The 118,646-nt window shown below is 35.1% G+C and overlaps 2 protein-coding genes and 1 long non-coding RNA gene across 5 annotated transcripts; 1 reads left to right on the top strand and 2 right to left on the bottom strand.

Moving 5' to 3' along the window:
- The first annotated feature begins 17,907 nt into the window (after nt 1-17,907).
- LOC100368306 (macrophage mannose receptor 1-like) lies at nt 17,908-25,943 on the top strand. The gene is made up of 11 exons (XM_085495010.1): nt 17,908-18,043; nt 18,140-18,209; nt 19,325-19,549; nt 20,238-20,453; nt 20,632-20,844; nt 21,104-21,316; nt 21,483-21,512; nt 21,607-21,798; nt 21,893-22,120; nt 22,636-22,668; nt 23,426-25,943. Exons 2-11 carry the CDS (start codon nt 18,152-18,154, stop codon nt 23,671-23,673), a joined length of 1,656 nt encoding a protein of 551 aa, XP_085351136.1. The 5' UTR covers nt 17,908-18,043; nt 18,140-18,151; the 3' UTR covers nt 23,674-25,943.
- Nucleotides 25,944-33,593: 7,650 nt separating this feature from the next.
- Nucleotides 33,594-91,586, bottom strand: LOC144349580 (uncharacterized). Of its 2 annotated transcripts, none has more exons than XM_085494994.1 (5): nt 91,450-91,586; nt 88,439-88,564; nt 69,569-69,816; nt 69,177-69,255; nt 33,594-36,326 (listed from the first exon to the last, which is right to left on the bottom strand). In XM_085494994.1, exons 2-5 carry the CDS (start codon nt 88,475-88,477, stop codon nt 36,306-36,308), a joined length of 387 nt encoding a protein of 128 aa, XP_085351120.1. In that variant the 5' UTR covers nt 88,478-88,564; nt 91,450-91,586; the 3' UTR covers nt 33,594-36,305. The 2 variants fall into 2 exon arrangements, with proteins under 2 accessions (XP_085351120.1, XP_085351121.1); XM_085494995.1 differs by having other exon boundaries at nt 69,569-69,813.
- Nucleotides 91,587-104,692: 13,106 nt separating this feature from the next.
- On the bottom strand, nt 104,693-108,535 carry LOC100376869 (uncharacterized). Of its 2 annotated transcripts, XR_013420179.2 has the most exons (5): nt 108,452-108,535; nt 107,965-108,099; nt 105,768-105,934; nt 105,469-105,547; nt 104,693-104,922 (listed from the first exon to the last, which is right to left on the bottom strand). It is a non-coding gene; the product is annotated as an uncharacterized LOC100376869 (long non-coding RNA). The 2 variants fall into 2 exon arrangements; XR_013420180.2 differs by lacking the exon at nt 105,469-105,547.
- Nucleotides 108,536-118,646: the final 10,111 nt, after the last annotated feature.

Below are 118,646 nucleotides of genomic sequence, written 5' to 3'. Positions count from 1 at the left end.
TTATGTAAGGAGACCAAACTTCCCGCTATGAACCTATTAAGTATTGAGTTCAGATAATCTGGATATGCTTAGCGGCATGCATGAATTATACGGCGAAATCGTTTCTACTAATGGCAGAGGTGACACAAGGAAACTCGTGCTAAGAAGGAAGCTATATTACTTAAAAACAGGGTCACTAACACGTGAACAATTTAGCAGTTCAGTCAAATAGACTCGAGAGCATTAGTAGTTATATGTTGTTGGTATTGTAATATTCTGACACTTATATACTGTCATTTACATACCACTGTCAGCACTCTCTTTTCTGGGTAGAATTGAGTGATTATTAGTGGAATCTAGATGCAAATAATTCAAATAACTGAAATTTATGACAAACAGATATAAGCAACAAATCGAGACAGTGTGGCGGGAAGTATGAAGTAGGCAATCCAAACACGTACTATGAAACATTTTTCAGATTGTTTTCCCTCCTAACCAAATGGCAATAACAATTTGAACAAAAGTGTTATTTTCAGGGATAAATTTTCCGCACGTTAATTACCGGTGTTCAGCCATATACTCGGGTTACATATTAAACCTGAGTGACAGTGTCGTCAACAAAATAGTGTCAGACGTTTTTAACTTATTCTGTACTGAAATAGGAGGTTTAAACAGATCGTCAATTTAACTATTGTGTGGTGTTAGAGAGCATGTCGGAATGTACAAGTGAAAAGTATAACCTGTCATGATTGATGTTTGGTTTCAGTAATCATAACAAATCGGTCGTAACATTTCAAAACAGGTAGCAAAACTTCTCTCTATTGGACTTTGCTCTATAAGTCATTTATAGCTGGTCAATGGCTTTGTAAGCAGAACCCATTTTTGTTTTATTCGTTTTGCTTACGTGTCGATTAAACTTTAGCTAGTCAACAAGGACTTTCTTTGATATAGCCGCGTGGCTACTTTTACGTTGCTCACTATTTACTGACCGACGCAACTCTTGCAGACACACCATTGCCGCGGAAACAGTAAGTGACATTTCTCCTTCGTAAAGAACTGTTTATTTGTTATAATTTGCTTTTAATGTGTGTTTTTTACTTTCACAATAACACTTAGTAGCATTTTCTCATGTCAGTCAGGTTTAGACAAACTAAACATGTATTTAGATAAATACAGACATGATTTGTATGTCGTAGTTGAAATCAAAACAGCACATTGCCACTGGCTCTCGGAACATGAGATTACGATACACCATACTAATCCCAAGATACATAACTAGTTAAGCATTGTTATAATCAAAGCGATCAACAAGGTTGTCTTTGCTGAGTTTAACGGAAATGCGCAGATTTGAAATACCATGAACAAACAATAAATTCATGTGCTGACATCAACTGACAAATGAATATGTTGTGGCCAAGGTATGTATTAATTATTAAAGGTAGGTAACAGACAAAAAACTAAAAAGTTAGTTACTCAAAAAACAGAGCAAAATGTGAACATCTTTGTCTATCTGCTGTCTTTCTTGGGCATTGAGTTAATAAGTTCAAACGTATACAAAATTCTTATTTTAATAGTGACTGAAAATTAATATTCGAATACACCTAAACTATAACATTAAAACATTTAATCAGAATAGCGAATGTACTAGGTGTGTACTTTGGATTATGTGTGTTATAAATTGTAGAGGTTTAATTTTGAAGTATCCGTAGAAGGTGATTTCAAAGTGGCTATGTCCACTCGTCATTTTGGAGTTTCAGTACCTCTTGATGCTTTCCTTAATTTTATACGTTGTTATTTTCTCTATTATGAACTCTATAATGCGAATATTTTAATGTATATATATACATGTATGTGCATATTCCCCCACTATTACATGTGTAAAGAACGGTGTTCATTGATTCAGTATTGGGGGGGGGGTCGTGTGTAATTCGCTGACTTGGCAGTTAATTACTTGTTTGTCTGTTCATGGTATTATAATGCTAGGCATTGTACTGTTGTTGTCATAGAGTTGCCAAAATATTTCTGACAAACATAATAACTTTTCCAGAGGCATTATGTACGCTACCAAATACCCGGGCGTTTCGTTTATAAACTTTTTATGACTTATTCGCATGTGAATTACGTCACAATATAGCTTTTTTATTTCGAGTTTGTGCTGATATAAAGACGTCATACTCTAATTACGACCATTGCCATGGTGAGGTTGTATTTAAGTAAACTGGAATTGTAATACTTTTTCATGCGTCCGAATTTACCCGTTGTCTAGTGCGCATTCTATATTTCGTGTACCAATTCTCGTATACAATACATTTCATTTATTTACAAAATAAGGATCTTATTATGTAACTTGTCAGATTGTTTGTTTGTTATGATAAACCGGCATTAATGACTAGTACCAAAACACCGCGATTTTATTGCGATTTGTAATGTATGGTTGCGTAAAATAAACGAGCGCTCTTTATTGGTCAAATAGTTGAGATAAGGATATGCTGCGAGGCAGAACTAACTAGGATCTAATCCGTTTTAAGAACTGGTGTAAAACTTCAGTACGGGCTAACGAAATAAGCGTAAACAGTTAAGCTGAGCGCCCACCGGGATGAAAAATATCTCATTATATTTATATAAACATATGGGATAAGCTTTAATATAACACAGATATAACCTCGTACATAGCCTAACCGGATCCTGATTCACATTTTACCGAACTTGATACGTACAGCTAAAAGTTTCTGTCAAGTTATTACCCTCTCCAAGCCACTCCACTCTCACTCGTGATAATACGATTTATTTTATTTGTTTCCGGGTTTTGTTGAATAAGTTTACTATACGAAAACCATAGAGGGTGATTCCAATATCGAAGAAAAAAAATAGCGATTTTTTCATTGCGAATTGTTTTAAAATGCAGTTGGTGAATAGAAATAAATGGAGGTCGATATTTATGACTGGGTATACCAAAGGTGTATATGAATTGGTACTGATCACTTGAACTCAGAACGAACGTATTTTATATTAATGACATTCGTTAAAGCTGTCACTCCGTTATAGGAAAACTATTCTTCTACCACTCGCAAATTCAGTACGTGTCAATGTCATCTTGAAATTAATGTCTGAATATTGTTTTAATATAATTTGGATATGTTTTTTTGTGTGTTTAAGACGATGACGATGTTATGTGTAATTGTGGAGAGCATTTCAATAGTTGTGACGCAGTTAGTTCTATTGAAGCCCAGCAGGGATTTATGTTCTGTGGGGTACGGTCTTAAAGTTGCAATTCGAGTTGACTGCTTAAGCTGCACTTGGCTGTTAAAAACTCTGATGAGAAATATTTTATGTTTTGAATCGCGCTTATTTCATATCACTTTGGATCAATGTGTATCCACGGGCGTCTCAACTGCGTTTTAAAACAAGGCCGTTTTAAGTCGAGCACACAATAGAATCTGCTATATTTCACCAATTAAATAGTCGTGAGAATAACGGAGGGCAATTAACCATTATTAAAGATGTAATATGAGGATTGTTAACAGTGCATATATGCTTTACTAGAAGTAGTCGTAATGTCCTAGTGTAAGTATATGTCATCTCTGGCCCGTGATTGTGGTTATATTGAAATTTACAACAAAAATGCTATTAAAAATGTCAACAAAAGGGGCGATGATTGGGTAATTTTAGAATATGTTGAGTCATTACTATGTGAGTGGCTTGTTCAACATTTGAATAAGCCAACCATATATTGTATAATATACATTTTTCCTTTTTTTATTTAGTTCAGAACGTGTATCTACATGATGGCGCTACGAATTGTATTTGTACTGGTTGTCTTAACCGTTGTGACGTCACAAGGTATGTTAGTAGAGTCAAGGACTTCGATTGGTGTTTAGTATAGTGAGAATATCCCATAATAATGATTGTAAACTCAAATTCAGTGTGTATTACTCATACCCCTCGGAAAACACACATACATAGGCGAAATATGTCGTGAGTATTCGAAGTGAAACACACTGATATTATTAAACCATAATAACATCATACACAAGAAAAATGTTTTCCATATTTTATGAAAAGTCGGTAAAATTCAAGGTAACTTTGGATGACTACACTACACTACACTACACTACACTACACTACACTACACTACACTACACTACACTACAATACACTACACTACACTACACTACACTACACTACACTACACTACACTACACTACACTACACTACACTACACTACACTATACTACACTACACTACACTACACTACACTACAGAATTAACATGATTGAAACAAAATTTAAGCGGGTAAAGTAAAACATCTGGCCAAATCTGCAGACCAGTCTACAGACCGGAATGGAACTACGTCGAATCACCCCTCCCCTATTCGCGTGCATGGTATATTATGTGGCGCATTATGACTATCGTTGTGTATATTAATTCATCCCATCTTGTTTTTTCACAAAATCTAGCGGCTTCCATTGCACAGGTGACATAATGTCTCTCAGTGTATGTATCTGCCTTATTACCTCGTTTTTGAGGTTTATAAATAAGTTCATTGAATGAAAAATATAGTTTGAGTGGGTAATATGCATCTTCGATCCGATCTATTCTGCCTAAATAAAAAAATAGTAATACAAATGTTGACCCTTGCTGAGATATACACATTTTCAGACTGAGGTAAAGTTAACAATACCTTCTTCTGGTCAATAAATCTAAAACCTCAATGTTGATGGAATATGGAATTATATTTTTAGTTGTAAAAGACACTAAGAAAGTCCACTCTGGAGCATGTATGGATGGCTGTACATACTATAATGGTTCTTGCTACTACTTGTATGGATACGATAATGCTATGGCCCATTCCGATGCTTTTGTTAAGTGTGCTGCTATGGCAAAGGGATGGTATATTCATTTAGCGAGTTTTCACGACCGCAAAGAGTATGAATGGGTATATAACTGGTTATCTACACAGACTCACTGTAAGTGTTATTATAAATTACAGACATATTATCAATATAAACACGCAAAATAAGCTCGAACCAACGACCAACGTTAAACGTCAGAGCTTCCATGTTTCCAGTTAAGTTGTGTGACTTCGTATTGAACACCAGGCCAAATAAAAATTAATTTGTTTTTTGAGATGTGTTAAGGCGTACGTAATATCAAGTTTGATTTTTAGATAATATAGCTATAGTCAAATCTTAGAAGAATCAGTGGGTGACGTCACCACAATTGACCACACACAAAAGTAATGGATTGTTAATGACTACATGTTATTTGTAATTAATTTGACACAACACATAGTTGGTATTAGTAATGTTCCGCCAAACATTGGAATTATTATGCATATGGCTAATCGAAGCGGCACTGAAATCAACACGTATACACGTCAAAATATGTTATATTTCAGAAGTCATGTTCTCTATCAACACAGACCTTTTAGAATAACGCATACAGAAAATTGCTTTTCAAACACCTTGGCATATGACACATAACAATTGTCCTCGTATTGGCTGACACGTTTGGGGGTTATGAATCCCAAAATTTTAACAGGACGTAAATCGAATCTGAATCACATTTATGTGCACAAGTTACGTCTTTGTGCCCAGTTTGGCGGGAAAAGGTCAAATGTTCGAGCAGATGATAAAATATATACAACTGTGGTCATTTAAAGACCGGCTATTTTTAATTTCGTGTATTTTTCATTTATAAGATCAAAATTATTGTTTATGTAAAGGTAATGGGAGGAAATGTTGTTTCAGTATTGATACATGGATGAAGTCACACAAGCATTGGTCAAGTTCAGAAATTTTAAATCGCTACCAAAATAGCCCGTGTCATACAAGTTGTAGAATTGTTCATAGCATAAATTAACATAACATTAGTTACATTTCCGTTATTTTAATTATATAATTATTTTATCGCAGGGAAAAAAAGCTTAAGTACATGGATTGGACTTACCTTGTCACCAGGACACGTCTGGCAATGGCATGACAATAAAAGATTAAATTATAGTGATGCATGGGCACCAGAACAACCCGATGGTAATGATACATGTGCTGGAATACGACAAGACACTGGAGGTTTTAATGATCAGCGTTGTTCATTTGTAAATCAGTTTCTTTGTGAATATGAACTGAGTGGTGAGTGATTGTTCGAAAGAGTTAATTTGTTTCAGATCTCTTGTTCCAATCCATAGTTGAGGCTGTATATATATATGTACTGTATGTGGGTTCACTATATTTAATAATGTCTGTAGAGTCGGAACAGCACATATTAAATGTGTGTTTTTTTGTTATTTATTCAAAAAATAATATTCCACTATACGATTTTTTACTTGACAGCATTGCCACCAAAAGCATCTTTACTGCCAAGTCTATGCCCAAAAGGATGGGGATATCATAATTATTCATGCTACTTGTTTGGTAATTATCTCCATGGAAAAAATTACAGTGCATCTGAGCATGAATGTTCAAAACACAATTCTCATTTAGCAAATCTACAACACAGCGGGGAATACGTCTATGCTTACTCAATGCTAGAACAAGAGGAACACTGTAAGTATATATAACACTTATAACACGCATAACTTGAGTATCTCCATACTGTGACGTAATACTTGACATATCGAAAATACATTTTACTAAGTTTGACGTCCCATACTGCCGAAATATTTGTTCATTGTACTCGCAATCTGAAGGTTGTTCAAAGCTTCTGTGTTTATATAACTGCGATGGCTACAGACAAATACTGTGGTAACATTGTTCATACTAGATCATATGTGTTTAATATCGGAATTATTATTCGCTCAAGAAAATCTGTTGAATTTAAATAAAAAAAACACGAAATTTTAGCAAATATCATAAACAGTATTACCACAGGTAGGCGTTCACGTGAATTGGAACACCATCTCATCAAGAAAATTAGCTTACTAGGCGTACGCAGTGATATATCAGGGGTAAATTCTTTTTCTCTCGGGTTCTCCACACTTGTCAGGGGGGAAACTCGTCTCGTCTCTCTATCTCGTCCCCTTGAGGTACGGGATCGGGAAAGTCACTTTAACTTTACAGTCAAATAAGGCACACACAACGAAATACGTTTCAGCTCTCGTCTTAGTTGGTCAATCGAGCACTCTATCAGACACAGCGCCCTGGGGAAAAATCCCCAAGACTCTCGCAAGGCTGACCCAAGACTCGCCCAAGACTGGACTGCGTCAAGGCTCGCCCCAAGACTCTCTCGGACTGACTGCGTCTGTCGTGGAGTATTCGCCAAGACCAACTCAAACTCTCTTTATTCATTTTCAAAACTCTAACCAATTACAGAGCAGTAAAAAGACTCTAGGGCGTAACCTTCAATCATAAAGCCAATCACACTAAGTACTGAATACGTCATATCTTTTGATTAATCGTTCACTACATTAATAACTACCGATGTAAGAATAGCGACGGTATCTTGTAATTAGTTCCAAATCACTGAACCAAGTTCCGTCCAAAACTTCAAATAGACCTGAACGATGACAGACATAACACAGCAATTCGCTAATAATCAGTTAATTAAGTCGGTCAACAGATACGCAAAAACAAATTCATGACAGATATATTAAGTTTTATTTCAGCTTCACTTTTAAATCTTAGACCATCGATTCACTATTTTGGATGTGGAAATATACTTCAATTTCTTTATAAAGAGCGTGCAACATTTTGTTTCATTTGATTATTTAAAAAAAAAATGAAATCCTGTACCAAATATGGATCTGTCGTCAAACGGGTGATGTTTTCAACACCACCTGTGGACTAGTGTGACTTCTTGTGCTTAGACTACTTAACGTCAACCACGTTTATGATAATTACGGGCTAAACTCTCTCTGACTTTCTTTGAGTCACTGCATATTATGCCTGAACATAACATTATTTTGGCTCATTTGATAACAAATATAAATTGTGTCATAACCAAATTGTACTGCAATGATCGTTCACGATATTGGTTCTTACGTTGACAAGTACAAACATGTCTAGGATTAATACGAGACTCTGGCGGTAATAGGTCTTGTCTTATAACGCATATCTAAGAATAATAAAAAAAATATTTAAATTATTTAAAATAGCCCTTCAAACAAGAAGTCAGTCGACTAATACAATTCTATTTTTTGAGATATCAAAATATGTCATATATATTATTATGTATACATTTTCACTCTAAAGCTAGAAAACTGTGTGAAATATGATGAGTGGTACTGATAATGTAGGCAAATTACGTAGAATGCACAGATTTTAACCGTTAACTATTCACGTATGAGTACTATCCCCGGGAATCTCTGTATCAAGTTTTGACGATTTGTCACTTGATTAAATATGTACATTTCCTAACTTAAGATCAGCGCAGTAAACTTGAGTTTCAATAGCATATATCATTAATAATAAATATAATTTCAACAAAACTGGATTTATTAGTATACATATTGTGTGATCGTTTTCTGGTGAATATCAGTTCATAGAGAAATTGGTGTATGGATTGGTTTACGGCTCGTGGATAACGTGTGGAGATAGAGTGATGGATCGAAATTTGTATATGAGTCCGCATGGGCAAAGGGTGAACCTAATGGACATGCAGAGTGTGGAAGTATACATAGAGTAACAGGTGGCATTGGTGATTCCCCGTGTGATCATACCAAGCAATATCTATGCGAATATGAACTAGCAAGTAAGTAAGTGCATATGATATTTATCCGAACTGTAATTACATAGTTGTTTACTATTATCAATATGCAAAGTGAAAATAGCGCACTATTGTATTGTCTCATTCCGGTTCTTCTAATGTTAGATAAATAAATCCTCTTTTCCTAATATTTTGTTTCGTATTACTTCTAGGGCCAAAACCAGCACAAGGTGAGTAGTGCGAGTTTTCTAATATGTACATACATTAGTAAGGTTTTCAATACATGTACATATACAGATGATTATAATAATATATCGATTTGTTCTTTAGTTACTATATGCGATACTAATTGGGTGCACTATGAGCATTCGTGTTACCTATTTGTTGGACAAGATATGAAAAAGTCACAGCACAAAGCGGCTACATACTGTGGAGATGAACACGTGGACGCACATCTGATTGATTTACAAGATCTCTATGAATATGAGTGGATTATGGAAGAGGTTAAATCACGACCTGACTGTAAGTAAACCACTTAATATAAAGTATTGTTATAGTTACAAAAATATAATATAATGAACTGTGTATTACTGACTAGATTTTCTTTTGATATCAGTTGATCATAATAGCGATACTTGGATTGGATTGAGGAGGAAGACTTCGGGTGATAGTAAACATTGGGTGTGGACAGATCACACTGAATTGAAATATAACAACACTTGGGCAGATAACAACCCAAGCAGTGATACTGATATGTGTGGGTCGTTTCATAGAGGGGCAGGTGGGTTCAATGACCATGGATGCGACCGTGAAGAACAATTCATCTGTGAATATGAACTGCTAGGTAAGTTACAAATAGACATTATTCACAAAAATACTTTGTCTAGAGAGCGAGCAACTATACTTGTTTTTGCATCTTCAAACAGATCGATCCATTGCCACCGCCATAAAGTCCTCTGTCCCAAATACGAGGCACGCATAGGACGACGTGAATATGATAAAGAATGAGAGGGTTACTTGGTTTTGTTGCTGTTAACGAGCTCTCAGGGACAATTATCAAATACATTCAATAGCTATATGAATGTATATACAGAAATAATACCTATGTGAATTTGAATGCATTAAATGTGTCCTAACTGCTCCTACATTTTTGGGTACTTATCCTTCTCGTGGTAGATAAAGTGAATTGTTCGTCCTGATATCTACTTTTCGTATTATTTCTAGGGCCAGCATCTGCACCAAAATCAATAGGTAAGTAGTACAAGTTTTCCAATATGCACTTACACTAGTAAGGTTTTCAATACGTATACAGAAGCTTATAATAGTATATCAATTTGTTCTTAGTTACTTTATGCGATACTAACTGGACACATGGAGCAGGGAACAGCCAATGGTGGCGCTGTATACAATCGAAACCTATTTAGGCTTGCCAAAGCTCACGCCGGCATCAATGTAAAAAAGCAGAAACTATTGTTAAATTTGGAGACCAGTTTAGCATGATAAAAAGAGCATACACTCTTCAAAAAACCACAATAGACAGAGTGGGGGGTCAAAACCGAATATACGTGATTCCGGCGTATTCCAATTGGAGTTTACTTTTACGTTCAGTACCATCATCGAGGTTTGTCAATCAAACTTCATTGAAGGTGCTCAACATTGTGTTCGTATTCGATGCACACACATAAGTGACGCCACCAAATATGTACACCAGCTAACAAGCCACTCCAACCCAGCGACTGTTCAGATTGCAAAGGATTTATACATACTTCACCATGTCTTACGCTGTAATATTCAATTACAATTCTGGTATCCCCATAACTCCTGGTGCACTATGAGCGTTCGTGCTACCTATTTGATGGACAAGATATGAAAAAGTCACAGCACAAAGCGGTTGCATACTGTGGAGATAAACACAAAGACGCACATTATATTGATTAATTTTCACATAAATGTAAAATTCACACATTCATGCCAATCAATATCTATGTGATTATAAACTATCACGTGAATGTACCAGATATATCAAAATATATATCTATTTGATGTAAGTGTAAATTCATATAGTAATTAACAATACGTTGTTTATTTATGAGTGTTATTATAATGTGAAAATGATGCAATATTACATACTTCATTTGTTGATTGCAGTTTTAATACGCTCGCACAGTAAACGGAATCTCTTTATTATTAGACAACATTACTGCATCGTCAAAATAGCGCTGCTATACTCATTCTTTCCCATGAGGTCGCGTGTTGGATCTCGGTAAAAATACATAGATCTGGCAGTACGTGTAATATATGTACCCAGTCAGAGAGTACTTTTGCAATATGCGTTTCAAATAATAAATAAGGACGCACTAAACTGGCTAGACAGTGTCTGTCAAGGTGTAGAGTGGAAGGGACTACTTGGTTCAATACGTCTATGCTGTACACAGTGATGTGTCCTACAATTAGGCAATCGGCTGATCGCATGATTCCATTCTAAACTTTGACCATTAATTTTTATGTTAGTCAGGAGCCAAGTTTAAAAATAGTCAAACCAATGCGATATTTTGAATCAAAGTCCAATATATTTTTGTTTTTAAATGTTCAAATGTCCTTAGAATAATAACAAATAATATATGCATATGTCAGTAATTTACCATTATATACATTTTAATTTTACAATTTTCAGATACCTTAGACGTAATGACCGGTAATGAGGGCATGGTCATAGTGACCTTTAAGAGATATATTTTTATGTTTAAATACACATTTCTAAATATCCGAAATAAAAATGTTACATTTTTTTTTTCTCAGAGCTGCTCGTAATCACCATTATTTTCGGGATTCTGATATTGCTTCTATGGATAGCTGTTATTGCAGTTTGGCGTCGTTACAACAAAGAAAATAAAAAGCAAATACCATATGAAATATGAATATGTTGCGATGGCAACGGATGTGTGGATTTTTCAATATTTTAACGATTTGTTGAATCTTTCTTTTTATCACTTGTTTTGAATAATTGACAACGACATAGTTTATGTTAGTAACTATAATTTAGCTTAGAATTGTTTTATCTATTGCAAAGCCGTTATGATATGTATTCAGACGTTTAGTGTTATAACTTTAGTAAAACAGGATTTTACTTTATTCTAGTTTTATGTTTTTGTTTCGAATGTGTTCATGTATGACAACTTATGTTATAGCTTAACGATACGATACATTTTGTACAATTGTATTATTCCTTGTTTCTAACATATTATACCAATTTCTTATCACGTGCATATCTCCATAGTGTGACGTAATACAGGGCAAATGGAAAATGCATATCACATAGTTGGGATATTATATGCAAATATAACACCAGCAATATTAACACACCGAGCGCGAGTAATAAAATAACAGATCAATGTTACTTCATAATAGTTCAAGTTTCAAAAAAATAACCGTTTCACTGTGGTCATATGCATGTGATAAATAAGTAATATCGAGATATTTTTTGTTATGTTTGCGTAAGCAAAAACACTCGATTGGTTGGATTTGGTAACCATTCGTGTCTACTGACGCAAACATGCGACAAAATATCAGGAAATATACATTTAATTATTGACGTGTAATAGTTTTTGTGTTTGCAGGATGCATTTTTTTTAACTTTTAAACCAATATATCATTTGATACTGATTCATGATTTAGATTTAAATCAGTCACAGAATCTTCAGAATATGAGTGAAGAATTTTAAATAATGTTATGATTCATTTGTATGACACTTTATTGATTTCAGCACGTTGAAAGATGCATCGAAAAATATATGCTATCATTTGCGACGGGAAGTGGGAAGTTATTTTTAATATTTTTATTTGACCAAATTATCTTCCTTCGATGAAAACATGTGCATGATCTACATTGCAGATATCAAACCAATGAGTGCACATGAGATTAATTGTTTTATACTCAGTAGAATTAATATTTGTTTTTTTTAATTTATAATAAATCGGAACATAAAACAGTGTAACAAACTATATTTTTGTATTTATTATGCAGATTTAATTGCATTTTACAGGAAATACATATTTCCCGCCATATGGCTCCAGCTTTACATTTTGCAATTTTAAAAAGGGTAAAACAATATGCATAAAATGCCAATTTAAAAGCTTTTTCTATAGACCACAGTAAAAAACACATTTCCTCGACAAAAAATTCTTCTAATGCATCAAAAAAGTAATGGTGAGACATTATATTGATCCGTTGCGTAATAAACAATGGGACAATGCCCTAAAACAGACAAAATATTATATGTTCACTACCTTTTGTACATCGTTTTTGTCCCCTGAAGTGAAAACGAATTCTTCTGTGTAGCATTCTACCTTAAATTATGGATTATGAGTGAGTTAAGTGTCCTTTATTCAAGGCCAACTAGAAAAAAACATGAAATGTAACATTTTTTTTTACATTTTAACGGCTTGGCTGCGAAATACTTTTTGCTTTGAACATGTGTAAGTGTAACTGAACGAAACATTCCCTTTTTAATTTATAATACTGTGGTGGCGCTGTGCGATTTGAATGGAACGTTTCGAAGTCGATCTTTGTAGGCTATCGTCGAAGCAATAACGTTCGTTTCACAAATAGATGAAGGAATTTCAGCCATTTAATTACAAAATAGTCCTCAACGAAATATAAAAACATTACACAGAAATATACAGGCCCTAATAATATGTTATGAAAAAACAACTCAACCGACAACCAGTGTCAAAAGTTCCTCGATGAAGTAAGTTCGAAGCGTGATTTTATTGTGCTCAAAATCGGTCATTTCAAATGCACACGCAGTGATTTCCTAAATGCATACTAATGAGGTAAATTGCCACTGATAAAAGTTGTTGAAAATATTTTGAGAAATATTGCGTAATAGTACTAGCGTGTATAAAACATTCTTTGATGAATTTCGTAATAGTGGATACTTTCAACAGTTTGTATTTTCAGCTCGTAACGATAGCATCATGTAGGTTCATTGTCATGAATATTAATTTATGCAAATGAGACTATTATTTCAACCAATCATGCCATGCAACACCCCCTGATTCATCTATTTGTTGCAATTGTAATAAGCATTGCACCTTAATTAACTCATAAATAACATCCATCTAGGACACATGTATTTTTTTTTCTGCTTATGAACGCCGCTGATTACACGACCTGTTACACGATGAGTGATACGGAACTTCATGTGGTGTTTATATGACATTTTTTTGTTCATGTGCGACATTTCAGTTTAACTTTATTCATGAAAAAAGGCTAAACGCGCAAGTAATTAGGAAAGCAGTATCTCAATATCAGTAATGATTGACAAATACGTCACAACCATGTGACAATAAAAATAATTAAAATAGGATATGTTTAATATTATATAAACAACTGTGTAATCATGAGGTAATACAATATTGTATGAACAATAATAAGAACGTAATATATATTATCAACACTACACAGACAAATTAGGTTAGGTTTAGCAGCTGTGATTATAAGCTTGGATTCGTGCTAAAGTCGTTAAAGATATTATTATATTAAATAGAGAAACAGAAATGTGCAATACATTGGTACCTGACTGAGTGCGTGACTTTGGATTTGAAATGAAGAGGCACGATTTGTTTATTTTGTAAAACTGTACGCGGACCTTGTCAACCGCAAATATGTTTGTATTTGTACTGGTGTGTGTTCAATGACACATGTATGGCGACATCGTCACGTGACGAATTTTGTTAAAGTTTAACTTTTCAAGCAGCGCTGTCGTTTACGAAACCTTAGTCTAGCTGTGGGGTTAAATACAGCTCGTGGATTTCTCCCTGTATTCATTCAACTTACATCGAAGTAATCGGTTATTTCCAACTAATAAGGTGAGTGTTACCGTTAAACCTTTGAATGACTGAGTAATGTAACCGTCTATTTAAGTAACACGCAGCTTCTCTATACAAAAAAACAAATTGTACTTTGGCTCTTGCCGCCATTTTATTTATACTAGTACTTCTTAAACAACAATATATTTTCAGATAGTTCTCCGTGAATACACGATTTGTAGTCGCTATGATATGTTATAGCATATCTACTTTTAATATGAATAACATCACAAAATAACATCAACATATATTCACACGTCCAGGTATATAGACTGATGCACGTACATTTATCTAGTTCCCACCAGTTGCGTCCAATTTATTTTTACCAATATCTTCCAGTACAAAGTCTCACTATAAAACTTAGATTTTATAATATTAAACAAAAATATAAAATACAATATGAGAGCAGTACCAGTGTCTCTACAGGCGTCGCGTTATACTCTCAACCACGGACCGGCGTTATACGAGTCTATGGGCCTTTCACGCGCTGCGGAAAGGGTGGTAGAACCCGTGGGTGAAACACGAGTTGCCATTTTTGTTACTCTGTGATAACATTGCGCATTCAACTTTAAGACTAGGAACATATATAATTTGTTTGCATTGATAACGAATGTTATGGTTTGAATGAACGTGATTTTGCCAAGAATATCTTAACTAAAATTTGTTGTTTAGTTGTTCATTGTACGATACCCGGATGTACCTTGGTCGGGGATAGTGTACGACAGGGTTTGTTAAAACATTAGAATTAAACCGATTCGCTTACACGCACAATAAAGCGGAAATTCCAGGTAGTTTATTTCACAGTTGACTACCGTCTATATCCGTTATATGACGAAATTATTGTGTGCTTTCTAATCAGAATAAGATGACTCAAATGATAGGAATGTGTAAGTAAATAATTAGACTTGGGTCTAGGCCGAAACAATTAATAATTACCTAGTTTTAATAAACTAGTGTACATTGCCAGGCTATTTACTTCACTGCAACTCGTGTGTGTGAAATTCAACGGAGTTATGGAGTCACGCTTTCCTCATGCGGAAGAATATTCATTATTGCATTGCGTGAATTGCGCCAATAATTCGTCAGATAATATAATGGATTACTTACAGAGAGCGTTTTTTCTTTAAACGTGATTTAAACGTTGTTGCATGATGATGGTGAGAATGTTTAAACATGATTGTGAAATTCACCACTTGTAGCGTTTCGGGTAATTCTTTTATCCCGACGAATCTGGTGTTGTAAAGTACATATTTAGTACATGTCGCGTGGTATTCGGATTTTGGTCCAGATGACGATGTTAATCATTTCACGCCAATATATAACAAAAATATAATTATTTTTTTAGAAACGACTACATAATTATCTCATAGGAGTAGAGTTGTTTAACAATAACTATTGATTGGAAGTGTTTACAGCAGGTACATACTATCAATTAGAAATCTATGTTAGGCTTTTATTCATAATTTGACATTGATAGGCCGGTATTATGAGCTGCTGAGTATACAACAAATATCACCATACCCATATTCATTGATTCATAATGACAATTTAACGAGTCTCTGCATACAAATGATCTAAGGAACTAAAAAAACAAAAAATGTTAAGTAAAAAATGTTACAGTTATCTCGGTTGCAGCGGTGGCTAAGAAGGTCACGAGGTCAAATGCATTATGTAGAGTGGGCGCTGCGTAAGCTAAGATTATTCACCAACTTGTTACGCAGTACGTGATACCACGCCACGATTATGAGCATGGGGAAGGGTATATTTAAATAAATCACGTGTTGTTTTGCGGGTTATTGCATCATGCGACAAAATAAAACATTTATTTATATACCCTAAACGGTCTGTCCTTGAATTCAATAAAATATGAAACGACAGGAACTGTTGTTTGTCAGTAGAATTACATTATTGCTGTCCCGTGACGTCAGGAAACAACGCATTAGAATCGGTACAAGCTTCCTACATCAACAAATAAGGTGAAAACGGAATATTTGTCTAATGCAGTAGCGATATTATCAACGACATGTCAGACTGAAAATATTTTGACCCATCATAAAGTTATTTACAGTGGCAACTTCGACTGCCCAGACCAATAAATGCCTTTGTGAGAATAAAATAAAACTTCGATTGTTCTAGCATTCCACCAGCGTATGTTGAGGGCGTTTGTACCCAGGGGGTACTCCAAGTCAGACATGGTACCCATGCTGAAGTATATAGATTTTTTCTCGATTTTTTTTTATTGCGTGACAGCTCGAGAAGTATCCTGTTTTTTGTAGACACGTTGTATCTCCAAGTCAAGTGAAAGTGGATTCTCAGTTATGGCATTTTGTTATTATGTGAAATATTCGATGGTTTAAAACTGTGTAATTAACGCGTAAACTGTCGGTGCTCGTGTCGGGTTCCTATTTGATTGTGTTCAAATTCACTCCTAATTTACGTGTATAGATTCTCAAAGATTCGCTTCAGTTCCGAATTACTGCGGGACATAGTTACTTGAAACAAGAGCGAATCTTTTCCGCGATTCACGCTTTTTCTTTTTATCATAATACAAGAGCCAAAAAAGCTAGAGGAGTGATCTCAGAGTGCAGCTCTTAGTAGCTTCATTATAACACAGTATAATACGAATCCAATAAAACCATACACGTCATTGCATTGTAGTCAAAACTACTGCTGCACTCGAATGTTCAAGTAATGGTTAATATTTAACTAAACATACCTAGGTTGTAGTGATATAGTTGCGTGGTACATACATCAGCAACTGACAGCTGCTTGGTTGTTGACTTTATTTCAAAGACTAACTTATTATATCAGTTACCAGTTATAATAAAATAGCCGTCATCAAAATAGATAACATTTAGCCCAGTGAACTGTGAGTCAACAACACAGCAGTATTAAACAGTAAACTGACGGTACTATGCGAATACAACTATGAATTTTTCCTCTCCGACATGCGTTGTAAAAATTGCATTACTTTTGTTCATTGTAATATTATATAAGAATTGCTGCCAACGTATATTGACTTACAATAAATTCATTTCAGGATCACTTTTGATTGATTGAAAAACTATAGTCTTCAAATGATATACATTATTCATAATATCTGTAGTGTAAAAATCAACACCCTGATGGACGATATTGATTGATGTTAAACATGTATTTATTGTAATAAATATTTGTGTTCTGTGCATTTAGAAGTCACTGAGATGATTGGTTTGCATATTTTTATTTATTTGATTATTTAAAATAAATTGCTTGACCTTCCGAAAGATATGACGTCGTATAACTACATTGCGATTTCCGGTTCGAAGCAGTTTATGATAAAAGTATATAACTAATGTGATTAGTCATGTATCTCACCTTTGTTGACGTTGTAATCTTTGTATAATTGTTCATTGTTGCCAAACGCAGTGACATCGCCAGTGTTTGCTGTTCGCTATTAGTCATCTATAAAATATAATAAGATACGTTTTGGCAGAGTTGAGTGTTAAATTTAGAAACATCACAGCCGATAAGAATAGTGTCAACGACCAGCCTTACACATAGCAGCTAGGTAAACTAATGACGTGATTGATTCACGTGTGATCAATGGAACGTTTGACGAAGGCAACAATCTTACATTTTTTGTCCATTCTTTATTTTGTTTCAGGCGCGTATCTACATGATGGCGATACGGATTGTATTTTTACTGGTTGCCTTAACCGTTGTGACGTCACAAGGTATGTTAGTAGAGTCAAGTACTTCGATGGGTGTTTAGTATAGTAAGAATATTCCATAATAACGACTATAAACTCAAATTTGGTGTTTATTACTCGTACCCCTTGGTAAAATCACATACGTACGTGGAATATGTCGAGATAGGAAGTCAATTGTCTCAAATGAGTGGACCATACTGCTAATATTGTACAGTACCCTTAACACTATATACAGTTTCGAGCTCCCGGGCGTGTTCCAAGGTAGCTGGGACACTGAGCGCAACAGAAAGGGGAACTGTTTGGTTTTGTTGTTCACGAATAAAATAGACTTCTTAGATGTTGTTCCCAAGTAATATCCTACAACGGTACATACGGAGACCAACATCTTGTAAATGTTAGTTTGTTCAACTTCATTGTTTGTGTATGTTTTATATTATTGTATGGAAAAATCATTATAACGTTGGATGACCAAATCTGAATCAACATGTCTGGAACAAAACTGCACTTGTCAAATATCATGCTTATATTATATTTAGCTAAGTTTTGTGTTTTACAATATATTGTAGTAAAACCTAAATTGTCATATGATCATCGTTCACGAGCAACTGCAATTAACATCGGTTCACCCTAGTAATAACAATTGGGAACTATGGAGAGATATTGCAGCGCAGACTTTTATAAAATTAGTTGTTGTTGTTTTATAATACATGATGGGCAACTTAATTTACACTTGTTAGGAAGTTATTTAGAAAGTTAGACTTTCAAATTTGGCACCACATTATTTTCAAATCCCTGGCTCGCGGCATTTGTTTTTTTTAAGAACGACATATAATTTGGAGGGGGCATAACGCTACTGGCTTTATGTACTATTCTTATTCTTAGTTCACGTTTTTGTCACAAAATGGCGGATTTCTTCAGACAAGTGACGTGATTTCTCTATAAAACATAGATTCTTCAATCTGATCAATTCTGGCTATATAAAAAAATGATAATACAAATTATGATCACTGCTAAGATCGATATAATGATTTGTAACCGAGATAAAGTCAACAATGATTTCTACAGGTAAACAAATCTGCATATCGAACTTGGCCAGGGTCAACATTTGTATAATAAAACAAATCTCACCTTATTTTCAGCTGTAGAAGACACTAAGAAAACACATTCCGGAGCATGTATGGATGGTTGGACACACTTTGGTGGTTCTTGTTACTACTTGTATGGATACGATAATGCTATGGCCCATTCCGATGCTTTTGTTAAGTGTGCTGCTATGGCAAAGGGATGGTATATTCATTTAGCGAGTTTTCACGACCGAAAAGAGTATGAATGGGTATACGGCTGGTTAGCTACACAGACTCACTGTAAGTGTTAATATATATATTACAGACATATTATCTAAATGAATTACAGACATATTATTCGAAATAATATTCCTATAGTATAATCTTAAAATTAGTGTATGATGTCACTATAATTGACTACACAAAACAGTAAAGAATTGTTGATGACTAACTGGGGCACATGTAACCTGTAACTTACAGTTTTTTGACATAGCACATATTTTGTATTAGTGATGTTCGTACCAAACGTTAGAGCTCTTATGTATTGTTATCCAAAGCGGTACTGAAATCAACACATATACACTTCAAAAGAATTCTTTTTAATTCTACATTCTATAAACACAGACGTGTTAGAATAACGCATACATAAAAATTGTTTTCCCAACACATTGAATCCGAATCACATTTATGTGCATTAGCGCTGAGTGTGACAGAAAACGGTCAAATGTTCAAACAGATGATACAATATATACAACTGTTCCTCTATTTTTAATTTTGTGTATGTTTCATTTATATGTGTAAGGCCCAAAATTGTTGTTGTATGTGATATCTCAATTTCGATTTGTTAAATATGTGAAAGTATGTGGCATTCATCGCTACAAACATACCCTGTGCTTGCTATACAAGTTGTACAATTTTTCATAGCATACATCATCATAACATTAGTTATATTTCCGTTAATTCCAATTATAATATTATTTTATCTCAGGGAAAAAAAGTTTAAGTACATGGATTGGACTTACTTTGACACCAGAAAAAATATGGGAATGGCATGACGATAAGAAATTGAATTATAGTGATGCATGGGCACCAGAACAACCAGATGGTAATGGTGCATGTGCTGAAATACGACAAGACACTGGAGGTTTTAATGATCAGAATTGTTCATTTGTAAATCAGTTCCTTTGTGAATATGAACTGAGTGGTGAGTGATTGTTCGAAAGAGTTACATTTATTCAGATCTCTTATTCCACTACATATATTTACTATGTGCAGATTCATTATATTTTTCATGTCTTTATAGTCGGAACAACACATATAAATTGTGTTTTTGTTATTTATTCAAAAAATATTATTCTACTCCATGATTTTTTACTTGACAGCATTGCCACCAAAAGCAACTTTACTTCCAAGTCCATGTCCAGAAGGATGGGGATATCATAATTATTCATGCTACTTGTTTGGTAACTATCTCCATGGAAGAAATTACAGTGCATCTGAACATGAATGTTCAAAACACAATTCCCATTTAGCAAATCTACAATACAGCGGGGAATACGTCTATGCTTACTCAATGCTAGAACATGAGGAACACTGTAAGTATATATAACACTTATCACACGCATAACTTGAGTATCTCCATAGTGTGACGTAAAACAGGACATATCGACGTTTGACGTCACAGTTAGTATCATCATCATCATCATCATATGAGTTATTTCTAATGGTAGTGAACAAAAATGCAAAATCGGTGAGTTGTTGGAATAGTATATATAATTAATGATATATCAACAATAACAACAAAATGTGATACATATTGTACACATTGTATGATCGTTTTCTGGTCAATATCAGTCCATAGAGAAATTGGTGTATGGATTGGTTTACGGCTCGTGGATAACGTGTGGAGATGGGGTGATGGATCGAAATTGGAATATGAATCCGTATGGGCTAAAGGTGAACCTAATGGACATGGACCGTGCGGAAGTATACATAAGGAGTCAGGTGGCATTGGCGATTCACCGTGTGATCATACCAAGCAATATCTATGCGAATATGAACTAGCTAGTAAGTGTAACATGCATATGATATACTTATGATGTAATTACGTAGTTTTTTAGTACTATCAATATGCAGAGTGAAACTAGCGCACTATTGTATTGTCTCATTCCGGTTCTTCTAGTGTTAGATAGATAAATCCTCTTTCCTAATATTTTGTTCGTATTACTTCTAGGGCCAACATCTGAACCAAAACCAGCAAAAGGTGAGTAGTGCGAGTTTTCCAATATGTACATACATTAGTAAGGTTTTAAATACATATACAGATGATTATAATAATATATCGATTTGTTCTTTAGTTACTATATGCGATACTAATTGGGTGCACTATGAGCATTCGTGCTACCTATTTGTTGGACAAGATATGAAAAAGTCACAGCACAAAGCGGCTACATACTGTGGAGATGAACACGTGGACGCACATTTGATTGATTTACAAGATCTCTATGAATATGAGTGGATTATGGAAGAGGTTAAATCACGACCTGACTGTAAGTAAACCACTTAATATAAAGTATTGTTATAGTTACAAAAATATAATATAATGAACTGTGTATTACTGACTAGATTTTCTTTTGATATCAGTTGATCAGAATAGCGATACATGGATTGGATTGACGAGGAAGACTTCGGGTGATAGTAAACATTGGGTGTGGACAGATCACACTGAATTGAAATATAACAACACTTGGGCAGATAACAACCCAAGCAGTGACACTGATATGTGTGGGTCGTTTCATAGAGGGGCAGGTGGGTTCAATGACCATGGATGCGACCATGAAGAACAATTCATTTGTGAATATGAATTGCAAGGTAAGTTACAAATAGACATTATTCGAAAAAAGACTTTGTTATGTGAGCGAGCAAATCTACTTGTTTTTTTTTTGTTTTTTTTTTTGCTTTCTCGAATAGATCGATCCACTCTCTGCCGCCATAAAGTCCTCTGTTTCAAATACGAGGCACACATTGGAGAATGATATAGAATGAAACACAGTTCTCAGAGACCATCAACAAATACAGTCTATTGATATATTAACCAATACCAATATCACCTAATTATAGAAATTTTGATTCACAGTTTGAACAAATTTTCTTTCTGTTTTGCAGTTTTATAGCATACACAACAAGTCTAATACAAATGGATTCGTTCCTTCTATAACATAACAACTTTCCGTCTTGAAAATGCTCTAATTATCTAGTATTTATTAAACCAGAAAGCTATATCATATTATTGCTATATATATATAACAGCTAACTAATATATCATGTTATTTGAAAGCTATTGCAAATTGTTTTGATCTGAATGTATTTATTCGATTATTTTACAGATGACGAGTCTGATGAAGAATCTACAAGTAAAGGTAAGTATAGGAGCTTTGATGAATAATTAATAGTTTCAAGTCCCAATCTCAATAAAGTGTATAAAGTTTGTGGCGAAAAAAAAACAAACTGAAAAAATTCACTCCACAATTAACTTGCTAAATTACAGTGAAGGACAAACAGCTGAGAAAGTTTAATAAATATGAATTGTGATAAATGAAAACGCTCGACTTTAAGTTGACCAATCTAAAAATAGCACTGTGACAGCACCAGATTTATTGAACATCATCTGATACGCAGTTGCTATGTTATTAGACGGCACGCGCAAAGATTATGTGCGTAGATAATCATGAGCTCACTATTGAATATTTGATTTTGAATGAAAGCTGATGATCGGTAATTACATTTTTTTTTATAAATGTGTTTATAATTTAAGGTACAGCTGTCTGTCTTTCACTGTATAAAACGACTTGTTAGCGTTTATAATAGAATATATATGGGTAAAAGAAATAGTTGAACTAATTTCATTTGAGTTTGAAAAGTAATTTGGCAGCTCTAAGCGAAACTAGTATGTGCATATCGTACACCTTTCACGTTGAAATAACACCCTCACTGAATCTTCCGCGTTCAAGTATGTTTTAGTGTGTGTTTTAGCAGTCCATAGGGTCACGAGATTTTTAACCTCCCATTTATAAGTTTCCCGTGAGAACTACCGAGATATTCTGTATGCAGTCTGAAGTGGGATACACTAGTACATATTATTTAATACAGTGTTGTTCTCTTGTCGTTACTCAACAGTTGTTGTCCTAGCTGCTGTCGCACTTGCCTTGGTTTGCCTCGTTCTTATCGTTATCATGGCGAGAGCAATCAGAAAGTGCTACAAACAATCCCACGATACAAGAGTAAAGTACTCGGGTATCACAACTGATGTGAAGCGCAGTGATCCATACGTCGACATTAGAATTACAGAAAACCCTCGCCAGGGCCAATATCGAGACGACGATATTAGCGCCAGACCATATACCGACAACGACGAAAACATTTAAATGGTATAGTACAGTCGCTGCTGTACTGCAGTTCAATTTTGATACCAGGTATTGATGTCAGAAATACACATAAACTTCTTTTTGAGTTAATATTCCATGTATTCATGACAATTTACGATGCCTTTTCACTTCACTCTTTGTTTGCATATTCTCGACGTGAGCCCATCGATTAAACTTGCTATTCAATTTATATCTTGCATAAGAATATTCTAAACTGTTATTCTTTTGTAAAGGTATACTTTGTTTTCAATAGAATATCTTAGTTATGTTAGTTAAGATAGAACATATGCGTAATCGTGACAGCCAGATCAATCGATCAACGATTATTGCGCTAATTTATGGATCAGCACAAATCATATTATGTATTCAATCCAATAACAGCAGTTAATCAAATACTTTTTACGTTGTTACTTTATAAGATAATTCTAGTTGTTGTGGTTCATACATATTGAATACCACATTTCCTGGCAAGCACATTGACAAAGACGTTAAATCGTGTCTCGTCCTAAGAAAATTAGTAGTATACAACTTGTTTGTATAGCCTCATCCATTCGCGATGCTTTTAGCTTTTAGATTCAGAGAGTATTTGCATAATTTTGTTCCACTTCACTGCTTCTCATGCGTATTCAGCTGGCAGTGGTTTGCCAGATGTTTTTGTTTTTCATTATGGCTGGACCGTTTCCAATAATCAGATGCTAATTTTATAATTATTTGAAAGAATCTTGTTTTGGTGTTTAGAATATGGAAGCTTTTTTCATTAAGAAGGGATGCGGCCGTGAACATTCGGCATAATTATACCGCATCACAAAAATAATTTCAATATACTGCAAACGTCATGGTGAGGCCATGGAGGTTTATTATTGTTACATATGTTCCCACATTTTACGGAAAACGCTGGAAAAGTCGTAACCATTGTATCCAAAACGTTGGTATGAGTGTGATATCGAAGAATAAATGACGCGTCCAGGGTACGTGTCATTGCCGGATTAACTTTAGTTTTTATCCAGGATTTCTATCCTTTAAAAGATTGTTAAGTCAACCGTTTATATTTCCTTGTTACTATCGCTACCCATTTCTTCATTTTCATAAACATTTATAAATAATTTCTTCGGCTGTTGAATCCAACCAGCTAATTAATGATCGCGGCGGGATTGACATTTTTTAAATATTTTTGAATGTCATTCTATCGGCCAATTGAATTGTAAAATTAATTGTAAATATTTATAAAAAACAAATGGAAAGGGTTTGTTGTGGCGATAACAGAAGAATTTAAAAAAACTACTGCATTGGTGATGATGATGGTGTTGTGTTGTAGCTTGGCAGAATGCCTAACAATGCCCGGATGTTAATATAGTTGCTCACATTGTGATTACGGGATACGATACTTGAAAGATTTTAAAATTAATTAGTAATTAGTATATAAAAAATGTTTTCCAACATGTCCATGATGAGGATTGAATATATATTGATTATATCACAGATATCACATAGTCATAGAGCTCCTGTTATCTATCAGTTATGTAATTTTTACATAAAAAAGAATATAAAATTGTTGTTGTTGTACAGCACATCTTTGTTCGAGCGCCCTCAATCGACTTAGTAATTCTAGATCTGTGAAGTCAAATTGTGGTAAATTAGTGTAAGTTGTCTTGTAACGTGTGGGACTAGAGCAAGACAGTTTCTCGCTCTTCGGTGAGAAATGTTTTTATTCGCGGGTCAATACAAATTCTCGTCGTGCGAGAATGGGCGTGAGAATTTATATTTTCGCAAATGAAGCGGAGAAATTAACAACACTTGCTTTATTTTCGTACTTTTTACCAATAGTGAATATACAGAGCAAATATTTTGATTCGCTTTCGTCATATTACGTCACAGAATTTTCTGGTCGGGTATTGCATTTTATTTAGTAATGTGTGTGTGGAACTTTATTGTGGATTACGTATAATATATTTGTTGATTATTGCATTAACTTGTTATTGTATTGTAGTGTTATAGTTGTACTACGCCCTCTTCGTGAAACTACTTGTATCACAAAGGCCATATTATGGTTTACGTCCTTCAAACATTATTTTTTACTGTGCAACTTTTATTTGAAAATGATTATTTTGAAATCAATGCGAAAATCAATACTTTAGCGGTTAATCGTGGTTTGTAATATTTGTACTAATTACATCCAAGTTTGCATGTTGTTTAGATGTTAATGGTTTAAGTGTTTGTCATGTATATGCCTGTAATGACAAATAAAGCAATCTAATCATGCAATATATAAATTGTTTACACTTGTATTTGTGTTAAGGTTTGCAGGTTAATGAATATAATTATCATCATCTTACTACCGGTTCCCTGCATTAATATCTCGTGTTTAATGTCTGCAATGAGTTTATATCTTAATGATGTCGTAAACGGGTGCAATAAACTACGCCGTTTCTTGACAAGCACATGGGAACATCCTATAAATGAAGGCAGAAGCCATACTTTTCAGTACCTTGAGGGCATAATTTTGAGTGACAGTTATGTCGGATCTCTGCACCCACCCCGACTATTGGTCATTTAGTGGTATATACCCCAGTGCCAGTACCCGACCAACCCCGGGTAACGTAGTACGAATACTGAGTTTATCTTGCTGCACAGTGCTCGTAATATTGCTAGATTGTTGTTTATAAATAAAGATATAATAGTATTACTTGTATTTAGTATAGTATGAATTATACAAATGTCACAGTCAGCTGGCGTACAAGTTATAAAAAAATAAATAAAATATTTACCATATATCTTGAATACGACTTGAAATTAGATAAACATGTCGCAATCATTTTTTTATTATAACGTGTAATCCAGCTGATTGTGACAAACGCGGCCTAGTGCAGTTATATTACATCAGTAGTACTATCATAACTGAATGTTTAAGCGGAATAGATTAAGAAGTAATATTACTTATCGCCTATTTTTCACAGGAAGATACTACATTTTCTTGTGTATGGTGTATCCACTCTTTGTGTTTAGATTGAATTAGTATGCCCTCTATAGCGACGGATATAAATGCCATATCAAGCAATAAAATTACTAATTGTATTTTCGACATCGAACACGTGTTTAAACCACCGTTATATCAATAATGGAATAACAATGAAACACGCCCTCTAACGTTGAACTCTATAGTACGATTATTACGATGAAATCGGATTGACTTGACATGCAGTGCGACGGGCTGGGTGGCCGGTAATTTTATACCTGCCAAGTCACCCGCATTCTGATGCGATTCTCCTAAGAAAGTGATGAATTGTTAGGTCAAGGCACCCTTCATTCGTTACATTTGACTGATGAATATCGAAATTGTTTTTGTGGTATTTAGGTTGAGAGAAATTGCCTGTTCCCAATTTTTCGCTGAAGGAAGGATTCAGTGAAAATAAAATCCAGCGAATATACCTTTTTTCCTATATTTTACATTCAATTTGTCAAAAATCAGTGAAAATAAATTCTATACAAAGCACCAACAATATTTTTTCAGCAAAAATTAATTCCAGCAAAAATAAAGCATTTTACAGTATATCACTGCCTCACAACTGTGCTTATTGATGGTGAAAACATGATATGTATATACCGTCTTTAGAGGTAATACTTCATATTAGGAATCAAACAATCGAAGTGTGACGATTTTTATACCTGGATAGTGGAAAAATCTATACCCATATTTATACCAAAGTACAAATTCTATCATCATTGTTTATTCCATATAAAACAGTTACCGTATTTGCTCTATTAGAAGAGCATCTCCAATAGAAGTACATGTAAGCCATTTCACTGAGGAGTGTGCGCCCTTTTCTATTCCGTGTTAAATCTCCGTTTAAATGTTGATTGCCTTGTTTAATTTCCGGGTTGATGTATATATGGATCTGAGGCGGAGATATTCGCTCATATACGGACCCATAAGTGTACCAAGTCGGAAAAATAATACCGATATTTATACATACCTTGACCAGAAATAAGACCGATACTTATGCTTAAAATCCGAAAAACGAGATCCATTTCAGGGACACGTTTCTATTAGGCAAGTTCTATGTATTCCCCCACCCTCAGGTGTTTTATGTGTTCCAAAATATACCTACACGCATTCGTATCTAAGAAATTGTCAAAACTGGGTGTTTATGGTGCTGTTGTACTGCTTTAGCGTCGTTGTATCGTTAATTTCACATGAAACAAGTTAATACAATATGCAAATTATCATATATTATAATCATTAAATTAGATCATTTGAATAATTGTTGTTCGCTCGTTTGTTTTTTAGTATCACCCTCTTGCGGCTTTGGCGGTAGTCAATGACAACATAATTGCACTACTGTTTTACTTTTCTTTTCGTTTCTTTTCTTTTCAACTGGCTACATACACATTTGGGTTAGTTGTATTCTCTAATCGTTCAATTAACCAATAATTTAATGGTACACCCTTGCAAAATGTTTTGACAATTGCTGTGTATGGTTATTTTGAAACTAGAGCGATAGACCCACAAGGAGTCGTAAACGTAAATCAAAACATATATCTTTGTTTCGATAATATTTTAAATTAGATCAAGTACAGTCTGGATAAATAACTGCGTTTTGCATTTCCAAATGGTGTAATTTGAGCATACCTATTCAAATCAACACTATATATCTTGCGTGAACTGGTTAATTTCACACAACGTGATCAACTCTTGTAATTCAAGTACTGTCGTACATTTACAAAGCAATTATTTCTGCAGTTCCATTGCGGGATTTGTGTTGTCAAAACGTACTCCAAGTCAGACCTGGTACCCATGCTGAAGTATAGCTTTTCAAAAAAGCCCCTAAACACGTACTTATTTTGGTGAGATTATACTCCTTCTCAAGTGCAGAAATTAACTTAAAATTATACCCTATATACATGCTAATATCATACTGTTTCCTAGTTGAGGTAACATAAATTCATGAAACTCCTTTTTTCACACGTTTATTTGTATATTTTAAAATATTCGACCCCAAACACGGTACGGTACACGTGTATACGCATCAAATAACTAAATAACATCACTTTTACGTGTTTTTTTACTTCAGCTTACGTACCATATTTTATTTACAGAATAAGATGTATTGACAACTTATTATGTGTTGTGTAGAATTGTATAGAAGAGATTCGGGTGGATAGAGATAACGGAGGCGAGATAACAGTGGCTTGAGGAAGTAACGAGGTTTATTACACTAACATAAAACAGCATCTGACAAACAAGGACAAATTCTCAATTTATAGGGGAATGGTCCATTCTTGAATTTAGGCGGGAAGAGGATATATTACATGGTTGTAATAGGTCAATAAGGAGGGGATCTGGTTGGCTAAAATATATGCGTTGTGATAGGCTGAATCTTTTGTATGCAGAATCCAAAAGTTGCATTAAGCTCGAGTGCTTATAATGATTCCCGATATGTGTTACATTATCACAGCGTATCCACCACGGTGAAAGTAGATGAACTGTCTGACAGTCAAAAACTGCTGGTAAAATCATATCGAGTAAAATTCATATTTAATTAAAACTTGGTGATTCAGAACTTGAGTTAGCAATAACAGTGTATGATAACACATTTTTTATATTATACTAACATTTTCGCTTTAGTTTCAACTAATTGACCGAAATATCTTCTCCATTTCAAAATACTCTCAAGTTTCAGGTGCGTCATTCCATTGTGTAATTATGTGGCAACATTCTTAAACTATGCTATTTTGTTTCTTTTTACAATTTGAATTTGGTAAATAAATTACATACCTATAATAAAGGCCTGAATCTAAAATGTTTTCTAAATGTTGGATTACAATTTTATTTGGGTAATGATTACGTGTTCGACTTTGACAGCGTGTTTCAATTTCAAGCATTATATATGTTTTTTGGAAGAAAAAATATTCCATTGTCACGCAAATTACTGGCTTGGAATATCATACCATATATAGAGAGGGGCCCACAATAGGTACAACTACCTCTAATTACGTGTTTCGTCAACGTTGCTTACGTTTTTCCAGGACCCCAATATTTAAATTATCATGTAAAGTCATTTTTCTGGATACCTGACTGTAACGTGACACGATTAGTAGATGCGTCAAATGTAAAGGAAAAACATATTCTTTGTTCATGTATTTTTCAACTTCTCTTACTTGTCGGATAATATATTGCATACTATTCGATAATGGATATATATGTATATTGGAAGATTGGAATGTACAAAAAGTGTTTGTCATTCATATGTAATCATATGGCCATACATAAAGTCAGCTTGTGTCCTAAACTGAAAAACAAACAAAACACGTTCCGAACCGAAAAGGGTAATTCCTATGTGAATCTCATACGTGAAAAAAAAATTAAATAAACGAATGACGTCATTAGTAGCTGACTCATTTCAACATTCTCTTCAAACATACACATAACATAGGTTTAGTATGTAAATTGTGGCATTTAATTAATCATTGTTTTTTTTTCCAAAAGGGGGCCTGACCTCCTTAGATCCACCACTGCCTCTTCCGTATACAATAGATCATGTGAAAATAATCCTATTCTGAACAACAGTAATTTCTGGCCGAGTAAACAGACATTGATGAGTACAAATAAACTAGTAAACATGGACTGTTTGTAACAATACTGCTTGCTATCAAAGGTTAGCGGACTTTTAGTATTAACGACAAGCAAAACAAAACATAGTTGAACTCTGGTGAACTTGCCCTTTGTTATATAATATTATTCCCTTTATCATAGTTTGTTTCAATATGAATATGCATTGTCATAATTAATATTGAATACAAACAAGTTTTGGGGTTGAAACAACAGTGGGGAAGCAGTCTACCGAATGTCCTTGATAGATGTAGATATCTTACAAAACATTGGTGCTTAATTTGTTTAATTATTTTAAGGCACATAATTTCTAGCTTTATTCAAAGTAACTTATCTCAGAAAAAATTGCAGCATTTAGATGTGAATAGATCCATAAAACGTGCAAGATAACAGATAATCTTAGCTGGCTTTTGTCCAAGTATTTTGTACAGGTGTCTGTCAAAAATTAATGATTCACTGAAACAAATATAAACTGCTTCATTATATTCATTGTATGACTACTGTATTATTTAAAAGGCAAAAGAAGAAACGCCCTCTATGAATAGCTATAATGTTGTAAGCTCTGCTTTGCATGCAAATCAATATAAAAAAGTTAGTTGGTGTCCAGTGGAGAGAGAAGTCAACAGTACTGTTGCCTCCTGAGAATCTACATCTTCAAACACTGTAATCTTTGTTTTTAAGTGCATTTTTAAATTACTATTGTAAAAGCTCCATCATTCTGTTCTAATAGCTGAAACAAATTCCTGTGAATTGTCATTTGTCGAATAAACTGTTTGTCAAATACAGAATACATATTTTTTAGTACAATTTTCTTTTATGTGTTTTTTATGAATATTGTTTTTGATTTGATGACTTTGAACTATACAGATTTTCTATAAGCTTCAGATCTTGATCAAAGTTTGGCACCCAGTTCAAAGGAGTGCTTATATAGATTTTCTGAAATCTTGTTTTCTGTAAAGATTTTATTGGTAGGTTTGCAAATGTGTATCAGACTGTGCAAAAACTCTCTCCTTGAGTTGGTTGTGAAACCCAGTCTAGTATTCCCATGGGATTTGGGAAATACATTACCAATGATATTATTAAAAGACAAGCAGCCTGTCGGCTGAGATAGCTCCGCTGTTAGCAATGCACATGGCAATTAAAGAACAGAAGATATCATTAGAAAATGAACAAATCTGAGAGAGGTCCACATGTAGTACCTATATGTATAATATATCAAAGCAATTGGACTTGCGGTTTTCAACAAGAAGTCGAAAATATCACTTTTTACCAAAAATTACAAAAATATTCATCAAAATTAGAGAATTAAAGATATCATTATGAAATGAACAAATCTGAGAGAGGTCCACATGTAGTACCTATATATGAAATATCAAAGCAATTGGACTTGCGGTTTTCAACAAGAAGTCGAAAATATCACTTTTTACCAAAAATTACAAAAATATTCACCGAAATTAGAGAATTAAAGATATCATTACAAAATGAACAAATCTGAGAGAGGTCCACATGTAGTACCTATATATGTAATATCAAAGCAATTGGACTTGCGGTTTTCAACAAGAAGTCGAAAATATCACTTTTTACCAAAAATATTCACCAAAATTAGAGAATTAAAGATATCATTACAAAATGAACAAATCTGAGAGAGGTCCACATGTAGTACCTATATATGTATTATCAAAGCAGTTGCACTTGCGGTTTTCAACAAGAAGTCGAAAATATCACTTTTTACCAAAAATTACAAAAATATTCACCAAAATTAGAGAATTAAAGATATCATTATGAAATGAACAAATCTGAGAGAGGTCCACATGTACCGGGGTAGTACCTATATATGAAATATCAAAGCAATTGGACTTGCGGTTTTCAACATAAAGTCGAAAATATCACTTTTTACCAAAAATGACAAAAATATTCACCAAAATTAGAGAATTAAAGATATCATTACAAAATGAACAAATCTGAGAGAGGTCCACATGTAGTACCTATATATGTATTATCAAAGCAATTGCACTTGCGGTTTTCAACAAGAAGTCGAAAATATCACTTTTTACTAAAAATGACAAAAATATTCACCAAAATTAGAGAATTGAAGATATCATCATGAAATGAATAAATCTGAGAGAGGTCTACCCAAGGTACATATACACCAAGTATCAAAGCATTCAGGCTTGTAGTTTTCAAGAAGAAGTCGAAAAAGTAAAACATTGACACGGACGACGGACGACGACGACGGACAATCACTCATATGATAAGCTCCACTCGACAAAGTCGACAGCGGAGCTAATAAATGATTTACTTCATTGAACTCGTACAACAATGCATATTTCCACTGAGTTCAGTGACCTTTGAGAGAGTATCACCAGTGATCAGTCAAGTAGAAACAGTCAAAATATTTTATCAGATTTTCTCTCAGGGAAGACTATGTTGATGAATAAGGTGACTAAGTTTGATGAAGTTTGGAATAGAATTAGTAAAGTAAACAAATATTAATGACGACAACGCCGAACAGAAGTTTTTCCCTTAATATACCTTTCCCTTCCATCCTTGATGGTACGGGCAAGGTAAAAAATAGTAATATTATTTTCAATAAATCACGGTTTCTAATGTTTAAATTGAACATATTCCTTTCAGTACCAATATAAAGCACACCTATCTACATAAAATTGCATCATACGAGTCAATATAAATAATATTCATGAGGTGAGTTGAAAAGTCACAACACTTCAAATAATTTGCATTCCCTACCACAAGGACAGGAAACATTTTGTATCCAAGTGACCTGATACCTGATCATAACATGTTTACATCTGTTTAAGGTAATGTAGGTTTCAATCTTTAAATATGATGGAACATACAATTTTCATTTCTCAATTAATTTCAGGACAAGCAAAACCTCTGGTTACCTGAAACTGTTCAAATTCCTGTTACTATTGTCAAAAATTTGTTATGTATTTTTTAAATTTTCTTGGTATGTCCATTTATTTACAGTGCTGAAAGCTATAATGTGATTGGAGGGGGGGACTCAAACAATATTAACTCCACTATAATAGGAATGTACCCCACCTAATTGCCCTCCTTCAAACATTTTCGAGATTTTTAAATTTGGGATTTAAGATTTGACCATTTTTAAAATTTATATTTAAATCTTTGCTAAATAGTTTAGAGTTGGCATACAGTTTGTTTACAGTATATTTACATAATCTGTACCATAATCCAAAAACACATTAATTTAATCAGCCAAATTGTAATCTTTTTTTTAGTTATTGCCCCATCTAGAAAATTGATTTATAAACAACAAAACAGACAATAGTTCTAATTTAAGTTCACTTTATTCTCATAATATTTAGAATTCCTTCAAACAGTTAAGCATCACATCATTTCTATGTTAAAATCACCCTGGAGCTAGGGGGTCTTTTTATTGAAAAGCAATACAGGGATGTGCTTCTCTATAAAAAAAGAAACTATAATTATTAATTAACAAAAATCACTCTTTTTTGGATATAAACTTGTGTCCACAGATGTACATTTTTTTAAGACAATTGTGAAACTGTTTTTCATTATTGCTTTATTTGGCCATCTGGAATGAATTAATAGACTGGACACATAGCACATCCAAAATAAACTTTTATGCATTCTTTGTATTGTGTATAAACAACATATTTATTAATAGCTTAGAAAAACTATAGGAACAAAAGTAATATTCCCTATTACCGTATAACAGTTGATACATTGTGTATATTTGTATATATTAAAGTTTGTATACATTACAAAATATTTTGTGTCTGTCACAGAACTAAAATGTATTTTTCAATCAAAACCTAAATGTGAAGAAAATTCTAAAAATAGCTACATGCAAAAAATTTAAGAATTCCACCAATGATAGGAAGGAGATGGTGATAGTGAAGACTGTGTTGGTGAGTACAGTAATGATACAAGATAATCTAAAAACTGAAAAATAAAACGATGCCACATTATAAATTTTATGGTAATTTATGTCAGTATGATGTCACATTTCATTCAAGGAAGCAGCAGACCATGCGAGTCCCAGAAGAAATGACAGATTAATACAAAAGTGAGATTTCTGTACCCCTTGAACGAAGAGACTTTCTGAAGTTTCTGAAACCAACATGATGCAAGTTATATGGCACCACTGCAAGCCAGCATAGGTATACATATATTTATGCAATGGGAATTCATAACAAGACTCTGAACCAATTAATCTATACAAATATAGAATAGATACAGAATACAGACAGACAATGGCAATGAAAGTAACATTGATATTGATATTAAACAAAATGTTACATATATTTAAGGTGTAAATAATTAAAAACTGTTTTTTCTAGTGAAGTAAAACATCAGCATGTTCAACATTCGGTGAATATAAGCATAATAACATTGACACTCTCAGTAACACACAGACTTGATGTCTGAACAGATGCGTGTAATGCAGTGTTTGTTACTTACAGTAGCCTTGTACACACTACACCATAGCCAACAACTGAATGTCATATAAAAGCACATACATGTAGCGGTAGGAATTCAAAATATGACACAAAAAATATATGAAAAATTAAAATATGCAAAAATCAAAATATTTTTAACAATACAGTGCTAGAAAAAAAATTATGAAATTATGAATTTATGTTTAAAATTGATGACTAACATCAAGCATTTGTATATAGTTCATGTGATAAACAGCCTCAAAAATTCATCTCAATAACTTTAAATCTACTTTTAGATAAAACAGTTACATTGTGTTCAACTGCATCATATAGAATCAAGAATTTATTAAGATAATAGTATGCATTTAGACATATTTTGACAATTGCATCACAGAATTCAGTGGACTGAACAATGGCAATGCAAAATGTAGCTACTGACCAATGGCATCAAAGAATACAGTAAATTGACCAATGGTATCACAGGTAATTATTACACCATGTCATTATTGACATGACACATTGTAACAATCAACATGTGGCATAATTTATCATGTGATTGCAACTATTGCTCAGTGCCAAGCATGGATGAAAATAATAGTTTTTGAGGTTTATTTGTTTTTTGCACAATCTAGAGCAATTTTTTAAATTAAATGCAAGACTAAAACATTAGTTTAGATCACTGTATTTCGTTTAACTATTAGACGAAGTACATCAAAGCTTTTACAAATGCCTGATAAAATGATCAACATTAAACACATTTCAATAGAGCCAAATTTCTACTATACATGCAAATAAAAATATTAATAAATTGTAGTTGTTTTGCAACTACAGTAGTAATAATGTAGATATTCTTGATTAATAGTAAAAAACAAATTATAAAGTGAATTTATGTGATTAAATAATTAAGCATTAAATGCATGTTTGGTCAGGTTAAAAAAAATGAACAAAAGCAAAACTAACTCTATCATATAGCTGATAATTATATAATTTTTTCCAACAAAACAAGGAGTATTTCATATAGTAAAACTTATACCAAGCAAGTCATTTAATCCCCACATTTGTGAATGACACAACCACTCTAAAACTGCTGTCACCTTTATCCAATGACATGATTTTATTCAATGGGAAATGATTCAAAATAAACAGTGCCAGTGTTTACAAACTGAACCAGGATAAAAATAACTGAATAATAGAGAGATTCATTACATGAAAAAATGTGTATGTTATTTGGGATGAGACCAAAAGAGCATTGTTCAGTATTGCACTTTATGGTATGCAAATTTTATTCATGCATGAGCAATATGCATATTTTACCAACATTCTTCAATTAAAAATTTTAAGTATCTGATAATGATACAAGTCTTGATCAAATTATTTTGCAAAAACAAATTGAAAAAACGTAAGAGTTATGATTTTGGCTTTCAAAAATCAGTTTAAAAATAAAGATGCTATGTGAGATTCAGCGCTGCATATTGTAGCCATATGCAAGTATTTGGGAGTATATACAGTGAATAGAAGAGCCTCAAAACCATAATATCATTGCCTTGTGATGACTGAACCAATACTCATATCAAGATTTATGAATCATCGGTGATACACTGAAAAAACAAAACAAAAAAAAACAGCATTTAAACAAGGTTGGTAAAAATCTACCCCAGATTGTAACATCACATAACTTACAGCAATTTTACAGGCATTATACACAGTACTACAATAGCAGAGATATCAGATATACACAGTACTACACTCGCTGAGATATCAGATATACACAGTACTACACTAGGTGAGATACCAGATATACATAGTACTACACTAGCTGAGATACCAGACATACACAGTACTACAATAGCAGAGATACCAGATATACACAGTACTACACTAGCTGAGATACCAGATATACACAGTACTACACTAGCTGAGATACCAGATATACACAGTACTACACTAGCTGAGATACCAGATATACACAGTACTACACTAGCTGAGATACCAGACATACACAATACTACACTAGCTGAGATACCAGATATACACAGTACTACACTAGCTGAGATACTAGACATACACAGTACTACACTAGCTGAGATACCAGACATACACAGTACTACACTAGCTGAGATACCAGATATACACAGTACTACACTAGCTGAGATACCAGATATACACAGTACTACACTAGCTGAGATACCAGATATACACAGTACTACACTAGCTGAGATACCAGATATACACAGTACTACACTAGCTGCGATACCAGACATACACAGTACTACACTAGCTGAGATACCAGATATACACAGTACTACACTCGCTGAGATACCAGACATACACAGTACTACACTAGCTGAGATACCAGACATACACAGTACTACACTAGCTGAGATACCAGACATACACAGTACTACACTAGCAGAGATACCAGATATACACAGTACTACACTAGCTGAGATACCAGATATACACAGTACTACACTAGCTGAGATACCAGATATACACAGTACTACACTAGCTGAGATACCAGATATACACAGTACTACACTAGCTGAGATACCAGACATACACAATACTACACTAGCTGAGATACCAGATATACACAGTACTACACTAGCTGAGATACTAGACATACACAGTACTACACTAGCTGAGATACCAGACATACACAGTACTACACTAGCTGAGATACCAGATATACACAGTACTACACTAGCTGAGATACCAGATATACACAGTACTACACTAGCTGAGATACCAGATATACACAGTACTACACTAGCTGAGATACCAGATATACACAGTACTACACTAGCTGCGATACCAGACATACACAGTACTACACTAGCTGAGATACCAGATATACACAGTACTACACTCGCTGAGATACCAGACATACACAGTACTACACTAGCTGAGATACCAGACATACACAGTACTACACTAGCTGAGATACCAGACATACACAGTACTACACTAGCAGAGATACCAGATATACACAGTACTACACTAGCTGAGATACCAGACATACACAGTACTACACTAGCAGAGATACCAGATATACACAGTACTACACTAGCTGAGATATCAGATATACACAGTACTACACTAGCAGAGATACCAGATATACACAGTACTACACTAGCTGAGATACCAGACATTCACAGTACTACACTAGCTGAGATACCAGACATACACAGTACTACACTAGATGAGATATCAGACATACACAGTATTACACTAGCTGAGATATCAGACATACACTGTACTACATGAGCTGAGATATCAGACATACACAGTACTACACTAGCTGAGATATCAGACATACACAGTACTACACTAGCTGAGATATCAGACATACACAGTACTACACTAGCTGAGATACCAGACATACACAGTACTACACTAGCTGAGATACCAGACATACACAGTACTACACTAGCTGAGATACCAGACATACACAGTACTACACTCGCTGAGATACCAGACATACACAGTACTACACTAGCTGAGATACCAGACATACACAGTACTACACTAGCAGAGATACCAGATATACACAGTACTACACTAGCAGAGATACCAGATATACACAGTACTACACTAGCAGAGATATCAGATATACACAGTACTACACTAGCAGAGATATCAGATATACACAGTACTACACTAGCTGAGATACCAGATATACACAGTACTACACTAGCAGAGATATCAGATATACACAGTACTACACTAGCTGAGATACCAGACATACACAGCACTACATGAGCTGAGATACCAGACATTCACAGTACTACACTCGCTGAGATACCAGACATACACAGTACTACACTAGCAGAGATATCAGATATACACAGTACTACACTAGCTGAGATACCAGACATTCACAGTACTACACTAGCTGAGATACCAGACATACACAGTACTACACTAGATGAGATATCACACATACACTGTACTACACTAGCTGAGATACCAGACATACACAGTATTACACTAGCTGAGATATCAGACATACACTGTACTACACGAGCTGAGATATCAGACATACATAGTACTACACTAGCTGAGATATCAGACATACACAGTACTACACTAGCTGAGATATCAGACATACACAGTACTACACGAGCTGAGATACCAGACATACACAGTACTACACTAGCTGAGATACCAGACATACACGGTACTACACTAGCTGAGATACCAGACATACACAGTACTACACTCACTGAGATACCAGACATACACAGTACTACACTAGCTGAGATACCATATATACACAGTACTACACTAGCTGAGATACCAGATATACACAGTACTACACTAGCTGAGATATCACACATACACTGTACTACACTAGCTGAGATACCAGACATACACAGTATTACACTAGCTGAGATATCAGACATACACTGTACTACACGAGCTGAGATATCAGACATACACAGTACTACAATAGCAGAGATACCAGATATACACAGTACTACACTAGCTGAGATACCAGATATACACAGTACTACACTAGCTGAGATACCAGATATACACAGTACTACACTAGCTGAGATACCAGATATACACAGTACTACACTAGCTGAGATACCAGACATACACAGTACTACACTAGCTGAGATACCAGATATACACAGTACTACACTAGCTGAGATACCAGACATACACAGTACTACACTAGCTGAGATACCAGACATACACAGTACTACACTAGCTGAGATACCAGATATACACAGTACTACACTAGCTGAGATACCAGATATACACAGTACTACACTAGCTGAGATACCAGATATACACAGTACTACACTCGCTGAGATACCAGACATTCACAGTACTACACTAGCTGAGATACCAGACATACACAGTACTACACTAGCTGAGATACCAGACATACACAGTACTACACTAGCAGAGATACCAGATATACACAGTACTACACTAGCTGAGATACCAGACATACACAGTACTACACTAGCAGAGATACCAGATATACACAGTACTACACTAGCTGAGATATCAGATATACACAGTACTACACTAGCAGAGATACCAGATATACACAGTACTACACTAGCTGAGATACCAGACATTCACAGTACTACACTAGCTGAGATACCAGACATACACAGTACTACACTAGATGAGATATCAGACATACACAGTATTACACTAGCTGAGATATCAGACATACACTGTACTACACGAGCTGAGATATCAGACATACACAGTACTACACTAGCTGAGATATCAGACATACACAGTACTACACTAGCTGAGATACCAGACATACACAGTACTACACTAGCTGAGATACCAGACATACACAGTACTACACTAGCTGAGATACCAGACATACACAGTACTACACTAGCTGAGATACCAGACATACACAGTACTACACTCGCTGAGATACCAGACATACACAGTACTACACTAGCTGAGATACCAGACATACACAGTACTACACTAGCAGAGATACCAGATATACACAGTACTACACTAGCAGAGATACCAGATATACACAGTACTACACTAGCAGAGATATCAGATATACACAGTACTACACTAGCAGAAATATCAGATATACACAGTACTACACTAGCTGAGATACCAGATATACACAGTACTACACTAGCAGAGATATCAGATATACACAGTACTACACTAGCAGAGATATCAGATATACACAGTACTACACTAGCAGAGATATCAGATATACACAGTACTACACTAGCTGAGATACCAGACATACACAGCACTACACGAGCTGAGATACCAGACATTCACAGCACTACACTCGCTGAGATACCAGACATACACAGTACTACACTAGCAGAGATATCAGATATACACAGTACTACACTCGCTGAGATACCAGACATACACAGCACTACACTAGCTGAGATACCAGACATTCACAGTACTACACTAGCTGAGATACCAGATATACACAGTACTACACTAGCTGAGATATCAGACATACACAGTACTACACTAGCTGAGATACCAGATATACACAATACTACACTAGCTGAGATACCAGATATACACAGTACTACACTAGCTGAGATACTAGACATACACAGTACTACACTAGCTGAGATACCAGACATACACAGTACTACACTAGCTGAGATACCAGATATACACAGTACTACACTAGCTGAGATACCAGATATACACAGTACTACACTAGCTGAGATACCAGATATACACAGTACTACACTAGCTGAGATACCAGATATACACAGTACTACACTAGCTGCGATACCAGACATACACAGTACTACACTAGCTGAGATACCAGATATACACAGTATTACACTCGCTGAGATACCAGACATACACAGTACTACACTAGCTGAGATACCAGACATACACAGTACTACACTAGCTGAGATACCAGACATACACAGTACTACACTAGCAGAGATACCAGATATACACAGTACTACACTAGCTGAGATACCAGACATACACAGTACTACACTAGCAGAGATACCAGATATACACAGTACTACACTAGCTGAGATATCAGATATACACAGTACTACACTAGCAGAGATACCAGATATACACAGTACTACACTAGCTGAGATACCAGACATTCACAGTACTACACTAGCTGAGATACCAGACATACACAGTACTACACTAGATGAGATATCAGACATACACAGTATTACACTAGCTGAGATATCAGACATACACTGTACTACATGAGCTGAGATATCAGACATACACAGTACTACACTAGCTGAGATATCAGACATACACAGTACTACACTAGCTGAGATATCAGACATACACAGTACTACACTAGCTGAGATACCAGACATACACAGTACTACACTAGCTGAGATACCAGACATACACAGTACTACACTAGCTGAGATACCAGACATACACAGTACTACACTCGCTGAGATACCAGACATACACAGTACTACACTAGCTGAGATACCAGACATACACAGTACTACACTAGCAGAGATACCAGATATACACAGTACTACACTAGCAGAGATACCAGATATACACAGTACTACACTAGCAGAGATATCAGATATACACAGTACTACACTAGCAGAGATATCAGATATACACAGTACTACACTAGCTGAGATACCAGATATACACAGTACTACACTAGCAGAGATATCAGATATACACAGTACTACACTAGCTGAGATACCAGACATACACAGCACTACACGAGCTGAGATACCAGACATTCACAGTACTACACTCGCTGAGATACCAGACATACACAGTACTACACTAGCAGAGATATCAGATATACACAGTACTACACTAGCTGAGATACCAGACATTCACAGTACTACACTAGCTGAGATACCAGACATACACAGTACTACACTAGATGAGATATCACACATACACTGTACTACACTAGCTGAGATACCAGACATACACAGTATTACACTAGCTGAGATATCAGACATACACTGTACTACACGAGCTGAGATATCAGACATACACAGTACTACACTAGCTGAGATATCAGACATACACAGTACTACACTAGCTGAGATATCAGACATACACAGTACTACACGAGCTGAGATACCAGACATACACAGTACTACACTAGCTGAGATACCAGACATACACGGTACTACACTAGCTGAGATACCAGACATACACAGTACTACACTCACTGAGATACCAGACATACACAGTACTACACTAGCTGAGATACCAGACATACACAGTATTACACTAGCTGAGATATCAGACATACACTGTACTACACGAGCTGAGATATCAGACATACACAGTACTACCATAGCAGAGATACCAGATATACACAGTACTACACTAGCTGAGATACCAGATATACACAGTACTACACTAGCTGAGATACCAGATATACACAGTACTACACTAGCTGAGATACCAGATATACACAGTACTACACTAGCTGAGATACCAGACATACACAGTACTACACTAGCTGAGATACCAGATATACACAGTACTACACTAGCTGAGATACCAGACATACACAGTACTACACTAGCTGAGATACCAGACATACACAGTACTACACTAGCTGAGATACCAGATATACACAGTACTACACTCGCTGAGATACCAGATATACACAGTACTACACTAGCTGAGATACCAGATATACACAGTACTACACTAGCTGAGATACCAGATATACACAGTACTACACTAGCTGCGATACCAGACATACACAGTACTACACTAGCTGAGATACCAGATATACACAGTACTAAACTCGCTGAGATACCAGACATTCACAGTACTACACTAGCTGAGATACCAGACATACACAGTACTACACTAGCTGAGATATCAGACATACACAGTACTACACTAGCTGAGATATCAGACATACACAGTACTACACTAGCTGAGATACCAGACATACACAGTACTACACTAGCTGAGATACCAGACATACACAGTACTACACTAGCTGAGATACCAGACATACACAGTACTACACTAGCTGAGATACCAGACATACACAGTACTACACTCGCTGAGATACCAGACATACACAGTACTACACTAGCTGAGATACCAGACATACACAGTACTACACTAGCAGAGATACCAGATATACACAGTACTACACCTAGCAGAGATACCAGATATACACAGTACTACACTAGCAGAGATATCAGATATACACAGTACTACACTAGCAGAGATATCAGATATACACAGTACTACACTAGCTGAGATACCAGATATACACAGTACTACACTAGCAGAGATATCAGATATACACAGTACTACACTAGCTGAGATATCAGATATACACAGTACTACACTAGCTGAGATACCAGACATACACAGCACTACACGAGCTGAGATACCAGACATTCACAGTACTACACTCGCTGAGATACCAGACATACACAGTACTACACTAGCAGAGATATCAGATATACACAGTACTACACTCGCTGAGATACCAGACATACACAGCACTACACTAGCTGAGATACCGGACATTCACAGTACTACACTAGCTGAGATACCAGACATACACAGTACTACACTAGATGAGATATCACACATACACTGTACTACACTAGCTGAGATACCAGACATACACAGTATTACACTAGCTGAGATATCAGACATACACTGTACTACACGAGCTGAGATATCAGACATACACAGTACTACACTAGCTGAGATATCAGACATACACAGTACTACACTAGCTGAGATATCAGACATACACAGTACTACACAAGCTGAGATACCAGACATACACAGTACTACACTAGCTGAGATACCAGACATACACGGTACTACACTAGCTGAGATACCAGACATACACAGTACTACACTCACTGAGATACCAGACATACACAGTACTACACTAGCTGAGATACCAGACATACACAGTATTACACTAGCTGAGATATCAGACATACACTGTACTACACGAGCTGAGATATCAGACATACACAGTACTACCATAGCAGAGATACCAGATATACACAGTACTACACTAGCTGAGATACCAGATATACACAGTACTACACTAGCTGAGATACCAGATATACACAGTACTACACTAGCTGAGATACCAGATATACACAGTACTACACTAGCTGAGATACCAGACATACACAGTACTACACTAGCTGAGATACCAGATATACACAGTACTACACTAGCTGAGATACCAGACATACACAGTACTACACTAGCTGAGATACCAGACATACACAGTACTACACTAGCTGAGATACCAGATATACACAGTACTACACTCGCTGAGATACCAGATATACACAGTACTACACTAGCTGAGATACCAGATATACACAGTACTACACTAGCTGAGATACCAGATATACACAGTACTACACTAGCTGCGATACCAGACATACACAGTACTACACTAGCTGAGATACCAGATATACACAGTACTACACTCGCTGAGATACCAGACATTCACAGTACTACACTAGCTGAGATACCAGACATACACAGTACTACACTAGCTGAGATATCAGACATACACAGTACTACACTAGCTGAGATATCAGACATACACAGTACTACACTAGCTGAGATACCAGACATACACAGTACTACACTAGCTGAGATACCAGACATACACAGTACTACACTAGCTGAGATACCAGACATACACAGTACTACACTAGCTGAGATACCAGACATACACAGTACTACACTCGCTGAGATACCAGAAATACACAGTACTACACTAGCTGAGATACCAGACATACACAGTACTACACTAGCAGAGATACCAGATATACACAGTACTACACCTAGCAGAGATACCAGATATACACAGTACTACACTAGCAGAGATATCAGATATACACAGTACTACACTAGCAGAGATATCAGATATACACAGTACTACACTAGCTGAGATACCAGATATACACAGTACTACACTAGCAGAGATATCAGATATACACAGTACTACACTAGCAGAGATATCAGATATACACAGTACTACACTAGCTGAGATACCAGACATACACAGCACTACACGAGCTGAGATACCAGACATTCACAGTACTACACTCGCTGAGATACCAGACATACACAGTACTACACTAGCAGAGATATCAGATATACACAGTACTACACTCGCTGAGATACCAGACATACACAGCACTACACTAGCTGAGATACCGGACATTCACAGTACTACACTAGCTGAGATACCAGACATACACAGTACTACACTAGATGAGATATCACACATACACTGTACTACACTAGCTGAGATACCAGACATACACAGTATTACACTAGCTGAGATATCAGACATACACTGTACTACACGAGCTGAGATATCAGACATACACAGTACTACACTAGCTGAGATATCAGACATACACAGTACTACACTAGCTGAGATATCAGACATACACAGTACTACACAAGCTGAGATACCAGACATACACAGTACTACACTAGCTGAGATACCAGACATACACGGTACTACACTAGCTGAGATACCAGACATACACAGTACTACACTAGCTGAGATATCAGACATACACAGTACTACACTTGCTGAGATACCAGATATACACAGTACTACTCTAGCTGAGATATCAGACATACACAGTACTGCACTAGCTGATATACCAGACATACACAGCACTACACTAGCTGAGATACCAGATATACACAGTACTACACTAGCTGAGATATCAGACATACACAGTATTATACACTAGCTGAGATATCAGATATACACAGTACTACACTAGCTGAGATATCAGACATACACAGTACTACACTAGCTGAGATATCAGACATACACAGTACTACACTAGCTGAGATACCAGACATACACAGTACTACACTAGCTGAGATATCAGACATACACAGTACTACACTAGCTGAGATACCAGATATACACAGTACTACACTAGCTGAGATATCAGACATACACAGTATTACACTAGCTGAGATATCAGACATACACAGTACTACACTAGCTGAGATACCAGACATACACAGTACTACACTAGCTGAGATACCAGATATACACAGTACTACACTAGCTGAGATACTAGACATACACAGTACTACACTAGCTGAGATACCAGACATACACAGTACTACACTAGCTGAGATACCAGATATACACAGTACTACACTAGCTGAGATATCAGATATACACAGTACTACACTAGCTGAGATACCAGATATACACAGTACTACACTAGCAGAGATATCAGATATACACAGTACTACACTAGCTGAGATACCAGACATACACAGCACTACACGAGCTGAGATACCAGACATTCACAGTACTACACTCGCTGAGATACCAGACATACACAGTACTACACTAGCAGAGATACCAGATATACACAGTACTACACTAGCAGAGATACCAGATATACACAGTACTACACTAGCAGAGATATCAGATATACACAGTACTACACTAGCAGAGATATCAGATATACACAGTACTACACTAGCTGAGATACCAGATATACACAGTACTACACTAGCAGAGATATCAGATATACACAGTACTACACTAGCTGAGATACCAGACATACACAGCACTACACGAGCTGAGATACCAGACATTCACAGTACTACACTCGCTGAGATACCAGACATACACAGTACTACACTAGCAGAGATATCAGATATACACAGTACTACACTAGCTGAGATACCAGACATTCACAGTACTACACTAGCTGAGATACCAGACATACACAGTACTACACTAGATGAGATATCACACATACACTGTACTACACTAGCTGAGATACCAGACATACACAGTATTACACTAGCTGAGATATCAGACATACACTGTACTACACGAGCTGAGATATCAGACATACACAGTACTACACTAGCTGAGATATCAGACATACACAGTACTACACTAGCTGAGATATCAGACATACACAGTACTACACGAGCTGAGATACCAGACATACACAGTACTACACTAGCTGAGATACCAGACATACACGGTACTACACTAGCTGAGATACCAGACATACACAGTACTACACTCACTGAGATACCAGACATACACAGTACTACACTAGCTGAGATACCATATATACACAGTACTACACTAGCTGAGATACCAGATATACACAGTACTACACTAGCTGAGATATCACACATACACTGTACTACACTAGCTGAGATACCAGACATACACAGTATTACACTAGCTGAGATATCAGACATACACTGTACTACACGAGCTGAGATATCAGACATACACAGTACTACAATAGCAGAGATACCAGATATACACAGTACTACACTAGCTGAGATACCAGATATACACAGTACTACACTAGCTGAGATACCAGATATACACAGTACTACACTAGCTGAGATACCAGATATACACAGTACTACACTAGCTGAGATACCAGACATACACAGTACTACACTAGCTGAGATACCAGATATACACAGTACTACACTAGCTGAGATACCAGACATACACAGTACTACACTAGCTGAGATACCAGACATACACAGTACTACACTAGCTGAGATACCAGATATACACAGTACTACACTCGCTGAGATACCAGATATACACAATACTACACTAGCTGAGATACCAGACATACACAGTACTACACTAGCTGAGATACCAGACATACACAGTACTACACTCGCTGAGATACCAGACATACACAGTACTACACTAGCTGAGATACCAGACATACACAGTACTACACTAGCAGAGATACCAGATATACACAGTACTACACTAGCAGAGATACCAGATATACACAGTACTACACTAGCAGAGATATCAGATATACACAGTACTACACTAGCAGAGATATCAGATATACACAGTACTACACTAGCTGAGATACCAGATATACACAGTACTACACTAGCAGAGATATCAGATATACACAGTACTACACTAGCTGAGATACCAGACATACACAGCACTACACGAGCTGAGATACCAGACATTCACAGTACTACACTCGCTGAGATACCAGACATACACAGTACTACACTAGCAGAGATATCAGATATACACAGTACTACACTAGCTGAGATACCAGACATTCACAGTACTACACTAGCTGAGATACCAGACATACACAGTACTACACTAGATGAGATATCACACATACACTGTACTACACTAGCTGAGATACCAGACATACACAGTATTACACTAGCTGAGATATCAGACATACACTGTACTACACGAGCTGAGATATCAGACATACACAGTACTACACTAGCTGAGATATCAGACATACACAGTACTACACTAGCTGAGATATCAGACATACACAGTACTACACGAGCTGAGATACCAGACATACACAGTACTACACTAGCTGAGATACCAGACATACACGGTACTACACTAGCTGAGATACCAGACATACACAGTACTACACTCACTGAGATACCAGACATACACAGTACTACACTAGCTGAGATACCAGACATACACAGTATTACACTAGCTGAGATATCAGACATACACTGTACTACACGAGCTGAGATATCAGACATACACAGTACTACCATAGCAGAGATACCAGATATACACAGTACTACACTAGCTGAGATACCAGATATACACAGTACTACACTAGCTGAGATACCAGATATACACAGTACTACACTAGCTGAGATACCAGATATACACAGTACTACACTAGCTGAGATACCAGACATACACAGTACTACACTAGCTGAGATACCAGATATACACAGTACTACACTAGCTGAGATACCAGACATACACAGTACTACACTAGCTGAGATACCAGACATACACAGTACTACACTAGCTGAGATACCAGATATACACAGTACTACACTCGCTGAGATACCAGATATACACAGTACTACACTAGCTGAGATACCAGATATACACAGTACTACACTAGCTGAGATACCAGATATACACAGTACTACACTAGCTGCGATACCAGACATACACAGTACTACACTAGCTGAGATACCAGATATACACAGTACTACACTCGCTGAGATACCAGACATTCACAGTACTACACTAGCTGAGATACCAGACATACACAGTACTACACTAGCTGAGATATCAGACATACACAGTACTACACTAGCTGAGATATCAGACATACACAGTACTACACTAGCTGAGATACCAGACATACACAGTACTACACTAGCTGAGATACCAGACATACACAGTACTACACTAGCTGAGATACCAGACATACACAGTACTACACTAGCTGAGATACCAGACATACACAGTACTACACTCGCTGAGATACCAGAAATACACAGTACTACACTAGCTGAGATACCAGACATACACAGTACTACACTAGCAGAGATACCAGATATACACAGTACTACACCTAGCAGAGATACCAGATATACACAGTACTACACTAGCAGAGATATCAGATATACACAGTACTACACTAGCAGAGATATCAGATATACACAGTACTACACTAGCTGAGATACCAGATATACACAGTACTACACTAGCAGAGATATCAGATATACACAGTACTACACTAGCAGAGATATCAGATATACACAGTACTACACTAGCTGAGATACCAGACATACACAGCACTACACGAGCTGAGATACCAGACATTCACAGTACTACACTCGCTGAGATACCAGACATACACAGTACTACACTAGCAGAGATATCAGATATACACAGTACTACACTCGCTGAGATACCAGACATACACAGCACTACACTAGCTGAGATACCGGACATTCACAGTACTACACTAGCTGAGATACCAGACATACACAGTACTACACTAGATGAGATATCACACATACACTGTACTACACTAGCTGAGATACCAGACATACACAGTATTACACTAGCTGAGATATCAGACATACACTGTACTACACGAGCTGAGATATCAGACATACACAGTACTACACTAGCTGAGATATCAGACATACACAGTACTACACTAGCTGAGATATCAGACATACACAGTACTACACAAGCTGAGATACCAGACATACACAGTACTACACTAGCTGAGATACCAGACATACACGGTACTACACTAGCTGAGATACCAGACATACACAGTACTACACTCACTGAGATACAAGACATACACAGTACTACACTAGCTGAGATACCATATATACACAGTACTACACTAGCTGAGATACCAGATATACACAGTACTACACTAGCTGAGATACCAGACATACACAGTACTACACTAGCTGAGATACCAGATATACACAGTACTACACTAGCTGAGATACCAGACATACACAGTACTACACTAGCTGAGATACCAGACATACACAGTATTACACTAGATGAGATACCAGACATACACAGTACTACACAAGCAGAGATATCAGACATACACAGTACTACACTAGCTGAGATACCAGACATACACAGTACTACACTAGCTGAGATACCAGACATACACAGTACTACACTAGCTGAGATACCAGACATACACAGTACTACACTAGCTGAGATACCAGACATACACAGTACTTCACTAGCTGAGATACCAGACATACACAGTACTACACTAGCTGAGATACCAGACATACACAGTATTACACTAGCTGAGATATCAGACATACACAGTACTACACTAGCTGAGATACCAGACATACACAGTACTACACTAGCTGACATATCAGACATACACAGTATTACACTAGCTGAGATATCAGACATACACAGTACTACACTAGCTGAGATACCAGATATACACAGTACTACACTAGCTGAGATACCAGACATACACAGTACTTCACTAGCTGAGATACCAGACATACACAGTACTACACTAGCTGAGATACCAGACATACACAGTACTGCACTAGCTGATATACCAGACATACACAGTACTACACTAGCTGAGATATCAGACATACACAGTATTACACTAGCAGAGATATCAGACATACACAGTACTACACTAGCTGAGATATCAGACATACACAGTACTACACTAGCTGAGATACCAGACATACACAGTACTACACTAGCTGAGATACCAGACATACACAGTACTACACTAGCTGACATATCAGACATACACAGTACTACACTAGCTGAGATATCAGACATACACAGTACTACACTAGCTGATATATCAGACATACACAGTACTACAGTAGCTGAGATACCAGACATACACAGTACTACACTAGCTGAGATATCAGACATACACAGTACTACACTTGCTGAGATACCAGATATACACAGTACTACACTAGCTGAGATATCAGACATACACAGTACTGCACTAGCTGATATACCAGACATACACAGCACTACACTAGCTGAGATACCAGATATACACAGTACTACACTAGCTGAGATATCAGACATACACAGTATTATACACTAGCTGAGATATCAGATATACACAGTACTACACTAGCTGAGATATCAGACATACACAGTACTACACTAGCTGAGATATCAGACATACACAGTACTACACTAGCTGAGATACCAGACATACACAGTACTACACTAGCTGAGATATCAGACATACACAGTACTACACTAGCTGAGATACCAGATATACACAGTACTACACTAGCTGAGATATCAGATATACACAGTATTACACTAGCTGAGATATCAGACATACACAGTACTACACTAGCTGAGATACCAGACATACACAGTACTACACTAGCTGAGATACCAGATATACACAGTACTACACTAGCTGAGATACTAGACATACACAGTACTACACTAGCTGAGATACCAGACATACACAGTACTACACTAGCTGAGATACCAGATATACACAGTACTACACTAGCTGAGATATCAGATATACACAGTACTACACTAGCTGAGATACCAGATATACACAGTACTACACTAGCAGAGATATCAGATATACACAGTACTACACTAGCTGAGATACCAGACATACACAGCACTACACGAGCTGAGATACCAGACATTCACAGTACTACACTCGCTGAGATACCAGACATACACAGTACTACACTAGCAGAGATACCAGATATACACAGTACTACACTAGCAGAGATACCAGATATACACAGTACTACACTAGCAGAGATATCAGATATACACAGTACTACACTAGCAGAGATATCAGATATACACAGTACTACACTAGCTGAGATACCAGATATACACAGTACTACACTAGCAGAGATATCAGATATACACAGTACTACACTAGCTGAGATACCAGACATACACAGCACTACACGAGCTGAGATACCAGACATTCACAGTACTACACTCGCTGAGATACCAGACATACACAGTACTACACTAGCAGAGATATCAGATATACACAGTACTACACTAGCTGAGATACCAGACATTCACAGTACTACACTAGCTGAGATACCAGACATACACAGTACTACACTAGATGAGATATCACACATACACTGTACTACACTAGCTGAGATACCAGACATACACAGTATTACACTAGCTGTGATATCAGACATACACTGTACTACACGAGCTGAGATATCAGACATACACAGTACTACACTAGCTGAGATATCAGACATACACAGTACTACACTAGCTGAGATATCAGACATACACAGTACTACACGAGCTGAGATACCAGACATACACAGTACTACACTAGCTGAGATACCAGACATACACGGTACTACACTAGCTGAGATACCAGACATACACAGTACTACACTCACTGAGATACCAGACATACACAGTACTACACTAGCTGAGATACCATATATACACAGTACTACACTAGCTGAGATACCAGATATACACAGTACTACACTAGCTGAGATATCACACATACACTGTACTACACTAGCTGAGATACCAGACATACACAGTATTACACTAGCTGAGATATCAGACATACACTGTACTACACGAGCTGAGATATCAGACATACACAGTACTACAATAGCAGAGATACCAGATATACACAGTACTACACTAGCTGAGATACCAGATATACACAGTACTACACTAGCTGAGATACCAGATATACACAGTACTACACTAGCTGAGATACCAGATATACACAGTACTACACTAGCTGAGATACCAGACATACACAGTACTACACTAGCTGAGATACCAGATATACACAGTACTACACTAGCTGAGATACCAGACATACACAGTACTACACTAGCTGAGATACCAGACATACACAGTACTACACTAGCTGAGATACCAGATATACACAGTACTACACTCGCTGAGATACCAGATATACACAATACTACACTAGCTGAGATACCAGATATACACAGTACTACATTAGCTGAGATACCAGATATACACAGTACTACACTAGCTGCGATACCAGACATACACAGTACTACACTAGCTGAGATACCAGATATACACAGTACTACACTCGCTGAGATACCAGACATTCACAGTACTACACTAGCTGAGATACCAGACATACACAGTACTACACTAGCTGAGATACCAGACATACACAGTACTACACTAGCAGAGATACCAGATATACACAGTACTACACTAGCTGAGATACCAGACATACACAGTACTACACTAGCAGAGATACCAGATATACACAGTACTACACTAGCTGAGATATCAGATATACACAGTACTACACTAGCAGAGATACCAGATATACACAGTACTACACTAGCTGAGATACCAGACATTCACAGTACTACACTAGCTGAGATACCAGACATACACAGTACTACACTAGATGAGATATCAGACATACACAGTATTACACTAGCTGAGATATCAGACATACACTGTACTACACGAGCTGAGATATCAGACATACACAGTACTACACTAGCTGAGATATCAGACATACACAGTACTACACTAGCTGAGATACCAGACATACACAGTACTACACTAGCTGAGATACCAGACATACACAGTACTCCACTAGCTGAGATACCAGACATACACAGTACTACACTAGCTGAGATACCAGACATACACAGTACTACACTCGCTGAGATGCCAAACATACACAGTACTACACTAGCTGAGATACCAGACATACACAGTACTACACTAGCAGAGATACCAGATATACACAGTACTACACTAGCAGAGATACCAGATATACACAGTACTACACTAGCAGAGATATCAGATATACACAGTACTACACTAGCAGAGATATCAGATATACACAGTACTACACTAGCTGAGATACCAGATATACACAGTACTACACTAGCAGAGATATCAGATATACACAGTACTACACTAGCAGAGATATCAGATATACACAGTACTACACTAGCTGAGATACCAGACATACACAGCACTACACGAGCTGAGATACCAGACATTCACAGTACTACACTCGCTGAGATACCAGACATACACAGTACTACACTAGCAGAGATATCAGATATACACAGTACTACACTCGCTGAGATACCAGACATACACAGCACTACACTAGCTGAGATACCAGACATTCACAGTACTACACTAGCTGAGATACCAGACATACACAGTACTACACTAGATGAGATATCACACATACACTGTACTACACTAGCTGAGATACCAGACATACACAGTATTACACTAGCTGAGATATCAGACATACTCTGTACTACACGAGCTGAGATATCAGACATACACAGTACTACACTAGCTGAGATATCAGACATACACAGTACTACACTAGCTGAGATATCAGACATACACAGTACTACACGAGCTAAGATACCAGACATACACAGTACTACACTAGCTGAGATACCAGACATACACGGTACTACACTAGCTGAGATACCAGACATACACAGTACTACACTCACTGAGATACAAGACATACACAGTACTACACTAGCTGAGATACCATATATACACAGTACTACACTAGCTGAGATACCAGATATACACAGTACTACACTAGCTGAGATACCAGACATACACAGTACTACACTAGCTGAGATACCAGATATACACAGTACTACACTAGCTGTGAGATACCAGACATACACAGTACTACACTAGCTGAGATACCAGACATACACAGTATTACACTAGATGAGATACCAGACATACACAGTACTACACAAGCAGAGATATCAGACATACACAGTACTACACTAGCTGAGATACCAGACATACACAGTACTACACAAGCTGAGATACCAGACATACACAGTACTACACTAGCTGAGATACCAGACATACACAGTACTACACTAGCTGAGATACCAGACATACACAGTACTTCACTAGCTGAGATACCAGACATACACAGTACTACACTAGCTGAGATACCAGACATACACAGTATTACACTAGCTGAGATATCAGACATACACAGTACTACACTAGCTGAGATACCAGATATACACAGTACTACACTAGCTGAGATACCAGACATACACAGTACTTCACTAGCTGAGATACCAGACATACACAGTACTACACTAGCTGAGATACCAGACATACACAGTACTGCACTAGCTGATATACCAGACATACACAGTACTACACTAGCTGAGATATCAGACATACACAGTATTACACTAGCAGAGATATCAGACATACACAGTACTACACTAGCTGAGATATCAGACATACACAGTACTACACTAGCTGAGATACCAGACATACACAGTACTACACTAGCTGAGATACCAGACATACACAGTATTACACTAGCTGAGATATCAGACATACCCAGTACTACACTAGCTGAGATACCAGACATACACAGTACTACACTAGCTGAGATACCAGACATACACAGTACTACACTAGCTGACATATCAGACATACACAGTACTACACTAGCTGAGATATCAGACATACACAGTACTACACTAGCTGAGATATCAGACATACACAGTACTACACTAGCTGAGATACCAGACATACACAGTACTACACTAGCTGAGATATCAGACATACACAGTACTACACTAGGTGAGATACCAGATATACACAGTACTACACTAGCTGAGATATCAGACATACACAGTACTGCACTAGCTGATATACCAGACATACACAGCACTACACTAGCTGAGATACCAGATATACACAGTACTACACTAGCTGAGATATCAGACATACACAGTATTATACACTAGCTGAGATATCAGATATACACAGTACTACACTAGCTGAGATATCAGACATACACAGTACTACACTAGCTGAGATATCAGACATACACAGTACTACACTAGCTGAGATACCAGACATACACAGTACTACACTAGCTGAGATATCAGACATACACAGTACTACACTAGCTGAGATACCAGATATACACAGTACTACACTAGCTGAGATATCAGACATACACAGTATTACACTAGCTGAGATATCAGACATACACAGTACTACACTATCTGAGATACCAGACATACACAGTACTACACTAGCTGAGATATCAGACATACACAGTATTATACACTAGCTGAGATATCAGATATACACAGTACTACACTAGCTGAGATATCAGACATACACAGTACTACACTAGCTGAGATATCAGACATACACAGTACTACACTAGCTGAGATACCAGACATACACAGTACTACACTAGCTGAGATATCAGACATACACAGTACTACACTAGCTGAGATACCAGATATACACAGTACTACACTAGCTGAGATATCAGACATACACAGTACTACACTAGCTGAGATACCATATATACACAGTACTACACTAGCTGAGATACCAGATATACACAGTACTACACTAGCTGAGATACCAGACATACACAGTACTACACTAGCTGAGATACCAGATATACACAGTACTACACTAGCTGAGATACCAGACATACACAGTACTACACTAGCTGAGATACCAGACATACACAGTATTACACTAGATGAGATACCAGACATACACAGTACTACACAAGCAGAGATATCAGACATACACAGTACTACACTAGCTGAGATACCAGACATACACAGTACTACACAAGCTGAGATACCAGACATACACAGTACTACACTAGCTGAGATACCAGACATACACAGTACTACACTAGCTGAGATACCAGACATACACAGTACTTCACTAGCTGAGATACCAGACATACACAGTACTACACTAGCTGAGATACCAGACATACACAGTATTACACTAGCTGAGATATCAGACATACACAGTACTACACTAGCTGAGATACCAGATATACACAGTACTACACTAGCTGAGATACCAGACATACACAGTACTACACTAGCTGAGATACCAGACATACACAGTACTGCACTAGCTGATATACCAGACATACACAGTACTACACTAGCTGAGATATCAGACATACACAGTATTACACTAGCAGAGATATCAGACATACACAGTACTACACTAGCTGAGATATCAGACATACACAGTACTACACTAGCTGAGATATCAGACATACACAGTACTACACTAGCTGAGATACCAGACATACACAGTACTACACTAGCTGAGATACCAGACATACACAGTATTACACTAGCTGAGATATCAGACATACACAGTACTACACTAGCTGAGATACCAGACATACACAGTACTACACTCGCTGAGATACCAGACATACACAGTACTACACTAGCTGACATATCAGACATACACAGTACTACACTAGCTGAGATATCAGACATACACAGTACTACACTAGCTGAGATATCAGACATACACAGTACTACACTAGCTGAGATACCAGACATACACAGTACTACACTAGCTGAGATATCAGACATACACAGTACTACACTAGCTGAGATACCAGATATACACAGTACTACACTAGCTGAGATATCAGACATACACAGTACTACACTAGATGAGATACCAGACATACACAGTACTACACAAGCAGAGATATCAGACATACACAGTACTACACTAGCTGAGATACCAGACATACACAGTACTACACAATCTGAGATACCAGACATACACAGTACTACACTAGCTGAGATACCAGACATACACAGTACTACACTAGCTGAGATACCAGACATACACAGTACTTCACTAGCTGAGATACCAGACATACACAGTACTACACTAGCTGAGATACCAGACATACACAGTATTACACTAGCTGAGATATCAGACATACACAGTACTACACTAGCTGAGATACCAGATATACACAGTACTACACTAGCTGAGATACCAGACATACACAGTACTACACTAGCTGAGATACCAGACATACACAGTACTGCACTAGCTGATATACCAGACATACACAGTACTACACTAGCTGAGATATCAGACATACACAGTATTACACTAGCAGAGATATCAGACATACACAGTACTACACTAGCTGAGATATCAGACATACACAGTACTACACTAGCTGAGATATCAGACATACACAGTACTACACTAGCTGAGATACCAGACATACACAGTACTACACTAGCTGAGATACCAGACATACACAGTATTACACTAGCTGAGATATCAGACATACACAGTACTACACTAGCTGAGATACCAGACATACACAGTACTACACTCGCTGAGATACCAGACATACACAGTACTACACTAGCTGACATATCAGACATACACAGTACTACACTAGCTGAGATATCAGACATACACAGTACTACACTAGCTGAGATATCAGACATACACAGTACTACACTAGCTGAGATACCAGACATACACAGTACTACACTAGCTGAGATATCAGACATACACAGTACTACACTAGCTGAGATACCAGATATACACAGTACTACACTAGCTGAGATATCAGACATACACAGTACTGCACTAGCTGATATACCAGACATACACAGCACTACACTAGCTGAGATACCAGGTATACACAGTACTACACTAGCTGAGATATCAGACATACACAGTATTATACACTAGCTGAGATATCAGATATACACAGTACTACACTAGCTGAGATATCAGACATACACAGTATTACACTAGCTGAGATATCAGACATACACAGTACTACACTATCTGAGATACCAGACATACACAGTACTACACTAGCTGAGATATCAGACATACACAGTATTATACACTAGCTGAGATATCAGATATACACAGTACTACACTAGCTGAGATATCAGACATACACAGTACTACACTAGCTGAGATATCAGACATACACAGTACTACACTAGCTGAGATACCAGACATACACAGTACTACACTAGCTGAGATATCAGACATACACAGTATTACACTAGCTGAGATATCAGACATACACAGTACTACACTATCTGAGATACCAGACATACACAGTACTACACTAGCTGAGATATCAGACATACACAGTATTATACACTAGCTGAGATATCAGATATACACAGTACTACACTAGCTGAGATATCAGACATACACAGTACTACACTAGCTGAGATATCAGACATACACAGTACTACACTAGCTGAGATACCAGACATACACAGTACTACACTAGCTGAGATATCAGACATACACAGTACTACACTAGCTGAGATACCAGATATACACAGTACTACACTAGCTGAGATATCAGACATACACAGTACTACACTAGCTGAGATACCATATATACACAGTACTACACTAGCTGAGATACCAGATATACACAGTACTACACTAGCTGAGATACCAGACATACACAGTACTACACTAGCTGAGATACCAGATATACACAGTACTACACTAGCTGAGATACCAGACATACACAGTACTACACTAGCTGAGATACCAGACATACACAGTATTACACTAGATGAGATACCAGACATACACAGTACTACACAAGCAGAGATATCAGACATACACAGTACTACACTAGCTGAGATACCAGACATACACAGTACTACACAAGCTGAGATACCAGACATACACAGTACTACACTAGCTGAGATACCAGACATACACAGTACTACACTAGCTGAGATACCAGACATACACAGTACTTCACTAGCTGAGATACCAGACATACACAGTACTACACTAGCTGAGATACCAGACATACACAGTATTACACTAGCTGAGATATCAGACATACACAGTACTACACTAGCTGAGATACCAGATATACACAGTACTACACTAGCTGAGATACCAGACATACACAGTACTACACTAGCTGAGATACCAGACATACACAGTACTGCACTAGCTGATATACCAGACATACACAGTACTACACTAGCTGAGATATCAGACATACACAGTATTACACTAGCAGAGATATCAGACATACACAGTACTACACTAGCTGAGATATCAGACATACACAGTACTACACTAGCTGAGATATCAGACATACACAGTACTACACTAGCTGAGATACCAGACATACACAGTACTACACTAGCTGAGATACCAGACATACACAGTATTACACTAGCTGAGATATCAGACATACACAGTACTACACTAGCTGAGATACCAGACATACACAGTACTACACTCGCTGAGATACCAGACATACACAGTACTACACTAGCTGACATATCAGACATACACAGTACTACACTAGCTGAGATATCAGACATACACAGTACTACACTAGCTGAGATATCAGACATACACAGTACTACACTAGCTGAGATACCAGACATACACAGTACTACACTAGCTGAGATATCAGACATACACAGTACTACACTAGCTGAGATACCAGATATACACAGTACTACACTAGCTGAGATATCAGACATACACAGTACTACACTAGATGAGATACCAGACATACACAGTACTACACAAGCAGAGATATCAGACATACACAGTACTACACTAGCTGAGATACCAGACATACACAGTACTACACAAGCTGAGATACCAGACATACACAGTACTACACTAGCTGAGATACCAGACATACACAGTACTACACTAGCTGAGATACCAGACATACACAGTACTTCACTAGCTGAGATACCAGACATACACAGTACTACACTAGCTGAGATACCAGACATACACAGTATTACACTAGCTGAGATATCAGACATACACAGTACTACACTAGCTGAGATACCAGATATACACAGTACTACACTAGCTGAGATACCAGACATACACAGTACTACACTAGCTGAGATACCAGACATACACAGTACTGCACTAGCTGATATACCAGACATACACAGTACTACACTAGCTGAGATATCAGACATACACAGTATTACACTAGCAGAGATATCAGACATACACAGTACTACACTAGCTGAGATATCAGACATACACAGTACTACACTAGCTGAGATATCAGACATACACAGTACTACACTAGCTGAGATACCAGACATACACAGTACTACACTAGCTGAGATACCAGACATACACAGTATTACACTAGCTGAGATATCAGACATACACAGTACTACACTAGCTGAGATACCAGACATACACAGTACTACACTCGCTGAGATACCAGACATACACAGTACTACACTAGCTGACATATCAGACATACACAGTACTACACTAGCTGAGATATCAGACATACACAGTACTACACTAGCTGAGATATCAGACATACACAGTACTACACTAGCTGAGATACCAGACATACACAGTACTACACTAGCTGAGATATCAGACATACACAGTACTACACTAGCTGAGATACCAGATATACACAGTACTACACTAGCTGAGATATCAGACATACACAGTACTGCACTAGCTGATATACCAGACATACACAGCACTACACTAGCTGAGATACCAGGTATACACAGTACTACACTAGCTGAGATATCAGACATACACAGTATTATACACTAGCTGAGATATCAGATATACACAGTACTACACTAGCTGAGATATCAGACATACACAGTACTACACTAGCTGAGATATCAGACATACACAGTACTACACTAGCTGAGATACCAGACATACACAGTACTACACTAGCTGAGATATCAGACATACACAGTACTACACTAGCTGAGATACCAGATATACACAGTACTACACTAGCTGAGATATCAGACATACACAGTATTACACTAGCTGAGATATCAGACATACACAGTACTACACTAGCTGAGATACCAGACATACACAGTACTACACTAGCTGAGATATCAGACATACACAGTATTATACACTAGCTGAGATATCAGATATACACAGTACTACACTAGCTGAGATATCAGACATACACAGTACTACACTAGCTGAGATATCAGACATACACAGTACTACACTAGCTGAGATACCAGACATACACAGTACTACATTAGCTGAGATATCAGACATACACAGTACTACACTAGCTGAGATACCAGACATACACAGTACTTCACTAGCTGAGATACCAGACATACACAGTACTACACTAGCTGAGATACCAGACATACACAGTATTACACTAGCTGAGATATCAGACATACACAGTATTATACACTAGCTGAGATATCAGATATACACAGTACTACACTAGCTGAGATATCAGACATACACAGTACTACACTAGCTGAGATATCAGACATACACAGTACTACACTAGCTGAGATACCAGACATACACAGTACTACACTAGCTGAGATATCAGACATACACAGTACTACACTAGCTGAGATACCAGATATACACAGTACTACACTAGCTGAGATATCAGACATACACAGTATTACACTAGCTGAGATATCAGACATACACAGTACTACACTAGCTGAGATACCAGACATACACAGTACTACACTAGCTGAGATATCAGACATACACAGTATTATACACTAGCTGAGATATCAGATATACACAGTACTACACTAGCTGAGATATCAGACATACACAGTACTACACTAGCTGAGATATCAGACATACACAGTACTACACTAGCTGAGATACCAGACATACACAGTACTACACTAGCTGAGATATCAGACATACACAGTACTACACTAGCTGAGATACCAGATATACACAGTACTACACTAGCTGAGATATCAGACATACACAGTACTGCACTAGCTGATATACCAGACATACACAGCACTACACTAGCTGAGATACCAGGTATACACAGTACTACACTAGCTGAGATATCAGACATACACAGTATTATACACTAGCTGAGATATCAGATATACACAGTACTACACTAGCTGAGATATCAGACATACACAGTACTACACTAGCTGAGATATCAGACATACACAGTACTACACTAGCTGAGATACCAGACATACACAGTACTACACTAGCTGAGATATCAGACATACACAGTACTACACTAGCTGAGATATCAGACATACACAGTACTACACTAGCTGAGATACCAGACATACACAGTATTACACTAGCTGAGATATCAGACATACACAGTACTACACTAGCTGAGATACCAGACATACACAGTACTACACTCGCTGAGATACCAGACATACACAGTACTACACTAGCTGACATATCAGACATACACAGTACTACACTAGCTGAGATATCAGACATACACAGTACTACACTAGCTGAGATATCAGACATACACAGTACTACACTAGCTGAGATACCAGACATACACAGTACTACACTAGCTGAGATATCAGACATACACAGTACTACACTAGCTGAGATACCAGATATACACAGTACTACACTAGCTGAGATATCAGACATACACAGTACTGCACTAGCTGATATACCAGACATACACAGCACTACACTAGCTGAGATACCAGATATACACAGTACTACACTAGCTGAGATATCAGACATACACAGTATTATACACTAGCTGAGATATCAGATATACACAGTACTACACTAGCTGAGATATCAGACATACACAGTACTACACTAGCTGAGATATCAGACATACACAGTACTACACTAGCTGAGATACCAGACATACACAGTACTATACTAGCTGAGATATCAGACATACACAGTACTACACTAGCTGAGATACCAGATATACACAGTACTACACTAGCTGAGATATCAGACATACACAGTATTACACTAGCTGAGATATCAGACATACACAGTACTACACTAGCTGAGATACCAGACATACACAGTACTACACTAGCTGAGATATCAGACATACACAGTATTATACACTAGCTGAGATATCAGATATACACAGTACTACACTAGCTGAGATATCAGACATACACAGTACTACACTAGCTGAGATATCAGACATACACAGTACTACACTAGCTGAGATACCAGACATACACAGTACTACACTAGCTGAGATATCAGACATACACAGTACTACACTAGCTGAGATACCAGATATACACAGTACTACACTAGCTGAGATATCAGACATACACAGTACTACACTAACTGAGATACCAGACATACACAGCACTACATTAGCTGAGATATCAGACATACACAGTACTACACTAGCTGAGATACCAGACATACACAGTACTACACTAGCTGAGATACCAGACATACACAGTACTACACTAGCTGAGATATCAGACATACACAGTACTACACTAGCTGAGATACCAGATATACACAGTACTACACTAGCTGAGATACCAGATAAACACAGTACTACACTAGCTGAGATATCAGACATACACAGTACTACACTAGCTGAGATACCAGATATACACAGTACTACACTAGCTGAGATACCAGATATACACAGTATTACACTAGCTGAGATATCAGACATACACAGTACTACACTAGCTGAGATACCAGATATACACAGTACTACACTAGCTGAGATATCAGACATACACAGTATTACACTAGCTGAGATACCAGACATACACAGTACTACACTAGCTGAGATACCAGGCATACACAGTATTACACTAGCTGAGATATCAGACATACACAGTATTACACTAGCTGATATACCAGACATACACAGTACTACACTAGCTGAGATATCAGACATACACAGTATTACACTAGCTGAGATATCAGATATACACAGTACTACACTAGCTGAGATATCAGACATACACAGTACTACACTAGCTGAGATATCAGACATACACAGTACTACACTAGCTGAGATACCAGACATACACAGTACTACACTAGCTGAGATATCAGACATACACAGTACTACACTAGCTGAGATACCAGATATACACAGTACTACACTAGCTGAGATATCAGACATACACAGTACTACACTAACTGAGATACCAGACATACACAGCACTACATTAGCTGAGATATCAGACATACACAGTACTACACTAGCTGAGATATCAGACATAAACAGTACTACACTAGCTGAGATACCAGACATACACAGTACTACACTAGCTGAGATATCAGACATACACAGTACTACACTAGCTGAGATACCAGATATACACAGTACTACACTAGCTGAGATATCAGACATACACAGTATTACACTAGCTGAGATATCAGACATACACAGTACTACACTATCTGAGATACCAGACATACACAGTACTACACTAGCTGAGATATCAGACATACACAGTATTATACACTTGCTGAGATATCAGATATACACAGTACTACACTAGCTGAGATATCAGACATACACAGTACTACACTAGCTGAGATATCAGACATACACAGTACTACACTAGCTGAGATACCAGACATACACAGTACTACACTAGCTGAGATATCAGACATACACAGTACTACACTAGCTGAGATACCAGATATACACAGTACTACACTAGCTGAGATATCAGACATACACAGTACTACACTAGCTGAGATACCATATATACACAGTACTACACTAGCTGAGATACCAGATATACACAGTACTACACTAGCTGAGATACCAGACATACACAGTACTACACTAGCTGAGATACCAGATATACACAGTACTACACTAGCTGAGATACCAGACATACACAGTACTACACTAGCTGAGATACCAGGCATACACAGTATTACACTAGATGAGATACCAGACATACACAGTACTACACAAGCAGAGATATCAGACATACACAGTACTACACTAGCTGAGATACCAGACATACACAGTACTACACAAGCTGAGATACCAGACATACACAGTACTACATTAGCTGAGATACCAGACATACACAGTACTACACTAGCTGAGATACCAGACATACACAGTACTTCACTAGCTGAGATACCAGACATACACAGTACTACACTAGCTGAGATACCAGACATACACAGTATTACACTAGCTGAGATATCAGACATACACAGTACTACACTAGCTGAGATACCAGATATACACAGTACTACACTAGCTGAGATACCAGACATACACAGTACTACACTAGCTGAGATACCAGACATACACAGTACTGCACTAGCTGATATACCAGACATACACAGTACTACACTAGCTGAGATATCAGACATACACAGTATTACACTAGCAGAGATATCAGACATACACAGTACTACACTAGCTGAGATATCAGACATACACAGTACTACACTAGCTGAGATATCAGACATACACAGTACTACACTAGCTGAGATACCAGACATACACAGTACTACACTAGCTGAGATACCAGACATACACAGTATTACACTAGCTGAGATATCAGACATACACAGTACTACACTAGCTGAGATACCAGACATACACAGTACTACACTCGCTGAGATACCAGACATACACAGTACTACACTAGCTGACATATCAGACATACACAGTACTACACTAGCTGAGATATCAGACATACACAGTACTACACTAGCTGAGATATCAGACATACACAGTACTACACTAGCTGAGATACCAGACATACACAGTACTACACTAGCTGAGATATCAGACATACACAGTACTACACTAGCTGAGATACCAGATATACACAGTACTACACTAGCTGAGATATCAGACATACACAGTACTGCACTAGCTGATATACCAGACATACACAGCACTACACTAGCTGAGATACCAGATATACACAGTACTACACTAGCTGAGATATCAGACATACACAGTATTATACACTAGCTGAGATATCAGATATACACAGTACTACACTAGCTGAGATATCAGACATACACAGTACTACACTAGCTGAGATATCAGACATACACAGTACTACACTAGCTGAGATACCAGACATACACAGTACTACACTAGCTGAGATATCAGACATACACAGTACTACACTAGCTGAGATACCAGATATACACAGTACTACACTAGCTGAGATATCAGACATACACAGTATTACACTAGCTGAGATATCAGACATACACAGTACTACACTAGCTGAGATACCAGACATACACAGTACTACACTAGCTGAGATATCAGACATACACAGTATTATACACTAGCTGAGATATCAGATATACACAGTACTACACTAGCTGAGATATCAGACATACACAGTACTACACTAGCTGAGATATCAGACATACACAGTACTACACTAGCTGAGATACCAGACATACACAGTACTACACTAGCTGAGATATCAGACATACACAGTACTACACTAGCTGAGATACCAGATATACACAGTACTACACTAGCTGAGATATCAGACATACACAGTACTACACTAACTGAGATACCAGACATACACAGCACTACATTAGCTGAGATATCAGACATACACAGTACTACACTAGCTGAGATACCAGACATACACAGTACTACACTAGCTGAGATACCAGACATACACAGTACTACACTAGCTGAGATATCAGACATACACAGTACTACACTAGCTGAGATACCAGATATACACAGTACTACACTAGCTGAGATACCAGATAAACACAGTACTACACTAGCTGAGATATCAGACATACACAGTACTACACTAGCTGAGATACCAGATATACACAGTACTACACTAGCTGAGATACCAGATATACACAGTATTACACTAGCTGAGATATCAGACATACACAGTACTACACTAGCTGAGATACCAGATATACACAGTACTACACTAGCTGAGATATCAGACATACACAGTATTACACTAGCTGAGATACCAGACATACACAGTACTACACTAGCTGAGATACCAGGCATACACAGTATTACACTAGCTGAGATATCAGACATACACAGTATTACACTAGCTGATATACCAGACATACACAGTACTACACTAGCTGAGATATCAGACATACACAGTATTACACTAGCTGAGATATCAGACATACACAGTACTACACTAGCTGAGATATCAGACATACACAGTATTACACTAGCTGAGATATCAGACATACACAGTACTACACTAGCTGAGATACCAGGCATACACAGTATTACACTAGCTGAGATATCAGACATACACAGTATTACACTAGCAGAGATACCAGACATACACAGTACTACACCAGATGAGATATCACACATACACTGTACTACACTAGCTGAGATACCAGACATACACAGTACTACACTAGCTGAGATACCAGATATACACAGTACTACACTAGCTGAGATATCAGACATACACAGTACTACACTAGCTGAGATATCAGACATACACAGTATTATACACTAGCTGAGATATCAGACATACACAGTACTACACTAGCTGAGATATCAGACATACACAGTACTACACTAGCTGAGATATCAGACATACACAGTATTATACACTAGCTGAGATATCAGACATACACAGTACTACACTAGCTGAGATACCAGACATACACAGTACTACACTAGCTGAGATATCAGACATACACAGTATTATACACTAGCTGAGATATCAGACATACACAGTACTACACTAGCTGAGATATCAGACATACACAGTATTATACACTAGCTGAGATATCAGATATACACAGTACTACACTAGCTGAGATACCAGACATACACAGTACTACACTAGCTGAGATACCAGACATACACAGTACTACACTAGCTGAGATACTAATATACTCCTTAGCTCTGGCTCAGTATGCACACACGACCTGATTAGTATATAATATGATTGGAGCTTACCAAGAAAATCCAAACGAAAATCCATGGAAAGAAGAAAATTGAGATAACACAATGCAAGCAATGGTTCACACCTCTTCTCCTGCAAGAAACAAATACACAAAAAACTATAACTTTGATACCTTTATTTCCAGCACAAATCATTATTAGAGGTTTTAATTGGCAAGCAAGTGTTATTCGTAGTGATATTATATATAACATATGTATTGTAAATGTGTGATATCAAAATTTTGTAAGCGATGTAATATTTCTCTCAATCTGGCACATGGTGAACTAAAATTGTAATGTGCATACTTTTTTGAAGAGGGATGCTTGGCTAAGCGTCACCACGTAATATACATCCATGTAAAGCCGGACAAGTACGGTATATAAATGTATACATTGCCATTACTGACCTCTGAGTGGTGATAATAGTTGTCTGGGGTGGGGGAGCCCCGGCTACAACAACGGTATTACTTGTTTGAGCATAACCTGCTGGCTGAGGCTGGGCATATCCTTGTGGTGGGTATCCTTGCTGTGGTGGGTAACCTTGCTGTGGAGGATAGCCCTGCTGCGGAGGGTATCCTTGCTGTGGAGGGTATCCTTGCTGTGGAGGGTATCCTTGCTGTGGAGGGTAGCCTTGCTGTGGAGGGTAGCCTTGCTGCTGTGGTGGTGTATATGCAATTGTCAAGAATTTTCGGAAAAGAAAAACATTTATATATAAATTATTGCAAAATAATAAATCATGATAATCTGTTATTGTTGCCATTTGACAATGCAATTCACTTAAAACTGAATATAATGCCATTTAACTTTTTTTTGTACCATTTTAGGTGCATGACTTATTGTGTTGAATAAATTTCAGGTTTTTCAAAGGGCATCTGAGGAGTTCAATTTTAGTACAAGCCTTAATAGAATATCAATTTGTATTTAAGGTTTATCTAAATATTCCATTGAGTGCACGATACATATTTTAATTCATCATTAAAGTGCTGATTTGTAATCCCTGGGATTACACCAATGTGTAACGAAAATTATAGTTGAAATGGCTCCCCCATTATTTGCTAATGATATAGTTATCATAGTGTTAGTCTGAATGAGGTAACATCATACAGCTGCTTTTAAAAGTTTGTTAAAAGTTTTAACAGTTTGAATTAAAATTTTGATTGGAACTTGTGATTGATAGTAATTTTGAAGATTTGTCAGTTTAAAAAATGCTTTCTTGTCAACTTTTAGATGATAATAAATGCTTAAAGGGGAGCAGAGGTGTGGCTTTTGACACTTTGTACATGAAATCTGAGATCTATGAATGAATTCTGTCAATACAAACAACTTGTATGTGCTGTGAAATGCCCTAAATATCGGGTATAAAACGGGCTGTGAAGCAGACGACAAATTTCTGTTTTGCCTGGCGTCATTTGCCTGGCACCAGTCAAATGATGTCATCAGTGAACACTGATAATTGAACCCATTCATTCTAGTATGTCAACCCCACAGAAATGCTACATGATTTTTTTATTTGGGATTTTGAGAAACTTAACATGAATTGTTGTGGCATTCATAACACAACACTTCGCCATGTTACAACTTTTAAGTTGTCAGTTAACAAGGCCTTTCATAGTAGCATTTCTGTGGGATTGACGTGAATATAAAAAAGAGCAATATCTCTGAGAACTCTAGTTAGATAACTATCGACTGTGATTTGTTGAATTCTAGTCGCTAACATATTTAAATCACATAATGATGTGACATGATAAGTTTTGGGATGCTGGATTATAAAGTATGTTGATCTTGTTAAACAATCATTAGAATGGTAAATATGTGCCACTGTGAAATTAACAAATGTATGTTTAAACTTTATATAAATATTTATAAACCCAACTATTTTGAAATAAACCTCATTCTTTTCCAAACAAAATGATTGGATTGGCTGGGCAGCCACTTTCCTTTATTCTGTCAAGTGCCCAGTGCTCAGACTTGTCTGTGAACAGAATACTGGCCCAATCCCCTTAGTGTAAACTGCACAGTTGGTACAATGTTAAAACAGGATTTACTGAAACTGTTGATATTACAAATTTAAAGCTGTGGTATGTGGGATTATAAGCAAAGTAGAACAAAGATTGACACCCATCAACTACAATGAGTGCTGGATTCAAGTAACCTCTAAAACGAATATTGCAGCACCTGTCATGCCAGATGGGCTTGTGATTGGTGTACAATCACTGCCAGGTATATGCTGCGAACACTCATTATTGAAAATGGAATATTTGTATACAGATATTAGATATTTTTGTTCACTCTATTTACTATTCAGAAATGCGCATTTCTTTCTTTTTTTGTGATATTTTCATTAATATTCTATGAAGCCCAAACTACAAGATAATGTACTAAAAAAAACAAGTCAGTCACAAAATATCTACAGGATGTCAGATAACAAACAGATATTAAGCAATTTGATCAGTAGATGACCTGGACTGTGTACTGTGAGCAGATGACCTGGACTGTGTACTATGAGTAGATGACCTGGACTGTGTACTATGAGTAAATGACCTGGACTGTGTACTATGAGTAGATGACCTGGACTGTGTACTGTGAGTAGATGACCTGGACTGTGTACTGTGAGTAGATGACCTGGACTGTGTACTATGAGTAGATGACCTGGACTGTGTACTGTGAGTAGATGACCTGGACTGTGTACTGTGAGCAGATGACCTGGACTGTGTACTGTGAGTAGATGATCTGGAATGTGTACTATGAGTAGATGACCTGGACTGTGTACTATGAGTAGATGACCTGGACTGTGTACTGTGAGCAGATGACCTGGACTGTGTACTGTGAGTAGATGATCTGGAATGTGTACTATGAGTAGATGACCTGGACTGTGTACTATGAGTAGATGACCTGGACTGTGTACTATGAGTAGATGACCTGGACTGTGTACTATGAGTAGATGACCTGGACTGTGTACTGTGAGCAGATGACCTGGACTGTGTACTGTGAGTAGATGATCTGGAATGTGTACTATGAGTAGATGACCTGGACTGTGTACTATGAGTAGATGACCTGGACTGTGTACTGTGAGCAGATGACCTGGACTGTGTACTGTGAGTAGATGATCTGGAATGTGTACTATGAGTAGATGACCTGGACTGTGTACTATGAGTAGATGACCTGGACTGTGTACTATGAGTAGATGACCTGGACTGTGTACTATGAGTAGATGACCTGGACTGTGTACTGTGAGTAGATGACCTGGACTGTGTACTATGAGTAGATGACCTGGACTGTGTACTATGAGTAGATGACCTGGACTGTGTACTGTGAGCAGATGACCTGGACTGTGTACTGTAAGTAGATGATCTGGAATGTGTACTATGAGTAGATGACCTGGACTGTGTACTATGAGTAGATGACCTGGACTGTGTACTGTGAGCAGATGACCTGGACTGTGTACTGTGAGTAGATGATCTGGAATGTGTACTATGAGTAGATGACCTGGACTGTGTACTATGAGTAGATGACCTGGACTGTGTACTATGAGTAGATGACCTGGACTGTGTACTATGAGTAGATGACCTGGACTGTGTACTATGAGTAGATGACCTGGACTGTGTACTATGAGTAGATGACCTGGACTGTGTACTTTGAGTAGATGACCTGGACTGTGTACTGTGAGTTAAGACAATCAAATCTTAAGATTGAATCCATCTTTTTATCTGCTTCTCATCCATCAAAATGTTTATACAATAATCAACAGTTAACTATTTAATCAAAATAATAAATTTAATGACATATTACATAATTTCATCATCAATGTAGCAATTAAGTAGTGAAAATTACCAGTATACTGTTGCAGTAGTAATCAGTTTAAACACAATATACAGCTGTTCTCTCCGGGAAAATATCATAGATGATCGTCGAATTTACATAACAGAATATGTTAATTACTTCCATTGTATTTATTATTATGCTAAATTGGTTCTATTGGGTTGGGGCCTTATTCCGTAATACCTCAGAGAGAATCCAGATATAACTATTTCACACAATATGGCCATTACAATATTCTTCAAATATTTTTTAAATTCCATTTTTCCTGTGCCTTATAATAATTCTGCCAAAAAAACATATAAGTGTACATGTATTGAAAATCATGTGTTGTCATGGTAGCCATTCACTATAAATAAGACCTAATAATATAGTACAGTGATTGTCTATTTTTAGTATTTACACTAGACATACACACAACTACAATGTGGTGACAATTAAATCCACTAAATGATACTAGCAGATGTCCGATGTTTGATCGATATCATTGTCTGATTTTTTATGTTTAATAATTCATTGGGAAATAATGATAGTATGACTTATCAAAAATGTGATCTGACTGTTAATGGTTTTTTGGAGAATTTCACAATATATATTTATTTAACAAGTTATATATTATTATTATTTTTACAAAATCCTATAAATATGCTGTGTGTTGAGTGAATGAGAATGAGAAATGAGCAAGTAAAACACTGATGAACCAGATACAACATGTGTTAGCACATTTATGATATCACTGGACTAAGGCCAAATGAAATATATTTTTTGTTTCTGGTAATTGATTTCATTGAAATTTACTAACACATCTAGTAACACAAGCTCTCCTCTCTAGGTTGAACACATTTTTTAGCAAGTCATAGTTAGTCATCAAGTCATGTCATGAATTTTACTCCTACTAAATATGAGTAATGAAAGCATTCATTCATTTTTTTTACCTATTTAGACTACAAAATTATGTTTCTGTTAACCCTACCTACCCATTTTTTTGGGAAATCAAAATGTTGTATAGGAATATGCTTAAAATTATTTATTTTTATGCAGATTAGCTATGGTCATTCCACCTTTTTTTTATTGTTATTCATGACTAGCACTTAGTTGTATTAAAAAAATACATTCTGAAATTCTGAAAACTAAAAAACACAAAAACCTAAGAGCATAAATCATTTTGAAAAATGAAATAAACAGAAACAAATTTCAAGGCCACATAACAAATCTTGAATGTCTGCTATAGAATAACTCATTTTCAATAATTGCATATCATTTTAAAGACCACAGACTGTACAAATTTGATAAGAACATCAAATGTAAAGTTTTATTTTTGAAAGGTTAAGAAGAAGGTCACTGTAAATTGCATGTATTTTTAATAAATTCTTCAATTTTTGATCTAGAACTATAAGATATATTAATTGGTTCATCTCTTTAAATTATGATTGTTTGCCCGAGATTCAAAAAAAAAAAAATAAGAATAAACACAGTAAATTATAACACCTGTTTCTAATAAAACACAAATCAGCTCTGTTCCAGCTGATTTAACCTTTAGTAAGTTTGCAGCTGGAACCCTGTAACATATATCTACTAACATTCATTGTTACAACTGTTGTAATATTGTAGTCTAATCTATATGTCTCATCATTTCATGGAATTAACATACCAATCTAATTTCACTTGCATTTTCCAGGAAATTAGTAGTCTGTATTATAGTGGGTGATATAACGATACAAATAAAATTACTGATTCAAACCCATATATTGTAATTGGAAAAACCTATAAATTAACATATTACATATTGTACTAACACTAAATTAAAAAATAATTAACAAAATTATTAAATCGACTCACAGAAAAGTAGAATATAAAATCCACAGAATAGTAGAATGAATGACTCACAGAAAAGTAGAATATAAAATCCACAGAATAGTAGAATAAATGACTCACAAAGTAGTATAATATAGAAGTCACAGAATAGAATAAATGACTCACAGAAAAGTAGAATATAAAATCCACAGAATAGTAGAATAAATGACTCACAGAAAAGTAGAATATAAAATCCACAGAATAGTAGAATAAATGACTCACAAAGTAGTATAATATAGAAGTCACAGAATAGTAGAATAAATGACTCACAAAGTAGTATAATATAGAAGTCACAGAATAGAATAAATGACTCACAGAATAGTAGAATATAAAATTCACAGAATAGAATAAATGACTCACAAAGTAGTATAATATAGAAGTCACAGAATAGTAGAATAAATGACTCACAAAGTAGTATAATATAGAAGTCACAGAATAGAATAAATGACTCACAGAATAGTAGAATATAAAATTCACAGAATAGTAGAATAAATGACTCACAAAGTAGTATAATATAGAAGTCACAGAATAGAATAAATGACTCACAGAATAGTAGAATATAAAATTCACAGAATAGTAGAATAAATGACTCACAAAGTAGTATAATATAGAAGTCACAGAATAGAATAAATGACTCACAGAATAGTAGAATATAAAATTCACAGAATAGTAGAATAAATGACTCACAAAGTAGTATAATATAGAAGTCACAGAATAGAATAAATGACTTACAAAGTAGTATAATATAGAAGTCACAGAATAGAATAAATGACTCACAAAGTAGTATAATATAGAAGTCACAGAATAGAATAAATGACTCACAAAGTAGTATAATATAGAAGTCACAGAATAGAATAAATGACTCACAAAGTAGTATAATATAGAAGTCACAGAATAGAATAAATGACTCACAAAGTAGTATAATATAGAAGTCACAGAATAGAATAAATGACTCACAAAGTAGTATAATATAGAAGTCACAGAATAGAATAAATGACTCACAGGAAGTTTAAATTTTGTGAAACTATGATATAGTGTATTCGGAAACCTTGAGCTATTTGATAAAACAGTGACATTAGACCCACAATTATATATCATTGATATCTGCTGTACCACAATATTGATAGTAAACCTCAGTAGATGTTAATAGTCAATTTAAATGTCTGTAACATCCACTGATTACAGGCCAGTGATCTAGTAAAATATACAGAAAAGATTAGAATCCTATTAAATAACATAGTGAAACTATTGATCACTTTGTCCATGATTTGTAAACCATACTGTGATTTGGAAATAAATTTAGACACTTCGGTAACAAACTCAAAGCAATTGGACTTGTGGTTTTCAACAAGAAGTCAAAAATATCGGTTTTAAATTAAATTTAAATTAGGGAATTGAAAATTAACAAATCTGAGAGAAGTTTACCTGAGGTACCTATATGTATAGTATCAACGCAACCAAACTCGCTGTTTTCAATAAGAAGTCGAAAATATCACTTTTAGAGAATTAAAGATATCATCATGAAATGAACAAATCTACGATAGGTCTGGTACATATACACCAAGTATCAAAGCAATCAGGTTTGTAGTTTTCAAGAAGAAGTCGAAAAAGTTGGTACGGACACCAACGACGACTGACAATCACTCAACTGACCTGATCTTCATCCCAGCTGTGGCATATTCTGTATTTTAACCACATATCTGTCACCATTGAATCTGTCCCTGTTTTGAGATTCAGTTGAAATAAAGACTAACAGTGGTATTAAGAATCGTATTTCTAACATTATTGGACAGATATGATTTGAGGTTCAATATATTGGTCAATGTTTATTTCATACATTATGATGAGTTGTGTTCTAGTGAGGTGTAAAAATAGACAAAATAAGTTTGAATAGAGATGCTAAATTGAATATCAAAAAGACACTGAAAATTAACTGCATCTGTATAATTTTATTCAGTGAAAATACACAATACCCTGAATGGCAGACATGACTCTACTTCTATGATGGCTGAACTTGGGTGCATTTTCTTTCATTCTGCGCAAAACATTGTGCACGATGTGTGGTTTGTATGGAAGACGACAAATGTGTTGACCTCGTAAGTTCAAGAGTCACATGATTACTGCCAAATTTAACAGATCTACTGGGAATTACACTCGTATTTCTTTTATGATTTCACTCACAGACATACATGTGTTAAATTATTCAATTACAAACTACTCATTCTTTAAGTTAATGATTGAGGCAAGTTTTTACTAATATCTTCAAAAAAAATATGATCCTACCTGGTACTATACCAAATTTAAACTCTTTTGCGATTTTACATTGGTTGTTAAAAGTCTCAAAAATATTAAACAAAAGGTACTTAGGTTATCTTATCTACAAGGAAGTGTTAAAAATGACCGTGACGATGATGACAACTATGCCAGACATTGTAAACCCAGTTTATTAGCATTGTGGGCAAGGTAACATGTGTATAAAATGTATCTAAAGTTAAAATTTTTAAGCATCATTTATTCTCAGTTACCGTATTTGGCTTCAGTTAAGCAGCACCTTCAATTAGGCGCTAGTGCCACGAAAACATCGTGTTTTACACCCCAATTAAGTTCCAGACAGAGTTGAAATTTTGGCACGTAATGATTGTGAATTGGGCGCCGGCAGATCGACTACTGGTTACCGGTTAGTAGCGATAGACGTGATCGCGGAAGTCCCTCACTGCTACTGACCGATGGGCTTTAATGTAACAAATTTTAAGCAATTGGTCTATAAAATCTTGAAACATGTCTGATTGGTCTACTGTAGAAGTCAAAAATATTCACATGGTTTTTAATTTACCAAATTTCGCAGTAAGTCCAAAAAACACGAAATTAAAACTATGCGGAAATGTTCTGTTTCAAATGAGCTGTTATCACAGTAAACAGTGATAAATTATTCTTTAAATGCTCAGTTTAACTTTCCAAAAATAAATATTTTTTTTGATTTGAAAAAAAAAAAATCATACCGTTTTCCCATCAAAGCCAAAAGATCGCAAACATCAGCAAATCTCTTCCGTGTTGCGCTCATACATTAATTAAGGTAGAGATGCAGTTCGTGGGCACTTGGGAGTGATTTTTTTTTTGGATTTTTATTATCTAAACAGTCTTGGCTATAGACTGTTAAAATTTTGTAGAATTGTGAATAGTGGAACATACTCAAAAAATGATTTTAAAATATAGATAACAGGTGCAAACATTCCCTCTTTTGAATGCTTAGCAAGATTTAGCAAGGCTGTACATAAATAATAAAAAAGAAACATGGTGAAAAAAAGAAATGATGGGATCTCCATATTATGCACTATATTTAAGTTTTAACAAAACGATAATACATTTAAATTTAGAACAGTTACAGTCATTTTAATTATGAGCATTAGCAAACTTCTTACTGAGTGAATTGTTATGCAAATTAGCAATTATCTCAGCTTCTTTTTAGTGCACATTCCAGAACTTTAAAAAAAATGGCTCCTAGACGCTTTGACCATTTGTTTTCAAATTTTCACAAATGATTGTTTATCTTCAAAACACCGTTGGGCATTGTTTTTGGTTGAATAGTGTTACAACAATTGTACAGACAACTAGCCTGGGTGTTAATTTATGCATAAACTTGAAGTAGTGAAATTTGAGCTGCTGCCCTACAAAATTGACTGGTAGACAGTTTTCAAGACGGCACTTTCTTCATAATAAACAGATGTACCCATAAACAAATTTTGACAGGAAACAGAAAAATGGTTTAGAAGCTTTTTTTTTAAAACCACTTTTGACCAAAAAAGCACATTTTTGTGCACATTTCAAACTACAGTGTCCATAATAAAAAAATACTAACAAAATTTTAAAACTCATACAATAAGCTTTCCGAAAATATATAGTTTTGTGGACGAGGGAGGTCATCTTGGTTTCCTAATTAACTAATTAAAATACCTGTCAAGTAAACTGCATCTCTACCTTAAATGACTATGGTAATTTGATCATGTTGGCATCATCCATCCATTTTGATTGGTTAATTAATGACCTATCAGGTCAAAAAACACGTTCAGGTCAACTCCTACACCAGAATCATTCACTTACGATAAAATTAAGTTGAATTTTACTTGCCTTTTTATTTTTTGTACATTATTATAGTTACTACTGAGTAATAATCGTAACCGTGGAATGCAGCATGACCAGATTTTGCTACCGTGATCATTTACTACTAAGCGATGCATTTGTGTTTGTTTTATTTTTCTGTTGATCTTACAGCAAACTGTGAATGTTTTCTAAAGGATGATACTTTTTGTATAACTTTCTAGAAAACGGGTCATTTACTTAGTATTTAAAAAAAAACCTACATTGACTAGGCGTAAGACTGCAGTGTAAAATATCGCCAATAATGTATCACCAGAATGGAGCAAGAACAATAGTTTGAAACACAGTTACCTGTACTAGAACTTGAAGTGCTTGAAATAAGTGTCATTTGAAACAAAGTTGCCCAAATTTAACCACAAATAAACGCCACCATGAAATTAAAGTGTAACAGAGTGGCGTCTAATTGAACACAAATACGGTATAGAAATTTTCACTATTCAATGATTTAAGGGTAAATGTCAATGACTCCCTTAAAGGTAATCCAGCAACAACAAAAAATGTATAAAATTTTAGATTAGCTTCTGCAACAGTTTTGGTGGTACAATTGCAGGTGAAAATATAAGCCCCCCCCCCCCAAAATATTTGATGATCATTTTTCAAATAAGGGCCCACCAGCCGTGAAACCGCCCAGGACGATTTTTCGCATGGGCGAATTTACGGCAGAATCCGGTAATATGTGAATTTGTGATGAAAAGGGGGAATCAGTTGTGAAAAGGTTAACATGTAGTAACGATGTCACATGACTCCAATTTTATTTGAGACATATGACGCAGTTATACTATACATGTACATGTAAGTATACCCATACTATACTATGCGGTTATAATGAGGATACCTCAGTATGCACGAAGACAGTACAGCAGGAGTATCGACCGACAGACAGATGCAAGTGTCTTGAGTGCATACTTTGAGGTATTCTAATAAAAACCTTATTATTATACATCTTTTCATCATGGGGATGCCAAAATCAAAAATGTTTGGAACTGAATCAGCGAACTTCTTTGTGTGGAGTCCGGTCAAACCCTGGTGGCAGCCATGCTTGTTTTTATTATTAGAAGGCGCTTACGTGTGTAATCATTCTATATTTGGAATAACATTTCCTAATTTGGTAGGATGCAAATATCCCGTAATAATATTTATTTATTACATAAATCTGATATTATTAGAGAGTGACTGTTCACTGTCAATTGTTTGAACTCCTCTTGTAATAATTGACAACAGTATGCAAATTTCATAACCATATATGGTGATATGCTATGAAGTTCTCACGAGAAGCAAACTTTCATGCTTTGTAAGCATTTGAAAATGATCTCATTCTGTGCATGTCATTAAAACATAGCTCTAAACAAATAGTGTCACAAAATGTGGGTCATTGTGAATCATTGATTGCATTTGAAATGAACACTATTAGTGCCATATTCAAATGCAAAAAGTAAATAAGCAAGGACACTACTAAACACAAACTGTTTTTCAATTTGCGCATGTTCATCAATTATCTACACTTGCATACCCTTATTATATAAATCCTTGTTATCACAAATATATATTACATGTTTTTTATTATACCCATATCTATTTATAATAATTAATAAATTTCGAAATAGCCCGAAAATATTATTGTTAATTATAAAAAGATAGATGATGGCCACAAAACCCATTAACATTTACTTGAGTGACTTCATGCATTTCCAAACAGCAACAAATTTCCCTAATGATTAGAAAATTAGTTCAAGGAATTTTTTGAAGTTTGGTTTCCTTGAAAATGAGTTTCTGAAAATATCAAGGTTCAAACATTGTATGTGTAATGTAAACACAAAGATTAATATGCAATAGTTAAATGTAAATATTAATATTAATTCACTCAGTAAATTACCCCAAGTCTGCATAACAAATTATTACTAATTTATTTTAGTAGAGTTTATTCATGAATTTTTCATGATTGCATATCCTATAATTTGCTTTGTTTGAATTACATTCACTCATCCATACCCACATATCCTTAATGTTTATTGGTTGCTATTGACAACAATGACCTCACAGAAACAGATGAACAATACCTGCATGATTACTGAGCATTCAATATTTAGCAGCAATAATTATTTTTATTCTTTTTATCACTTTAAACATTCCCTTGCCATTTACGTAATGAAATTACTTTTTTGCTAAAAATAAAGTTCTCTCGTGGGAAATAAGTTGTGGATAGTGATGACATTAGGACAATTAAGATACCAACAGCAGAAAAACAAGTTTATCTGTGATTAAGACATATTCTCTAAATTTGCTAATCTTGTTATAATATATATCATCTGAAAGCTTAGATATAGGCTTATGTGGTAATGCATTATGCAGTGCAATGTCTAAGGGATTAAATGATTTGAGTAAATAGTATTTTGACTTGTAGATGTGACTGTTAAAGGGGATGCATGCAAACAGGTAGGAATGTATGAACTTCTGCACTGATGTACATTATATAGTTGAAAATCAACTTTTGAAAAACATATAGTACTGTAAAGGGGTTAATTATTCACTGGGTTTTAATTTTGCTTATTACGCTAACTGGAAAATGCACTAAATTAAAACCCAGTGAATATGTAAAATTTAGCATAGAACACATTATCTAAATGATAAAACTGTGAATTTAAAACCCACTGAATATGCCTGAAATGTTAAATCAGCGAAATTCAAACCCAGTGAAAATTAGTCATTTTACAGTAATTTATAATTAATTAATAATTAATTTATAATTAATTATAAACTAATTAGCAGTATTACTGATAAAATGCAAATTTACAGTTATTATTGATGTCGTACAAACACTCATGGTTATGATTATTAGAGCGGATATTAAGACTTCTATGATTTCTATGATGATGGTTTAATTCTATGTTGTTGCATGTTCACAAAATTTACACAAAATGTATGGTCAAGAAATTATTTTTACACAAAAAGTGCTAACAAAACATGAAAATGAAGATGTTTGAGCCATTTGACATTGGTTCTCTTGGGGACAAGATCTCGCCATGTACAATGAAAAAACAGCTTGTGTTTTAGAATAGGTAATTCTGATTGTCACAAATTATTAGGAGAATTTGTGAATACTATTTATTTTTCATGAAAAAATGCCTTTACATGGATTGCTATGAAAATTGTTCCAAAAATGCAAATTTATGGCATATTGTCACATGATATAAATATTGCAATAAAATTGACACCCTATTTAATAGGTTGAAATACCTGTGAACTGCCTTAAAATTACCATGATAAAAAGATGAATATCCTATCACATTATTTACTTACTGTATATACAATATACTATCAAAATTTGATTTTAGGTAATTTACGAGTCATGTTAATTTTCAGTAAATGAGTTTTTCTAGAAGCTAATCTAGAGTTGTACGAAGTGGAACAAAGTGTGATGATTTAATCGCTTAATGGGGTGGGTGGTTGAAATGACAACAGTTACTCACAGTCTCTAAAATAAATATTCAGTGGGTCACATCTCCCTGATTTACACAAATTCAAAAGTAAATAAACATGTGTGAGAAAGTACATTCTGTAATTTATTAAAAGTTGATGACATAGTCCCCCATTACAATTGTGGGGAAAGATATTCATGCCTAAGATAAAATAATATGGCCAAGGAAAACATTGTATCTATTATGCAATCAAATAGGATATACAAATTACTGGTCATGTGACCAGATAAATTGTTTTTGAATGAATTTGTAGTGTAACTGTGAGTGATTAATAACAATAGGCTAGCTCAACAACAAAAAAACAGATTTAATAATTAATCAACTTTTCTAAATTTGCAATCACATGGTCAACTTTTCATTTGATATTTACATTTCTCTTATTCAAATCATTGATTATGTCTAATGACATTACTTGTAACAATGACGGTGACTAACATACAATGTATAAATCATTTTACCCATAAGCACAATATCTTTGTTATACATTTGGGATACACAGGATCTAATATGTATTGTCCAGAGGTATCAGATTTATTCATATCAACTACTAAAAGCCTGAAAGCAACCAAGGATTACTACAGATGGTTGATATCTATTGTTTAAAAGAGCCCCAGCAAACAATGTGTTATGACACATACAACACTTATTGGTCCGTATCTTTTCAGAATATACAACTTTTCTTCACACCCATAGTAGTAATCTGCTGTACAAGCTATATTATGCATCTCAGGAAGAAATATCGTCATTTATGAATTCTGCCAATCAAACGGTTTGTCACTCAAATTTTGTTGTTTACAAGCCATCACTGTTGTATGTTGTGTCGCCATTTTTGCCTAATTGTTTCCAAAATAAAGGATATTCATATCAAATGTTTTACACTAGTTCAACAGTAGACATTTCTTAAATAGATTTTTAATCACTTTTATTATCACCATCTTTGATCTGATGACAAAACGAATCATCATGTACATGATTCCATACATGTAAAATATATATACCAAAACCATGACCAACATATCACATTTCAACAAAATCAATCAAATCACAAAATGCATTGACATAGACATGTATCTATTTATGAGAAGTATACTCAATATCAATGATTATAACAGAGCATAGATGACATGCTATGATACTATGGCTAAAAGAGTAATGGTTGCTAGTCAGCCATCTTTGATTATGGAACAAACTGACATGGACATGTATGGCGCATGTGCCATAAGAATGAAAACAATAATGCTTGGCCCATACTGTTATATAAGTGAATTATTGTCAATAAAACACCACATCTTGTATGCCGGTACAGGTTGACATTTTGGTTCAAAAATGAAGAAATTCAAGTAGAGCTGAAGAGTGTATCTACAAGTGCCCATTTTCCAGTTTGGCCATGTCGCGAGCATGTTCAGTAACCTGGCAACCATAATGCAACTAAGGAACTCAAAAGTCATCAGTTAAACATTGAATATTAAATTAAACCTTCTCTTCTGCAACCAACCATGCTATGGTACTCAGGTACATAGAAGTATACACATTAATTTGGGGAATACAAATTAAACATGTTATACAATACATTTAAAAAAATTTATTCAGCAAATAAATGTTCCACCAATTTATGGATGTACATATTTTCCACATACAAGGTGACTAATTGCCAATATAAATAAATGAATTTTCCACAGATTTTTGATACACAATGGATAAATGTACCTGCCAATTGAATACTTGTAATGTAAAAATAACTACTGTTACAGTACCATTTTTCTCACTATTCCGTAAGCTGATTCAGCCAATAATAGGGTATGGCAGCGATATCGGGGGGATGAAAGTAATTATAAAACCGCCATTGAGGATATAAACCTCAGCTAATGCCAGTAATAATAGCTGGTGTCTCAAAGAATACTCCCAAAATGGGCATTTATGGAGAACTCTGTAGATAAGAATATTCAAAGAAAAAATAATCAAATATTACAATCCCAAAATGAATACAAATAAACACAATCAAAAATAATTGATAAACAAATTAAAGCTTCTTTTCAATTTCTTTAGAAAATTTATATCTATGATGACCATTAAAAATAACAGAGAAAAAAATAAACTGAGGTTTTAGAAAAATTATTCAGACTTAAAAAATACCTGGTTAATATCGAGAGCATCGAACTGAGAGAACAGTTGACTAAATTCAGTCTCTGCTATCACTGTCTCAAAATTGAAATAGGAAGACACACAAAATCTAAAACTCTGATTGAAAAAATTATTTGATTTGTGAGTACAAACAGGAAATGATTTTTACTTTTCAATAATGTAGCAAAAGTAATCAAAAATTTCACCATTTCGATGAAAAACAATTAATTTCTCACAATTATAGATACATAACTTATTTCTTAATAGCAAATTACATAGAAAAATGATAATTCACAAGAGAGCAACTTCTATATTGAACACAATAAACCCTCAACAAATTAAAATAATTATACAACTCAACTTTCCTGTTTTGTCCAAATTTGTGTTACCTGTACAGTCCAGTACAATATAAATATTTTGTTTATAGAAAGAATCTGGTCACAAACTGGTGCCTAGACACAAACTAGATCCAAGACACAAACTGGTGCCTAGACACAAACTAGATCCAAGACACAAACTGGTGCCTAGACACAACCTAGAGCCTAGACACAAACTGGTGCCTAGACACAAACTAGAGCCTAGACACAAACTAGAGCCAAGACACAAACTGGTGCCTAGACACAAACTGGTGCCTAGACACAAACTAGAGCCTAGACACAAACTAGAGCCAAGACACAAAGTGGTACCTAGACACAAACTAGAGCCAAGACACAAACTGGTGCCTAGACACATACGAGAGCCAAGTCACAAACTAATGCCTAGACACAAACTAGAGCCCAGACACAAACTAGTGCCAAGACACAAACTGGTGCCTAGACACAAACTAAAGCCAGAACACAAACTAGTGCCTAGACACAAACCACAGCCAAGACACAAACCAGAGCTAAGACACAAACTTGTGCCTCAACACAAACTAGAGCCAAGACATAAACTGGTGCCTGGACACAAACTAGAGCCAAGACACAAATTGGTTCTTAGACACAAACTAGAGCCAAGACACAAACTAGAGCCAAGACACAAACTGGTGCCTAGACACAAACTGGTGCCTAGACACAAACTGGTGCCTAGACACAAACTGGTGCAGAGACACAAAATGGTGCCGAGACACAAATGGTGCCGAGACACAAATTAGTGCCTAGACACAAACTGGTGCCTAGACACAAACTGGTGCCGAGACACAAACTGGTGCCGAGACACAAACTGGTGCCTAGACACAAACTGGTGCCGAGACACAAACTGGTGCCGAGACACAAACTGGTGCCTAGACACAAACTGGTGCCTAGACACAAACTGGTGCCGAGACACAAACTGGTGCCGAGACACAAATCGATACATGGATTACTGAACACATGTACCAATGTATTCAGGTCAAGTAGTATGACAACCTTTAACCATAATGGTTATTTATGAGTGTAAAATATTAGTCAAAGCATGGCTTTGCAGACAAGGTCAGACAATATAAAGTAAACTCTGATAATATAAATCATAACTCAATGCCATAAAACAAATATTATCATGATATTAAATCAAACATTCAAAAAGATAAGACATATTAAACTTTGATAAAATAATAAATATGTGTCACTTGTTATTGAACCATATATGAAACATTTTGCAAAAACATATTAATTTAAATTAGCCAAATGCAAACTTTTAGGAAGTTATCAATTTTTTTTTTTATTGATTTTTCAAAAAAAAATGTTTTTGTGCCAGGGGAGAGTTCTGGACATTGAGTTTTACTGTTGTCTCTCTGACTTTTTTTTGTATGTACACATACAAATGGCAATTTCATTTCGCTATCCTGGCGTCAACCAGGCTCGGCAAGGACAAGCAGCTGCAGACCTTAACCAAGGTACCCCGGAAGTCGCATTAGTTAGTGAATGAATCTCAGCCAGTGGAATTGGCCTTCCCATTGAGTCTGTGGCACACTCACCCAGGGTAGGGGTCGACCCTTTGATATTCAGCCTAAGGTAGGATTTGATCTTGGGTCTACCAATCATGAGTCTGATGTGACAAACAATATGCTACCAGTGACTGGTCTTAGAAGTTATCGATTTATAATTTAATTTTTTGCCTTGAGAACTGAGGGCTAAAATTATGAGGATATCACCTGATATAATTTGTTTGTAGAACTGGTTGATATCAGTGATTTTATGCACTATTTATTATATGCAAACAACAATTTATGATTTTACTAGCAGGGTCAGGGTTCATCTTGGGTTGTAATTTGTTATATTTCCACAATCAAACCTTCACTGGACATTGTCCAGAGTGGCATTTCATAACAACTTCAGTACAAGTTTTCATAAAAACATAAAAATCACACAAAAATATTTGTTATAACATAACATAACAAGAATTGGTATTATGATTTAAATGAGCTAAATTCTAATTACACGCAGAAATCATACTTTCTAAAGTGAGTGAATCTTTCACTTGCTCAAATCAAAAAGAGATAATAGACCATTTTCCGTGAAATCAAACGTAAAAACAGGACAAACAAAGGTCATAGCGTCGTAGTGGCATCAAACATTGCAAGGCTGCATCCATATCTATTTAATCTGAGTATTCAACCTTACGTATGATATATAGTCAACATATGGTACAACTTGTCAAGGTGTCCTCAGGTGGTGTATAGTGATGAATAACTAAATAATATAGGAACAGATTGCATAGTTATAGAAAAAAAATATTCACCGTGTTTATTTTCAGCGGATTAATATTGCAGGGATATTCATTAGGTTTCAAAAGATACTGTGCTCTCTGTGGTTAAATTTGCATATTTACTGCATTTGTATTAAAAACAAAAACTGATAATTATGCTGTATATCAGAATTTGTTTAATCAGCTGAAAATATACAAATATAACACAGCAAAAATTGATTTAAATATGTGAGTCAGTGTTCTTCCAGGAAAAGGCATTATTATATAATTTGCATAATAATGAAATGATGTTATAAGTTATATAAATATTATATAATACCACCTATTACTTATAATATTGTATAATTTAAGCAAATAGCAAAGGTCAATCGCATGAAACATATTTTCAGTGATCTACATGAGACATGCAGGCAATTATGGCCATGCATTGTAGGTGCATAAATTTGCAGACACGACTACATGTGTACAGTAAATTGAATGTGTACATTGTTCAATATTCCCAGACCTGGATAGAATTAAGGAACGAATATATTATTAACGACATAGTGAATACATCAGTCTGCAGTGTCATGGCTGAATACAATGTACCAATAAAAGCTTGTTAATATGTATCTACACCTAATTACATGAACAGTTGTTAACAGAATAGCCCATTCCCTGCTGTCAATTTAAATATAGTGATAATCCACATTTTTAGTAATTAGTGTTAATTCTTCAAAAATGTTGACCTTTGACCTCAAAGCCAACTATTGTTGCCTTTCTGAAAAACTACCTGCATAATTTTTCTTTCTTTATTTTTCAATAAATTTGGTAAATATTGATTGGTAATTATGTATGGACATTTGGTAAAAAATTAACAAAGGAATTATGAAAAAAATACTCAAAAATGTGCACAATATTTTACCAAAATGGTGTTGGCAAGAATGATGGGATTCAAAGAGCAAATGACCATTTATGGATTTTAATGAAATGGTGAATATCTCTTTTGTTAAATAATCACAAAAATAACAAATAAATAAAGTTAGCTCAATAAAAATACCATTGATTAACAAATCAATTATAAATGAAACATGTTTGAAAGCACACAAAACAATCTAAAATGGAGACATCGAATATTTTAAATTTTAAACATTTTATATTTGTGATTGGTGTACATGTGCCTGCGTCAGGTAGAACGTAAATAAAACTGACCTGTGGATCTGTGTACGGTGGTGGTGGTTTTTCAGACATCTTTCTATCTTTCCGCTATTTATGTTAGAAATATTTCCCTGGCAGTGGATGTTTCCAGTTTACAATCGTCTCTGTAAAGACTGTAGTCTGCAAGCAAATATAATAAATTATATACACCCTGTGACGTGTTGTGTAAACATTGTTATGCAAATTTACAAAACTATAGAGGGCAGTACACTATCTCAGAACAGATGAAATACCTGTTTTTTTAAACTGTTCTGGCAAATTAAGTTTACTTTTTTTGCATAAATAATAATGATCACCTGGCCTATAACTACCTACATTAAAATTGTCATTATTTTTCACAACATACAATTTTTTTGAATTTGTTGAAACAAAGACAATTGAAATATAACAAAGAAATCACCAAAAAAATCTAAATAAAGAGTGCATAAAATGTTTGACAAAATTCAGCAGGAAAATTAAGCACTTTTTCTATAAAATATAATTACATGAAATATTATATAGCTTATTTAAACTAAATTTGTCTTATAATTGTAATGAAACTTAATTTTTAATTCTAAATACAAAAATTGTATTTGGATGGATTTCAATTAAGTGGTCACACTTGATCATGCATGATATATACTTGTAATCACATGCTACGTACACAACATTTGTAAAATCTTTTTTTATTTAATAATGCAGAATTTAAATAGTCATTGCATGAATATGACATTTATTTCTAGGTATCTGTAAAACCCAAATAATATAATTACAAATATAATTTGGTAGATATGACAGCATTTATTTTTCATAGCATGCAAGCACATCAAAAGTTAATTAAAAATATGGGGCCATCATACTCCTAAATCAACCTTAAAATATAACTATATATGTTTTGTCTGTTTTAGAGCATTTTACTAATGTCTCCTATTAATGTCTCCTATGCAAGAATATATCTCCAAATTGTACTCGGTGACATATGGTAAAAAATATATATATATATATATATATATATATAGTGCCTTATAAGGTACTGTTTGATTTATAGAAGTATTAAAACAATTACAATATTTTGAGCAGGTTTCAATGAGGAAATTTATTTCTAAAAAGGTATTTTATGCATATTATTTGACACTGACAGTAAACCAAAGCTTCATTTTATTGCAACAACCATATTAGTTTTGCACGAATGCTAGGCTATACAAAAAATGTCTTAGTTTTCTTTACAGTATTCGTCGTTGAATTATGTATGTCAACAAGACTTGTGACAGATTTTGATATTTGCTCTGAGTTATGATTGCATGATATATTAGTTTTCATATCAGTTTACATTGTTGCCAAGTTATAGAGAATATCACATGGTAATTAAAAATTCAACATACAAGTATTTTTTACTTTGGTTCCTCATTCTTTGGATGTAATTTAATGCTTTTCTGGTAAGACGTGGGCAGCAAAAATTAATTGGATCAGCTTGACGACTACCAGGGAGAGACCGAAATAAGAAAATATCAAGACCATATGTTGGCTGGGGATTTCCTACATTTTTACCATGTATAATAAAACATGAAATATCCTTTTTAGCAAATTCCAAATTCCCCAACTATGAAAAGATATTTTCAAGACAAATTTGTTAATGTATAATTTTCTATTGAGTTAGTGATTCAGATGTTCACTTTACATCAGCAATTTGCTGATATTTTTTTTTAAAATATCCTCATGTCGGTCAATAATATCAGACAAAGGGCCTAAGCGTGTCTGTTAAATTTACTGTTTTACACCCAAAATATGAAAAATTATTAGAATTGTCCTGTGACTCTATAGTTATCATCATGCATGGGTAAAATGTTTTAATATTATTTTGAGATAACTGGCAGAATGAGTAAAATGTGCCGCATCACGAAAAATTGCTGGGAGTCAGTAATGTAATCTTATTGGCTTAGTCCTGACTGTGGATCATGCATGGTACCCACAGGCATTGAAATAACTTATGTGAATATAATAATTAAGAATTTAAAATATAAAATTTATATTTGTCATATTCTTTCATCTCTCCCCTTTGCAATGCTCTTATATAACCAAAGCTTATTGTTAATATTGTTTATTGCATTGTTTTACAACTTTAAAAAACTTACAAAATACATCTGTTTGAATGCTTCATTTAAAGTTACAGTGAAAGGCATAACAAGATAGGGATATTATAAATCAAAAGGAATGGTAGAATTCAAATTGACCAACCCAGAAATGATTTGGTGACATCATCTAATTAATATTAATGAGTTAGTTCAACATCCAATCAGCAAGTGATTTATTTTGAATAGGTAGACAGTCACATTTGCTGTATCACATGAAGTTATGTGCCTGCTTATTATTGAGGTAGACATTATGGAGCTTTTGAGCCAAGATTGACACAGATTTGTAATGTTGGCAGTGACCTACATGTATGTAAACAAGAAAGTAAACATCATCAAAAAGGAAATAAAACCAGCTTTATAGCCAACACTATCAAGTAACTATCGAGTGGGGGGAGGTAAATTTAAAAAAATAAAATGCAATTCTCATAGAATTAAATTCTTGCATGGAGATTGATCACACAGATAAATATTCAAATTCAAATATTTGCAATGGGGGGAGGTGTAATGTTAGTCGTCACTTTAATACATCTAGATTCCATTCATTCCACCCCCTAGATGCCATTGGTCCATCCCTTACAACACTCATATAAAGTATTAACAGTCTAAACTTGACATTTCAAAGAATGTGAAATATTTTATTATCGAATTCAGAAGACGTTTTACTAAAAATAAAATACATGATACAGCCACTGATGCCGCAGATCCAATCGATGCTAGTCCCAACGTCCTCGTTATAGAATAGGCGCTGCTATACAAGCGTGTTTTTTCCCACCACCACTATCACTATCATCACATCTATCTTACTCACATCGCCTTGAACGCGACTTATCCACAGAGATGTCAACGCCCTTTGTAATGTAGTGCAAATGTAGTTAACCACAAAAAGAAACTCACCCTCGTTTGTGATGTAAACAAGGTACTGATTCTTGTTATCCAGTTGTAGTCTAAATCAGCGCACAACAAAGACTGCAGCAGGATGTAGGATGTAGATGCTAGTACAGTGCAGTGACGAGGATAGAATGTCAACGAGCCAAATTGTCAAGATCGCCCTCATATGGTAAAATAACATTATCGTTTGTTTTTTACTTCTATGCCCCCCCCCCCCCCCCAACGATGTTGGCAATAATATTGCCACATCATATTTTTCTTGTTTTTTTCAGTTGTTATTGCTTTATTCAGCATTGACATGCTTTACTTTCAGCAAAACAAATGCACTCTTTTTAGCCTTATAAATATTTAAACTAAGCATTGACATGCTTTACTTTCAGCAAAACAAATGCACTCTTTTTAGCCTTATAAATATTTAAACTAAAACGAGAGGTTTCGTTCAGCCGAATGAATAACATTGGAATGTTTTTCAAATGACGTCATAGCACAATATGCTCGTTGATTAGCTCACGGTTACTAAAAGAGACGGTTAGGAAACGCTATTGTTAAAAGGTGTGAATCTGCCTAATCCCTCAAGGATGCGTGTCGCGCTGTGCACGCCCTCTATTGCTTGAGATTTCAAGGCCCACCATTTTGTTTCATTTTTGTGTCGATCACATGATGTTCCGCGAATTTTAAATTTTAAGCTCGTTTTCGATAATATATCCACGTTTAGTGAACAAGCTCTACGAAGAACCACACGTACATTTCGGATGAGTACTCTTTGTGACTGTGAAAACATTCAGAATCGAGAATCGTCATTTATCGTTTTCACTGTTGTCATGAGAGTAAGCTTGGGTCCCGGTAGAAAAAGTGATAAAAATTCTAACCCCTAAGTCACTATTTTAAAATACATTATATTATAAAAAATACTACCAAATGAATTTTTAGTATACTACTGTGCGTACTTATGAAGGTTGTGTGCGATTTGGGGGCTTATTAGAGTAAATTTTATCGTTTTTCTTTCGCGTCACTGTATCAGCCATTTTGTTGAAAGTCGTAACACTTTTTTTGTAGACGCCGTAGAAATTGTTGAAAATGTATTTCAACATTTTCCGCCAGTTTCATAAAATGCCTGTTTAATTGTTCTTGTCTGTCCTTGTTTGAGTTTTTTGGAAATTTTTTCATGTTGCAATATTCAGCGTGCCGTTGAATGCGGTTTTAGTCAACGCTACAATTTTTGAACACATTGAACTGTCGGTACAACTTTCTAGCAGTCTCTTCGCCAAATCAATTTTTCGAACCCTTTTTAACCGTTCTTAATTTCATTGGAACTGCCTGTTGTTGCATATTTGGTCTGCTTACATGCATTTTGTAGAGCATGGGCGGGTCATTTCAGTTATCTTATCGTATATTTTGTTTATTTCCAACAAAATGTACGTGGTATCATGGCTCCTCATTAAAACTTTCGCCCGGCTGAAATATAAACACTTGTATGGTTTCTTTGACGTCTTTTTTTCTGATCATGTTTTGTTGGTTTTTTTATTTCAGTTTTCTGCCGATCTTGTTATTTAGAAACGAAAATGCCATACACGACAGGCAAATTTGTATTGAGTTTAAACTGAGCGACAGGTTTTGTCAGGATTCACTGTAACAACTTACACTTTAGTATTACTGAAAGTATCGACAGAGACACAATAAAATGGCGTGCAGTTGTTGAATGTAATGAACTCTGGGGAAAATGACGTCATAATTGCGTGATTTCCTGTCTACATTTTATGTTAATGATTTATCACAGATTAGTACGTCTTTTGTTTCAAATGTTTACCCGCGACACGCATCCAATGAAAAGAACATGGTTCGTTTCCTAACCGTCTTTTTTAGTAACCGTGATTAGCTGGTTGGATTCAACTGCCACTGGCATTTATAGAGATCTATAAAGATGAAGGGAATGCTTTTGTTTTGCTGAGCGTACTTTGCTTAATATTTACATTTATTCATATATTCGTTTGTTTTATAAAATGTTCTGTCTAAAATTACAAAGGGAAACAATAGTTTGATTAACAGTGTAAACAACATAAACAGTGGAGTTCCCGTAATTCCCTGATACAATCCCACGATTGACATTTTTTTCTTTACGTTATTTAACATTTTCTGTGAGCATCAAAACAAGTTAAAGCAGTTTGTACAACTTGAATAGCTCTTGTTTAGCTGGATGCTTGGACTTTGTTTTCTGCCGTCCTGCAGCTTCACATTTCAACGAAAAACTTTACTTTATTTGCCCTTGTTAACTGGGGGCATTGTCCTGGCTCGGAGTAGTGATACAAGTGTATTAAAGCGGGAGGGTCGTCACCTGCGACGATAACAACACGCTAAAAACGCAAAGGCTTGTTTGTGAACAATGACATACTATGGCCATCTAACGCATGCGCAGGTGACGACTTCCCCGCTTTGAGGTAAATAGTAAATGGGTGCCAGGTGTCAAGGATATACACCGAGTGGTCTGTATATGTGTTCAAACATTTTTTGAATGATATGATGCCCTCTGAGTTCATTAGATGTAAAGCCTCGTATATATGGAAAGGTTACCGAATGACATGTTGTGATGTTACTCTCGTATTGAGTTGCTTCACTAACAGACGGTATACATTCGCCTATATCTGCAGTGCGGGGCTAATCTAAACCCAAATACTCTAGTTCGGGTTCGTCGTCTTCGTTGCCAACCACTTTAAGCGCGTTAGTCTATAATAGGCCGATCACCTAGCAGCCTGGTCAGTGTCACAATCAAAATAATATACTATTTCTACTGCATATTTCAATGAAAGACGTATGCTGTTACCACAGCAACCACTATGGCACTACGTGAAATAGCGAAAATATTGTTAAGTACAGACATTTATTAAAGCCTGTATTTTTGGTAAATACAGGTAGATACAGGATTATACACATGAAAACAGGAAACGGAAATACATTTCCTGTATTCATACCTTTATTCACCTGTAATTGCACTCTTGTAAATACATGGTGATTACATTGTGAATACAGGTAAATACTTACTATAAATACATGGTTTATTTCTGATGTATTTACCATTTATTTCTACGGTGTGTATTTACTTGTATTAGCCAAATACAAGTAAATACATATGCATCTAATTATATACTGATACATACTGGCACATAATTCTACTGGTGAGGGGATTTGATTTGATTTGATTTGACGGACTGGTGGGTTTACACAGGGGGGGGGTGCAGATACATCGTCAACATATGGAATTGATCTTAACGGGGCTATCTGTTTCTGTACATGCTGAGAAATTTGAAGACATGTTTTGAACTATACTGAAAAACTATAAGTACACATCTCACCTCGGGTATTTATATGTTGTTACCGGTATGACCCCTTGGGTATACCAAGAAATAACAATTTCCTTATTCAAAACGACACAACACCCCCAATTCAAACTCGCCCATGCTGTGCATTATTGCTTGATAAAAAAGTACAAATTTGACAGGTTGTTATTTACTCCTGGGCAATTAGTTTCGCTATATATGTAGTCCAAACCTTGTTTTGCTTTCCTGCATGTTTTGCCATACTTGATTGGGAATTGGACATTAAATCATTTATGGTAACTATAATTGTGCAAGACTAGTATGTATACTGACAGCCATGTTTAGGGGATGTAACATTGCTTTGTTATTAGACTGGCACAGTCTGGGCGAATAATTTATTTTTTAATTTAAAATTAAGAAAAAAAAAATAGCGAAATGGAGGTGTTACTGCAAAATCCCCTTTAACCGCGAAATTTTGCAAAATTATTTTTTCCAATTTTTTTTTTTATTATTATCATTTAAATGAAAAAAAGTCATCACAGCTGGGCCAGTCTACTTTGTCATGAATGCTTCTAACAAACATTGCATTGTAAGATACTTTCATGAATGGAATGGGGGGGGGGGGCATTGTGCAGCAGAAAACATTTTAATTTCAAGTTAAAATGAACCAAATCAAGTTTTTTGGCACAAACTCAATGGTTGGTAGAATCTTTTGTGTTGAAGTTCAAGATGCATATTGACCAGTGCTGTATACGTGTACAATGCAAACACTTAAAATCAACACAAATTCACAAAATTTTCATTTAAAAAAATTATTTTGAAACACAGAATGCATCATATTTAAAAAGTTACATCTCTGGTAAAGGTGGACCTCAAACATTTCGCCAAATATTAATAAAAATACAGACTGGCAGGTTTACCATAGCAATAAAGCACATGCAGTACCTTATTCAATCAAATGGGAAGTGTATATCAAAAAATAACACCTGAAACATGGTACTCTGTTTTGCAAAACAAAATGATTTATTAAAAACATTTTAAAGCACATGAACAGAAAAAAATTTGCATATTAGAAGCGTATTACCAATATAAGCATATGTAAATAATTTCAGTGAGACTGCTGGCATGGGTGATTATAGTCCAAGGTAAACTTTTAAAAATCACATTCTGAGTAAACAAGTATGATTATGTAGAGCAGACCAGCATATAAAATAATAAAATAATAAACAATTATATACAAAATCTGAAAAATGTATTCGCTCTCTCACAACTGTTATCAAAGAAAATCCAAGATACTGAAATAGTATGCCCTATAATGCATTTTATGACGCCACATACAGTAACTTTTCTTTTGTGACACAAAACATCTGCAATTTTTACACATTTTATTACTGAAATACAGGGGCCATCAGATGGTACAGTAACCAGTCCACATTCAATGTAAGACACAAGTGAAATTTACTTTTAAAATATTCTTCATTGAAAAAGTCTTTCCACGCTTTCCCGTCATAGATGTCATTCAAAATGTTTTTTCCTGGTTGTCTTGCTCTCCACTTGTTGCATGCAGTTGTAAATCCAGGTCTTCTAACAAACATTTCCAGGGATGTAACTAGACTTCTATAACAATAAACTTTCTTGGGATACAAGTACTGTACTTTCGACCATTTTGTCCTTTTACCTTTTTGAGTAACACTTCATCACATTGCTTTTGACGTGACCGATGTTGATGTTGTGGAAAGGCAACATGCTGGTACTTTAATGAAACTTTCTTTCCGTTAAACTTGGTTTTAAAACAATCCTCAAATAAATAAACACTATGGCATTTAGCACATACCACATATTGCTTGAATGCGTCTCTGTCAAGTCCCAGAAATTTCCTAATAGTGAACAATGTGCCTGGTAAAATTTTTACAAACTTTGTCAGCGCATCAATGTTAAAGATCGTAGCTATTGTCAGTAGCAGATGTTTGATGAATGCCACAAGGCACTGAATACCTCTATCAGAAATAACATAGGTTTGTTGCCATGAAAGAATAAACAATAATATTGCAGTCATCAAATGAGAATGATCCGTTTGTGTTGTATCAGCATGTTGATTGTCAGGCACATCATTGTTGAACTGCATGGCTTCCTTGATGTCAGCCTCATCTACCCAGACCTCTTGTACATTTTCTTTATTGATTGATGGCCCAATTCCTGATGACTGACATCTATCATAATTAATTGATCTCTATAAAATAAAATTACACTGTTAATGAGCATTGGGGAGAAGTATACACTTTTCAACAAGCTGTGATCATGTCAACAAATCTATTGGTTAAGTGGACAAGCGTTTACAATGCACAGTCCCTGTGCTCTTCTGTTCTGTATTTAATGACCTGAGACGCTTTCTTACTTTTTTATTGTGTACTTTTTCAACATTGGGTATAAAATGACACCTAACCAATGGAGGATTAGTAGTTGGCACACTTTCATTTTTCAAAAAAAAAAAAAAAAACATAGCTTGGTATGATTGTCCATGTCATAGGAAAACTTGAGAAGAAAATAGACAATAAAAAAAAAAAGAAAAAATTCAAATTGTGTCCCTTATCAATAAATTATATTGATCTAATAATGATCAAAATCTTTGATTTCATAAATAAAGTTTAACTGATTGAACTTGCGTTTTTAAAAGTATGACTGTGTGCCATTTATTTCACCCACCTAGGCAGTGTGCCATTATATTTGCAGTTGTAAACAGCTCTCAGACTGGTAAAGTTCTGTCATTGTGTTTTGGGGAGCATTTGGGTTACTCAATCATGGAAAATGTTGACATGAATGGCTTTGAATATAAATACCATGATTAAACATGATAATTATGAATAGTAATTGTATACATATATCACAATTTTGTTGTGAGAAAAACTGATGTAACGGTTTGCAAATGTCACAGTAGAAAAGCTTACATGACTGAACAGTGACAATCACTTAAATACTAAACAAAGGCCAGGAAACCATCTACCCTGTGCTGCAAGATGTAGCCACACCTCAATAATCATAGACTTACTTCATTGCTATCTTTCTTTTCTTCAGAGCTAGAATATACATTAAATTCACTGTGATCTTCTTCAACATCAGTGATTAAACTGGAAATGATGCCATAAAATATAAATGAGTACAATAACTATAAGGATTATTTTATTTGATGAAACATTGATCAATACATGTCTTTCACTTGCCCCATTTCACATAAATTTTAGTATCATATGACATCCATATTGGAGGCCAGACTGAATTTCTTCCATACATTCAACATGTAACAACTTTTCAGACTGTAAAACAATTTTGTCATACACCAAATACTTACAGCAGCGCAGTGTCAAAGAGTGCAAAAATACAATGCCATAGACACAAAAGATAGTTTGAGTGCCTTTAGCATGGCAGACTTCCTGTTTAACCATACAGGCCTAATGACCTCCATACTGAAATTCTATACTGTAGAGCCTTTATTTGGGACTGAATTTTTATCATTAAGTTAAATCATCTCACCATTGTTCCTAACATTGTTCATCTGATTTCTGTAATGACTGGTTATGGGCATCTTTTGGTAAAATTTGGACAGCAACAGCATCACTGCCATCAGGCACATGAACTGGATGTACTTCAACTTCATGTAAAGCTGCAACTAAATAAAATACTAAACTTATTGCAAAAAACTAAGAATTATGAGTTGAATAAAAGAAACATTCAATTAATTTATACTAAATTTTGTGATTTAACTTTATCATGATAATCCTGTTTACATATTATTAAAATAAATTATTTTTATTTGTAATTCTGTTTTAATGTGTTCAATGGGACAACAGTGTATAGCATTAGATTACTTCAAAATAATATGGAATACAATGACTTATTTTCTTTTTATATTTGACTAAGAACAAAAAAATAGATCTGTTTCTGGTCGTCAGTTCAAAAGGCCGCTCTCGAAAGTTTTTTTTTTTTTTTAATTTGAAAAAAAGAAAAAAAAAAAGTGAAGTATGCTTGTCGTTGATGGCACAGTATCTTGTTCACGCATGTGCAGATTGAATTTCTTGATTTCTCTCTATAGTGTCTGTGTTAGCGTATGACAAGTCAGTTTCATCCAGTTTTGTTTCTAAAACTCAATTTAAAAAAAAAAGGGAAAAAAAAACGTATCACCGCATTGATTTTTAAGAAACTTCGGACCAGAAACAGATCTATTTTTTTTTGGGCCTAATAATTTTTAAAAAATTATTACCACAAACAGATTTTATGTCTTTTTTTTTACATTATAAGGTATGAAGACCCTTCATTTTGTTCACATCAATATTTTAGCTGAAATTCTAATGTCAGTACACATCCAGCTTTAAAGTGGTATTCTAATCCTTGTTTTTATCGATATCGCATTTACAGCCCAGAAATGTGTCCCATTTGTCAAAAAACACTGCATGTTAATGACAAAACTTTCGCCACCTTGTGACACTCAAAACATGCCCATAGAACATGTTTGATTTCATTTTAAATATATATGCACAATCTAGATTTTCAAAATAAATTCAGACAACAAAAAGTGCTCATGAGCCACAATATTATATTTTTATTACCCCCATGTCACCAGCAAAGATTTGTGATACAAATCTTCGCTATAAGAACCATTGGTAAAAAGTTCTAAAACACTATCAGTGCTATTTTATACCCTAGTTTTTCTTTTGAAACTGTATGGTTAACCCACCTTTTCTGCACAGAAATAAATATACACTGACTCAGTGAACAAAATACTGAGATTTGGACAAATTTTAGGTTGTATTAGTGTTGAGCAGCCTTTAAACTTAAAATCAAGCAAATTTATTAGCAACATTTTTTTTATTTGTAAGTTTTGTGTATCTTGAAGATGACAGTGCCATATGATCATATCCCACTTTGTGTTTTTCTATAAGACATTGTTATTATCAGCCACATGGACATTGTTGGTGTGGTATTGACCCCCCCCCCTCCCACAAAGAAAAAAAATTATTGTAAAGCAATACAATGCCAATTGCCTACTAACACCGTCTGCTAAGAACTTTATAATTTCTGTCTGTGTAGGTATTTGAATCTTGCATATCATACTGGTGTTCCTGATGGAAAACATAACAGTGCAAAAGCATGCTTACCTGTTTCGACTTCAATCTTTTTTCCATCATCATCAGCCCAGTAACCGTAAGGTTCGAAATAAGTACGCTTGTGGTTGTAAAACGAGGACTTTCCCATCCATCTAAAACAGTGGCCGCATTCATATAAGCATTGTTTTGACAGTAGTTCTGACATGCTAATTTCGACGTGCTTCAGCAATACTAACTAAATTATAATAATGCTTGAAACTTTGCAGACAACGGAAAAGTGATTCAAATACAGTATGGTATATTTTATGGGACAATAATCGTGAAACAAGAATAACTGTTGTCATTGTCAAGTGTGACAAGACACATTGTTGACCTCACTGGCATAGAAAGGTCCTCTAGACCGGCCTGTATTCTTACTTAAGTAGAGGTAAACTTGATGTCTTCAGCTTTTATTGAAACAAATTCACATCAAGGATTGAAAATTAATTTTTATATGCGATATTTGCATATTGTGGATTTACAAACACTTAAAAAAAGAAAGAATTAGGCACACGTTTTAATGATACAGCTAGGTAGTCACAACAGCGCCGCCATACGACAACCTTTCGTGTACACAAACTAGTGAAGGGTCAGTCTATGTTTGTCATTGCATCCGTGCTGACGTGAACAGTCTTCTTCAACTTTACACCCGAAGTTCAACATCCTAACATGAATTCAAGAAGACGTCTAAATGCTAATGAAGCATTCAACAACATTATGGAAGAAAACGCTTCATCAAGTTTTGCCGAATCTGATTTCAATAGTAGTACTCCGTTTTACCCGGCTAGTTGAGTTCATCATGGTTCAGCCACAGCAGCCTCATGCTCAACATCCACTCTATACCTAGATGCACAGACAACCCAGCCACCAAGATGGTCAACGCCAAGACAGCCACTTCAACAACAGAATTCAAATACTGTGGGGTATGCACAAGATAGTCAGACTGCAGGTAATTGTTCAGTTTTATATGTAAGTTAATTTCGATCAATCGCATTTGCACCTTTCTAGTTATTTGTGGCGCCGATCCTGGATCTAAGATTAAATATATAACGTTTAATTTTTCCTACAGTGTTGGTGTATTTATCTGATATATTTGCTATGTTAGTAGCCTTTCCTATATTTCGTTTATGTATGGGCATAGACACTCAAAGCATTGTTTTGTCAGCATATCCTGTGTACCATATGTTGTGGATCCTGATTAAAAGTCAAGTACACAATAGTTTCAAACAATAGGCTTCTTCACAGGATGTACTCTCTCTTTTGTTTAGAACTTGAACACACATTAACAAATTTGCATATATGCTTCTTTACAGACTTTCAATTTATATATGAGAATTTTAATTCTCTCCAGGAAACTTGCAGCAACATGTCATCACAGCAAGAAGATTTGAAAGACTGCATATTGTCTAGATTAAAAAATCTGAAAAAAACTTGAAGATTCTATACTACAACAAAGGCAGCATCGGCAACAACAATGTCAGACACAGTCAACAAAAAAAAACAAAAAATTAGAACACCATCAGAGCTTTCGGTAAGTGTTGCTTAAACATTTACACATGCTACAAATCAATCTGATGCTGTATTGAATTATTTTGCAAATATGTGTAGTTTAATGACTCAACAGGTTCATGTGTATCATATTATGTTCGTCCATGTACTTTATAATAGATTATTAAAGGGTCTATGGTTTGTCATCGTTAGGTAATTTTATCTTTTTTATCAGCATTAGTTTTTTGTTAATAGTTGGAATGCTGAACACAACAGACAGATAAGAGAAAAGATTATGGACCAATTAAGTTTGACGACAAATATTCAGAAAATGAGTATCAATGTAAGTAAAAATGTAATTATCAGTTACTGCTTTGCTTATTGTTGACAATTATACCTGTAACTCAAGAAGTGAACCATATGGTTATTGCTTTGTGGTTTTCATTGATGTTCCAATAGTTGATTCCTATCGGGAACACTTTATTCATATTAATTATTCGTTATTGATTCGTTTAATCTTCTCTTTGAGTCACAGTACTGTTGTATTTCTTTGAAATTACATGTATCCCTATGGCAAACTAACACAACCTTGACTGTTTCATGCAAATCCTGTCTTCTATTGTGATACCCAACCACAATTTCATGTGTTTCAATGTGCTATCAAAGAGACATGACTTGTTTAAATTTTTGATGAATTTTAATGAGTTATGAAGTAACTTGAATATATTACTATTGAAGAATACTATTCAACTCATTCTATATTAGTTGCATTGTAGTACTGTTGCTTTATCAATATCTTTCTAGTTGCTGTACGAAGAGCTTATGAAAATAAGAGAATACATGCTAGAGAAGGACAAAACCCAGCATTAAAAAACAAAAATAAGATGGCGAAGCGTCTAAACACACTACGCTGGCAGGTATGTTGTGATAAATTATAAATATATTGTTAGAATATTGAATAAATTTGTGTACTCCAACACTCAATAATTTATCACATTAATTTATTGTGATTTAACTATTTCACCATAATCAGCAGTTATATATTTGTTTTCATGTAATAATAACATTTTGCTGATTATCGGTAATACAATTACAATTGTATTTTTGTTGACTACTTGACACTTTACTATAAGTTGTAATTGTTACATTAGTATTTATGTCATCGAATGTTTTCTTACAGACAATGCAGAGACGCATGAGTCTTAGAGAATGAAGAGGAGAGAGCCATGTGGAAAGAAGTGGACCCTGAATTGATGTCTGGTGAAGAGGACCAGGAGGATGGCTCTCTCCTCAAATCAACAAGATGGAGAGCTGCTCCAAAAAATGAGCTCATCTCTTCACTAGATCGTCGTCTTCATGACAAAGGCATTATGAAAAGATTGGTTAAAAAAAGACTCCGCTCAACAGTGTTTACAGAAAGGCAAAAACCAGCAAAAAAATATCCAACCAGCTGCATGTGTTGATAATTTTTTTTTTGAGGGATGGGGTTTCCTCATGTGTTTAATTTTGATAGTGTTTCTTTTTAACTATATGTGGGGGAGTGTTTTCATTTTTTTTTACATTTGAGACACTGACATGTTACCATTTACAAGTTTTAATGGATGTTTCGCATTTATTTATTATTTTCATTGGGGGGGGGGCATTATTTTATAGTATTTACATTCGAGAGACGTGTTATGCCATCATTTACAAGTTTAAAGGATTTTTCACATTTAATTTTTACATGGGGAATGGGATCGAGTTTTTTTTATTTCTTATTGTATTTACATGTGTGGGAGGATTGTATGTTATTATTTACAAGTTTTAAGAAATTCTTTCACATTTATTGTTTTTTTTGAGGGGGGATTCACACACATTCAATTTTGATAGAGGGGTGGTGTCTTATTTATTAACATTTATGGAGTATTTTTTGCAAAGGTTTCAAACATTTATGTGTTTACACGTTTTCATTGTTTTGTGATGAGTACTAATATATCATAATGTATTTTCTATATTAAGGAAAATATAGATTTGTGTGTGTGTGCTGAATGTATGCATCTATGTATGCGACTGCTGGCCACTGTTCCCATGAGTTACAAGGAATAACCCCACTATCATTGCTGCAGCTAATAATTTTAAATGACTGTATCTGGATTCTGTTTTCTTCATAAAGTTCTCTAAAGAAGATAACAATGTCCTCACCATTCTTACTTCAGAATGCATGCGCCAATCATGTGGGCATATGAATACCTTTCACAGAATTCTTTGTGTAAAAACTAAACTGAGGGTTCAGCACCTCTGTGGAATACGCCCATGGTTCAAATATCTTTTCCCAGAAACCATGAATGAAGTAGCCCTCTATGAAAGTGATACAGCAGCTACCATTACTACATCAACCAATATTTTATATAAATGCTTCCCTGTATTAATTTCACGAAAATACAGATCTTAAATTTGGTTGTATTTATACAAATCAATGTGAATGCATTCCATGTACTTGTGATTCCACGAAAATACAGGGTTTGAATTACGCTGGTTTCGTATAAATGCATGAAAATACAGATCTTGAATTGGGTTGTATTTATAGTATCAATGTGAATGCATTCCATGTATTTTTGTGATTCCACGAAAATACAGTGTTTGAATTAAGCTGGTTTTGTATAAATGCATGAAAATACAGATCTCGAATTGGGTTGTATTTATACAAATCAATGTGAATGCATTCCATGTATTAAGCTGATCAAGTATGAATCCAGGAAGATAAGTCCCTGTATTAATCTGTATCTATACACTAAATTAATACATGAATAATAGACTTCCTGTATCAACATTTATTCACAGAAAATACAACACTGATGCAGGTAAATACAGGAATGCATTTACTGTGAATGCAGGTCCATAAAGGAAGTGTATTATCCCTGTATTAAATGAGTGCAAATACACGTGAAGACAGCCTGTATTCACACTGTATTTACATGAATAAAATGTTACATTTCCCTGTATTCTCATTGATTTTCTGATAATACAGGCTAATCTACTGATGAATACAATCTGTATTTTCGCAATTTCACGTAGTGAACTATATTACATCCCGGAAAAAAAGTTTTGACATATATTAATAATTTTTCTAGAAAATTAGGATGGTGACACAAAACTTGTTTTAACTCAATATCTTTATATTGCCCGGGAGTATCATTTATTGCAAAATGAATACATTCTGGGTATTTGCATTTATGCGCAGGCTTCTACCCTATCTGCAACCACATGCAATTAATGTATAAAATCAAAGCAAGACCCGTCTGCAGAAATAATGGTCATTCACTCATAAATAAATACTTATATTATTTCGTTTTATTTTATTTGTTACTTTATTTTATTTCAACTATTTACTATATTTACGGCTGACCGTGGTTTCACAATTTCTTGGTTAATAAAGTCCCGTTTAAATATATCCTGTCTGCTTGTTCATACTCAGATATTTTAGAATATTTTCAACATTTGCAGAACACTTCCCTTAACGTCCATGATTTAAAACCTTTCCTTTAAGAATCATCACAGATACACTGAGAAAAAAAAAGGAATTTTCATTACTATATAAGAATCTATTTCAACACAGTTTTCAATTAAACATATTGGACTCAAAACATTTGCATTACAAATTCACGAAGTCACCGCATGAGACCACCACATACTACTATATCGATGTCAATCAATTTGTTATCACAGTTCTTCAAACCGTGGTCATCGCACAACGCAAGCGCAAGATAAGGGTCCCGAGTCGTATAAACAAAGATTGTGACTTTGACAGTTGCGCAGATCGACAAGACGTTGCCAAGCTTTAATTAGCTAATTTTTAGGGGATTGGAAGGTAGGAAAGGCGTCACCGCCGGTAATTAGTGCAAGTCACGCCCAGGTCAAAACTCATACTTTTTTTGAATTCCATTAGAAAGCGCATTGGATTGTGTGAAAATCAATGTTTATCAACACAAATGTCGCACATGCGCGACGCGACGACCACCTTTAACAGTATCCCTAGCTGAATATTTAATGAGCTGAGGTATATGCTTATACAATAGTATTCCTAGGATTGAAAAAAAATGAGTTCTTACCAAACATATCCATACAATTATCCATGGAAAGAAGAAGAATGTTATAACGCAATGTAAACAATGATTTACCCCTCGTTTTCTGTAATTAATATACAACAAATACTGGTAAACCTTACATCATTTACGAGAAGTAAATAGAAGTGCAGAATTATGCTTTATATGTTTCTGTATCTGACATCAGCGTAGCCATCCAGCCACAGACATTCTATTCCTGGTTTATCTTTCTACATCTATGATTTATATTTCGCAATGATTGTCTGAGTTAAGGGAGATACAAATTATATTATCATTAAACTTACCGCTGATTTTGTATGATTGTTGTTTGGGGTGCAGGAGCTGCTGCAGCTACCACAACAGTATTGTTAGACATCATGCCCATTTGCTGCTGCTGTGGTGGGTAGCCTTGTTGTGGCGGCGGGTAGCCTTGTTGTGGTGGTGGGTAGCCTTGTTGTGGTGGCGGGTAACCCTGTTACAGGGGTGAAATAACAAAATCAATAGCATGCACAACTAATGCTGTAAATAACATGTTCATATGGATTGTATGCTGAAACCAGTACGGTTTCATTAGGACTTACAAGTGTACTGTACATTTTGCAATACAGGTTATATGTATGGGTCTGGTGAATAATTGACGTACGGGCTTACTGCAATGGTCCGCGATGCAAAGCGGGCGAGATGATGCCATACAATCATCAAAACTCGTGATTCCAGTTCAGCCGTTCAATGCGAGATATTAACTATTATGTAAATTTGAACAATGTCATATTCGAATTGTGAAAAAGTACTCATTCTTTGTGATGTGATTAACGAGTTGTCAATTTTAATGTTTAAAAACGGGCGATTTGCATAAAAACACTTGAATGTGTATGTTTTGCTTATGAATGTTGTTTTCATCTTTATTCACATGTAAATTAAAAAAAAAACGCTATGTTTACATTAATATGCGAATTAATACTGTATAAAATACTTTATTTTAGCTGGAATTAATTTTCGCTGAAAAGACTTTTTGGATGTTTTGTATGTAATTTATTTTCATGATTTTTGACAAGTTGAATGTAAAATATAGAAAAAAAGATATATTCTGAATCATTCCCTCAGCGAAAATTAATTCCAAGCGAAAATAAAGTATTTTACAGTAAACCATACAGTTTTATTATCATGTTAACTAAATATATGGGTGTACTAATTGTCACATGAACGATATTTGTTAGTGTAATAAATGACTGAACAATGCATGTGACTTTGGGAGGTAAATATTTTGGACATTCGATGACAAATTGCATCGTTCGATTCGCACTGTTACGCTGAAGCTGTCAGGCAATGCCCGAATAAATGAACCTTGGCTGGCGAAGATAGAAAAATTGTAGTTCATCTAGTATTTGTTAAAGCAAGCATTGGCCACAAAATGTACCTGTTAAAGGCGTTTTTTTTCATTGGTATAGATTAATATTTTCGGTTTCACCCGTAATGCACTTTGTACATCCATATTTGATCTTTCCTAACGAAAGCAGTGGAAGCTCTATCAATCATAATACGAAGACTTTCTTAGGTTATCGTTTATGACTGAGTTAGAGAAAAAACGAGTCTATTTGCAAAATTCGCGAAAATAATCGGATCAGGGGTGGTAATTTGGGGGAATTGGGTCACCCAGTAGAGGAGTACGCGTCGGATATTCAATATTTAATGCCTGCACTGTCCCTCCTTTCAGGTTACCAAAGCAACAGAAGAAAGTGTACGAACCCTGGATGTTAAACAATGCAAGGTATAACCATTTCAAACCATAGGGGTGGCAAGAAAATTGTTGGTTCTACATTTGTGTCAACCCTATTGTTCTTGTCCGGGGAGTTGCAACACATTTGCCTTGAATGTGTAGAAAATATTTAATATTTTTACTACAATTTAAATTAAGAGAAACTTATGAAACATAACACAAAGCACGATTTCTGGGAGTCTGCCGTTTTTCACCCTGGTTTCTAGGAAATCCTGACTCCTTCTTATTCCACTGAAGTTTTCTTTATCACATTCAACAATGGAAGTATAGGTGTGGCCAAACATGATGAATGGTCGATTTGCCGCGATTCAACGGTTTTCTCTGTTCTGCCTACACACAAAGATCTTCGTAAACATGAATACTCCATTGTCTGGCTGTGCATTATATCTTTAACCTTAAGTAGAATATCTTTCCATGGTGTTATAGTTACCGCACGAAATTCACCCTAACACCTATACGTTGAAATGTTTCAAGATGTGAGGTTTGAAAATAAAACTGGATATGTTTGTTTCTATTAGATAGGAAAACCAGTATCATAATTATATTTAAAGCGCGGTGGTCGTCGCGCAGCGCGTGTTCGAATTTCATGTAAATAAACAATGTATTTTACACGCGTTGTATACGTCGCTATGAGTCCCATATCGAACAGGACGCGGCACGACGACTGCCGCTCTTTAATAATTTATACGAAGAGTTTAACACACAAGTTAGCAAGATGTAATTACCTGATACGGCGGGGGAGCTTGTGCCATCTTGATACCGTCTAATAGTCCTTGAAAGTACAGTTTTTAATAGGGAACAAATTCGTCCAGTCTACGTCTATAGCGATGAATGGCTTTCAATTTAACCTTGGGGCGAATCTGCAAGTAATTATAACATGACAGCAAACCGTTTTTTCGATTTTTGAAAATAATTTATTCAAAGCTAGAATGCCAAATAATTATATAATTATACAACAATTATATGTCTTTTACACTAATTAGCGGACTCTTTCAATTCTAATGTAAAACTAAGTACACGCATCATGGTCAGTATACGGGTATGGTTTCTTTGGCAACGTAGACAGTGCAAGCAAGTTAACATACGATCTAGACAAAACGATCTTAACATTTGAACTAGTAAGAAAAAGGAAAATTAGTATACAACAACTTTCAATATCTATAAGATTGTGCACGGCTTTGTATGTCGACAGTTTACGGTAATGATACTTACGGAAATACAGCTATAGTTTTAACCGTACACCGAATTCACTTGATACACAAAGTAATTCTTTGCAATAGGTATATTGAGTTCAAAGGGCATTACGCTCTTTAGCGGAGAAACAGAATATTTGAAGTCAGAGCATATGTTTATATAGCGCCCTCTTTGAACACGTTTACGTGCAGTATATTACTATATACATTATGTTCCAATTGAGTGTATTACAGTACAATTTGCATTGCAATTCAGTTCAGTGTAAGGGTAATATCTTATACCATACATTCCAGTTCATTTTATTACTATGTAATTACATAACTGCTCATTGTAATGTATTACCATATACATTACGTTCCAGTTCACTGTACTACTATGTATAAGTGTTCATTTTATTAGCACATACATTATATACCAGTTCAGTGTATTACCATATACTTTACATTACAGTTCAGTGTATTACTATATACTTTACATTACAGTTCAGTGTATTACCATATACTTTACATTACAGTTCAGTGTATTACTATATACTTTACATTACAGTTCAGTGTATTACCATATACTTTACATTACAGCTCAGTGTATTACCATATACTTTACATTACAGTTCAGTGTATTACCATATACTTTACATTACAGCTCAGTGTATTACCATATACTTTACATTACAGCTCAGTGTATTACTATATACTTTATATTACAGTTCAGTGTATTACCATATACTTTACAAGACAGTTCAGTGTATTAACACATACCTTACATTACAGTTCAGTGTATTACCACATACCTTACATTACAGTTCAGTGTATTACCACATACCTTACATTACAGTTCAGTGTATTACCATATACCTTACATTACAGTTCAGTGTAATACCGTATACCTTACATTACAGTTCAGTGTATTACTATATACTTTACATTACAGTTAAGTGTATTACCATATACTTTACATTACAGCTCAGTGTATTACTATATACTTTACATTACAGTTCAGGGTATTACCACATACGTTACATTATAGTTCAGTGTATTACCATATACCTTACATTACAGTTCAGTGTATTACCATATACCTTACATTACAGTTAAGTGTATTACCATATACTTTAGTTTACAGTTCAGTGTATTACCATATAGTTTACATTACAGTTCAGTGTATTACCATATACCTTACATTACAGTTCAGTGTATTACCACTTATCTTACATTACAGTTCAGTGTATTACCATATACCTTACATTACAGTTCAGAGTATTACCATATACTTTACATTACAGTTCAGTGTATTACTATATACTTTACATTACAGTTCAGTGTATTACCATATACTTTACATTACAGCTCAGTGTATTACCATATACTTTACAATACAGTTCAGTGTATTATCATATACTTTATATTACAGCTCAGTGTATTATCATATACTTTACATTACAGTTCAGTGTATTACCATATACTTTACAATACAGCTCAGTGTATTACCATATACTTTACATTACAGTTCAGTGTATTACTATATACTTTATATTACAGTTCAGTGTATTACCATATACTTTACATTACAGCTCAGTGTATTACCACATACCTTACATTACAGTTCAGTGTATTACCACATACCTTACATTACAGTTCAGTGTATTACCATATACCTTACATTACAGTTCAGTGTATTACTATATACTTTACATTACAGTTCAGTGTATTACCATATACTTTACATTTTAGTTCAGTGTATTACCATATACCTTACATTACAGTTCAGTTTATTACCATATACCTTACATTACAGTTCAGTGTATTACCACTTATCTTACATTACAGTTCAGTGTATTACCATATACCTTACATTACAGTTCAGAGTATTACCAAATACTTTACATTACAGTTCAGTGTATTACTATATACTTTACATTACAGTTCAGTGTATTACCATATACTTTACATTACAGCTCAGTGTATTACCATATACTTGACAATAGAGTTCAGTGTATTATCATATACTTTATATTACAGCTCAGTGTATTATCATATACTTTACATTACTGTTCAGTGTATTACCATATACTTTACAATACAGCTCAGTGTATTACCATATACTTTACATTACAGTTCAGTGTATTACTATATACTTTATATTACAGTTCAGTGTATTACCATATACTTTACATTACAGCTCAGTGTATTACCACATACCTTACATTACAGTTCAGTGTATTACCACATACCTTACATTACAGTTCAGTGTATTACCATATACCTTACATTACAGTTCAGTGTATTACTATATACTTTACATTACAGTTCAGTGTATTACCATATACTTTACATTTTAGTTCAGTGTATTACCATATACCTTACATTACAGTTCAGTGTATTACCATATACCTTACATTACACTTCAGGGTATTACCACATACCTTACATTACAGTTCAGTGTATTACCATATACTTTATATTACACTTCAGTGTATTACCATATACTTTACATTACACTTCAGGGTAATACCACATATCTTACATTACACTTCAGTGTTTTACCACATACCTTATATTACAGTTCAGTGTATTACCATATACCTTACATTACAGTTCAGTGTATTACCATATACTTTACATTACACTTCAGGGTATTACCACATACCTTACATTACACTTCAGGGTATTACCATATACCTTACATTACAGTTCAGTGTATTACCACATACCTTACATTACAGTTCAGTGTATTACCATATTCGTTACATTACACTTCAGGGTATTACCACATACCTTACATTACACTTCAGTGTATTGCCACATACCTTACATTACAGTTCAGTGTATTACCATATACCTTACATTACAGTTCAGTGTATTACCATATACCTTACATTACACTTCAGGGTATTACCACATACCTTACATTACAGTTCAGTGTATTATCATATACTTTAGATTACAGTTCAGTGTATTATCATATACTTTACATTACAGTTCAGTGTATTACCATATACCTTACATTGCAGTTCAGTGTATTACCACTTATCTTACATTACAGTTCAGTGTATTACCATATACCTTACATTACAGTTCAGCGTATTACTATATACTTTACATTATAGTTCAGTGTATTACCACACACCTTACATTACACTTCAGGGTATTACCACATACCTTACATTACAGTTCAGTGTATTACCACACAGCTTACATTACATTTCAGGGTATTACCATATACCTTACATTACAGTTCAGTGCATTACCACATAGCTTACATTACAGTTCAGGGTATTACCATATACATTACATTACAGTTCAGTGTATTACCATAAACCTTACATTACAGTTCAGTGTATTACCACATACTGTATATTACAGTTCAGTGTATTACCACATACTTTACATTACAGTTCAGTGTATTACCATATACCTTACATTACAGTTCAGTGTATTACCATATACTTTACAATATAGTTCAGTGTATTACCACATACCTTACCTTACACTTCAGGGTATTACCACATACTTTACATTACAGTTCTATGTATTACCATATACCTTACATTACAGTTCAGTGTATTGCCATATACCTTACATTACAGTTCAGGGTATTACCATATACTTTACATTACAGTTCAGTGTATTACCACATACTTTACATTACAGATCAGTGTACTACCATATATCTTACATTACAGTTCAGGGTATTACCATATACCTTACATTACAGTTCAGTGTATTACCATATACCTTACATTACAGTTAAGTGTATTACCATATACCATACATTACAGTTCAGTGTATTACCATATACCTTACATTACAGTTCAGTGTATTACCATATACCTTACATTACAGTTCAGTGTATTACTATATACTTTACATTACAGTTCAGTGTATTACCATATACTTTACATTACAGCTCAGTGTATTACCATATACTTTACAATACAGTTCAGTGTATTATCATATACTTTATATTACAGCTCAGTGTATTATCATATACTTTACATTACAGTTCAGTGTATTACCATATACTTTACAATACAGCTCAGTGTATTACCATATACTTTACATTACAGTTCAGTGTATTACTATATACTTTATATTACAGTTCAGTGTATTACCATATACTTTACATTACAGCTCAGTGTATTACCACATACCTTACATTACAGTTCAGTGTATTACCATATACCTTACATTACAGTTCAGTGTATTACTATATACTTTACATTACAGTTCAGTGTATTACCATATACTTTACATTTTAGTTCAGTGTATTACCATATACCTTACATTACAGTTCAGTGTATTACCACATACCTTACATTACAGTTCAGTGTATTACCACTTATCTTACATTACAGTTCAGTGTATTACCATATACCTTACATTACAGTTCAGAGTATTACCATATACTTTACATTACAGTTCAGTGTATTATTATATACTTTACATTACAGTTCAGTGTATTACCATATACTTTACATTACAGCTCAGTGTATTACCATATACTTGACAATACAGTTCAGTGTATTATCATATACTTTATATTACAGCTCAGTGTATTATCATATACTTTACATTACAGTTCAGTGTATTACCATATACTTTACAATACAGCTCAGTGTATTACCATATACTTTACATTACAGTTCAGTGTATTACTATATACTTTATATTACAGTTCAGTGTATTACCATATACTTTACATTACAGCTCAGTGTATTACCACATACCTTACATTACAGTTCAGTGTATTACCACATACCTTACATTACAGTTCAGTGTATTACCATATACCTTACATTACAGTTCAGTGTATTACTATATACTTTACATTACAGTTCAGTGTATTACCATATACTTTACATTTTAGTTCAGTGTATTACCATATACCTTACATTACAGTTCAGTGTATTACCATATACCTTACATTACACTTCAGGGTATTACCACATACCTTACATTACAGTTCAGTGTATTACCATATACTTTATATTACACTTCAGTGTATTACCATATACTTTACATTACACTTCAGGGTAATACCACATATCTTACATTACACTTCAGTGTTTTACCACATACCTTATATTACAGTTCAGTGTATTACCATATACCTTACATTACATTACAGTTCAGTGTATTACCATATACTTTACATTACACTTCAGGGTATTACCACATACCTTACATTACACTTCAGGGTATTACCATATACCTTACATTACAGTTCAGTGTATTACCACATACCTTACATTACAGTTCAGTGTATTACCATATTCGTTACATTACACTTCAGGGTATTACCACATACCTTACATTACACTTCAGTGTATTGCCACATACCTTACATTACAGTTCAGTGTATTACCATATACCTTACATTACAGTTCAGTGTATTACCATATACCTTACATTACACTTCAGGGTATTACCACATACCTTACATTACAGTTCAGTGTATTATCATATACTTTAGATTACAGTTCAGTGTATTATCATATACTTTACATTACAGTTCAGTGTATTACCATATACCTTACATTGCAGTTCAGTGTATTACCACTTATCTTACATTACAGTTCAGTGTATTACCATATACCTTACATTACAGTTCAGCGTATTACTATATACTTTACATTATAGTTCAGTGTATTACCACACACCTTACATTACACTTCAGGGTATTACCACATACCTTACATTACAGTTCAGTGTATTACCACATAGCTTACATTACATTTCAGGGTATTACCATATACCTTACATTACAGTTCAGTGCATTACCACATAGCTTACATTACAGTTCAGGGTATTACCATATACCTTACATTACAGTTCAGTGTATTACCATAAACCTTACATTACAGTTCAGTGTATTACCACATACTGTATATTACAGTTCAGTGTATTACCACATACTTTACATTACAGTTCAGTGTATTACCATATACCTTACATTACAGTTCAGTGTATTACCATATACTTTACAATATAGTTCAGTGTATTACCACATACCTTACCTTACACTTCAGGGTATTACCACATACTTTACATTACAGTTCTATGTATTACCATATACATTACATTACAGTTCAGTGTATTGCCATATACCTTACATTACAGTTCAGGGTATTACCATATACTTTACATTACAGTTCAGTGTATTACCACATACTTTACATTACAGATCAGTGTACTACCATATATCTTACATTACAGTTCAGGGTATTACCATATACCTTACATTACAGTTCACTGTATTACCATATACCTTACATTACAGTTAAGTGTATTACCACATACCATACATTACAGTTCAGTGTATTACCATATACCTTACATTACGGTTCAGTGTATTACCATATACCTTACATTACAGTTCAGTGTATTACCATATACTTTACATTACAGTTCAGTGTTTTACCACGTACTTTGCATTACAGCTCAGTATACTACCATATATCTTACATTACATTTCAGGGTATTACTATATACTTTACATTACGGTTCAGTGTATTACCATATACCTTACTTTACAGTTCAGTGTATTACCATATACCTTACATTACAGTTCAGTGTATTACCATATACTTTACATTACAGTTCAGTGTTTTACCACATACTTTACATTACAGCTCAGTGTACTACCATATATCTTACATTACACTTCAGTGTATTGCCACATACCTTACATTACACTTCAGTGTATTACCATATACCTTACATTACAGTTCAGTGTATTACCATATACCTTACATTACACTTCAGGGTATTACCACATACCTTACATTACATTTCAGTGTATTACCATATACTTTAGATTACAGTTCAGTGTATTACTATATACTTTACATTACAGTTCAGTGTATTACCATATACCTTACATTACAGTTCAGGGTATTACCACTTATCTTACATTACAGTTCAGTGTATTACCATATACTTTACATTACAGTTCAGTGTATTACCATATACTTTACATTACAGCTCAGTGTATTACAATATACTTTACATTACAGTTCAGTGTATTACCATATATCTTATATTACATTTCAGTGTATTACCATATACCTTACATTACAGTTCAGTGTATTACCACATACCTTACATTACAGTTCAGTGTATTACCATATACTTTACATTACAGCTCAGTGTATTACCACATACCTTGCATTACACTTCAGGGTATTACCACATACTTTACATTACAGTTCAGAGTATTACGAAATACCTTACATTACACTTCAGGGTATTACCACACAGCTTACATTACATTTCAGGGTATTACCATATACCTTACATTACAGTTCAGTGCATTACCATATACTTTACATTACAGTTCAGTGTATTATCATATACTTTAGATTACAGTTCAGTGTATTATCATATACTTTACATTACAGTTCAGTGTATTACCATATACCTTACATTGCAGTTCAGTGTATTACCACTTATCTTACATTACAGTTCAGTGTATTACCATATACCTTACATTACAGTTCAGCGTATTACTATATACTTTACATTATAGTTCAGTGTATTACCACACACCTTACATTACACTTCAGGGTATTACCACATACCTTACATTACAGTTCAGTGTATTACCACACAGCTTACATTACATTTCAGGGTATTACCATATACCTTACATTACAGTTCAGTGCATTACCACATAGCTTACATTACAGTTCAGGGTATTACCATATACATTACATTACAGTTCAGTGTATTACCATAAACCTTACATTACAGTTCAGTGTATTACCACATACTGTATATTACAGTTCAGTGTATTACCACATACTTTACATTACAGTTCAGTGTATTACCATATACCTTACATTACAGTTCAGTGTATTACCATATACTTTACAATATAGTTCAGTGTATTACCACATACCTTACCTTACACTTCAGGGTATTACCACATACTTTACATTACAGTTCTATGTATTACCATATACCTTACATTACAGTTCAGTGTATTGCCATATACCTTACATTACAGTTCAGGGTATTACCATATACTTTACATTACAGTTCAGTGTATTACCACATACTTTACATTACAGATCAGTGTACTACCATATATCTTACATTACAGTTCAGGGTATTACCATATACCTTACATTACAGTTCAGTGTATTACCATATACCTTACATTACAGTTAAGTGTATTACCATATACCATACATTACAGTTCAGTGTATTACCATATACCTTACATTACAGTTCAGTGTATTACCATATACCTTACATTACAGTTCAGTGTATTACTATATACTTTACATTACAGTTCAGTGTATTACCATATACTTTACATTACAGCTCAGTGTATTACCATATACTTTACAATACAGTTCAGTGTATTATCATATACTTTATATTACAGCTCAGTGTATTATCATATACTTTACATTACAGTTCAGTGTATTACCATATACTTTACAATACAGCTCAGTGTATTACCATATACTTTACATTACAGTTCAGTGTATTACTATATACTTTATATTACAGTTCAGTGTATTACCATATACTTTACATTACAGCTCAGTGTATTACCACATACCTTACATTACAGTTCAGTGTATTACCATATACCTTACATTACAGTTCAGTGTATTACTATATACTTTACATTACAGTTCAGTGTATTACCATATACTTTACATTTTAGTTCAGTGTATTACCATATACCTTACATTACAGTTCAGTGTATTACCACATACCTTACATTACAGTTCAGTGTATTACCACTTATCTTACATTACAGTTCAGTGTATTACCATATACCTTACATTACAGTTCAGAGTATTACCATATACTTTACATTACAGTTCAGTGTATTATTATATACTTTACATTACAGTTCAGTGTATTACCATATACTTTACATTACAGCTCAGTGTATTACCATATACTTGACAATACAGTTCAGTGTATTATCATATACTTTATATTACAGCTCAGTGTATTATCATATACTTTACATTACAGTTCAGTGTATTACCATATACTTTACAATACAGCTCAGTGTATTACCATATACTTTACATTACAGTTCAGTGTATTACTATATACTTTATATTACAGTTCAGTGTATTACCATATACTTTACATTACAGCTCAGTGTATTACCACATACCTTACATTACAGTTCAGTGTATTACCACATACCTTACATTACAGTTCAGTGTATTACCATATACCTTACATTACAGTTCAGTGTATTACTATATACTTTACATTACAGTTCAGTGTATTACCATATACTTTACATTTTAGTTCAGTGTATTACCATATACCTTACATTACAGTTCAGTGTATTACCATATACCTTACATTACACTTCAGGGTATTACCACATACCTTACATTACAGTTCAGTGTATTACCATATACTTTATATTACACTTCAGTGTATTACCATATACTTTACATTACACTTCAGGGTAATACCACATATCTTACATTACACTTCAGTGTTTTACCACATACCTTATATTACAGTTCAGTGTATTACCATATACCTTACATTACATTACAGTTCAGTGTATTACCATATACTTTACATTACACTTCAGGGTATTACCACATACCTTACATTACACTTCAGGGTATTACCATATACCTTACATTACAGTTCAGTGTATTACCACATACCTTACATTACAGTTCAGTGTATTACCATATTCGTTACATTACACTTCAGGGTATTACCACATACCTTACATTACACTTCAGTGTATTGCCACATACCTTACATTACAGTTCAGTGTATTACCATATACCTTACATTACAGTTCAGTGTATTACCATATACCTTACATTACACTTCAGGGTATTACCACATACCTTACATTACAGTTCAGTTTATTATCATATACTTTAGATTACAGTTCAGTGTATTATCATATACTTTACATTACAGTTCAGTGTATTACCATATACCTTACATTGCAGTTCAGTGTATTACCACTTATCTTACATTACAGTTCAGTGTATTACCATATACCTTACATTACAGTTCAGCGTATTACTATATACTTTACATTATAGTTCAGTGTATTACCACACACCTTACATTACACTTCAGGGTATTACCACATACCTTACATTACAGTTCAGTGTATTACCACATAGCTTACATTACATTTCAGGGTATTACCATATACCTTACATTACAGTTCAGTGCATTACCACATAGCTTAC

Source organism: Saccoglossus kowalevskii, chromosome 21 (assembly GCF_978046115.1).
Source record: "Saccoglossus kowalevskii chromosome 21, keSacKowa6.1, whole genome shotgun sequence".
NCBI classification, from domain to species: Eukaryota; Metazoa; Hemichordata; class Enteropneusta; family Harrimaniidae; genus Saccoglossus; species Saccoglossus kowalevskii.
Note: the sequence above shows the minus strand (reverse complement) of the source record. Positions and strands in the feature narration are given on the sequence as shown.

Excerpts from the sequence above, each read along its gene's own strand:
- LOC144349580 (XM_085494994.1), bottom strand. The coding sequence starts at position 88,477 with ATGTCTGAAAAACCACCACCACCGTACACAGATCCACAG. Across the intron at positions 69,256-69,568 it reads ACTATTATCACCACTCAGAG|GAGAAGAGGTGTGAACCATT; the intron begins GTCAGTAATGGC and ends TGTTTCTTGCAG. Across the intron at positions 36,327-69,176 it reads TTTTCGTTTGGATTTTCTTG|TGTATCACCGATGATTCATA; the intron begins GTAAGCTCCAAT and ends TTGTTTTTTCAG.
- LOC100368306 (XM_085495010.1), top strand. The coding sequence starts at position 18,152 with ATGATGGCGATACGGATTGTATTTTTACTGGTTGCCTTAACCGTTGTG. Across the intron at positions 20,454-20,631 it reads TTGTGAATATGAACTGAGTG|CATTGCCACCAAAAGCAACT; the intron begins GTGAGTGATTGT and ends TTTACTTGACAG. Across the intron at positions 21,317-21,482 it reads ATGCGAATATGAACTAGCTA|GGCCAACATCTGAACCAAAA; the intron begins GTAAGTGTAACA and ends TATTACTTCTAG.